At 34.3% G+C, this 116,374-nt stretch overlaps 6 protein-coding genes and 1 pseudogene across 9 annotated transcripts; 2 read left to right on the forward strand and 5 right to left on the reverse strand.

The window, feature by feature from the left end:
- The first annotated feature begins 5,735 nt into the window (after positions 1-5,735).
- Positions 5,736-8,739, forward strand: LOC125810491 (sesquiterpene synthase 15b-like). The gene is made up of 8 exons (XM_049489960.1): positions 5,736-5,805; positions 6,120-6,239; positions 6,341-6,620; positions 6,738-7,110; positions 7,204-7,422; positions 7,589-7,730; positions 7,855-8,103; positions 8,231-8,739. The coding sequence occupies exons 2-8, from the start codon at positions 6,141-6,143 to the stop codon at positions 8,522-8,524; spliced, it is 1,656 nt and encodes a 551-aa protein (XP_049345917.1). The 5' UTR covers positions 5,736-5,805; positions 6,120-6,140; the 3' UTR covers positions 8,525-8,739.
- Positions 8,740-8,790: 51 nt separating this feature from the next.
- LOC125810489 (26S rRNA (cytosine-C(5))-methyltransferase NOP2B-like) lies at positions 8,791-17,278 on the reverse strand. The gene is made up of 18 exons (XM_049489958.1): positions 17,120-17,278; positions 15,454-15,720; positions 15,173-15,357; positions 15,012-15,075; positions 14,788-14,921; positions 14,605-14,688; positions 14,444-14,518; positions 14,239-14,310; positions 14,080-14,153; positions 13,584-13,636; positions 12,615-12,724; positions 12,274-12,342; positions 12,126-12,200; positions 11,520-11,612; positions 11,005-11,084; positions 10,825-10,924; positions 9,277-9,620; positions 8,791-9,167 (listed from the first exon to the last, which is right to left on the reverse strand). Exons 2-18 carry the CDS (start codon positions 15,713-15,715, stop codon positions 9,095-9,097), a joined length of 1,947 nt encoding a protein of 648 aa, XP_049345915.1. The 5' UTR covers positions 15,716-15,720; positions 17,120-17,278; the 3' UTR covers positions 8,791-9,094.
- A 2,463-nt stretch (positions 17,279-19,741) lies between these two features.
- LOC125810487 (DNA repair protein RAD16-like) lies at positions 19,742-29,238 on the reverse strand. The gene is made up of 15 exons (XM_049489956.1): positions 29,205-29,238; positions 27,245-28,347; positions 26,503-26,625; positions 26,351-26,424; positions 26,127-26,190; positions 25,880-26,026; positions 25,711-25,796; positions 25,114-25,183; positions 24,020-24,136; positions 22,798-23,028; positions 21,952-22,056; positions 21,711-21,863; positions 21,434-21,522; positions 21,284-21,364; positions 19,742-19,899 (listed from the first exon to the last, which is right to left on the reverse strand). The coding sequence occupies exons 2-15, from the start codon at positions 28,319-28,321 to the stop codon at positions 19,827-19,829; spliced, it is 2,490 nt and encodes an 829-aa protein (XP_049345913.1). The 5' UTR covers positions 28,322-28,347; positions 29,205-29,238; the 3' UTR covers positions 19,742-19,826.
- A 1,732-nt stretch (positions 29,239-30,970) lies between these two features.
- LOC125810462 (cytochrome P450 CYP72A219-like) lies at positions 30,971-42,852 on the reverse strand. The gene is made up of 4 exons (XM_049489938.1): positions 42,730-42,852; positions 32,572-32,819; positions 31,846-32,230; positions 30,971-31,396 (listed from the first exon to the last, which is right to left on the reverse strand). The coding sequence occupies exons 2-4, from the start codon at positions 32,814-32,816 to the stop codon at positions 30,971-30,973; spliced, it is 1,056 nt and encodes a 351-aa protein (XP_049345895.1). The 5' UTR covers positions 32,817-32,819; positions 42,730-42,852.
- Positions 40,253-98,967, reverse strand: LOC125810494 (cytochrome P450 CYP72A219-like). Of its 4 annotated transcripts, XM_049489963.1 has the most exons (6): positions 98,832-98,967; positions 69,185-69,337; positions 68,312-68,529; positions 67,414-67,661; positions 66,669-67,053; positions 65,690-66,217 (listed from the first exon to the last, which is right to left on the reverse strand). In XM_049489963.1, the coding sequence occupies exons 1-6, from the start codon at positions 98,959-98,961 to the stop codon at positions 65,792-65,794; spliced, it is 1,560 nt and encodes a 519-aa protein (XP_049345920.1). In that variant the 5' UTR covers positions 98,962-98,967; the 3' UTR covers positions 65,690-65,791. The 4 variants fall into 4 exon arrangements, with proteins under 4 accessions (XP_049345922.1, XP_049345920.1, XP_049345923.1 ...); XM_049489965.1 differs by lacking the exons at positions 65,690-66,217; positions 66,669-67,053; positions 67,414-67,661; ... (1 more) ...; positions 69,185-69,337; positions 98,832-98,967 and adding exons at positions 40,253-40,745; positions 41,222-41,606; positions 41,961-42,208; positions 42,730-42,947; positions 43,576-43,864; XM_049489966.1 differs by lacking the exon at positions 98,832-98,967 and having other exon boundaries at positions 69,185-69,490.
- On the forward strand, positions 75,173-75,834 carry LOC125810512 (uncharacterized). Its single transcript, XM_049489985.1, has one exon. It carries the CDS (start codon positions 75,225-75,227, stop codon positions 75,831-75,833), a length of 609 nt encoding a protein of 202 aa, XP_049345942.1. The 5' UTR covers positions 75,173-75,224; the 3' UTR covers position 75,834.
- LOC125810621 (DNA repair protein RAD16-like) lies at positions 76,559-89,844 on the reverse strand (annotated as a pseudogene).
- Positions 98,968-116,374: the final 17,407 nt, after the last annotated feature.

Genomic DNA, 116,374 nt, shown 5'->3' on the forward strand with positions numbered 1-116,374 from the left:
GTCTAGAACATTACTATTTTGAATTTTTAAAAAGTATATCGCGATTGTTATATTTTAATTAATCGGAAAAAAAAAATAGTAGCTTCGTGTTTCACTTCTTTCGCGATTGCTTACGTAAGGCTTAGATCAGAACTAAATAATTTATATATTCATTAATGGCAGATTGGATCTTAACAAACAGACATGATTAGATTTATTTATTAAGAACATAGCCTTGAAAAATATATAGTATGGTATTTTAGCTGCTAGAAACAAAAGACTTGTCTAATGGTACTATTTCCAATTGCTAAAGATTTCCACATCATACAAGTGACATAAAGTGTAAATGAAGACTATGAATTAGGGGCGGCTTAAGTTTTTATGACTTAAAATTTAAATTTTAATAAGAGACCTTGAATTTTAAACAAATAATATTATTAGAGAATAAAGATTCGCGACAGATAAAATTTTTATAACTGAACAATACAAATTTTATGTTAATCTTATTTAGCTATAAATTATAAGAAAATTCAATCTGGTAAAAGCTTTTTAGCAATGAATTAGCTAGGAATTGCTAACAAATTTATAGCTAATTTCATATTTTAAGTTTTTTTTTTTAAGTTATAAAGTCATAATCAGATTTATATTTTCTAGTTGACATATTAAATTTTTAAACAAATAATTTAAAAACTATCAATATAGCCAAATAAGAAAAATAGCAAATACTATACTACTTAAAAGTTAAAACAATATTATCTAATTCTAGAAGTTTCAAGACTTGATTTCAAAATATTTTTTTGGCTACTTCAAAGTATTATTTATCAAAATTTGAAATACGAATTATGTACTTTTCAACTATATTTTCTTCTAGAATAGTAAGATTATAAGTTTGACCTATGAATAAATTAAATTTGTTCTAAAGTTACGATATATTTCTTCTTTTTCCTTTTCTCGTTGTTGCTTTTGGTCTTCCTTCCTTCTTCTTTCATGATAAAAAAAATTTCAAAATTTTGATTTAAAAATTTATCGTACCGCAAATGTGAATCATTTCAAGTGAATTATATATCAAAGGACTCGAAATGTCAAGAGGATTTCATATCTAAAATTCGGGACTTCCTAGAGGTGATTTTGAGTTGGTCGAAATTGAATAACCAGTGTATATTTCATGTATAATAAAGTTATATTTGAGTGTATAATAATGTATACTCAGTGTATAGGTGAACTATATTGTCTAATCAGTGTTTATTTTCTATGATTTTTTACTATAAATTTCGCAAATAGCCACTAAAGTAAACTTAATTAGGTTTCATAGCTATAATTTGCTAATTACGATTCGTAGCTACATGTTAGAGGCCGGAGGAGATAGGCGAGCGAGATTGGGAGAGGGAGAAGATGGGCGAGCGAGAGAAGGCATAGAGTGGAGAAAGATGAATTGTAAATGTATATTTGTCGAATTGTATATGTAAATCTATCAAATAATTGTATATATATAACTAAAATACATATGTATTTGTATATTTGGTGAGCGAGATTGGGAGAGGGAGAAGAGATGCGAGCGAGAGAGGACATAAAGTGGAGAGAGGCGAATTGTATATGTATATCTGTAATATAGTTGTATATGTATAATTTGTATTTTTATATGTATAAAAGAGGAGAGAGGCGAGAGAGAGACGCACATAATGATAGCTAAAATTAAGTTGCAAATGGTAATTAATGGAAACTATAGTTATGTTAGCTAATTAACTAGTATATATTTGCTTATCCGCATAATTTTTATTGTAAATTAGTTACTTTATTGTATTTAGGGATAAGGGTCTGAAAAATACCCCAACTTTGGTCGGATTTGTCATTGCGATACTAAACTTTCACAAGGACCTATTACCTCCCTAGACTATTTAATATCGTATTTTTTTACCCCCTGAACTATTTAATAGTGTATTTTAAAGGTATATATGTGCCAACATGGACACATTACTATTTATAATTTTGCATTATTTTTTATGTCCATGTGGGCAAATATATATGTTTAAAATACGGTATTAAATAGTCTAGAGAGGTAATAGGTCCTCATGAAAGTTTAGTATCGCAACAGCAAATCCGACCAAAGTTGGGTATTTTACCTATTGGTCCTAGTATCATAGGCGACCGAACGGCCGCCCCCTAATTACTATATATATTTGAAACTATCTTTTTTTATCAACATAAAAACATCATTGTGCGTTGGTGATGTTTATACGAAAGAATTAAGGTGTATTTATAAGGAGCAAAATATTTGTTGTTCTTAAAAAACAATATCGATAATTTAGTTTTTATTGGCAAGAGCTGAAGAACCCTGAATTAGCTTAATGTAATTCTTTTGACATGTTTGGTACTTAATTCCAAAGGAGCTACGAGTCTCTTTCGTGCATAACATGTTTTATTCACTATTAATTATTATGTTAGGTAGGACCAAAATAAATAAAAATCTTTGGAGGATCTTGGCATATTCAAGAGGGGGTCATCGAGTTCACGTGAACTCATGTTTTCCTTCCAAGATCATATATATATATATATATATATATATATATATATATATATTGTATTAAATTTAGAGCAAAACTTAAAAATCATTTAATCAAACATCACTTAAAATTTATCAATATTAATAATATTTTAATATTTATTTACAATAATGAGATAATTTACGATCACAGAAAAATATATAACTTATTTTCAATTAAAAAAAAGTTAAAATCACTCAACTAACACCACCTAAAAAATAATATTTATTTATACAACACGAATTTTTCTTCACTAGTATTAACAAAAAACAAAGTCATGGTCAAAGAATATGGTGCAGTGAATGAGATCTCTCTTTTCTTAACAGGAAGTTTCAAATTCAAACCCTTGATATGATTTTTTTTTAAATAAAAAGCGCTTCCCTAATAAGCGAAATTCAAGGAGCCCACAAAATATGAGGCCCAATGTTGCCTCACTATATCCTCCAAAAGTCAATTTGATTAATTTTTAAAGTTAAATTAGATTATATTAATTCGATATTTTAAACAAAAAATTTAGATATTACAAAATTATATGAAAAATATTATAAATTGCATTTTTTTACATATTAATTTAGTGAAAAAATATATATTGTAAAATGTTAGTCAAAATTTTATAGTTTGACTCTATAAAAAGAAATAATAACAAATAAAAGTGGACAAAAAGAGTTGTTGGTGACAAAAAAAATTATTATGTGCCTCATATAATTAACTACACAACTTGTACAAGACCCAAAGCTTATTTCACAAATTAGTGACCCAAAACTTATAAAGACCCAAATCACCACGCAACTTGCATTAATTGCATGAGACACAAACAAAAAAAAACAAAAAATTCATGATCAGTTTGAATATCCTAGTTCACCCTCAACTACTCATAAATAACTTCAATATCATCAATAATTGAGGTTAGGATTAAAGTTTTCGAAGCTATCATATTAAAGATAAAATTAAAACTATTATTTTTTGAGTTATATATGGTTATGGTTATTGCAAAAATAAAGAAAAGTGAGTTAGAAATAATTTATAAGCAAAAAAATAATTTTTACAAGCAAGTGGGTTTTAAGTAGCGGGTTTAGGAAACGAAGGGGTACACGACTTTTCTAGAAGATTAATTAGTGTGTCTGTTGAAAGGGATTGGATTTGACAAGGACGAAGACAAATAATAAACTTATTAAATATATATAAAATATTAAATTTAAAAATTAATTATTATTATTTAAAATTGTTATTATAAAATTTAAGATTCATAAAATTAAAATTCTAATTTCTTCTCTGAATTTGACGTTTAACCATGACAATAACTTCTTTATCTTCAATCATGTTCTTAAACAAGTGATTCTTCCATCATAGTCTTACAGACGCAACGAGTTTTATTAATTTGTAGTGAGATTTTATTTATTTTTATTTGACAATAAATTTTAAAAATAAGGTATCCTTTCACTTTTCTTAAAATTGTTACATAAGAAGGAATACGTTATATAAAATAAAATAGAGATATTAAATATTATTAACGTTCCTACTGTGTACCACGTTATACACCACATGAAGAACATAATTTCTTATCAAACTTAGACAACTGAAACGAAAAAAATGACTGTTTCAAGATTTTATATGTAAATTAAAGATATATTTTTTTTAATAAAAATGACATAGAATTAAAAATAACTTTGTAAGGGCTGCGAATTAAACTAATTTATGAGTGGTAAGTTCTCCTTCATTTTTAACCAAATGTTTCAGGTTCGAAAACAATTTGTTTGTGCTTATTAACGTGTAATTCCAATTTTTTTTATAAAAAATTTATGTACTTCCTCCGTTCTAATTTATGTGACGTAATTTGACTTGCTACAGAGTTTACGAAAAAAAGAAAGACTTATGAAATTTATGGTGTAAAATAACTCATAGATGTTTATGTGACTATAAATCATTTCATTAAGATAAAATGAGAATTTTTTAACTTAAATTATTATTAATATATAGAAATATGCTTAGCGGGGATCCTCGTACATGGTGAATAACCAAATTCCAATTGAAATGAAATCTTTAGGATAAATCAATGCAATTTAGGAGGAATCAATGAGAGGACATCAATTCAAATCCTGGATAAGTTATTAGGAATATGACGGAACGAAAGACCAGGAAAGAAAGAAGAATACACCAAAATGCAAGTGCTGCACCAAACACTGGTGGTTGTTTCTTGTTGTAAGTGAATGCAACGAAAAGACCCGTACATCATTTTTTTAGACTAATAAAAAAAAGAGTAAATCATACTACCTCCCTCCACTTTTAATTGTCATGTTGCGTTTTTTGAAAGTCAATTTGATTAATTTTTAAAGTTAAATTAGATTACACTAATTTGATATTTTAAACAAAAAATTCAGCTATTCAAAAACTATACGAAAAAAACTATGTATAAATTGTATTTTTTTTTGCATATCAATATGATGAAAAATTATATCGTAAAATAATAATCAAAATTTAACTCTATAAAAAAATAATGATAATTAAAAATAGACCGAACGAGTAAAAGCTAAAAGGGAGAGAAAGTAGCATTTAATCCACTTGTTAGAGCAAAAACAAGGGAGGATTCAAATGAGATCCCAAAATGGACTTGAATTGGTGTCATTCATTAATGCACACCTCTATTAAACAACGACTGCCTTTCATTGACTGTTAATTAGTATACGAACTTTATTATATGATGAGCACTTGTAATGTTTGGATATAACATACCACTCAGTTCTTTTAAGTTGTCATAGTATTTTTTTTTTAGAGTTAAACGATATGAATTTTAACTAAATATTTGTAGATATATTTTTTCATCATATTGATAGAAAAAGTTGTAATTTATAGTACTTTTCATATAGCTTTTGAATATTTAAAATTTTATTTTAAAATATTAAATGAATGTAATCTAATTTAGCTTTGATAATTAGACAATTTGACTCTCAAAAAGCGCAACATGACAAACAAAAAGGAACAGAAGGAGTACCTATTAACAAAATAATAACTGATATGACTATATTATCACACTATTCTTATTAATTAATATTTAGTAATAAGTCTTGAAAATGATTTGGAAAATATATGAAAAAATTGTCTTTTCTTGATACATATCAAAAGTGACAAGTAATAAAAATGAAAATCTCATTTTAAAATAATGGACAGGTAAAATTGAACGGAGAATGGATTATTAATTAACTTAATGGTATTCTAAAGCTTTATAAATAGCAGGGACACACTTTCTTAGTTTTAAAAGAGAGCCAAGTAACTAGCAAGAAATTAGAAGGTATATTCTGATTTTCTTTTAATAATTCAGTGTTGCATGGAAGTAGCTTGCTATATGCATATTTTGCTTATAAAAAGTGACTAGTAAGTGTGGTATATGTTTTCAATTACCATTTTAATTAACTTCAGAAAACAAATATTACTTTTTTTTTCTTTCAAATTTTACAATTTTTACGTCCAAACATCTACTAAAAAAAACTTCTTTTTTTTCTAGAAACCATTTTCCTTCCTACGGGTCGTTATAAGTTTGTCATTTGAGCTCAAACTAACACCTATTTGTTCAATTTTGTTTTTTTCTTTCTCTTCACTATCTAGTAACTTTAAAGAAGAAGAAAAATGGTTGGATTTTGTGGTGAAGTGGAGATTACACGTCGATGTGCCAATCATCATCCTTCTGTTTGGGGAGACCATTTTCTTACCTATGCTAATCTCTTGGTAATTAATTGCTTGATTTATATTGTGAATATTATTCATGATTTTTAACAAATCATATGTATAGATAGCATAGTAACAAATTTTGAAATTTACTTGTGTAGGGAACCAATGAATGGGAAGAGAAGGAACATGAAGACCAAAAAGAAGGAGTGAGAAAAATGCTAGGGATGTCTCCTTCCAAATCTTTGCAAAAACTTGACCTCATCAACACAATACAATTGCTTGGAGTGGCATACCATTTTGAACATTGTATTGAGGAATCATTGAGTGAAATCTTTAATGATTATGAAGAATGGATTGGTGAATTTGGTGAAAGTGACCTTCATGCTGTTGCTCTAAGCTTTCGATTACTTAGGCAACAAGGTTATTATGTCTCATCGGGTACGTACCCCCCCTCCCCCACATACACACACATATATCAACTAGACATTATGCGATGAGTTTAAGTTGGTGAAAAATATATTTGCATAATCAGGTCACTTATATGTTTTTGAGCAGATGCTTTTAGGAAATTCATTAACGAGCAAGGAAGTTACAAGGAAGCACTGGCCAGCGACGTACAAGGATTATTGAGCTTGTACGAGGCAGCGCAATTCAGAGTACATGATGAAGAAATTCTGGATGAAGCAATTATTTTCACCACTACTCATTTGAAGCTAATTTTGCCTAATTTGAGCGATCCCCTTGCGACTCAAGTCAGTAACGCACTGAAATTTCCAATCAACAATATTATAGTGAGGGTAGGAACGAGGAAATACATATCATTTTACCAAGAAGATGAATCACACAATGAAATGTTACTAAATTTTGCTAAATTGGACTTCAACATCTTACAAAGGTTGCACAAAAGGGAGCTATGTGATATCACAAGGTAATTGACACACTCCCTTATTGAGTAAGAAAATGATGAAATCCTAATACCTGCATAATTAATTCCTACGAGTATTTCCTCTTTACATTTTAGGTGGTGGAAAGAATCGGAAATCGTGCAGGCACTACCTTTTGCAAGAGACAGAGTGGTTGAATTATACTTTTGGAGTTTAGGTGTATACTTTGAGCCTCAATATAGTGTTGCTAGGAAAATATTAACCAAAGTGCTGTGCTTCTGTTCTATTATGGATGACACTTATGATACTTATGGCACACTTGATGAACTTACTCTACTCACAACGGCAATTGAAAGGTTTAAATTCGATCTTTTCTCACATCGATCAATAGCTTACTAACATTTTTGTGATGAATTTTCAAAATATTCTATTAGCGACAAGCAATTCAATGATGAATTCGCGATTAAGTTCGTAGCTAATTACATTTTTTTTGTGGAAATTGATGTAATATTTGAAATGTAGGTGGGACATTGATGCTTCAGAGAAATTACCGCTATATATGAAGGTCTCCTACCATGCTCTTCTAAAAGTTTACAATGAAGTGGAGACAGAATTGGAAAATCTTGAAATTAAGTCATTTTCAGTCAACTATTCCATAACTGAGGTAATTAATTAAAAGAAATTCAAAGCTTGTTACTGTTTAAATCCATAACATTTTGAAATTATAGGCTCACATTAATTTATATTTTTGTTAAAATTTAGTAAATTTATTTTGTTCCTTTATTCAGATGAAGAAGTTGTTGAGGGCTTACTTCCAAGAGGCCAAATGGTATCATGCGAAGGATGTGCCAACAATGGAACAGTATATAAAGAATGGAATTCCATCAAGTACTTACCTATTGCTTGCTACTACTTCTTGGTTAGGCATGGGAGATGTAGCAACTAAGGACGCCTTTGATTGGATATCGAATGAACCTACAATTCTTGTATCTTCGTGTATCATTGCAAGATTACTGAATGATCTCGTAACGCATGAGGTATTATATTGTAGGGGTAAATAATAACTCAAGGATTAATAGGAAGCTAAGTGTGACATACAAATTGAATATGAAGTAATATTTCTTTTTATTTTAACTTGTTTGTCTAATTATATTATGGATACAGATAGAGGTGGAAAGAGGAGATGTAGCTTCGGGTATCGAATGTTACATGAATGAGCATCGTGCAACAAAAGAAGAAGCTTACATGGAGATAAGGAAAATAATAGAGAATAATTGGAAGGATTTGAATAGAGGATGTCTAAAACCTACAACAGTACCAAGAGTTTTGCTTATGCCAGTGCTCAATCTTACGAGGGTTGCAGAGTTTTTTTATAAAGACGAAGATGCTTATACTTTTTCGAAAAATAACTTGAAAGACGTCATCTCTATAGTGCTAATTGATCCTATTAAAGCATGAGAGAACCTTACAATGAAGAATAATGAAAGAACTAGTACTGCATGAACAACATCTAACACATTTTGATGTTACTTCTTTCTTGTGCTGAGTTCTAGCTAGCTAGAGTTGTCTATGTTTTATTTATGTACTTTGTTATGGTTGTCAATTGATATATGGATTGCTTTGATACAGTTAATACAGACTACAATATATATAACATCACCTAGCATTATATATAGATTAGTCTTTCGAACATTCCAACCCTAGTAATTGGCACTGTAATAAGACAAACTACTTTGCTCTTTTTAGTTTTCATTGCTCACTCCCAAAAGGAAAAAGTATAACATCAAATACAGATACAAAATTTGGATTCGTAGTTTTCGTACAACCACAAATCCTAGTTTTCGGTTTTTTTTTTTTCCTAAAGCAAATCATACATGATCTCCAACCCTCTTTATCTCGGAGTCATCAACCAACGAGAAGATATATTACCTCTAGCTGGCAGCTGGTAATAATACCTGAGTTATATCTTTAGTTTTGTGTTCATTCATGTCGCCTTTGAGAAAATATCATCTGCATGTTACAGAGAACTCACTTGTTTCCAGATTTTTTCTTCATTGTGGCTTTTCGCTTTTCTTCCCTAAGAGCTTTCCTCTTTTCTTCCCTGTAAAAATAAGACAAGAATACGTTATATGACATGAAATTAGCTTGGTTCCATGAGCACATCAGTGTTTATATCATCAACTCATGATTGTGGAACTGAAGAACTATACCTAGCTTTTGCGATTTCTTCTCTAGGAGGGGGTTTCTTCTTTTCCCTCCTTTTTGGTGCCACCGGTTTGTTTTCTGCCCTCCCATTTTTAGTCCCACCACCGTTTTGTCCAACACCTTTTTTATCTGAATGCTTTTGGACATCTCTCTTCCTCTTTTTATCAGCTGCTGCTTTTTCATTCAATTTTCCGTTCTCTTTTGCAATGCCTTCTTGCTCTGAATGCTTGTCATCATCCCCTTCAGCATTCTGCTGGTCACTGCTCTCATCAATGGAATCAGCATCTTGTATTTCTTCGGACTGAGCTGACGCTTTTGCAGCAGACTTAGAATTGCTCATCTTTTTCAACTGGAAAAAAAAGGGGCACGTGGGGCAAAATATTCTCAGCTGAAACAAACTTGCAGCAACTTCAAAGAAGATGGTTTATAATCTTTCATAAATTTTTACATCCACGTCAGTCCCAATTAATTTTTGAATCCCAGAAACCGTAACCATTTCTTCAATCTTTTATGAAGAAAATCATAATCATTTCAATTTCCACAAGCTTCATAAAAAATGAAATGTTTGCTTGGCATGATTAAGCTAGATATATACGCGATTACAACAGTCTCAGAACTTAGGAGATGCACACAAAACCTATAATTTTCAAATATCATTTTTCACTTTGAAAACAAAAAAAAACTATTTTTTTCAAATTTTGCAAGTTCGTTAATACAGGTAATTTCTATAAAGGATCGGACTAATGACATTATACAATACTTGAATTCTCAATGTAGATGATACATAGTTGGTTCTCATCCTTCAGAGACTACGATAAGAGCATCCGTCAACAAAAGGATCAACCTAAGATGATCATCTCGTGGCTATTCTTATTAATAATTAAATTGAGAAGGATTTTTTCTTTTTTTTGAGAAGTCAAAGAATCCATACTGATCAGTTATATACCAAGTTGTATTTTCACAATGAAACATGGCCAAACGGTCACCTAGTGTGTTTAGTGTTCAAAACTTTCATGGTTGATGGAAACAAGCACACCAAAAAGGGAAAAATCATTTGAAAAGAGAGGACTTCACAGGAGAATTGAGTGATATGGCAAAGGCAGAGTAATTTATGTGGCCTGTTCTCCTTGTAAGTACTTCACTTGGGGTGCTGCGATCAATGTTAAGAATAGACATCATTGACCTATAAAGGTAGAACTCTGATTCCTGCATTAGAGCTCTCTCAACATGATACTTTTCATTCCGAAAGACTTCCCATCCAGAGTTAGATCCAGGACTTGAACCATAAGAGTTTTGGGTTCTAGTTCATGGCCTCAAGTGCTAGTAACTGGGTTCTAAATTTAAGTTCTACACATATTTAGTGATTTTTTAACACATTACAGGGTTTGAACCAAAGCTACTTTTCTGTCGAACCCACATGTTATATACTACCTCCGTCCCTGTTCTCATCCTTCTCGTTGGTCCATAGTTCTCTCTAAACTGAAGTTCCTAAATAATGCATTTGCTATGCAGCTATTGACAAACACAAATTATCACCAAATGAAACGGCATACCTTTGCCACAAAGAATCCATCCATGTTGTGCACATGAGGATAGAATCGCCGTGTCTTGTCCAAAGATGTGTGAAAACGGTGCTGCCTAAAGCGAACAAATCTGTAATTCAAAGCAGCTATAATTAGCTGTAGAATTAAACAATCTTTCAAGTAAATGCACATAAATGGCACAAGCTATACCCGGGCCTCCCAAAATCAAGTCCACATGGCACGAGTTTAACATCTCTCTTCTTGAGTGCATAGTCTATAACTGCTTCATTCTGCAGCCCAAGTTAAGCAAATAAGTAGAAATTGATATGCATACAAACACTTAGGAGCAGGGGCGGAGCTACCCTTGCCCGAGGGGTGTCAAGCGACACCCCTTCATCGGAAAATTACGTTGTATAGGTAAGTCAAATTATGATTTTATACCTATATATATTAGAATTGACACTCCTGAAACAAGTTGAAGTGTTGGTTCAGCGGTTCAGGGGCTACAAAGTTGCGCCTTGTCATTGACCTAGGCGTTGGGAGTTCGAACCTTGCTGAAGCCTTTTTTTTTAAAGGCTTTCAGCGTTTTTTTTAACATTTTAGACAACTTGTGTGCATACTACTTTATATTTTGACACCCCTCAATCTAAATCCTGGCTCCGCCACTGCTTAGGAGGGTACCCTTTTTTATAAGATTCATAAGAAATATAAGTTTTAAAAGATACCTCATCAACCATAATGGAGCAGGTAGAATACACTATGTATCCACCTGATTTTGAGTTGGCATCGACCATGTCAATTGCTGCAAGTATCAGTTCCTGCAAATGAAAATTGACCATGAAACAGGTTTCTCAGAGGCGAGTAAGCGACATCAATATGTGAAACATGGAATATAAGATAAGCATAAACATTATGGAGCAAAATTAACATTATTGCAGGAGGGAGGGAGATGAGCCTTCCAATATCATCAACACCCTCCTACTTTGGGAGGGTACAGATAACAACACACCCAAAAATAAGGGCAATAAGGCTACTAGAATTGCAAAATCTGTTCCCTCATACAACAAATAAGATCGATGAAATCAATAATTAAAAACAACAAAGATAACGTTCAATTTTCCTTGCAACTTAATCTCTCAAAACTTAAATATTTTTCAGAAACCAGTGTTTTCTAACATCCAGTGAAGTCAGATGCTGGCGATATGTTGTATACGAGTTCTCTAATGAAGCATGACAAGCATACAACCAGTTCATTGAAATTTCATGATTGCAAGTCTAGATATATGGATGACACAAAATCACCAAATTTACACGTTGAACTCAATTTATACCTTCTGCAGATGTGAGCAATTTTGTATATCTGCAGCAGTTTTGGAAGTTTTAACAGACTCATCCTTGGAAATCACCTGCAGAACCAACGAACTTCATCTGATTAAAAATTATTTCAGGCAAACATGTACATCAAACATTACTACGTACCCCAGTGCCACTGCAGGGAGCATCCAGCAAAATCCTATCGGCAGTGTTCTGACCCAAGACTTTAGGTAGCTGTAATGATTCCCAGGTAAGGTATTAGATCAGAGGACTTGTCCATATATTATAACTAGGTAAACCAAGAAACAGAGACCCAAGTCCAACAAAATCTGTCAGATCAGTCCCTGTAGCTCAATGACGTTACTACATAGCAACTCCAGCCAACAAGAACGAGAGCTTAAAATGAGCAAGAAAGTAGAACAACATTGTCCAGCATGAAATTTAAATGTACAAATAAAATGCAGCAAGTTCTAAAATGGGAGATCGCAAAATAGTCCGAGTCTAACCTCTCTTCCATCATAGTTACAGACAATGGTGTTTGTTACCCCCATGCGATGTAAGTTAGCAGTGAGTGATTTAAGTCTCGACTCCTTCATCTCATTTGCATAAATAATACCTAATTTCCCAAGGTGAAATGTGTCAGTGTCATTCAGACGATAGAAATGGAAAATGCTATTAACCAATTTGGAAGACAGTGTTGCTTACAAATAACTTCAAAAGCAGAACAAGGGAGGAGAAAAGTTAGAAAAACTATCATGGCAAACATTATCATGTCACAAAAGCTGATGACAAATAACAGGTAAGTATATAAGACACATCAGGATAAGATGTTCATTCAATACAACTGATTTTTGAGAACCAACAAAAAAACTGAAGAAATTTCACTACAGAAAGCAAACAGATTAGCAGCACAAGTTAACATAAATTACTTTGAGTAAGAATGATGAACAATTGTACATGAGCGCATAGTAAAATAGAACAGAAGCACCCAGTATATTTGGTTCACTGCATTAGAAATTAGCAGTGCAAGAAATGGAAAAACTAAGAATTCTTTTTAAGGAAATGGAGATATTGAATATTGACACCAGGGGAGAAAAATGTTTTTAAAATTCATTCACCCATAGGTATCCAGAAACTATGGATGCATTATGGAGAAAATGGATTACTTCACAAAAATAGAACACGGTGTTTCACACAAACTACTTTGGGTAAGAACAATGAACATGAGAGCATAGTAAAATAGAACGAAAGCACCCAGTATATTTTGGTTCACTGCATTAGAAATAAGCAGTGCAAGAAATGTAAAAACAAAGATATTTTTCAAGGAAATGAAGATAATGGATACTAACACCAGGGGAGAAAAATGTATTGAAAATTCATTCAACCATACATATTCCAGAAATTATGGATGAATTATGGAGAAAATGGATTTCTTCACAAAAATACAACATGATTGACTGTAAATGAATACATACCACTATTTTTCATCAGTGCAGCAACATAAGTTGTTTTGCCTCCAGGAGCAGCACTGCACCATTTACAAGTTTTCCCACTTTAGAAGAACAAAGTTACCAAAAAAATCCACTTTTCTGCTTACTGAGCTAATAACTAAAAAGTTCACATAAATTGTTTTGGCTTCCTCTCACAAGAAGATACTAAAAATAGATAAGTTAAACCTAAGACTGACAAAGCTATATCCAACACAAAGATGCTGATTTAAAGAAAGTAGAAATTGCAAGTGAGAGGAACAGAAGATGCTTTATTTCTCTCAATTAGTTTTTTCCTATACTATCTAAATATACACCGGACAACTCTTTCAGTGATCAAGCTTGTTAATTTCTTACCAATACATTTAAGATTATGAAAGAGCAATAAATCAAAAAAAATCTGAATTAAAAACATATTGGATGGTGAAAAATTCAGTGATAGATAATTGAAGCAAACATTTGTTAGACAAAATTATTTACTTACGCCATATCAACAATACGTTCATTCTCTTGAGGGGCAAGGGCCATTACAGGCAGAAACGAACTCGCACTTTGGAGCTGTAAGCAAGTTATTTATTAGAAATAAGCATTACAGTTGAGTACTAAGAGAAAAGACATCATTTAAAGTGTAATGTCAGGATACCATGTAGTGACCAGCCATATACTCAGGAGTGGCACCAACTGGAACTTGAGAGTCATATACAACTAGTCCAACCTACAAAATAAACAATGCATATGCTGAAATAAGTAATGATACATATAAAAATAAGAAATAACAAATCCAAATTGATACTTAAATAATGGGTCAACCCAAACAAAACACAGAGAACCACAGTTAATCCTTGTACCTTTGACCATTTGCTTAGTGGATCCAAATTGACACCTCTGTTAAGAAGAACACCTGCTAAATCCCGTCTGCGAGTCTGAAATCCGGTCGACGCAATAAACTATGAGTCAACCATTAGAGCAACAAAAGGTAAAGAGAGAAAAGAGGCAGAGAAACCATGACCTTTAAAGTGTTTGTCCGCAGAGAAATTGGCCGGGGCTTTTCAAATGCTTCAATAAGTTCAATCAACTCAACAGGGGGAAACAGCTGCAGTAAGGTCACATATCAAGAAATCCAGATTTAAATGAAAGTGCAACTTGAAAACGCAAAAGGTGCAGAGTCTAGACTACTTTGACTTAGAATTACCTCCACTAACGATTCAATGAGAAAATCATTGTATCCATAATATGAACCCAAGTCCCTTTTAAGTTGATCAACATAATCCTTACGTGTCACATCTTCTTGCCTCAATGACTTGAAATTTGAAAGCACCCGAACAACTGCATTTATTTTATTATATGTGAATGAGAAACTTACTTCCTCCGAAGAAAGATAATTCAGAAAGGGAAGATGAAGGAAAAGAAACTCACTCTCTTTTATCCTCCTTTGGAGATTAGAGAGATCCGGGGGTCTATTTGTTTCTTCTTCGAGCTCCTAAAGTTAAAATGACATATTTAGCATTCATAATTTTTCCCTGCATGAGTATCTGACAAGTAAAACCTCTAATCAAGAACTTGAACATTATGCAAACCTCAGTTGTTGGCAGTCTGAACTCATCAGCTTCTTCTTTAATATTGAGCTGCAATTCTAAATCACCATCCTCCTCCTCTCTTTTCCTTTCATCATCAATAGCTTTTGACTTCCTTACAAGATTAGTATCATCTGCATCTGAATCAGAATCTACATCCGAATCCGAATGAACATTGGAACCATCGTCTGCAACATAAATGACAAAGCGAAGAAAAATGTTTAGTGAGTCATCAATCATGATGGATGGCTAAAATTGGAATACCAATGCACTAAAGACAGTACCAGCATCACCGCTTGCTAATATATCAGCAGCAAAGGTGTCATCCAAGTCAGAAGACATGTCAGAATCTGAGTTCATTTCCTGTTGTTCTTCATCACGAGAACCTCCATCTTCTTCAAAATCTCCATCAGTTCCTTCACCGTCACTAAAAAGATCCTCCTTTTCCAGTGGCTTAGGTGGCAAAGGTTCCTTCTTCTGCTTCTTCTTGGTTGGGGGTTTCCCTAATTTAGAACCCACTTTCTTACCGAGTTTGGGACCAGCCATTTTAGCTGAGATGCAACAAAAAGTGTCAGCATCCTTCACAAATAACATAGCTAGCACCTACCAGACAGTATAGAAGCTTGCATCCAAAACTTGCACCACAAAGAAAAATCAACAAAACCCTTTCCTATAATCTATAGTACTTAAAACTATATTACGCACCAAAGGATTTTATAGTTAAGTCGGTTAAATTTTCAGGAAGTTAATTCTTTTTAAAGCGAAAACTAGAATACACTAGTGCTGACAAATGGCCGGGATGGGTTTGGGCAGGTTGAAGATGAGTTGAGTAAAAATAGGTTCAAACCAACCAGACCATATTTAATACGGGTTGAAATGGGTTGCATGGGTCAACCTATATTTTGTAAAGCTAATTTAGCTTCAGTATCTATTAGCAAATTTTGTGCTTGATCTTTTTATTTGTTTAATTTTCTGCATTCCAATTACTAATTCGAACATAAAATCAACTCATACTGGCAAACTTCAAAACATGTCTCTTTGCAGTTTGCCCCAATACAAGTCCATCTGTTTTTCAAGCTAATTTAGTAACATACTGGGAGACTTCACATCTTTGCAACAATTATTTCAGCAACGATCTAAATCCCAAAATAACAACTTAAACTTCAAGGCCAGATACATCAAGGTTGTTCAGCGCATTCATGCTTAAGCTCATTTTTCAGACATTTTTTCCCTTGTGCATACCTTCAAAATATATGACTTAGCTGTATTTCTCGATATGGTCTTTACAGTATGATTTTAAATACAAGTGGATGTCCCTATTCCTTTATGTTCTGCAAAACTAAAAGTATAATGCTTCAATTTTAAAGTGCCAACCTTACAACCTGCCATATCAATTTTACCACAAATCTTGCATTCTGCTCTTTGCTTTAACCTTCCCTCACTGTTACGAACGCTGTTTCACATAAGTATCCCAAATAACAACAGAAGTTTGCCTTTTCACGAACTTATATCACAAGAATCATTAATAGCCTCCATCAATATCTCTACCTAAACTAATAATCATATAACAATTTATTTTTTTTAATTTCAGAATAGCCCATTTTATTTATCACACACAAAAACAAATATGTTTAGCTAATGTTGAGAATTCTTCTGCCGAGCCCCAGCTTTCACCAAAAATTACACTATGTAGCTATGTCAAAATTTTAGTTATATATATATACTATATGTAGACTTCCTTTGTTTCCAACGCGTGTCTACTTTTTTTATATTTTGACACACAAAGTAAAAATTTTGGTTCCGCCACTGGCTTACAGGTAGGTGCTTCAACTCTTTCACGTCAAATTTAAATGAAATTCTTCTTACGCAATTAGAAACAGCCAAACAGGTAATTGGCCTATAAACCCCTTACCTCAGCAAAAAAAAAAAAGTAAGTAAAAAGAACAGTACCAGAGAGAGAGCAGTTGCGGTTGGAGAGCTGGTGAGAAGCTTATTAACTTCTTCTTCTTCTTCTTCTCTTGTCTGCGATAATCAGAAGGGCAGAGAGGGGGGCGCTGAGTGAAGAGAGAAGCGAAGCTGTAAAGAGAAAGATGTAAAGACTAAAGTCGCACTAATTTCGTAAATTGAATCCATAATATGGGTATGGGTTTTAGGTTTAGAATATGGGTCTAAGTTCAACCTATTTTCCACCTATTGAAATTGACATAAATAGCCTATCACACATAAATAACATAGCAAGGTAAAAATGCGTAATGTATTTTTATACATATTTATAATTTTCAAAAAATTATAATTCATATCTATATTATTTATTTAATAGTTGTTTTTAAATTTAAAAGTACATCTTTTATTAGTGTATTTCTTGACTTAATTTTAGGCATGGTATTTATTAGTTATCTCTTCTTCCTTTTTCTTTTGAAATTACGTATAACCCCAAATTAGTGACATAAATCTTCACGAATTTATGTAAGTCCATAAAAAATTCTAACATTCTCCCATTTGGACTACACATATATGAATGTCACCTTATGACCTCAACATATTTGCTATCATAATTTGAAGTACCTTAAGACAATTTAATCCATCAATTATGTCTACATGAGATGTTGAGCTAAGCATGCCTATTTCTAACTAGTCCTAGTGAAAAACAAGTCAAACTGAAAGGATAAACTTACTTTATTTCCCTTTTTTTTTAAAAAAAATCTAGTCAAAATCCTTAAATTGAGATCATTTCCTGAACTTTAAGCTGAAAACCATTTTTTTCAATGTAGAGAACATTCAAAAAAGTTCCTAATTCCCACTAAAAAAAACTAAATATTCTGAAATGACATGGTATCCATATGAACAGTGCCCATATAAGATATTGAATGATGATCTCTTGGGCTAATTCATCGGTGGCCCCCTAAACTTGGCACGATCTTTCACTTAGACACCTTAACTGGACTTTGTTCATTTTAGACACCTCATGTCACGCCCAACTGTGTCAATTTGACACTTTTTCGACAATCTGCCAAATTTGTAAGGTGTGTGTAAAACACTCACTGATGATGTGTCAAAGTGACGAATTAAATAAAGACACGTGGCATATATATATATAAAAAAATTTATTAAATGATGAATCTTGAGTAGGAAAAAAACTAACAATGACTCATTGACATGTGTCATTTCTTTAACTAAATAATTTTTTTAAAAAAACACTTTTAATAAAAAGAAAATTATACCCACACCACCCCCAAATTGTCTTCTCTACTACCCACCTCCACCTCAAACCCCAACCCCTCTCTCTCACTTAGATTTTCTTCTCCACCCACCACCACCCCCGACCCTCCCCCACCAAATGTAGGATTTGATAATTGAAAATATGATTTCTTGCCATTTTTGAGTGTTTTTTTCTTCTTGAAATTTATGTTGATTTTCTCAAATTATTTTGAGGAGGAAGAAGGACAACAAAATAAGTGAAAGTATTTAAGCTTAGATTTATGGGCACTAGAATTCACTTTTTGTTTGTGACATCGTCAAATTTATTTCACCATGGAAAGAGTTTAAGCTTGGAAAATGGTAGCCAAAAAATGAGGAAGAAGAAGAAGAAAAAAAAATAATTAAAATTTGGTAAAATGAGGCTCTCACGCGCGTCTAGTGAGTGTATCACACTTGCTATGCCATCTCAACAGAAAGTGTCAAATTGACACAGTTGGGCGTGACATGAGGTGTCTAAAATGAACAAAGTCTAGTTAAGGTGTCTAAGTGAAAGATCGTGCCAAGTTTAGGGGGCACCGATGGGTTAGGCCTAATCTCTTAGTAACTCAATCCACAACCATAGAGTTTTTGTACCAATAACTTCTACAAACATCTAATCATTCTGAACTCTTTCTTTGACAACCAAGAGTTATATGTTAATTCACTCTACTTCTTACACTGAGTTGATAGTGTAACACCATTGATGTACCTCTTACTATTTAATTAAAAGTACTCTTGCCAACATAAAACTGGAAAGAGATGTATCCTTCAGTACCGAATGTTACTCGATCGAATATGGTGCGTCGCAATTCGCAAAATAAGGCACACAAAAAGGAAGATTAGGAAAATAATAAAAGAGAATTATTTTAGGATATGCTGAGTAATTAGAATGCTCAAAGTCTACCGCTGTACCAAGGGTTATGCTCAAGCCACCTGCACAGGTGGCAGAGTTTATATATAAATATGAAGATGCTTATAACTTTTCCAAAAGTAACTTGAAAGAGCCATCTCGATGATGCTAACTGAAGCATGAGAACATCAACAAGAATAGGATCAGTTATATAAGGGTTATGCTAAAGTCGTTTGGTAACATTAATTATAGATATAATCAAAATATTAGATTACTAGAAATGAACAGTGCCAAGAAATCAGAAATTTGATTGTGCTGAAAAGAGAACCACATAGATACTCTGCCCAGATTTAGTTAATTGTTCACTCTTTGACTGGAATAAGATCATAAGCTAATGATGGTGATGCAAAGCGACATTTCCTGGACAATCCAACAGGGATATGGCTAAATTCAGAAGTATATCTACATATCATGGGCAGCAGACGACTAGTCTATGAACAAACTTTGTTCTAAAAGCAAAAAATACAAGTGAATCTGCTTCTTGAACTAAAGAGCAAAATATCAACCAATTTAAGTTGTAAACAAGAATTTCAAGTCTGCTTCAGTTAGCTTTGCAAAGGCCTCTGAAGAGCCACCAATTGTCCTGCAATAGCAATAGAAACTTAAGTATGTCGAGGTAAAAAAGGAGGAATGTTTTGGTGTGTTTGGGAATGGAGAGAGACAGCATATAGAAAGCAAATGTAAAACAAAAAGGTGCTCTGACATGTTTAGAAAATCATCATAGAGTTTATATCTGGAAATTATTTGAATCATTGAATGAGAAAATCATCAAATGGTTTTTCTCATCAATTATTTCTGAACTTTTTTTCTAATTATTGCATAGGGTGGAAGGGGTGAGGTAGAAAAAGAGCTAAATACAGTGGGAGTGGGTAATATAAAAAATTATTCTTGACACTGCCTAACAGCAGTATACGAATGAAGATGGCAGAACTATTTGGCTTGCAACAAGAGTAAGCAAAGAGCATACAACAGCCACACCAACTTCAACAGCTCCCAAATCTTGGCAAGATTTTATAACAACCACCAGACCCGACAGGAAGTCTGAGACACTTCAAACATACAAGCCAACTTGTCCAAGTAAAGCTCAACAACTTGACTGGCATTTTCCAGTTTTCCGAAGAGAACTCAAGATATGATATCATTTTCCAAAGATAAATCAATAATTTGTGGAGAACACAAGATGTAGAATATGGCATTACAAGATATTCTGGCATGTAAAGTGATGTTGTTTACAACTAGGGAAGCAAGTTAGGACTTATGTAATGTGTTATGTGTCCATACACTGAAGCAAGAAGCTAGTGAGCAACACAATAGGAAACAATTTGGAATTGAACCTATGAATTAGTGCAATTTTGTGAACCCCTTTGCCACTAGAGTAATTTTTTCCCTTAATACAAGGAAATTTCAGTAGTTTATATACAACCAAAAACCCTCGTTTTTCCTTATTCTGACTAGGACTTGAACCCCCTCGAAACCTAACTCCACCCTAGAGCAAGTAAGAAAATGGGGCAGCTTCCAGCCGCTTTGAGATGGCCTTCTCTAGTTAGAATTAAACTGATGAGTGCCATCTCTCATAATTACTCTACTGCAAGGAAAATCATAGATGAAGAAGGAAGTTGCACAGTGATTTTACAAACAACTGTTATAGCAAAGAATTGATTGTGAAATCAGCACAGGGAAACAATGTTGATAAGTAGGATGAGCTGTAAATTCACAAAGCGGAAGGGGAAGGGGAAGCTACTTGTGCATATATTTGAACCCTTGACCTACATGGTGGAAGATAATGATTCTCATCAAGAGTCGCACCTAATAGTTACAGAATTTTAAAGAAAATTACTTCACAAAGATAATTTCTAGAGACTTCTCCAACAAATAATGCATTTAAAAATCCCTTCAACTTACAACTAATCTCCTATTTCTTAGCAGAACACAAATACAACCATCTACTACAAGAAAAACTCACTTACCCTTCAAAAACAAGTTCCTTCTTCTCCTGTAACTTTAAGATCTTCTCTTCAACTGTATTTTCAATCACAAATCTTACAATCCTAGAAATGAGAAAAGAAAAAATAAGCTCCACTCAATGACATAAAAAGTACAAGAAATGCAAAACAGACCTGACGGGTTTATATTGCCCTATTCGATGAATTCGGTCTTGTGCTTGGCGCTCCACAGCAGGATTCCACCAAGGATCCATCATGAAAACCTAGCATAGGCAAGAGAAGCCACCTATCATGACATGAATTGGGCACTTATCCAACATATAGATACATGCGATAATGGTAATTAAGTTGGTTCTTCAAGTGAAGTCGGAATATGTTGAACGAATTATAACAGGAGATCTGGAAAATGTTACCACATCTGATCTAGACAGAAATGAACGAGACATCCTACCTGTGATGCAACCGTAAGATTGAGTGCAACACTTCCAGCTTTTAAGCTCATAAGAAATATCCTGCAATCTGGATCCTCAGTAAATTTGGTAACTGCTGCAGCTCTTGCGTCAATAGACATAGATCCGACTAATTGAACACAATTGATGCCCGACTGAAAAATACACAAGGTGAGCTTTTCTTGTTTTCAAAAATAAAGGAGGGAAAAGTAGGAAAGGAGCTAAGCTATCTTTTTCTCTTACCTTCTGAAGAGAATAGTGTATCAAATCCAAAAACGATGTGAACTGGCTGAAAACTATTCCTTTTGCAGAACCATCTCTTTCAATCATGAACCTAATTTCTTCCCTCTGGAATTAATAAAAACAAGCAATGAGAACCACTCGGGTACTTCACACACAACCTCTCACATTGAATCTCAAGATGGATCTTTGTATTGGATACTAAGTTTTGAGATGCCAATATAATTTCACTTTTATTAATCAATAGAAATGGAAGAAATATAAATTAAAGGTTGAAAAGTCTAAGTAAAAAATATCACATCAAACTTGAGTTTGAGTATTTGAGTGAAATAAATGTTTGAAAACTCATGGTTGAACATAATACTACTAGGGAATTGATGTCAAATTCTAGTGTAGTCCCAATTAGAAAAGACTGTCACATAAATTGAAACAAAGAGAGTACCAAAATAATGGTGTTGTAGCTATACTACGCAAAATAATAATAGAAGATTTAAAGATCAATCTGAATAGAAAATGATAAGAATGAGATTCCTCCATCTTTGTGCACTTCAAAGCGGGAAAATATTTACTCCATAAGCTTCAAATTATATGCCAGGTTGAAACACTACTAAATTGACAAGAATATGTTGGTTAGCATCAATGCAAAAGCATATACATAAATGTACAGCATCATAAGCTAATTCCAGTAATTAAGATGACTGTAAGCCCTACAATTATAACTAGTGGCTCACTGTCTTTACATCTTGTGGTATGACACCTGCATGCTGATTGTGAGAAGTTTAAAAACTACAATGCAAAAAAAAAAACAGCTCGAGGAAAATATCATAGAGGAGAAAGGTAATTTCATACCAAAGCATCTATTTTAGTGCTGGACTGGAAATTGTCTAGCTGAATTCTGTTCAGTATACTTGAGGATCTAAACCCTTTGAGAGTCTGTTTAGAATTCTGATCCACCTTATCAATATTTACAGTGAAGTCAACTGTAATTAGTTCAGAACACAGAGGGCATGGCACTTGTCTAACACTTGCAGCAAAGTCTATCAAACACGTCTTGCAAAAGACATGCATGCAAGAAGTAACCTGCAACAATCAAAAGAGATGACAATCAAGGACTTTTAGCATGCCACAGGGGCGGCTCTTGCTTAGAAAAATTTAGGCACATGCCTTAGGCCCCCAATTTTGGGAGGCCTCAAATTTTTACCAAGAACAAATTATGTGTTTTTATTTTTATAAAAACAATAATTATTTATAATAAATTATTTTATAATCCTTAACTCCACTCAAATAGAAGAAATCAAGAAAATGTTGTTTTGTCTTAATACATTTCTGACATTCACATTATTTATTTATTTTAAAACTCCTTTTTCACTCTTTTTCTTCAAATCCTTGATAAGTTAAAGTAATACTCTATCAGAAATCTGAATCATAAGTCGAACAGTGTTGAACAAAGTGAATCGCAATTTTTTTTTACTTATATTTTCAATCAAAGTTAGGTATATCAAGTTATCAACGTCTTGAATCAGATTTTATGGTTCTAACTCTTATTTTGCTTAAAGTTTGTCAACTTATTCCTTAGAGAATTATGTTAACAATTCATATAATGATTGCTTTAGTAAAAGGATATTTTTCAGCATTGAATTGATAAAATCTTCTAAAATTAATTAAATTTTTTTTAAAAAGTACTCAAATAAATCATCTATTAAAAAGTTGAAGTAATAATGTGCATCTAAACAATTAGAAAAATAATTTTTAAATAAATATGTATGAAATTTTTTAGGCCTCAAAGAAAATTTCGCTTTAGGCCCCCAGTTACGTTGAGCCGCCCCTGGCATGCCACCAGAAGAGTTCGATAAAATGCTTTTAGCTATTCAAAGGATAATAAAAAGCACACTCTGGAAAAAATGTTTTTGGTGCACTGGGAAAATGCTCCCCCAGATAATCATGAACTTCAATAGGTTTCTGGCAAAATGGAAATAACAGATGGAGTAGCTGAAGATTCTCTTCCTTTATCTTTTCTTTTTTCTTTTTTTTTTTTTTTTTTTTGGGGGGGGTGGGGGGTGTATAAACTCACAGCTGGATCTCCTACTGCATCATGACATAAGCCACAAGGTTGCTCAACATTTCCAGAGTTTGACATTTTAGCCAAAGCAGTACTCGAGTACACCACAAGATAAGGATGATCAACTGCCTGCCGATTAAAGAAAAGACATCAATCAAACATTTACCGCATAAAAATTTGGCTGAAGATGGACCAGTAATAAAACACACACATGCATATTTTAGATAGTTGCCTACTTTATTACAAGTTTCAACTGATATTTTAAAGCCTGTTATTCAAGAGGCATGATTGGAAGATGCAAAAAGAAAAGTGAATACCAACAGCATGTAACAAGTGACAAAAACCGAAATGATTACCTGGGGTGAAGCATGATAAAGAAGGGCAGGCACTTCAAAATTATGTTCACAAAAGAGACTAGGACAACAAAACTTCAGAGAAAATGAATATGCTAAAATAACCTTTAGGGCTCATCAGATAAGCTGATTTACACATCAGATAAGTTCTGCAATCCAATCTATGCTCCAGTCTACACTTTGATAGAGTGCAGATTAATTTCGTGGTCCCTAAATTCCCATGAAAAATTGTATTGACTATCCATTAAGCTATCATCCAAATACACATTCAACCATACCAAGTTAACCACTTCAAAAAATTTAAACAGCAAAAAACAAGCTATCATCCAAGTACGCATTCAACATTCCAAAGTTATCACTTCTAAAATTTAACAAAAAATAATGTAATACCAGAAGGGTTATAAAACTACACCAGAAAATGGGATAGGAAAAAAAGAGGTGAATATGAAAGAAGTTGCCGAGTATTAAAAAGAAAAAGTAAAGATTAAAGAACTTGCACAACGTCTGCCTATGTATTTATACAAAATAAGTTGAAGAAAAAACGAAGGATAAGTAGCTGAATGTGAAAACATTTGCAAGGAAGAAAATCACATCGAGATTGTAGATAAAAAGGTGCAGAGTGTGCATGGTAGATCAAATTGAGAGGCAGATAATAACTAGTCAATCAGAACGAACAAGTATATGAATGAAGGTGTACATTACAATTATCAAGAACATTTTGGCATCTCAAGCATTTATACATCATCTTGGTACCTGCCGTAGGCGTGTAAGCAGCTCAAAAATGTGTGCATAGTTATTCATCAATGTTCCACCTTTAACATAACTGCAACAAAACACAACAGGGAAAAATATAATTAAAGCTAAAATTGTCTTTTATCTCTTTTTAACCATTTGGCAAGGTAAAAATAATTAAGGAAAAAATTCACGGTGACAAAGAGAAGAGGAGAGAAGAAAGGTAAGGAGAAGAAATGAGAAAGGAAGAAAAAGAAACAAACTGACAGAGAGACAGACACAATGAGAGAGAAAGAGAAAGAGGGGAGGGGGAGGGGGGATAAATGCAATCAGATGATAGCAATATTTCATGATCTAACACATTGGAAGGGAAATGAAAGCATGCGATCTTAAATCATCAATATTACAAGAAATGGAAGCAATATGTTCCAGAACATACTCCAGGAGAGTAGTCAACACATAAGACAAGAAGACAAAATCAATCAGCCAGCCTCATGATACAACATCAATAGGGAAACACTACATAGGGGTGACACAAAACTGAGGAACCACAGACAAACAAGAACAGTCACCAAGAAAGAGAAGGTTGGAACAGCATATACAGGATAGATAGCATACGTATTAAATTGTGCCTGGCTTTTATTGTACAATGACGTGTAGTAGTCTTCTTCTATGACATCCAAAGAATCTTTTCTCAAAGTAACCTGAAACCATATACAACCAATAAATAAGCTGGAAAGAGAATATCAGATTAAAGCAGACTACATTACTGCCCGACAAAACTTACAATTTTAAGAGGAAGAGCAAGATCAGCAGCTCTTCCTTTTTTACTACGCCTTAGAAGGATGCTTTTTAGAATTTTATGCTTCAAAAGGAACATCGCATCTCTACCACTCCCATAACTTCCTTCACGTTTTATAGGTGTAGCAATGTACTAGAAAGAGAAGATGCATCAATCTCACCATGTCAGCACTATATTTATTTTTGGCAATAATAAAGCCTCAAAAGTTTGAATAATCAAATTTGTAGCTTACTCTGTTCCACCAGCAAAAGTGCCGTACTGATTTGTGGGGGCATTGTGGGCACTCGGATGTAGAGCTGCAAGACAAAAGTTATCAAAGGATATACAATATAAAAAGTTTCAGACGACAATTGCCGAAGAGCAAAAGGAAGAACAGATAAATTATAAATTAAATTTAGAGCAGCATACTTCTTTAACCCTAGGGGGTAGGTACAAAGATAGGTGAAGCATTACTACCTATAGTCAAGTGTTCTGCAATCACAGTCCTTGCAAAAGTAAAAAGAGTAGGGTACTATTTGTAGGAAACGGACCTGTGCAAAAGTAAAGCATTTAATTAATCTCATAACACAAACATTTGGAAGACAATAACCAGCAAAAGTTGAACTTACAAGTGAATACAATTCTCCAACAAGATTCTGAATCGGAGTACCACTTAAGGCCCACTTATAAGAAGATTTCAAACTAAGAGTAGCTTTTGTCGTGTTGCAGCGCCTATCTTTTACATAATGAGCCTGTATCAGATAAGTGAAATGAGTTGAAACATTGCAGACAAGATTTTGTATCACATGCAATTATGAAATTCTGAACGCAGTGAGATGATTGGGACAGGCACACACTACAAATCAAATACAAGTATACAACAGCATTCAGTAGGAACCGAGAGAACAGAATGTTCGGATTCATTACAAGAATAGAAGATAGAAATCAAACCAAAATTGCAGATAATATTTCACCTGAGCAATTGAGCATAACCATGAGCATCAGGATATTTTCGTTCATACTGCTAATTAAATGTCAATGAGCTGAAACATCCTAGAGGTAGGTAGGTACATTCATCTATATTACTCAACAGTTACAATAGTGTTTCCGCAGACTGCATAAACCATATAGTACTTCACATTCTAAGTCCTTAAGATAGCACTACAGATATCAATGTTCCTCACTCTTAAGCATTTGTAAATAACTTGATCATCTGTGAGGAAAATACTAGTATTTATATCAAATGAATCATTAGGAAACTAACCATTTTCACTCTCATATAATACTAACAAATAAAAACTATGACATAATGATAATTGAAGAAAGCAACAACATATACAAGTGCACATGATATGCAAAGGCGTGACTTACCTCATCCAAGATGATGCGATCCCACTTCACTGAATGCAAAATTGACTTCCTCTGTGGCAAATCTTGATTTACACTGGATGAATTATCCATAGAACCATCATTTTTTCCTTCTTCTGCCATGCTACTACGCTTCATGTACTTCCTACGACCCATTTTCTTCATATCAGTCTCCGGGGTAGAACCTTCTTCCTGCACATTCGTCTCTGACTCCATATAATCTGTTATCTGCAAATAAGTCTCTGACTCAGTAGAATCTGTTTTCTGCATCAACAATTCCTCGTCAAGTTTTAACTTCTTCCTCTGCTTCTTTGACTGCTTGGCAGTTTTAACACCATCTGGTCCACAAAACCTCTTCTGGTGAATGGGCAACTTTTCTTCATAATATGCTTTGCCACACCACTCGCACTTTTGTTTCGGCTGCATGACATATTTCCTATATTCAGCCTCAACAGTGGAGTATGTGGTGATGACAAAATCATATTCTTCAATATCGTGGCTAAGTTTCCTTCTGTTGGAACCATGATACACAAGAATTTTGTTGCTACCTTCAATGGTGCATCGATTGATCTCAGTAACCCACTGAAGGACAGCAACCATAGGACATAAGATAAGAGTGCCTTTTACTGCTGAGAGTTCTTGCTTAGTACTGGATGAAGATGACAATAAACTAGATTTGCTAATTGTTTTCCCTAATTCCCGTTTAGCAAGCACAAGTGCTATCGCTTGGATAGTCTTCCCCATTCCCATCTCATCAGCAAGAATACCCCCTTTGGATGAAGATTCTTCTTGCTTAAGTGCCCAAAACAACCACTCCTTCTGGTACCTGAACAATGGCACAATCATATCTGATGATGGCTCCGCCGTTTCACACAAAAACTCATTCTGATTATCCAAATCATCTGCGAAGTGTTTCACAAGCCATTTGTCATATGTTTCTTCCCAAGTCTCCCACATTAAAGTTGGTCTGTCCTCTTGTTTCTTCTTGCGGTCTTTTTTCCTTTCTTCTATCCTTGCCTTCAATGCACGATACTCCCACTCTTTTTCAGTAACTACATCCATTTGTTCTTGTTTCACCATATTGAAAACTTCTGCTGTGTGAACAACTACCAAAAATAGAAACATTACATTACTAAACAGCAAAGTTGACAATGCCATGGGCAGAAAAAACGCACCGCAAATATAGCAGTTGTTAACTCCCCTGACTTCTTTGTATGTTTACTTCTTTATATTTTTTAATGCCCCGAGTGAATATTCAGGCTTCGCCATTGGACAATGCAAATCATACCATGTTTCATATACAGGATAACACTAGCCTCTAGGCGTAATGCATCACTCAAATAAAGGTCATGAGAACAACTATATAAAAAAACTTGGGAAATTTCACTTAGGTTACACTGTATATTGAGGCTCTGCTGAGGCAAAATATCACTTAAGTTACACTGTATATTGAGGCTTAGCTGAGGCATTTGACCCCAAGCAAAAAAAATCCAGCCAGATAACAGTCTATCAAAGATATTATGGCAGAAAAAAATATACACTAGGAAACACAAATACCTTCCTCATTTAAGCTTGGATTGTGCATCGAATCTGCAGACATGTCTCTATGATTATACTTGTCAGAGCTCGGTAATTCTAATCACCTATTTTTTTTGCAATCGAAGAACAAAACCTTCGATACAAGTTCATAACACTTGCTTAGAAACAGCTCATATCATACACACACAAAAAAAACATGAACGATGAGAGAATCTCAATTTGGCTCTTTTGTTCCAAAACTTCCTCTCGGACAATCACCGGACGAAATCTTTACAGTCGGCGGTAAAAATCGGGAAACACAAAAATTTATAATCAACTAGAACGACTGATCATACATTCCTATCATAAAACTAACTTTTAAACAAAAAAAATTGTACATAAATTGGACGGAAAAAAACACGGAGGAGGAGTTCTCGTTGTTTACCGGAAAACGAAGAGCCTCCGATTCTCCGGCGAGAGAGAGGGGCCAAACGCTCAGCAGCAGTTGTTTCACTTTCTCTAGAAACAGAGAGAAGAGGGAACTGAGAAGTTGAGTAGCGGGAAAAGTCTTTTATAAGGGAGAGAAATAGTACTTGAGAATCGCAAACGTTTTTTTCCCCTATTGACACAAGGTACACCAGCTTATGCCTGATGTATAAGCTAAAACAGCAAACGATGGCAGCATGGTGGGACCCAATTAGAACTGTAGTATAATTGTGAGACTCATAATTTATGCATGCATGTAAATAATGGTGCGAGTTTGCGAAAATAACGCTTCCTGTGAGTTGTGGCAAACAAAACTTCCATTCACCAAATGCTTATTTTTGAATACTCATTTTTCTTCTTTCTTGGGAATTTTACTTGTGTTGAATAAAATTTTAAAAAATATTAATTAAAAAAATCAATATTTTTTAGTGTTTGACCAATGCTATATTCTCTATTTATTTTTATGTTTTTTGACCGATAAACTTTAATTTGGCGTGTTCTATTCAGATTTACTTAACTATAAATAGTCTTGTATCCCCAAATTAACTTGACTTATTTGATAGGGTAATTAATACGATTGATAGCTTAGGTGAAAATCCTAGTAAAACACGTCAAATTTACGGAGGTTTAAATAATCAGTCATTTATTTTTGGGTCAAAAGTTTTTGAATTTATATAACCAGTTCCGACATTATGTATAAACTAGATTATCTTGTAGCTCACCATTCTTTAAAAAGAAAACGTTCAAATATGTCATCTATAGGGGTGTTCAGGGGTCGGGTTGGATCGGTTATTGATCAAAATTAATCTAATTTAATTGATTTTTAAATTATCAAAACCAAATATAATTCGGTTCGATTTGGTTATTCGGTCATTAACCATACACAAAATTTAAAAAATGATTCATTCAAAAGAGAGAAAAGACAACAATTCATTCAAAACGAAAAATAATAGTTAGAATGATTAACATTACAAAACTTTCGATCATTGAATTAACTGTGAATAAATCTTCAAAATTCACCATTTTGGCCTAGAAGGAAGAGACAATGACATTCCTAGTCTCACCAAGAATTGCGATAGATACTCATAAACATGAAATAAAAAAGATAAATGTTCTCATCATGGGCGTTTTAGCTTTCATAAATAAATTATAAATAAAATTTGTTGAAAACATTTATAAGATATATAAAATTATTTATAAAAATAATATATTATGCATGTACAATAATAAAATATATGTATATAATTTATTAGTTTGGTTATTTCTTCGGGTTTTTTAAACAAAACCAAATACTATCGGTTTTTGAAAATCTAAAACCAAACCAAAATCCAAATAACATCAATTTATTTAATCGGTTTGGTACGTTTTTTATCCAAACCATGAACACTATAGTCATCGACCTTTGAAAAAAGACTCAGTTATGTCATTCGTTAAAATTTGACTCATAATGACATGGATAGGTACTTAATTTAACGAAAAATGGTATATAGTTGAACTAAACTTTTAACGGGTGACATTGACATAGATGAACCTTTTTTCAAAGTTTCCATGACATAGATGAACCTTTTTTCAAAGTTCGATGACATATTTGAGCCTTTTCCATTCATTAGATATATCCTATGATCGAATGAAAGCAGAGACCAAAGCTGCAATATATATTAACTTAATTATGCTTGTTTGACATAGATATTAATTCAATGCAACGCATTTCATATAAGTCTCAACTTACAATTTATGCAACATTAGAGGAGCACCATATTTGGGTTGCATAGTTATTACAGACTGTGGAGCATGAGTGTACGAAGGAGATAGTTCAAACGCGAAGCGTTGCAGAATCATAGCCATAGCCATCTTCGCTTCTATCATTGCGAAGTTCAGTCCAATGCATATCCTAGGTCCCGCGCCAAATGGGAAAAACGTCATTTGGCCCTTTGTTGCCTTTGAAATGCCTTCACTGAATCTCTCTGGCTTGAACTCTGTTGCATCTTCGCCCCATATTTCCTTGTCATGATGCACTAAAATTGTTGGTAAAGACAGCATCACTCCTGCTGGTAAAGTTAGTTCCCCTAGCTTTGTTTTAGTTGTAATGGTTCGACCAAGTGCACTAGCCGGTGAATATAGCCTTAACGACTCGTGCAAAATCATTGTCACCTATTGTTAAAATGAATTCAGCATTGAATTAGCATAGTAATAAGGAAATCAAGAACATAGAACCAAAGACTGAGGAGCCTATGCCGAACGGGTTCAAATGAATCTAATATTTTCCACAAACGATATAAACACACACATACTCACTATTTGATTGGGCATGGAGTTAAATAGAAAAAAAGACTTTTAAAACTCGTGATCATAAACATTCCATGATATTTCTATGGCCATAAGAGTAATTGGAAAGTTAATTATTAAATGTGTCATTCTTTTTTGAACAAACTAAAAGAAAAGACCTTCACACAAAATGGAACAAAGGGAGAGTGTATAACAATGAGTTCAATGCAAAGAACCTAAGTTTAAATCCTTAATCCGACGCTAAATAAAAGTAACACCATGTGTTGCGGAGAATTGGAAATTAAAAGGAAGGAAAACAAGCTAAAATAACTTACAACTTTCAAGCGAATTAATCCATCAAATTCTGGCATGCCATCTCCAAACACTTGCAAAACCTCTTCTCTAGCGCGAACTTGCCAGTCTGGATGCCTGCTTAACAAAATCATAGTCCATACAAGCCATACAGAGGTTGTCTCTTGTCCAGCAACATAGAACAACTTACACTCCTCAATAACCTCTTTTATAGTCATACCAAAATTCTTGTTACCGTGTTGCTCGATTTCTTTAAAGTTGGATTCCAACAATATGCCTAATAAGTCATCAGTATTGGCCTCCCCTGCTTTCATTCCCTTCACTCTTTTATCAATAATTCCCCTAATTGTTGCTTGAACTTCTCTCTCAATCTCCTTCATCCTTTTGTTTCTCTTAGTTGGAAAGAACCTACATTATTTTAACACAACAAAACATGTATATCATCATCAAATAATCACTATTTTAAACTTCTTTTCCTGTTATATTTGGATATAGATACGGGGAAAGTTATATACACGCGTAAATAGTTTTTACTCTATCAATGTATTTTAACTTGTCATTGAAGGAGCTATAGAAACATCAAACATAGGTATTAGCGGCGTACAGCTTCCACAAAAACTTGTCGATGATCCTATTTAAGGATGGATTAGCAACCATTACCAAAAAATATGTTAGCTAGGGATCATTTAGCAACAGATTAGTTATGAACTTTGTAATACATACACTATGGAAAAACGACGTCGTATTACCTCCATCCTGGAATATATAAGGTGCGAGAAACTTCAATGACATGCTCAGCTTGTTCTTTTTGAAGCTCAAATATCTTTCGACCTTCTTCATAGTTGCTTCCAAAGGCTGTGCGAGAAATAACATCACTAGTCAATCTTTGAAGGTAAGGCCATATATCGAGTTCGGTGGATGATTCTTTCATTGAGACAGCCTCCTCCCATTGACTCACCATTTCACTGCAGCTCAAATGAACTGCGTGAAGCATATCCTACACATTTTCAAACAACTCATTAATACAAATTAAACCAACTGCATCTTGTAGAAATATTGTCTCCTAAAAAAACTTTGGCCATATTTGCAAGCTAGAGGGAAAACAAAATGAAAGCAGAGTCGATATCATAAATTTGTGATAAATGGAGAGTTACTCAAACGGTAAGCACCCCTCACCTCTAACCTAGGATTGTGGGTTCGAGTCACCAAAGGAACGAAAAGGAGGGGAGCTTATAGAGGGGGGTAATGATATCGTGAATTTGTGATGATCAATACAAGTGAAGTAATTTTTGTTTATACTGTTATGGAGATGAGGTTTTTTGTCGCATATTGTGTGACTATCTTATTCAAAAGCTTAAACTGTTAATAATTGAACACACCAAGAAATCAAGGAAATTCAACATCTACTATACATACGTAAAAATAAACAAATTTAACATTTCAACAAAGGGGATCCAAATGAACCCCTTCTGCCCCCCTAGCTTCGGCCCTACGCGAAAATATATTATGCTTTTGGGAGGGAGAGGAATGAAAAAATACCTTTATCTTCTCCATATGGAAAGCAGGATTGAGAATTTTCCTATGCTTTGCCCATTTATCCTCTTCATAGCTTAGAATTCCTAGTGCCAGCAACCTAATCAGTGGAGTTGATTTTGGCTTTTGATAGAGAGCATGTTTGTTAAACACATCCCTTATTACCTCAGGGTTCCCTACAATTACCAAAGGCTTTGGCCCAATCCATATAAAACAGTTTTTACCTGTAAAATATTGCAAGTCCAATAATTCTTAGCTCAACTTTTCGTACTTTCCACAAGTATAGAAAGATGCAGAGTTAGAATTTGAAATTTATAGCTAGATTCTCGTAATACTTGTTGGATTTGAAACTAAATGTAGCTGAGTCATTGGATCATGTTGTGGGCGGGTAAGCACTCCTCTATCCTTACCTCGCGTTTGGTCATAGATTTTGGATCAAAACATCTTCAAATATCTGTTTGACCATATATTTGAAACAAACTTTGAAAATCTATCTCAAGTTCCAAAATCTGGTGGAAAATTTTCACTTTCACTCACAAAACTTTAAAAATTCCCAAGTAAAACAACTTTAAGTTCAAAAAATCATAACTTAAAAAACTGAATTCTCAAGCATCAACTTCAAAATCTATGGTCAAACAAGAGCTTAATCAAAGATCTCGAGTTTGGGCTTTGAAATGAAAGTACACTTTACTCCAGATGTGAATTCGAACTAATCAAACCCTAAAACAGATACATGAGAAAACCACATGAAAAGAAAACAAAAAATTACCGTATTTTTTGATTGTTTGAACGAAATAAGGGAGAATTCTGGGTGTTAAGTCATCATCTGAGACATTCAATGGTTTGGACTCAGCATCTTCAATGCTTTTAGACAGCTCTTTGATGTCTCCATAAATCAATTTGTAAGAGTTCCCTTTGAGACCTTGTTTTCTAAGGCATTTCTCCAATTTCCTTGGCCTAAACCATGCCCAGTCCAACAACCTCCATGCACATATTACAAAGGTAATTGCTAATAAAAATAAGGCTAAGAAATAGTAAGCAAGAATCTCCATTACTTTATGTTTCCTTCCCCCTATAAGGAATTCAATGTGTTATATATAATATTGTGTTTGAAGTTTTAATACTCCCTCTTGTGAAAAATTAAAATTGACTTTTTGAAGGTACAAAAAATATCTTTGATATTTAGTAGAACTCTCTAGAATTTTGTAGAGTTTGATATTTATACTTAAGAAAACTTTAGATATTCTAGATAATTAGATATTTATAGTAAAATATAGAAATATCTAGATTTTTGTTACATAGTTAAAAGATAAAGATATATACATATTTCTTGTAGATGTATCTAGAATAATTTCTAGAAGCATCCCTATACAATATAAATATTTCTTGTAGAGTAACTCAACCCAAATCAATTAATCTTCGTCCATAATAAAGTTCTCCTATCCAAAATAGTACTCTCTCCTTTTTAACTTCCTCTTCTTTAGTTGAATCTTCTGATCTTAGTTAACAATTTTGGGCTAGCAGAAGGTTTTCCGGTTATAGATTTCTTCTGCTATTCTCTACACCTCTGTCCACTTTATTTTTTATGTTGCGCTTTTCGAAAGTCAATTTGACTAATTTTCAAAGTTAAATTTAGATTACAAGGGTGTTTGAATTGACTTAAAAGTTGGTCAAACCTACTTTTAAGTCCATTTTTGACTTAGTGTTTGACAAATATAAAAATAACTTAAAATAAGTAAAAACAAAATGACTTAAAATAAGTTAGGAAGTGTTTGACAATGTTAAAAATAACTTAAAATAAGTTTAAAATGAATTGAAACTTCCATTCACCAAATGCTTATTTTTTAATACTCATTTTTCTTCTTTTTTTAAAGGAATTTTATCGTGTTAAATAAATTTTAAAAAAATATTAATTAAAAAAAAATTCAACTTTTAGTGTTTGGCCAATGTTATATTCTCTATTTACTTTTTTTTTTTGACCGATGAACTTAAATTTGGTGTGTTCTATTCAGATTTGCTTAACTATAAATAGTCTTAACTATCCCCGAATTGACTTGACTTATTTGACAGGGTAATTAATATGATTCATAGCTTAGGTGAAATCTTAATAAATCACGTCAAATTTAGGGAGGTTTAGATAATCCGTCATTTATTTTTGGGTCAAAAGTTCTTGAATTTATAAAATCTGTTCCAACTTTATGTATAAACTAGATTATCTTGTAGCTCACCATTCTTTAAAGAGAAAACGTTCAAATATGTCATCTATAAGGCTGTTTACGAGTCAGGTTGGATCGATTATTGATCAAAATCAAATTAATTTAATCAATTTTTCAATTGGAAAAATGACTTAAATACACAATTTATTTTACTATATTTTCTAAAATTCCCAATCATCTGAAAAAATTACAAAAATCTCTACTTTACGCGATGTATCAGTCGGATACATCACTTTATGCGATGTATCGATCGGATACATCACTTTGCAATGTATCAGAACATACGCGATGTATTGAGATGTTACTTTACGTGACATGTCAGTTGGATACATCACTTTACGCGATGTATTGATCGGATACATCACTTTGCGCGATGTATCGATCAGATACATCACTTTACGCTATGTATCGGGACGTACATGATATATCTGATGTATCTGAAAAAGGATGTATCCAAAATTAGAATGTGATGTATCGGAACATTTTGGGATGTATCTGAATTCCACCAAATTTAAGGAATTTTTGTAATTTGAAAAAGAGTAGGGATAATCAGGGGCGGAGGTAGAATATACTTAGGGATTCATTCGAACCCTCTTCGGCGGAAAATATTACTATTTATACATGGTTAAAATTATTTTTTAGGTATGTATAATAGATGTCGAACCCCCTTCCATTAGTTCGTGTGTTTACTTTTCATATTTTGAACCCTCTTATTAAAAATCCTCACTCCGCCACTGGGGATATATTTAATTTGCTCTTAACAATATGAGATTTGTGTAAAATTTACTCAATTGGAAAAATCAAATACAATATACATTTATCGGTTTGATTGTTATCGATTTCAGTTTGATTCATTTATTAAGTCATTAACCATACACAAATTTTTTAAAATGATTCATTTAAAAGAGGGAAAACAAACAACAATTTATTCAAAATGAAAAATAGTTAGAATGATGAACATTACAGAACTTTCGATCACTGAATTTAATGTGAATAAAGCTTCAAAATTTATCATTTTGACCTAGAAGGAAGAGACAGTGACATTCCTAGTCCCACCAAGAATTGCAATAAATACTCATATACATGAAATCAATAATATAAATGTTCTCATCTTGGACACTTTAGCTTTCATAAATAAATTATAAATAAAATTTGTTGAAAACATTTATAAGATATTTAAAATTATTTATAAAAATATTATATTATGCATATATAATAATAAAATATATGTATATAATTTATCAGTTCGGTTATTTATTTGAGTTTTTAAACATAATCAAAATCAAATCAAATACTATCGGTTTTTTAAAATCTAAAACTGTAACACCCCAGAGAATTTTCGAACTAAGACTCGAGCCATCCTTCATGTGGAGTGGGATTTTACCGAGGAATAAAAAATTTCTTGAGTGTTAAGTTAAGGTCCCTAGGTGTAGCACATTGAGTTCCAAGAAGAGTTGAATTGGAAATAGTCATTTTGGAAAGAATCTGGAAAATTTGGCTATGGAAAAAAGGTGAGTTTTTTGTCAACTTTGAGCAGTCGTATCTCCTAGATCAAAATGATTTAGGCGAATTTCCAGTTATGTCTGGAAAGCCCTTGGAATGATCTTTCCAACGCCGCCGAGTTTGCTTGATTCCGAGTTCGTATGAGTGACTTATGCCCTTTGGAAGTTGGGTTGTTGGCACAGTCGCACAGTCGCACAGTGCAGTTTGTTTAGTCCGAAAATTTTAAGGGTATTTTGGTCTTTTCCCTAATCTTTTCTTTGGGTTATATTGAGGTGTTAGACTGATGTTTGGATCATTTTTGTCCCATTTTAAAGAGTGAGAGTAAGAGTGAGAGTTAGGGCTTGGAAGATAAGAGAGAAAGAAGAGGAAAAGAAGAGGAGAAAGAGAAGAAGAAGCTAAGGATCGTCGTGGATTTTTGTCGGGGGTGATCCCTAATCAGGTATGTGAGTCTTTAGTGTGGGTTTATCCTTTCCCCCCACATACCAAGCTCGTTTTTATGATTTGAGAAGAGATTGGATTTGTTGTTGAAGTTGTTAGTTGTTGTTGATGTTGTTAGTTGTGTTGTTGAAGTTATTGTTGGTTGTGGGACAGGATTGGGCTGTGTATTTGAGTTGTGACCTATTGTATATTGAGGGATTTTATGATCCTTAGTGTTGGTTGGTTCATACCCCCACACACCAACTCGTTTTTAATTCCAAGAGAAGATTTATTGGTTGTTGAAGTTGTAGTGGTGTTGTGTTGAAGTTCTTGCTGATTTAGTACAGATTTCTGGCTGTGATTTTTGAGTTGAATCTATTGTATAATAAGGGTCTTTATGATTCTAAGTGTTGCTGCTGAAACCTTGAGGTTGAGAGGGTTTAGAATTGGAAAGAAACAAGGGGAAAAAGTCGGATTTTTGGGGAAAAAGGGGCTGGGCTGTTGCACCTCTCCTAGTGCCAAGGACACCAATCCTTCCCTTTCATTCACCATTTCTTTTTTTATACATGTTCCTAGGTATTATACCTATGTTTCCTAGTTGTTTCCAACACTCCAAGGTACTTCCAAAAGTCAAGTAAAACTACAAGTCAAGTGAAGTTAGTTTCAAAGTCAAGTGAAGTTAGTTTCCAAGTCAAGTGAAGTTAGTTTCAAAGTCAAGTGAAGTTAGTTTCCAAATCAAGTGAAGTTAGTTTCCAAGTCAAGTGAAGTTAGTTTCAAAGTCAAGTGAAGTTAGTTTCAAAGTCAAGTGAAGTTAGTTTCCAAGTCAAGTGAAGTCAAGCTTAGAAGTAAGTAAGTCAAAACAAGTCTTTAAGGTTTTCCAAGAGTCTTCATTGATCGTTTTAACTTCATTTTAAGGCTCAAGTTAAGTAAAGAATGAAGAGTTCCAAGTTGAGTCAAAGTATCGAGTTTCAATTAAAGTAAAGAGTAAAGAGTTGAGTTCATTTCTCAAAGTTATTAGGGAACTATGTATTCCCAAAGAAGTTTTAAAGAAATGTTTTTACATTTAAACAAGGTTGGAAACTGAGATTTCCAAAAGAGCCTTCGGGCTAGTTTTTGAGTAATTATCTCATATCAGCAGGAATAAATATGTTTTAAAAACATAAGAGCCAGTACATTTTTGGGAGTAGTATTGAGCACCGAATTGGGGGAGCGTTCAAAGAACCCACAGCCCCCATAGAACCATGTTAGCCACCATGGGTAGAAAAGGATCATACTTTTTAGATGAATCCTTTTCAGATTAGACTAGTGGATCCATTAGGCAGTTCAGGTCTTATACCTTTGGCCGGGTATAAGATGCTCTGGCAGCGTGAGGTCGATCGCTGTATCATCACTATAGCTCTTATGTGATGGTTGTCGGTTAGAGAAACTCCCACAGCAGTTATTGTATTTTCATACACAGAAATTATTGTATTTTATATACATCAGTTCAATTGTATTTCTATATACATCTCAGGCTTATTGTATCCTTGTATACACTCAGAGTTTATAGCATGTTTTAAACAGTCTTTCTTTATATCGCACTTGTTTTAAATTGCCTTATATTGAAAGAAGTCAGTCAGGTTGAGTTCAGTTATTCAAGAGTCGAGTATCCTTGAGTTAAGTATCTTTGAGTTAAGTATATATCTTGAGTTAAGTATATATCCTTGAGTTGAGTATCTATCTTGAGTTGAGTATCTATCTTTGAGTTGAGTATCTATCTTTGAGTTGAGTATCTGTCTCTGAGTCCAGTATCTATCTTCTGAGTTGAGTAAGTTTGAGTAGTTTTGGGTATTCCTTGAGTTGAGAAAGTTTGAAAAGAGGTAAGTTATTCAATTTATTCCAGTTTTTCTTCTAGCCTATGTTGTTTAGCTTTCTAGCTTACATACTCGTACATTCCACGTACTGAGCCATTTGGCCTGCATCTTTTTATGATGCAGACACAGGTATTCAGGATCATCAACAGGAGATTCGTTGATACATCCGGGAGTTCCAGTTAGCTATGACAAGCCTCTTTGCTTCCGGAGGATTTCATTTACCTTTCAGTTGTATCAGTTGTTAGGAGGTCGTGGGTCTTGTCCCGGCTTCCATCTTTATCAGTTAGAGGCTTCATAGATAGACAATAGAGTTTCAGAAGTCTCTTCATTTATTTTGTTAAATGTTTTGAAGACTAAAGTTGCCTTTTATGGCGAGTTGTATATATATTCTATTATACAGAGTTTTCTTTTGAGTTAAAGATTTATAAAGTTGAGTTTATAAACTCTTATTCAGTTTTAAGCTCTTGTATGCTTAAGTTAGTATTCCGCTTGGAGTCAGCCAGGATGAGGGTTCGCTTGGGGACCAGAAATGGTCTTCGAGTGCCGGCCACGTCCAGGGTGTAGGCTCGGGGCGTGACAAAAACAAAACCAAACCAAATTCAAATAAAACTAGTTTATTTAATCGATTTGGTTCAAATTCTTTTGGTTTGGATTGGTTTTTATCTAAACCATGAACATCCCATTCCCTGGTCATGAACCTTTGAGAAAAAAAAACTCATTTATGTCATTTGTTAAAAAAATGGCTCATAAAGGCATGAATATTGGATAGGTACTTAATTTAACAAAAATGACATAATTGAGTCAAACTTTTAACAGATGATATAGATAAACCTTTTATCAAAATTCAATGACATATTTGAGCCATTTCCATTCTTTAGATATAGCAGGGACCAAAGCTGCAATACAAATCAACTTAATAATGCTTGTTTGACATAGTTATTAATTCAATGTAAGACATTTCATGTAAGTCTCAACTTACAATCTATGCAACACTAGAGGAGCACCATATTTGGGCTGCATAGTTATTACAGACTGTGGAGCATGAGTGTACAAAGGAGATAGTTCAAATGCAAAGCGTTGCAGAATCATAGTCATAGCCATCTTCGCTTCTATCATTGCGAAGTTCAGTCCAATGCATATCCTAGGTCCCGCGCCAAATGGGAAAAACGTCATTTGGCCCTTTGTTGCCTTTGAAATGCCTTCACTGAATCTCTCTGGCTTGAACTCTGTTGCATCTTCGCCCCATATTTCCTTGTCATGATGCACTAAAATTGTTGGCAAAGACAGCATCACTCCTGCCGGTAAAGTTAGTTCCCCTAGCTTCATTTTAGTTGTAATGGTTCGACCAAGTGCACTAGCCGGTGGATATAGCCTTAATGACTCGTGCAAAATCATTGTCACCTATTGTTAAAATGAGTTCAGCACTGAATTAGCATAGTAATAATTAGGAAATCAAGAACATAGAACAAGATGTTGATAGAGCCTATGTTGAATGGGTTCAGATGAATCTAATATTTTCCACAAACGATATAAGCATACACATACTCATTGTTTGATTGAGCACAAAATTAAATAGAAAAGAAAACTAGCTTCTAATACTTGTGATCTTAAACATTTCATGACATTTCTTTGGCTATAAAAGTGTTAAGGGTAATGGAAAGTAAAAGATTAAATTATTTACAAATAGAAATGTGTCATTCTTTCCGAAACAAACTAAAAGAAAAGAGAGTCGCACGAAATGGAACAACGGGAGAGTGTGTGTAAATTCTTAACATGTAAATTTCAAAAGTAAAATGAGTTCAATGTTAAGAAAGTAAACTTTAAACTCATCAAGTTTAAATCCTTAATCTACCGGTAAAGAAGCCAAAATAACTTACAACTTTCAAGCGATTTAATCCATCAAATTCTGGCATGCCATTTCCAAAGACTTGCAAAACCTCTTCTCTAGCGCGAACTTGCCAGTCTGGATGCCTGCTTAACAAAATCATAGTCCATACAAGCAATACAGAGGTTGTCTCTTGTCCAGCAAAATAGAAAACCTTACACTCCTCAATAACCTCTTTTATAGTCATACCAAAATTTTTATTACCGTGTTGCTCGATTTCTTTAAAGTTGGATTCCAACAATATGCCTAATAAGTCATCAGTATTGGCCTTCCCTGCTTTCATTCCCTTCACTCTTTTATCAATAATTCCCCTAATTGTTGCTTGAACTTCTCTCTCAATCTCCTTCATCCTTCTATTTCTCTTGGTTGGCAAAAACCTACATTAGTTTAACACACAAAAAGATGTATATCATCATCATATTATCACTATTATAAACTTCTTTTCCTGTTATATTCGGATATAGATATGGGAAAGAAGGGTTTAAGTTATATACACGTGTAAAGAGTTTTACTTTATCAATGTATTTTTAACTTGTCAGTGCAGGCACTATAGAAACATAGGAATTAGCTGTGTACAACATCCACAAAAAACTTGTCGATGATCCTATTTAAAGACGGATTAGCAACCATTACTTAAAAATATGTTAGCTAGCTAGGGACCATTTAGCAACTGATTAGTGATGAACTTTGTAATACATAACTTAAACTATGGAAAAACGACGTCGTATTACCTCGATCCCGGAATGTATAAGGTGCGAAAAACTTCATTGACATGCTCAGCTTGTTCTTTTTGAAGCTCAAATATCTTTCGACCTTCTTCATAGTTGCTCCCAAAGGCTGTGCGAGAAATTACATCACTAGTCAATCTTTGAAGGTAAGGCCATATATCGAGTTCAGTGGACGATTCTTTCATTGAGACAGCCTCCTCCCATTGGCTCACCATTTCACTGCAGCTCAAATAAACTACTTGAAGCATATCCTACAAATTTGTAAACCATTCATTAATACAAGTTAAATCAACCAGATCTTGTAAAAATATCATCTCCTCAAAAAGCTTTAGTCCATATTTGCAAGATAAGAGAGAAAACAGAATGAAAGCAGAGTCAATATCATGAATTTGTGATAAATGGAGAGTAGCTCGGACAATATGATTGTGGGTCAAGTCACAAAAGGAGCAAAAAGGAGGGGAGCTTCTAGGGGGGAAAATGATATCGTGAATTTGTGATGATCAATACAAGCGAAGTAATTTTTGTTTATACTGTCATGGAGATGAGTTTTTTGTTGCATTGTGTGACTATCTTATTTAAAAGCTTAAAATGTTAATAATTGAGCAGACCGAGAAACCAAGGGAATTCAACATCTATTATACATACGTAAGTAAAAATAAACAAATTTAGCATTCAACAAAGGGGATTCAAATGAACCCCTTCTGCCCCCCTAGCTTCGCCCCTGCATGAGAATATAGTATGCTTTTGGGAGGGAGAGGGATGAAAAAAATACCTTTATCTTCTCCAAATGGAAAGCAGGATTGAGAATTTTCCTGTGCTTTGCCCATTTGGCCTCTTCATAGCTTACAATTCCTTGTGCCAGCAACTTGGTCAGGGGAGTTGATTTTTGCTTTTGATAGAGAGTATGCTTGTTAAATACATCCTTTATTATCTCAGGGTCCCCTACAAATACCAAAGGCTTTGGCCCAATCCATATAAAACAGTTTTTACCTGTAAAATATTGCAAATCCAAAATTCTTAGCTCAACATTTCTTACTTTCCATAAGTATAGAAAGATGCAGAGTTAGAATTTGAAATTTATAGCTAGATTCTCGTTATACCTGTTGGATTTGAAAATAAATATGTATGCATATTTAATAAATTTCCTATTATAAATATATGGTCCAAGCAAAAGTAACTAGTTTGTCCGAACTAGTACTTGATACTATAGCCGAGTCATTGGATCATGTTGTTATGGGCGGGTAAGCTCCCCTCTATCCTTACCTCGTGTTTGGTCATAGATTTTGGATCAAAACTTTTGAAAAATTATCTTCAAATATCTGTTTGACCATAGATTTGAAACAAACTTTGAAAATCTATCTCCAAGTTCCAAAAACTGGTGGAAAAATTTCACTTTCACTCACAAAACTTCAAAAATTTCCAAGTAAAACAACTTTAAGTTCAAAAAATCATTACTTCAAAAACTCAATTCTCAAGCTTCAACTTCAAACAATCTATGGTCAAACAAGAGCTTAATCAAAGATATCGAGTTCACGCTTTGAAATAAAGTACACTTCACTCCGTATGTGAATTCGAACTAATCAAAGCCTAAACAGATGAAAAGAAAACAAAAAATTACCGTATTTCTTGATTGTTTGAACGAAATAAGGGAGAATTCTGGGTGCTAAGTCATCATCAGAGACATTCAATGGTTTGGACTCAGCATCTTCAATGCTTTTAGACTGCTCTTTGATGTCTCCAAAAATCAATTTGTAAGAGTTCCCTTTGAGACCTTGTTTTCTAAGGCATTTCTCCAATTTCCTTGGCCTAAACCATGCCCAGTCCAACAACCTCCATGAATATATTACAAAAGTAATTGCTAATAAAAATAAGGCTAAGAAATAGTAAGCAAGAATCTCCATTACTTTATGTTTCCTTTTTCCTTCCCCTATAAGGAATTTAATGTGTTATATATATATATATATATATATATACTGTGTGAAGTTTTAACTCTCTCTGTCAACTTTTATTTGTCATGTTGTGCTTTCAAAAGTCAATTCTGACTAATTTTCAAAGTTGAATTAGATTACAAAGGTGTTTGAATTGACTCAAAAGTTGGTCAAACCTATATTCAAGTCAGTTTTTTACTTCTAGAATTGTTTGACAAATATAAAAATAACTTAAAATAAGTCCAAAAAAAAAGATTTAACATAAGTTAGTAAGTGTTTGACAAGGTTAAAAATAACTTAAAATAAGTTTAAAATGACTCAAAACATCCATTCACCAAATACTTATTTTTGAATACCTTTTTATTTTTTAGTGGCCTTTTGTTAAACATAAAAAATATCAATAGGGATAAGTGCAAGCAAGGGGACCTAATCCTTATCTTACTAATCCTAATACTAATGTCTATTACCTAACAAGCATGAAGAAAATAAGAGCTGGAGAGAACTAAGTATTTTCTAATCACCACAGTGTTTGTAATACACTCCATAATGATATTACAAATGAGAATGCTTAAATAATGTAAAACTATGTTAATCAAGAAGAAAGTTGAGTTATCTGCCTCAAACTTTCTATTATAAACACATGAATTAAAAAAGATTGATTGCCCATCAAAAGTAACTTGAAGTATTTTTCTCTTGTCTTCTTCTTCAAACCTATCCAACAACACTTGATAATTCATACTTTTTTTTTATGGATTTATTGGATCTTGTTGAACCTATTGCTACTGTAAAATGGTTCTGCTTTGCCTGTTGCATCGGTAGGTGCCTTGGAACAAACTCCTCAGTCATTTTACCGTCCCAACTATGTTGCCTTCCATGTGTCTTCTTTTTGCTTTTGTTGCTTCCACTTCTTTGCTGCCTAGGTGATATATCTCCTTCCCTAGCCACTCTATCAAAGCATATGTCCAGCATATCTTCCTCATCTTCATCAAGAGAATCCTCGCCCAAATCAAGCATATTGTCTTCCTTATCTTCATCAAGAGAATCCTCACCCAAATCAATTGTATTTGACACTAAGGACCTTGACTCATTCTTCTTTGCAATCACATATTTAGGCACAAATACAGGAGCTTCTGGACTTAATCTTCTATTCAAAGTAGGTGGTGAGACATGTTTTTCTTGGATCAAATCGTTGTCATTCTCTGTTAACTTTACTTGCTTTCCAATGGTCTTCGATAAAGCATCAAAGCTATTCGAACATAATAGGTCTCTTGAGGCATTACTAATATCTTGCCTCTTCTCACTGTCATGAAAACTTCCAGTCGCACCCTTTTCACTACATGGAGAATTATTTTGACTTGTCGGGGAAAGGCTCTGGTTACTAGTTGAATTTTTGTGTGCCAATTTTTAGTTGCATTCTTGGTTTCAACTTGCAAAACATGCTGCCCAGAATTTTCAGCATCTTCAACATCAGATGTATCCATTAGTTTGTGTCTTGAATCCATTATTTTTTGGCCTAAACCAACTTGCGGCGCATCCACCCCAACTCTTGGCGTTCCCCCTTTGTATTCGGTAGTTGTTTGAACACCAATATTACTTGTAACAACATCCATTGAGTGTGCACGATTTTGCTCAGAAGTGACAACAACCAACTGTCGATCTAAAGAAGTAGCTTTATTTTGATCGACATCTACAACCTTTCTTTTTTCATTTAGTATTTTTCTCGCATCACCTTGATACTTTTCACTATCGATAGTACCTTTTGAAGCAACTTCAATGATGTCATCAATTTGTTTGTTATTTTGATTTCTTTTCGAGATCAAATAACAACTATCTTCATCATGACCTTGGTGCTTACAATAATTGCAATACAAAGGTAGATTATCATATACAATCTCCTGAAAAACCTCGATCAACTTACTAGATTTTCCATCCACTAACTGCAATCTTATACGATTTGAAAGCTTTTCCATTAGATCAAGTATAACCTTGACCCTAGCTGTGCTAGGTCTTGACTTGATTTGAGTAGCTTTATCTATAACTATTGGTTTCCCAACTGCCGATGCTATAAACAGTAGAGACTTCTTTGCAAACAAATCTGGAGATAAGTTCGGTAAAGAAATTCAAACCACAACTAGCGTTGTTTCCTCCTTAGGATTACACTACTAAAAAAATAGTGAATACTGACTTACAAATATCGACCTCCGGAGGTCGATATTCCCTGAAATATCGACCTAAACCCGACATCCCAGCTTAGGTCGGAAAAAGCTTGGTCGTTATTCAATACCGACCTCTGGAGGTCGGTATTTACTAACCTCTCGAGGTCAGTTTTTATTTTAAGTTGGAAAATTCATTATTTTATTTTCCGACTTCCTGAGGTCACTTTTATATATTTGTTTATTTTTTATTTTTATTATTTCTGACTTCCTGAGGTCAAAATATTTATTTCACATATTTTGGAATACCGACATTCGAATGTCGGTATTTGTTAATTTTTTTTTAATTTTTAATATTTTCGACTTCTGGAAGTCGGTATATTTTAATTTTATTTTTTCTTAATTTCTAAATTCCGACCTCTGGAGGTTGGTATTTTTATTTTTCATTTTTGAGATTCTGACCTCCGGAGGTCGGTATTTTAATTTTTGTATTTTTGAAATTTTGACCTCCGGAGGTCGGTGTTTTTATTTTTTTATTTTTGGAATTCTGACCTCCGGAGGTCGGTATTTTTATTTATTATTTTTAAAATTCTGACCTCCGGAGGTTGGTATTTTTATTTTTTATTTTTGAGATTCTGGCCTCTGGAGGTCGATTTTCTGCTACAAAACTGGCAGCAAATTGCTGCAATTTTAGTTGCCCACCTGCATATTTATACCAAAACAACCCAAAGAATTCCAAATAAACTTCATTCAACCAAAACAACACAATATTTTCAACATATACATTAAACTATTTCAAAATAAACTAAAATACGATCAAACAATTCCAAAAATATAGAAGTCTAAAATGTCAAATAGATACAACTACTCCTCATCACCCTCACTCTCCTTATCAGACTTATCATTCTTATCACCCTCATGATCAGATCCATCACTGCTGGGCGGACATGGAGGAAGAATATTTTCTGATTCAAAAAGAAAAGTTAGTTGGGCCTGAAGCGTTGCATACCTCTTGTTCTCTACCTCCTTTGCTGCCGCAATCTCCGCCTCTCTCTTTATCTCTCTTTCTTATCTCTTTTTCTCTCTTTCTTCTCTTTTTTCTCTCTTTCGGCTACAACAACAAGCTCGACATCGAGATAAGTTATCTTACTCTCTATTACAGATATTGTCTCTCTATCCCCGCCATCGAAGCTTGAGGATGATGATATTGTCTCTCTATCCCCGCCATCAAAGTTATCTTACTCTCCATTGTAGATATTGTCTCTCTTTCCGGAATCATACCCGCTCGACCATGATTGTTTCTATTATACATCCAACTACGATCAGGATCCATCTATACAAACAATAATGATATTTTTAATTCCAATAGCTAAATAACATTTGAACTTATTTAAACAACTTAACAACTTTCTAAGTCTAACTAGTTTTGACATATTTAGTTTAACTTATTTAAACAACTTAACAACTTTTTAACTTTAACTACATTAGTTTTGACTTAATTCCAACAACTAAATTCACTAACTAAACCATACTATTTATTTTAACTTATTTAAAGCTAAGTGTCAACACTAGATGGACACAAATCGATCTTGTAAGAAAATCAATTTTGTCATCAATAGGATCAACTAGTGTTGGTACTTATGCTTAACAAATATATTATTTCTAAATTTAAAGCTACGTGTCAACACTAGATGGACACATATCGATCTTGCAAGAAAATCAATTTTGTCATCAATAGGATCAACTAGTGTTGGTACTTATGCTTAACAAACACATCATTCCTAAATTATAGCATAATATCAACACTAGATGGACACAAATCGATCTTGCAAGAAAATAAATTTTGCCATCAATTGGATCAACTAGTTTTGGTACTTATGCTTAACAAACACTCGATGGACACAAAAATATAAAATTAATGATAAGTATCAATACTAGATGGACACAAACACATTATAGAAAACAATTGTACTTGAACTTTAGAAATTTAGAAGCACTAAACCTTATCTCCTACTTTGATGAAAGAAGCAGTATAGTCCTGTATCAACTTTTTTAGATGTTCCTCAGTGTTTTGCTCGAAAATATAAAATAAAAGAAATATGACTAAGTTTTCAAAAAATCAATTAAACTTATGGTTTAAGAGAAATCAAATTTCCAAAAGAACAGAGTCGCCACTTAATTTTTAGTAAAAAATCAAGAAAAAATATAAGGTTTTTCAAAAGACTCAAACAGATTAAAATCAATTGAAAATGAAAGGGTTCGAAGTTCAATGTACATTCCAAGAAGGTGTTAGGCCCTCGGAATGCCCGCTAACTTGCGGTTGACCGGCGATTTGACTAAAATGACTTTGACTAATTTTTGAAGTTTTAACTAAGTAAAAATAACTCTTTTTTTTATCATTATCATTTATTTTTATTTATATGTTTATATTTTTTATTATAGTCATTATTATTATATGATTATCTTAAGGGAAATAGGACTAAGTGGGATTTTCCTAAAGGGAAATAAATCAAGTGTTGACAAGACTAATATTAAAATAAGAGCAAAGTAATAAAATATACTTTAATTTGAAAAATAAAATGACATAACCATCATTGGGAATTTAATTAAATTAAACCGTAAGATAATCAAAGTGTTAGTCAAATACAATAAAACAATTAAAAGAGGGAGAAGAAATAATCAAATTTGGGCCTATTACCGCCCTGAAGCATTGGGCCAAAGATGTTTTTTTTTTTTTTTTGGACTTTAAACCAATTCCCGTTTTGGTATACACAAGTTGTATATCAGTGCATACAGCTCGTATACCAGCCCCCCCGTTTCCTGTATCTTAGGTTGTATACAGCCCGTGTCAGCTTTGAGCACCTGTATTTTGAATTTATGCCTAGTATTTCCACATTCGACCTGTATATCATTGTATATTCTGCATATATTTTGCATATTCCTCTGTATATAACGTGTATACAGCCCGCTTTTTGGACTTCCAGGTAGCTATACATCAGTCTCCAGCCCTGCACTTTAGCTTTCATAACGAGGCAGACTCAAGAGGATTTTGGGCTTGGCCCAATTTAGGAGAAATGCAATTGGAGACGGAATCCCAATGGACTCAGATGGTGTCACATGTGGCAAAATGAAAGGAAGGGAATTAACAGAATAATTCAATTAAAAAACAGAAACAAATAAATAGAATCTGGGAATCATTCATAAGGAAACATAAATTTAACTAAATGAAACTTACTTAACCAACAGAGAGGTAGAAAATACTAATGAAATCAAATTACATAACTCCTTAAGAAAATGCTAATGACAAGCTATTTAAGAAAAAAAAAGATAATTACACCTAGGTAATTAATCAAATTTGTTCATCAAGGGACATACCACAGGGAATAACATGCTACTGCCCTTCATTCTCATACATGGGGGAATAAAATTATACTATTTTTACCGAGCATTACAAAATTATTTTCTAGACAAAATTTGAACGAAGCTAGGCAGCCAAAGCATGAGCCATTTAAGATTTAAATAGATCGAGATGGATAACTTCATGGTCTGGATTTAATAAATAAAAATAAAATAAAATTAAGCACTCATAGCAAATACATATGAGTGATAACTGGAAAACTTTAATTGATAGCAGGAGAAAAATGGAAACTAACTTGTTCAATTTTGAAATAAAACAAAGAGTCAGTAAGTCATTCAAGACACAACAAAATGGCCCAAGAGCTGAAAGAACAAGTCGGTATATCCATAATCAATAAAGTAATATCGTGTACAAAAGAGAACAGGGACAAAGCATGATGTACAACACATACGTGGTCAAGGCAGCTAACATGAATGACCTCTCAAATGTCAAGAACAACCAAAGTTATAACTATATGTTGAAAGGAAAAAGACTCCTAAAAACACAAAGAATAACAACACCAAGCCATTCCAACATCGACCGGTCCCATATCAGTTTTTTGGCACACATTCAAACCATGCTAAGATGTATAACAATCTTACAAGCAATTCACAAAACCCTAAAATGACTAAGCAGGCGAAATCAAAGCACAACAGATACCATTCGAGTGAAACAATAAATAAATAAATAAGAGATAAGAGACAAGGATGCTACCTTTTCTGGAGCAGGAACTGAGACGAGAATGAGTCAGCTACGAGCTCCCCACCACCAAAGTAGAACTCCGACAGACTCCGATGAATATCAAACGAGAAGAATCAAACGAGAGTAGAAATCTGATTGCCAATCTCTATCACTTCAAAATCTATTTCCTAAATATTTGTATATGACTATGTATAATTAGTAGTTCACTGTATTTTTATTTTTTTCTAATTCCAATTAATTCCTATACTTTCCCCCCTTTTTTCTTCTCAACTCTTTTTCTAATTTTTCTTCCCCTCCCTAACACTGAAAAAGAAAAGCCTTTATATAGAGGGAGACTAGGCTAATTTGAGGGGGGAAACGAAATGAAAATTGGGCCAATTCCAAATTCGAAATTCAAAATACTTAAAGGATAAGGAATAAAACAACTGGAATAGTACGAAATTCATCAATTTGTAGCAAATTGCAACGGCTAAGCAACAGGAGCCATCTGATTTAGACGCTAGGACGAGAGAGGCAATGAGGTCACTCCACCTGGCACTGCTCACGTACAGATTGCCGAGGGGGCGAGGAAGACGACGAGAAAATAGTACTGAGTACGCAATTTTCTCTCACGCCGTGTTCTCCGTGAATTTTGACGCTGTGTGATTGTGAGCTGCTGCCGTTGATGTTTGGAAGCTGTTGTTAACGTTGTAAAGAATTGTTGGTGGGGTCTTTTGGAATTGTTGTGTATTATGAATGTGGGTTGGGTTAAGTGAGAAAGAATTGAGCTTCTAAAATGTTGAATTGGGCTTCTAGTGGGTTGAGTTGCATGCTGGAAATTGCAAAATAAAAAGGTCTAAATTTTGGTCCTTTAGTGGGGTTTAGGAGATTTGGCCAATAACTAAATGAGATGAATTAATATAAATTAATTAACGAGCTTCTTAATTTCTATGAAGTAAAAATAATTGACTTACTTATAAACTAATTAACTCAAAAATGTAAACTATTGATTAACTAAACTAAAACCAAATATTCAAATAAAATTAAAACTTTTTTTTGAGGTGATTTTCGAATATTCATAAAATGTATAATATATATGTTATTTTAAAAAAATTATAAAAATGACAAAATTACTTAAAATGACTTGAAAAAAAATATTTTGAATTTCATAAATTCAATTATTCCAAATCGTTTGGAATTTAGGAAGCTCGATGATTAATTTATATTGTGGAGGTCCAAAATTGGGTGTCAACAATTGTCCCTCGTTTGACTTGGATTGATGAAAGAAATTCGAGGCAAATAAAATTGACGAATCTAATTTTGACCGACCACATCTTCATCTCTTAGAAAAGAGTTTTGGTACGGATTTTAGAAATTATGACCGAACCCTTGGTAATGGGTTTCCTACATATCTCAGGCTATATGAGAATTCAGGCCACTTGTAGTTCGATACGCTTGATTTGAAGCATGATTTTGAAAAAATTCAAAAGCTATCCCGATATCGAATTATGAAGAGTCCGGAATGCTCGAGAATCAATTTTAAAAGCGAATGCTGAAATACAGCCGAGTTTTCAACATTGATCCCGCCTACATATCCTTCAACCTAGGGAATCAGGCTACTTGTAGTTCGACTCTATCGGTTGAAAAAAAAATCTATTATGCAATATAACCTTTGGCTCTAGAGGAGTGACAAATAAGTTGAGTATGAAAAAGAGGCTTGCAACTTCTTAGCCATGAATACGGAGCTCTTCACATCCATGATTACGAACTTACACAGACATAATTTCTAAAGCTCTTGTGTATTGCCATTCGGATTGGAAATTTACTTCCGATGAAAAAAAAAAATCGGATGCGAAACTGAAACCGATAAACCCATAGAAAAATCCACATGCCTTCTGATAGGGGTGTGGTTTGATTGTGGTGGAAGTCGCTCCTCAGCTCGTGTCTTAAGAGTTTGATACTCCATTTCAGAGTAGGTCCCAGTTCGCTGTTAAGAAAAAGTTCCACGTTATGCGGCATCCTTTTTGTTGTCGTCCGCACCAGTGGTTTTACTTGAGAATTCATCATTTTGGATGCTCTCGACAAAAACTGAGGTAAAACTTATTAGCGTAAAAAATTTAATTCAAATGGGGAGATAATGTCTTTTACCGTGTTGACACTTAATTGCTCTCCTTGAACATTTGACGTCAGTTTCCTCCATTCTGATGTAAAGCAAATAAAGATCTTATTTCATATTTATAATATAATCTTCAATGTACTCTTCATTTGATATCGAAGTAATAAAACATAGACTGATGTAATATGTTGATGGATATCTTAATGACGTTCTTGCAAATGAAAATAATAATGATTATTCTTCATGGGTAAGATGACAATAATCCATTGGTAGGATGATGCCGATCAATTGGTAGGATAATTTTGCTACATGATAGGATGATGATGATTCTCCATCGATAGGATGATGATGATGCTCCATCGATAGGATGATGATGTTGATGCTCCCTTAGTAGGATAATGATTCTTCATTAATAAGATGATGATAATGATATGGTGATGATGTTGATCCATCGATAGGATAATGATGTTGATGCTACTCCATCGATAGTATTATTAACAATGATCTACTGATAGGATACTATTGATGAAGATCCATTGGTAGGATGATGATAACAAAGGTCCGTCTAGAGGATGGTGATGATGATGAAGATTCGTCGGTAGGACAATGTTGATCCATTGGTAGGATACTGATGATGATAATGATAGGACGATGATGCTACTCCATCGATAGGATGATGATGATGCTCCATTGGTAGGATAATGACAATGAAGATCCGTTGGTAGGATAATGTAGATGTTGATGATTCCATTGGTAGGATAACGTTTATCCATTGGTAGGATAATGCCGATGATCCATTGGTAGGATAAGGCTGATCCATTGGTAGGACAATATCGATGATCCATTGGTAGGATAATATCGACGATCTATCGGTAGGATAATAATGATCAATTGGTAGGATAATGGTAATGACATGATGATAAAGATGAAGATTCGTCGGTAGGACAATGTTGATCCATTGGTAGGATAATGATGATGATCCGTTGGTAGGATAATGCTCATCCATTGGTACGATAAATAATAATAAAGATTCGTCGGTAGGATGATGTTGATGAAGATGAAGATCCTTCGTAGTATAATTTTGATCCCTTGGTAGGATAACGTTGATGATCCATTGGTAGGATAAGGCCGATCTATTAGTAGGATAATGATAATGAAGATTCGTCGGTAGGATGATAATATTCCATTAATAAAATAACGATGATGTCCCTTTGGGTGATGGTACTATCTCATTTAATAATACTCTAGAAATGTCCATCCGAGTGGTAAAGGCGATGTCCCTCTGGGTAGTTCACATTACCGCGTCTGATATCGACGAAAATCATGCATATTCTTCAAACGTTCTTAATGCTGAAAAATGTAATCTTGTGTCATCGAAGATGCTTGTATATGTCGAGAGTGATGCTTTCACTTGTTCCCATTTTGAACACTTCATTTTCGATGTGACTCATGCTTTGCTGAGAATTTAAACGAGGTGTTGTTGCTTGTATTCTGAACTCTTTCTTTTTCCTCGAAAAAACTTCAATGACTTTCCTGCATCCACATAAAAGTTGTCAATTTTGGGGATTTCCTCACCCTTTTAACTTCTCCATATTCGTTGAATGGAGAAATATGATGAACTTGAGGCAATCTTATAGACCTGCATCTACAGAAAAATTGTTAGTTTTTAAAACAAACTGCTCTGTGTTGCCTTCTTCAATCGCTTGCTCCTTGTCTTGCTATCTTCAGTTGATCGCTCTGATCTCTTGCTTCTCGATAGACAAGGCAAAACATTTTATGCAAAAATATTTGAAACATATAGATAAAATCGCTAAGAAAAAAAGTTTTCAAAAAGTTGTAATTGAAAAAGATCACTGTCAAGCGTCATATCACATCAAGCTTAAATGAACGTCCTTGGTTCGAAACTTTGGTGTGCCCCATATCTTGTTCTAGAGAATTCAAGAATCTTTAAAGCTTGGAAAATTTCTGGCCTGGTTCTCCTGAAGTCTACTATAATCGGGAAGTTTTGTAGTTGACTCAGAAATTCAAAGGTGTCAGAGATTGCTGCAGTTAACCTTTAAACTTCTAATATGCTCGAAATATTCGAAATTTACTACAAACTTCTAGTGACGCTTGAAGAAATTTTTGAGGGCATCCTAAAAATTTCTGTCCCAGTTAGATGTCTAAGAGTATCTCGAACTGTTGATATATGACTTGTAGAATTTTTTAGATCCTCTCAAAAATTATGTCCCAGTTGCAACTCTCAATGTATCTTCAGTCTCGACTTATTGGAAAGATCCTTTTTCGAGAATTTTCGAGTCCCTCTCAAAAATTCTGTCCCAGTTTCTATTGTAAAGGAAAATAGAACTTTTATGGGAGATATGACCGAGCCATTGTGGCGCCTACGTATCCCGTTGAAGCAGAAATCAGGTCAAACGTAGTTCCCCTCTCGAGGGTTAATAAGAAATTTTAATAAGTAAACGACTGAGGCCGACACAGGCCGCCTACGTATCTCATTTTAGAGAATTCAGATCGAACGTAGTTTAAGTACAAAAGGGAAATATTGAAAATATATGAAGGGGTGACCGAAGCCGAAATAGGCAGCCTACGTATCTCATTCTTGAGAATTCAGGTCAGACGTAGTTCATTACAAAGGGATAAATTCTAAGCATAAAGGATTACAAGCAAATAAAGGCGGTTACAAGGAAAAGATAGAAATCGAGTCTTCAAACATGGTATCTTTTAACAACATTTAAGTAGATTGATGACTTGTGAGATCCAATGTTCACGCTCAATCATGTAATGTCATCAAACAAATGTATCGATATGTTCTTTAAGCAAACTGACGAGTTCTCTCTCCTGTGCTTTTGTCAGATAGGCACCAATTTTGATTTCTTTGATGCATTTTTCATTTTCCTGATTCACTATTCTGATCTCTTTTGAATTCGGGTCATCGTGACTCTCGAACTATCTGAATTCCTCAACCAGGTGTTTAGGTACCATGATCATTTCATTGTAGTCCTCAAATTTGTCTGCACCTGCCCTATTTTGTTCATTCAGCTTGTGACATGACATGCTATTGGCAGATTTGAAAATATTTTCACTGAAATCATAAACATATACTATTAGATAGCAAATATAAGGCAAGTAAAGTAAACTTCCACATTAAATGAGGTTTTCATTTGAGATAAGAAAATTAGAACTTTGGCCATGACGATAAATCATTTTGTCTTTTTCAAAATATGAGGAGGGAAATTAAAACATAGTGAGGCCAAAATATAGTAAAGGATGGCTCTCGAGCCTCATTCGAAACACCACCAATTTTAGAAATAACATGAATTTTTTTTATGTCTACCAAGACGAGTGGGAAATCAAGAGCGAAGTGGATGTCCAATTAGGCATTTTCTCCTTTGATTTGCTGTCTGGTATGACTGTTGTCTCGATCATCTCTTCAAGCACAATATCACCTTATTTGAACCAATTTTTGATTGCTTCCCCTAAACCATTTTGCATTAGAAAAGACTGATATAAGTGAGACAATGATTTTAGAAAAGCTTGATCGAACTTCTGCTTGTTCTGACCCTCCTTCGGCACTAAAGCAAAAGCTTGATGAGGTGATATGATCACAAATTTGGATTTCTCTGTTTTGGTTGGAGAGACTACAACCATTGAACGCATGACGTACCAATAAATCGCCGATCCTTCCGGAAAGGGTTGAGTATAAAAAGTCCGGTTGCGATTATGCAGAAATCGTCCTTAATATACTATACATACAACAGGAAATGCCATGAATGCAATTTAAACACGTTTAGTGCAAATAAACAGTTCATCAATTAATAACAATCAGTCAAATAACTCAAATCTTATGATTATAACTTAATTAAATCCCAGCAGAGTCGCCATTTCTGTTTTGCTCGAAAATATAAAATAAGAGAAAAATGACTAAGTTTTCAAAAAATCAACTAAACTTATGGTTTAAGAGAAATCAAATTTTCAAAAGAACAGAGTCGCCACTTAATTTTTAGTAAAAAATCAAGAAAAAATATAAGGTTTTTCAAAAGACTCAAACAGATTAAAATCAATTGAAATTGAAAGGGTTCGAAGTTCAATGTACATTTCAAGAAGGTGTTAGGCCCTCGGAATGCCCGCTAACTTGCGGTTGACCGGCGATTTGACTAAAATGACTTTGACTAATTTTTGAAGTTTTAACTAAGTAAAAATAACTCTTTTTTTTTATCATTATCATTTATTTTTATTTATATGTTTATATTTTTTATTATAGTCATTATTATTATATGATTATCTTAAGGGAAATAGGACTAAGTGGGATTTTCCTAAAGGGAAATAAATCAAGTGTTGACAAGACTAATATTAAAATAAGAGCAAAGTAATAAAATATACTTCAATTTGAAAAATAAAATGACATAACCATCATTGGGAATTTAATTAAATTAAACCGTAAGATAATCAAAGTGTTAGTCAAATACAATAAAACAATTAAAAGAGGGAGAAGAAATAATCAAATTTGGGCCTATTACCGCCCTGAAGCATTGGGCCAAAGATGCTGTTTTTTTTTTTTGGACTTTAAACCAATTCCCGTTTTGGTATACACAAGTTGTATATTAGTGCATACAACTCGTATACCAACCCCGTTTCCTGTATCTTAGGCTGTATACCGAATGTATACATCCCGCGTCAGCTTTGTGTACCTGTATTTTGAATTTATGCCTAGTATTTCTGCATTCGCGCTTTATTTTGCATAAAAACCGACTATTCCAGTTGAGGTCGGTATTCATTGTTTTTTTAGTAGTGTTATATCCAATGGACCATGGAAAAACCCTACATTGGTTCTCCTCTCCATTGTAGAGAAGATAATTAACTGAGCGAGATAAAGCTAGTACATAATCTTCATATTGATCAAATCTCAGTAAAATTTGTCTTGGAGCAAGTAAGCTAATTAAACAATTACCCTTGGTACCAAGATGTTCCGGTAAAATTGACCTTAATACCTACAAATCTGGCGCACCGTGGGATAATTTAAACACCACTGCTTGATGCAATCCCTCTTCAATCATAAAGTCTTGCCTTTTTTCCATTGAAACCGTGATAGTAGGTTCTCCATGAATTATTTCGATTGATTTTGCGATTGTTTTTGAGTTAATTAGGGCAGATTGTTTAGGATTTGTAGTATTGGAATTGGAAAGGGTGGCATATGTGGTGGTTAGGGGTGGTGGGGCGGGCTGGACAGCCTTGAAAGGAGGTCATCCAGTGGCCGTAGCAGCCATGAGAGTTGCGCAGCTGCTGGCTAGGAAACCACCTTATCCGGTAAGTTACCTAACAGAACTTGAAACTTTGTCTCATTTTCTTTATTCTTTAACCTGGGTCTGACTGCTTGACTCACCAACCTTCCTAGGTCACTTTTTTTAAAAGGAATTTTACAGCGTTTAATAAATTTTAAAAAATATTAATTAAAGTGACCAATGTTATATTCTCTATTTACTTTTTTTTTTGACATGAACTTAAATGTCACGATCCAAGGTAGACCCTAGGTGTAACATGACGTATATAACCCCGAGAGGCCCTACACAAGCCACTTAGCATACATAAATAAGATAATAGAAATTCAAAAGAATTTAAAAGATAGTTTACATCATAAAAGCGTTGTGAAAAACGAAGCGGAAGTCAACATAGTCTCAATAGCCATCTATTACATAAAGAGTGACCATGACGTAACCCTAGTGTCATGTACAATATCTGAAAAGTAATGACTGAAAGCGATAAAGGGTTGGTCCTCGAAGCGTGAGGACTCACCACTACTAAGTATGATCAAGGTGACTCCTAGTCACGGGGATGAGAACTTGGAGCATCGGACCCTACATTTGTATAAGAATGTAGGCAAGAGTATGTGTTAGTAAAAAGATGTACCACGTATGATAGCAATGCATAGAGATATAAATCATGCTAAAAAGGACTTTTTCATGCTCATGAAAAGACCGAGTTAAAACCATAAGAAAAAGGTTATTTCTTAACGTTTTTAAACATAATCAAAATTAAATCAAATAATATTGGTCTTTCAAAATCTAAAACAAAACCAAACCAAATCCAAATAAAACCAGTTTATTTAAACGATTTGGTTCAATTTGTTGGTTTGGATTGGTTTTTATCTAAACAATGAACACCCTGGTCATACACCTTATAAAAAAAGACTCATTTATGTCCTTCGTTAAAAAATTGGCTCATAATAGCATGGATATTGGATAGGTACTTAATGTTGCGACCCGATTTCGAAAACTAAGGTTTCGAAACCATTTTCGCAACTTTGGCAATTTTGTTAATTTTTTGGAAAAATGAGTAATTTAGAAGTCGCCACTTAATTTTTTAGGAAAAAGGGGTTTTGAAAGAAACAATTTACATAAAACCAGAGTCGGATAAGGGTTCAAAAAATTCTCTAAGGAAGAGTTTGGGCATCTTAGAGAATCCGCTAACACGCGGTTGATCGACGGATTTATGGCTAATTTTAAAAGAAAACTTAAATTGCTTGAAAAATTTTATTTTATTATTTTTTTGATAAATGAGAAATCTTTTGATACTTGTACATTCGTATTATCCCAAATAATGAAATAATTCAAATGTTGAAGTGCCAAAATAAAATTTTAATTTAACAATTTATCCGAGTCAAGTTTTTGAGTCTAATAATCAGCACAATCTCTTAGGCGTGGATTTGAAAGCTAAATACTAACTATGAACGAATATAGATAATTCTCAAGTTAGTCTTGAAGCTTAGATTGTATGAATTAAAAAGGTTTGAAAATTTGAATACTTGAAGCAAAATAAGTAACAAAATAGAAAACTTCCCAAGGATTCATCTAAATTAGATATAAGAAGAAAGTGTAAGCATTTCTAAAACAAATTAAGAACATAAGTCAAGATAACAAATAACAAAATTTTGGGCGCTTGGCCTAAATGCTCTTTGTTGCTGCCGATCTAACTGGACTTTTCAAGTCCGAAAAGAATCCAATTTTCAGCCCTTTGGGGACTGCCGCCATCCTACTGGTTTCTCTAGGTTTAAACCCAATTTTGTTTCTCCTTTTTCGGCCTTTTTGTGGTCTCGGCTGCTGCTGGTCATTTTACCAAGCTTTTAAGTCCAAAATATTCAAATTTCAGCCCTTTAGGATTGCTGCCACCCTGTCACTGTGCTGCTGGATTTTTTGGGTCTCAACCCAATATATCAGCTTCCCTTTCGTAACTTGGTAGAGGTTGATTCGAAAAGAAGAATATGCAATAGGTGGGGAATCCAAATGGACTCAAACGAGTGTCACATGAAAAGAAAAATGAGGGAAAGGAGGATTAGCAAATAATCAAGAAAGGAATGGTGATGGTTTAAACTCAAACAACATTTAACAAAGGAAATCGAATCTATCAAACGAAGAGGAAAATCAACAGAAACAAAGAAAACAAATTTCAATGGCAACACATTTTATTTTTTTCATGTTCAAATTAAGAGAAGAAATAACCACAAGCTTTAGTCATGGATTTAAGCAAGAGAAGATCAGCAGGTAGACAAGGAACGAGACAATTTAAACGATTCGCTATAAACTTTAAATTTTACATCGGCAAACAGAGAAACAAAAGATCAAGTCAAAAAATTTAGTTAACACCAGAGACATTTGGCCAAGTAAATACGCTCCTAGAAATAACAATGATTATAAAACTGTTGGAAGGTGAAAGTAACATGAATTCCCAGATCATAAGAACAAATAGGAATCATTTTTAATTCTTGAGAGAACTGGTGATAGCTATTATGACAGGTTGTGAATGATAACATAAGAAAAATCCATAATTTATCTTCCAAATTCATAAATAGGCGACTAGATGCAGGAAAAAGGAATCAAGAATTCAAAGGCAATCATCAAATTTCACTCATAACAGAACATACTTCAGAAAATTACACACTTAAATCAGATGAATATATGACCCAACTATATCTATTTTATTTGGAAGTAACAAATAGGTCCATACTCGAGCGAAAGAAAGGAAAAGAGCTTCAACTTGAGCTAGGATAACTTTTAATCACAAGAACGACAATCAACTGCACCAAAACTGAGATTTGAACAAGCATGCTACGATAATAAAGAAGAGCTAGACGGAGTAACAATAATTTGGTTGTTTCGAACTATACAAGAAATTAGCCGAAACACATTTTATTGGCAGCGAAGCTTAACATAACATTTTAGTCTAAACAAACTTGAAGTGACATAATATACAACTTATATCTTTAAGAAGGCAATGAAGAGAAATCGGCAACTATATTAACATGGATTTCAAAGTCGAATAAGAATAACAATAACTAAAGCACATATATAGATTTATGAGCTCGAGCAAGTAAAAGAATCACATTGTGACCTCTAAATTATAAGAGAACAGTCATCAACAGATCAACAAACTTAATACACTTATTCAAAACTGACTTAACTAAGTGAACAAGATAATGAAAAACTTTTATTGTCCTTCACATAAACATCACATTAAACACATTGAATCTAAAAGATGATTAACAACACTAAAACAAACAACAATTTCACAATGCAACAAAAAGAAAAGACTAAAGAAAGAGCAAAGAGATTACCTAGTTTTGGGCAGCGAACTAAAACGACTAGTTGAGAATACGACTCCACCACCTCTTTCAACCCGAACTGCCAGCAGTGCCGGCTCAATGCTTATAAAAATTAGGCATATGCCTTAGGCCCCCAATTTTAGGGGGCCTCTAATTTTTACCACAATAAATTATGTGTTAATTTATTTTATAGAAAAAAATAATTATCTAAGATAAATATATTAATTTATTTTATAGAAAAAAATAATTATCTAAGATAAATATATTTTTCTTAAAAAATATATATATTATTTTATTCACCTTAACCTCAATAAATAGAAGAAATCAAGAAAAAATTGTCTTCTTACATTCTCTTCACTAACTCTCGCACTGTAATTTTCTAGACTCCTTTTATACTATAGGTAAGTTAGAGCTCTATAAAAAATATGAATAAATAGTAAAAATCATGTTTTGGATAAAGTGAATTACAATCCTGTTTAGATTGACTTATTTTATGTGTTTTTAAATAAAAAAAAGAGAAGAAGTTTATAAGCTGCTTTGTCAACTTGTTACTTATAGAATAATGTTAATAAGTTATATAATAATTGCTAGCTAAAAAATTTTAGGCCTTTAATTGAAATTTCGCTTTAGGCCTCCAAGTACGTTGAGCCGCCCCTGACTGCCAGAAAAGCCACAAAGATTAAACTATTGAACCAAGATTTCCCAAACCTTTTAGGGTACTCTCCCGTTTCCCAAAAAACTCCCCCTTTGAACAGTGAAGAGAGAAGGGATTATATAGGACAATTTCTGGGTCGAAATTGAGGGGGTAAACGATGTGGGACTGCTGCAAATTTTGAAATTCTTAGAGGATAAGGTGTGAGCAATAACGTACCATTCTCAACGGAAAAATTGACGAGGGACGCTTGATTTTGAGCAAGGACGAGTGAGGCGTCAAGATGGAGACAACTGGAAAAATCGAGTACATTACTCGTACAAGAGGATAAAGAGAGAGAGATGGGAAAGGTCGGACACGCGCGAGGTCACTAGAATCGTTGTTTGCAGCGTTGCTGGACTGGGTCGCGATTTTGGACTGGTTCGATTTGGGTCGCGATTTCGCTGGGTTCTCGCGAGGAAGAAGACACTAGTGGGGTCGGTTGGTATGCGTTGCTGTTGAAGTTGTAATTTGGATGGGTTTCTGTTCAATTTGGAATGGGCTGGACTGTTATTAGTGCAAAGAAGGAAGGAACTTTTGGGCTTAATTGGAAATGGTTGTTAGAAATAGAATGAATTAATTACTTGAGTGGATTCTTTTTAAAAAATAATTACTTATTTTAGATATACTCTTTAATTATTACCATTTATAGCAATATAAAATAATAATATATATTTTATTAGATTTTTTTCTCTCTCTCGCCTCTTTCTCTTTTTTTCTCTATCAGTTTTTAAATTTTTCTCTCTTGCTCGCTCCTTTCTTTTTGTTGTTTTTTTCTTTTTGCTGCTCTTTCTCTCTCTTTCTGTTGCTTTTTTTTTTCCTTTTGTTTCTCTCTCTACTTTCTTCATAGAGTAGTGAATGATTCGTAGAATGAATAAAATTTGTATCAATAATTAATTAATTAAATAAATAATTTAATTGTAACAAATGAAGTGACATAACAAATTGCAAAATGAATTGAACTTGAATTAAAAATGTATTACACACATATTAAAGTTGAATTAAAAATATATTACACACAATGATCTATAAAGTAAATTAAACTTGTATTAATAATGAATTAAACAAGTAATCCAATAGTAACAAATAAATCAAAAAATTGCAAAATAAATTAAATTGCTTTAAAATTGTATTACACAATATTAAAGTTGAATTAAAAGAGAGAATTAAGAATGAATGAAAAACATAACTAACAAAAGACAAGACAACGATCTATAAACTGGATTAAACTCATATTATTCATGAATAAAACTTATATCATATGTATCTTATAAATTGTCTTTGCTTTTATCACTAAGAAAATGAGTGATGGTTGTAATATGTATTAAAAATGTATTGTGCATATCTTATAAATGTATTATTAGTGTGTTACCTAAATTATTCTTGTTGGTATCCGTAAAAAATGAGTAAATTGTGCAATACGTATTATAAATGTATTATTCATAAATAAAACATGTATTATATGTGTCTTATAAATTACTTTTGGTTTGTATCACTAAGAATGTGAGTGATGTTTGCAATATGTATTAAAAATGTATTGTGCATGTATTATAAATATATTATAAGTGTGTTACCTAAATTATTTTAGCTGATATCATTAAAAAGGGAGTGAAGTTTGCAATATGTATTATAAATGTAGGATGTATTGTTCATGATTTTAATACAATTTTAATACAATTACGAAACATATCTAATACAACTTTAATACAAATGCGATATAGTTCCGTAAATTTCATCATTTTCGAGCTTCAATCCAATATTTTTCCTAAAGTCAATTCTAAACTTAACCAGGCCCTCTTAAAATTGAGATATAAACTCCAAACGATATTTTCAACTATTTGTAGGAACAACTTATCAAAACTAATCGCAAACGAAAGAGAAGTCAATGATTCGTAGACTGAATAAAACTTGTATCAATAATTAATTAGACAAGTAATCTAATTGTAACAAATGAAGAAACATAATAAACTGTCAAATGAATTAAACTTGAATAAAAAATGTATTAAACACATATTAAAGTTGAATTAGAAGCGAATTAAACATGAATGCAAAATGTAGCAAACGAAAGAGCATTATGTGATTTGTAAACTGAATAAAACTTGCTTCAATAATGAATTAAAGAAGTAATTCAATCATAACAAATCAACCAATAAACTGCAAAATGAATTAACGTGTATTAAAAGTGCATACACAAATATTAAAGTTGAATTAAGCATGGATAAAAAATGTAACTAATGAAACACCAGACACTGATCTATAAAGTGAATTAAATTTATATTAATAATGAATTAAATAAGTAATCTAACAGTAACAAATAATAAACTACAAATGAATTAAATTTGCATTAAAAATGAATTATACAATATTAAAGTTGAATTGGAAGAGAAAATTAACAATAAATGAAAAACGTAACTAACGAAAGACAAGACAATAATCTATAGACTGAATTAAACTTATATTATTCATGAATAAAACATGTATTATATGTGTGTTATAAATTATTTTAGTTTGTATCACTAAGAACATGAGTGATGTTTGCAATATGTATTACAAATGTATTGTGCATATGTTATAAATGTATTACAAGTGTGTTATTTAAATTATTTTGGTTGATATCACTAAAAAGGAGTGAAGTTTGTAATATGCTTTATAAATGTATTGTTCGTGATTTTAATACAATTTTAATACAATTATGAAATATATCTAATACAACTTTAATACAATCGCAATACCATTCCATAAACTTCACCTTTTTCGAGTTTTAATCTAATATTTCTCCTAAAATCAATTATAAACTTAACCAAACCCTCTTAAAATTGGGATATAAACTCCAAACGACATTTTCAACTATTTGTAGGAACAACCTATCCAAGCTAAGGTCTCAAGTTCAAAACCCTTTGCTAGCGAAAGCAAGGGGTTTGCCTTCTGGGTCGAGTTCATCAAACTAGGTTTGCCTAGTGTGAGTTACCTCTCCTATGTGGTTTGCGAGCTATTGCATAGGAGCGGGAGTTTTACCCAAAGGGTAGCGGCTGGGGATTTCCCTTGTCATCAAAAAAAAAAAAACTAAACACAAATTCGTAAAATTCAAATAATGAATTCAAAATGAATCTTTATAATGACCATCAATGGTGAACTCTTGTTTTTATAATTTTAAAGATTTGAAATTTCTATTTGAGAACATGATATTGTACAATTTTTTTATTTTTCTATTCCTCTTCTCGTCGTGTTTTTAGATAAAAATAGTGAAATATGGGCAAAAACTGATTTAAAAACAATTATTTGAATGGAATTTAAAAAAAAAAAGAATTAAAAAAAAGAGGAGGAAGAGAAAGAATGACACAGAAAGAGACGACAAAGAAGAAGAAGAAAAATAAAAAAAGAAGAGGAGGAAGAGAAAAAGGGCAGAGAAAGAGGCGAAGGAAGATAAACAGTACATTTTTTTAATTCTAAAAAAATGTTATATTTAGTTAGAAAAATTATATTGCTATAGATGGTAAATATTTTTGTAATATTGCATATTTATGTGATTTACCCAAATAGAATTGGGTCTGGGAATATAGGAAGAAATAGGCTGAAATTGGTCTTAAAAAGGAAGCCTAGAATGTGGTCAATTTGACTTAAGAAAATAACCACATGAATTGCAATTTCGATCAAATTGAGGTGATTGGTTGATTTCGACCAAAATTGAAATAAGACGAATTAGTATCGATTAATTACTGAGCTTCTTAATCCTAACGAAATAAAATAATTAACTTAATTATAAAATAAATAATTTAAAATATAAAGTATTATATAACTAAACTAATTAACCAAATATCTAATTAAAACAAAAAAAATTTTGAGACGATTTTCGAATATTCATAAACTATATTAATTATATACAAAGCTATATAAAACATATATATTACTTTAAAAATTATAAAAAAAAAAGATAAAAATTAAATAAAAGTAACTTGAAAAATATTTTGAACTTTATAAAAACTAATTATATCAAATCGTTTGGAATTTAAGAAGCTCGGTGATTAATCCTATTGTGGAGGTCCAAAATTGGGTGTCAACACATAATTTAACAAAAATGGCATAATTGAATCAAACTTTTAACGGATGACATAGATAAAATCAAAGTTCAATGACATATTTGAGTCTTTTCCATTATTTAGATATAGCCTATGATCGAATGAAAGCAGGGACCAAAGCTGCAATACAAATCAACTTAATTATGCTTGTTTGACATAGTCATTAATTCAATGTAAGACAATTCATGTAAGTCTCAACTTACAATCTATGCAACACTAGAGGAGCACCATATTTGGGTTGCATAGTTATTACAGACTGTGGAGCATGAGTGTACGAAGGAGATAGTTCAAACGCGAAGCGTTGCAGAATCATAGCCATAGCCATCTTCGCTTCTATCATTGCGAAGTTCAGTCCAATGCATATCCTAGGTCCCGCGCCAAATGGGAAAAACGTCATTTGGCCCTTTGTTGCCTTTGAAATGCCTTCACTGAATCTCTCTGGCTTGAACTCTGTTGCATCTTCGCCCCATATTTCCTTGTCATGATGCACTAAAATTGTTGGTAAAGACAGCATCACTCCTGCTGGTAAATTTAGTTCCCCTAGCTTCGTTTTAGTTGTAATCCTTCGACCAAGTGCACCAACTGGTGGATATAGCCGTAACGACTCGTGCAAAATCATTGTCACCTATTGTTAAAATGAGTTCAGCATTGAATTAGCATAGTAATAAGGAAATCAAGAACATAGAACCAAAGACTGATGGAGCCTATGTCAAACGGGGTCAAATGAATCTAATATTTTCCACAAACAATATAAACACACGCATACTCACAATTTGATTGGGCATAGAGTTAAATAGAAAAGAAAACTTTTAAAACTTGTGATCATAAACATTCCATGTTATTTCTATGGCTATAAAGGTGTTTCATCAAGGGTAATTGAAAAGTTATCTGAACAAACTAAAAAGACAAGTCTGTCACACAAAATGGAACAAATGGAGAGTGTCCGAGTGTATAACAATGAGTTCAATGCTAAGAACCTAAGTTTAAATCCTTCATCCGAAGCTAAATAAAACTAAAACCATGTGTTGCGGAGATATAGAAATTAAAAGGAAGGTAAACAAGCTAAAATAACTTACAACTTTCAAGCGATTTAATCCATCAAATCCTGGCATGCCATCTCCAAAGACTTGCAAAACCTCTTCTCTTGCGCGAACTTGCCAATCTGGATGCCTGCTTAACAAAATCATAGTCCATACAAGCCATACAGAGGTTGTCTCTTGTCCAGCAAAATAGAACAACTTACACTCCTCAATAACCTCTTTTATAGTCATACCAAAATCCTTATTACCGTGTTGCTCGATTTCTTTAAAGTTGGATTCCAACAATATGCCTAATAAGTCATCAGTATTGGCCTCCCCTGCTTTCATCACCTTCACTCTTTTATCAATAATTCCCCTAATTGTTGCTTGAACTTCTCTCTCAATCTCCTTCATCCTTCTGTTTCTCTTAGTTGGCAAGAACCTACATTAGTTTAACACACAAAAACATGTATATCACCATCAAATAATCACTATTTTAAACTTCTTTTCCTGTTATATTCGGATATATATATAGATATGGGAAAAAATGGTTTAAGTTATATACACACAAAGAGTTTTTACTTTATCAATGTGTTTCAACTTGTCATTGCAGGCGTTATAGAAACATCAAACATAGGTATTAGCGGCATACAACTTCAACAAAAACTGGTCGATGATCCTATTTAAGGATGGATTAGCAACCATTACCAAAAAATATGTTAGCTTGGGACCATTTAGCAACAGATTAGTGATGAACTTTGTAATACATAACTTCAACTATGGAAAAAGGGCGTCGTGTTACCTCCATCCCGGAATATATAAGGTGCGAGAAACGTCAATGACATGCTCAGCTTGTTCTTTTTGAAGCTCAAATATCTTTCGACCTTCTTCATAGTTGCTGCCAAAGGCTGTGCGAGAAATTACATCACTAGTCAATCTTTGAAGGTAAGGCCATATATCGAGTTCGGTGGACGATTCTTTCATTGAGACAACCTCCTCCCATTGGCTCACCATTTCACTGCAGCTCAAATGAACTGCTTGAAGCATATCCTACGCATTTGTAAACCACTCATTAATACAAATTAAACCAACTGCATCTTGTAGAAATATTATCTCCTCAAAAAACTTAGGCCATATTTGCAAGCTAGACAGAAAACAGAATGAAAGCAGAGTTGATATCATGGATTTGCGACAAGAGGAAGTTGCTCGTAAACCCCTCACCTTCAGCCCTAAGATTGTGGGCTTAGAGTCACTAAAGGAGCAAAAAGGATGAGAGCTTCTAAGGGAAAAAAAAAGTTATCATGGATTTGTGATAATCAATACAACTATACAAGTGAAGTAATTTTTGGTGAGTTGTGTGACTATCTTATTTAAAATCTTAAATTGCTAATACTTATATTATATCTTCAAAATGTTACGCATGTAAGAGTGAGTTTTTTCTCATACGCCAACCACGTGGACCTTGGTGGATTGGAGCCATCATTTTCACTAAGAAAATTCAAAATCTAAAAAGATTAAGCACACCAAGAAGCCAAGGGGATTCAACATCTACTATACATACATAAAAAAAAAATTAACCTTATAAATAGTGTGTGATATTTCAACAAAAGGGTATTCGAATGAACCCTTTCTGCCCCCTAGCTTCGCCCCTACGTGAAAATATATTTTGCTTTCGGGAGGGAGAGGAATGAAAAAAATACCTTTATCTTCTCCATATGAAAAGCAGGATTGAGAATTTTCCTGTGCTTTGCCCATTTATCCTCTTCATAGCTTACAATTCCTTGTGCCAGCAACTTGGTCAGGGGAGTTGATTTTGGCTTTTGATAGAGAGCATGTTTGTTAAACACATCCCTTATTACCTCAGGGTCCCCTACAATTACCAAAGGCTTTGGCCCAATCCATATGAAACAGTTTTTACCTGTAAAATATTGCAAGTCCAATAATTCTTAGCTCAACTTTTCTTACTTTCCACAAGTACAGAAAGAGGCGGAGTTAAAATTTGAAATTTAATTTATAGCTAGATTCTCGTTATACTTGTTGGATTTGAACCTAAATATATATGCATATTTAATAAATTTCTTATTATAAATATATAGTCCAAGCAAAAGTAACTAGTTTATCTGAACTCGTACTTAGCTTGATACTATAGCTGAGCCATTGGATCATGTTGTTGTGGGGGGGGGGGGGGGGTAAGCACCCATCTATCCTTACCTAGCGTTTGATCATAGATTTTGGATCAAAACTTTAGAAAAATTATCTACAAATATCTGTTTGACCATAGATTTGAATCAAACTTTGAAAATCTATCTCCAAGTTCCAAAAACTCGGTGGAAAAATTTCGCTTTTACTCACATAACTTCAAAAATTCCCAAGTAAAACAACTTTAAGTTCAAAAAGTAACGACTTCAAAAACTCAATTCTTAAGCTTCAACTTCAAAATCTATAGTCAAACGAGAACTTAACCAAAGATTTCGAATTCGAGCTCTGAAATGAAGTCTTCATTGATAGCTTTACTCCATATGTGACTTTGCAACGTGAATTCAAACCACAAAAAGATACATGAGAAAGCGTACCGTATTTTTTGATTGTTTGAACGAAATAAGGGAGAATTCTTGGTGTTAAGTCATCATCAGAGACATTCAATGGTTTGGACTCAGCATCTTCAATGCTTTTCGACAGTTCTTTGATGTCTCCAAAAATCAATTTGTAAGAGTTCCCTTTAAGACCTTGTTGTCTAAGGCATTTCTCCAGTTTCCTTGGCATAAACCATGCCCAGTCCAACAACCTCCATGCATATATTACAAAAGTAATTGCTAATAAAAATAAGACTAAGAAGTAAGCAATAATCTCCATTACTTTATGTTTCCTTTCCCTAAGGAATTTAATGTGTTATATATACTGTCATAGTTTTATACATTAGTTTTATAGTGCCCGATTTATACAAATTAGATGCTCTATAGCAAACATAATTTGACAATAGAGCGCAAATAGCAAAACTGTAGCGCTAATATGATTAGTATATTTATTATTCCTAAAATTTACTCTTTTTAATATCTCCAATTTCAACCCAACCCGCCTATTTAAGCCATTTTATTTTATACCTCTGCTGCACAAGAATTTATCTGAAAGGCAGGCGTGGTGAAATGTGACCCTTTATTTAATGAAATGAATACAACAAGAATACTCTTGATTTCCACCACACTAACTTCTCCTTTTCCTCACTGACAAGAAAAAAAAGACAAAGACACCCTTCTAGAAAGGGTGCCATCTGGTATGCACATAAATGTGTTAGAACCAATCATTTATGTATATATAATTTAAAATTAGTCGAGTGTAAAAACAGAGGAATTAATATATCTTCGTCACTTACAAAATGAATATAAGAAAACATCTTATATATGGACAAATAAAAATATGTCGTAAAGAAGACATAAAAGTTGTGACTGGCCTTAAAAAAATCAATTCTGCCATAAAATACATATCATATCGAATTGTATTGACTTACCATGGGTAAGTGATTCCATAAAGTTAAAATTAATTTATTTAAATCTATTTGACTGAGCATGAAAATCATTAATAAGCATTTCTATTTTTTGGAATTGTGATTTTAAACATGTGATACCCGTAGCATGGAGTTTACTATAGCACTTATATATATATATATATATATATATATATAACTAGTGAATCTATCCGCGCTTCGCGTGGGGTAAAATATATATATTTAAATTTAGTATACCCTATTTTTTATGAAAATAAAATAACCTTTAAACAATATATATTTGAGTGAATTAGTAAATGTGATTTATTTAGAAGATATAGTGTATGAGGATTTTTATTACGTTTATACCTCTAGTTCCTTTCTTAATTATGCTATAGAATCTATATCCATATGAACCATAAATATGTGAATGAACTTACATCTTTTCACCTGCATAAGCATTTTTCTTACAATTTTAAAAAATATAAATATAAATGGGCTCTACAATACTTGAATTCAGATTATTCGAACTTCAATATAAGTATCAAACATAAAAACTCATAAATTACAAAATGAAAAACAAAAAAATGATAATAACGAAGACAAAATTACCAATAAAATAAACTAAAAATATCACTTTTATTTTGCCTATAAAAGGTACTACATCACTCTTCCATAAACAAATTTTATACAAATTATGAACATCAATGAATTTACTAAATAACATTCGTATGGTAACAAAATGAATGTATTCATCAATATATCCAAGAATTACAAATATAAATATTTAATTTATAATTTCTTGTTATATAAATACTACACATAGTATTAATTAATTTGTGAAGTATCATGTCTTCAAATTCTAGTCTTTAAATCTTTATTAATATTTTTTTACATGTATTCAATCATACCTTTTATTTATTTTGTTATATAATGCTATATATAAAGTATGTTTTCTTTTGTATGGATTTTATATAATCTGAAATAAATTAAAAAAGGAAATAGAATAAAAAGAAATTAATACAATCAATTTTTCAAATTTTCGGTAGTCCTTTTTTTTCTTTCCTTTATGCCTTTCTTTTTCATTTTTGTTTCTTTTTTCTTTTTCTTAACACATTAATTTGTGCTTTCCTTAATTACAAATTGAATCTCCAAATTTTACTCTAAAAACTGAAGCCATTTTTTTTTCTTTTTCTCCTTATAATGAATTAAAATTAAATTACCATCTCTCTTTTTGTTTGTCTTTTTAAATAATATCTCCTACTATTTAAATAATTTATTATTGTTCTCTATAAATTTAGGGAGAATATATATATAGAATATATTAAGACTGATATATGGAACAACATATTAATTTCGGAAAACCATATATGGAACATATATAGAGTTATATATGGAACAAATAAATAAATTATTCTTTGTACATTAAACTTTAATTTTGGCAATATTATATATATGGAGCCTTTTTTCTTCTTATTTTATTTGATATCTCTATTTTTCTTATCACTCTATGTTTCTTTTCATTTTTCTTTCTCTCCTTCAGCACTCTATATTATTTTCTTTTTGTATCTTTCTAATTTTATGTAAAAGTCCTCAATATCAATACTTTCTTAAAATAGTATCACTTTTTTGTTATTCAAATTCAAAGTATTTCAGTGAAAAAAGGAAGAGAACAAAAGAAGAAAAATCAGCCTTCATACAAGAGTTGGGTTGAAAATTTTACCTATCAAATTAACCGTTCGTAGATTTAGGCTAAAACTTCTTCAAAAGTATCAATTCCTGTTTCTTTTCTTCTTCTTGCTTCACTCTCGGATGTTCGTCAAATTTTGAACGCTTAGCAGCAACCTGATGATTGTTTTTGTTAAATCACATGAATGGTATCTTGAAAGGGAATCAACGAAGAGTTGTTCATCTAATATGATGTGTTGTTGATTCCAACATTTCTACAAAAAACACAAGACATTAGTAATGTTCATGGTTTGAGATTACAAAATAATCTTGAATTGTGATGGCCTTCTTCCTTAGACTCATTCTTTCTTGTCTATCTATTCTGCAAATTTATATTACATAAATTTCATGTTGATTCATGAAAAAATTGAGATTGTGAATGTATATTGTATTATGTTTATATAGTTGTTTTCAAATTTTAATGGTGTAGAAATCTTTCAAATTCTACAATTAAATAATATAGAATTATGTTGTAACGGAAAGAAATTATTGAAATAAAAATAAAGAGTCTTTTATTATAAATGATAAGGATTAATCTTAACATTGATTTTTTTTTAAGGTTTTAAATCAATTAAAACGATTTTTCCATTTGCTCACACTATTGTTTTTTCATTATTGTCTTTTTAATGATGAATTAAGAGTGGTCATAATCTTGAAATGTGCTGGCCTTCTTCTTTAGACTCATTCTTTCTTGTCTATCTATTTCTGCAAATTTATATTACATAAATTTCATATTGATTCATGAAAAAATTGAGATTGTGAATGTATATTGTATTCTGTTTATATAGTTATTTTCAAATTTTAATAGTGTACAAATCTTTCAAATTCTACAATTAAGTAATACAGAATTATGTTGTAACTGAAAGAAATTATTAAAATGAAAATAAAGAGTCTTTTATTATAAATGATAAGGATTAATCTTAACATTGATTTTTTTTAAAGGTTTTAAATCAATTAAAACGGTTTTGCCATTTGCTCACACTAATGTTCTTTCATTATTGTCTTTTTAATGATGAATTAAGAGTGGTCATAAAAATCAATTGTGGTTACTATGAAGGCTTGATTATATATTTATTGCATTAGTCTTAAATAAATTATGTATAAAAATGAAATTAAAATGTTAAAAAAAGAGGAGAAAATAGATAAATAGAAATGATGGCCATTGAGAGGTGCCACATCAGCCTGGTCTAGATTCAGCTTTATATATATATATATATATAAATTGACATAATATATAAGCGTGTTCTTTAACTTGGTTTATTTGTCATTTATGTCTTTCAACTTTGAAGGTGCACAAATAAAAACTCAAACTTGTATAAAGTTTTAGAAAAACACGTCCTACGTGACAATTCTCGTAAAATACCCTCAAACTGATTTGTAGGGCACATATGTCTATTTGTTCAATTTTATACAAATTTAAATATCTACTTGTGCACATCCAAAATTAGAGAACATAAATGTCAGTTAAATCCAAGTTAATGACTAAACTTATCTATTTGTATGTGTTTTTAATTTAAGCCTCCACGGAGGTTTGACATTGTAAATTAAAAGTTGAGACTCTTTTCGGAATATCAAAGCTCATATAATCTTTACAGAGTTTATAGAAAAAACCTAGAAGGGAGATGAATCCAAAACATAATATTGTCCTCATCTAAGCTATGAGAAGCCCAACTTCTTCTATAGTTATTGGCAATCCATTTGTATGACCAAGTACAAAAATATTGCAAAGTAGCTATGAAGAATATTTGTCATAATTGTTATAATTGAGAATCTGCCCTTTGTAATTTAAAATTAACACTTGATATCCAGTACCCTTATATTATAAAAATCCCAAACAAATACTACTCCATGACCATTAGTTAACAGTTAGAAGAGAAATTCCTTGTACAGACCTAGGCATTATTGGAAGCCTTGACAAGTCGACTCTTGTGCACGCAGAGAGTTCAAGTCACTGCTATTTGCAAGGCTATTGAACTCCACACATTTGGATGGCATTGTTGGGTAGCGTCGTTGGCAGAATGTCACCAGTCTTTTAACTGAATACAGAAGCTTCCTTGTTGTCTCATCATTCATGACGTGAGCAACACTATTTGTATGAATCTTCTCACGCGCTGATCGTTCATGAATACCAACCATAGTAACACCAATAGGCCAAGGTGCATTACCAATTGCTATCTTATTAAGATATTGATCCATTGCAGCACTATATTCTCTATTCATACAACATTCAACCATCACAACTAATGCTTTCCTAATGTCAATATTAAGTAACTTTTTCCTGCATAAATCAAATAACGGATTCAAATCCCTAGCACACTGCATAAAAGTAGCCACCACTGTCTGCTTTTTAGACTCAGAACTCATCTCATCAAGCTCTTGATTCCACTCATTCAACAGCTTTTTGTAAAACACCAAAATCTTATCCTCATCACACAAATTCTCAAAATTAGTTTTCATCCTCTTCAAATCTTCATCTTTATCCTGGTCTGTGGCTTTCCGCTTCAACATCCGTGACTTCTTCAATTCCAACATATCTCGCAAAAAGTCATTCGTTTGCCCTTCCGTCATATCACTTTTATCAACTTCAAACAATCCAGCTTTCAACACAAGACTCAACCTAGCAAACCTTGCCTCTTCATCTTCTCCGAATAAAGTCACAGGGTGTTTCAAAACCCTAAGGCGGCGAACAACTTCTTGTCGCGGAAGGGAGACTGATGAAGAAGATTCCGATTTGATATTGTCAGTTGACAAGTAAGATTTATGATTATTATGTTGCTGGGTTTCCGCTTTTTCTTCTTCACGTTTCTTACTCTGTTCTATGTGTAATTTATTGAAAAATTTCCGTCCACCCACATATTGGGCTCGATTGTTCCGTAGCTTCTCTGTTATTTGTTTCACTTCCTCCATGGTTTTGATTTTGATTTTGATTTTGATTTGTGAATTTGCTTTGCTAACTTTTAATTTATTTAAAGAAGAAACAAAGTCAAATCCGACTAGGAATAGAATTGGAAAGAAATAATAGGACTTGAGTAAAAAACCATGTAATAGATTCCTAAAATAATGAAAAATATATGGGAAAACTATTAGAAAAAGATTCCTAAAATAATGAAAAAGACTATTAGAAAAAAGATTCCTAAAATTACTATAATCTTAAGCTAACTATAAAGAGAAAAGACATTGCCAAAACTCTTTAGGAAATAAACTAAGAACAGGAATCCTAAATAGTTAGGATTTGTTTGTCCTAATAATTCCTATAGTAATAGATTTTCTAGTTTAATTTTGTTTATTAGTATTGTAAATAGGGGTGACTTATTACATATTTTCATACACTGAGATACAAGAGTGATTGTGTTGAGCGCAGCGTTCATTCTTCTATTGCTTAATACGGAAATTGATCTGAGAACATGAGTGACGAAAAAAGAGTTCACCCAGATTGTGGGAATGGTTCGAACCCTTATCATGAATGCAGCGAATATTGCTTCAATATAATAGCGGAAGTAAAGAAGCAAATGAGCAAAGCTGAAACAGGTGTATTGCAAGCTAATACTGTTGATGTTCATCGCTCCGATGTACCTGATGAAAGAGATGGTGTTGAAAGTCACAGCGATGATGGAGAGGATAACATGGGAGAAAAATCGGCGAATCTGATCACAAGGAGGAAGAGGAAGTTATTTGAATTGAGGTTAAAAATGAATGGGGCAAGAAAAGCTAATCAATCTGCAATGGTAGTAGAGAAGAAGAAAACAGAAGTTCTAGCTACAGAGTCTAGAGGAATGTCCAAGTATGGAAAGGCGCCAAAATCATCAGACGACAAGATAGAGAGGATGGTGAAGGAGCTCAAGGACAAGAAGCGCCAATCATTTAGTCGGAGGAGAAGGTTTCATGAAGAGAAAGATATTGACTCTATTAATGATCGTAACGAGCACTTCAATAAAAAGATTGAGCGTGCCTTTGGAAAATACACCTTGGAGATCAAGAATAGCCTTGAGAGAGGAACTGCTTTGCCTGATTGAGGTATTATGTCATGTCAACCTAGAGCAGTCTTGTGATAACCTTTCGAGTAAATTTGTATTTTCTGGTTCTCTGGTTTGAACACACATTACTAACAAGTTCAAGAAAATCCCCTATGAATAACTTAATATGGTAATTTTATTTTCTTTCATAGTAGCCACTATTTTGCTAATTCTTTGAACTCGCATATGACTTTCTATATGCAATTCATTCATTGACAAGTAAAGCAAAAAGAAACAAAACAAGTTCAAGAAAATCCCCTATGTTGTAATGTTAACATCCCCATGTACACTTATTGATGGGTGATTTAGGCAACCATATGCCAAAGTTTTTGCCAGGTTCCTCCTTTTTTTTTACTTACAACAATGTCATAATTTTGGGTATAACATGTTTCTAATCCTAGTCTTTATATAATAAAGGAACCTTTAAAAAAAAAAATTGAAGGTGCACATTTCCATGACCTTGCCTTGAGGGTATGGATTCTGATGCACTTTTTATCATGCAAGTGAAGTTAAAATAGAAGTAAACAATAAGAAGAATTGATGAAACTAATGACTGTTAAAGGTGATTCTTATAAACTAAGATGTAGAAGCAACAGAAACACTCTTTGGACAGATCAAACTCCATACAGCCTAAAAGCAAATGTAGAACATTTTGTAAAGAATTTGGCAAGAAGCTGAACAAAGAAAATGTCAATTAGTTTGCCAAACCGAAGAAATAGAACATATCAAAAGTGATGATAAAACAGGGATTTCAAGTCCTCGGTTGTTAGTTTTCCTAAGGCCTCTGAAGAACCACCAACTGTCCTGCAATCATAGGAAAAACAAACAGTTAGGGGAAAATGGGTTTTTAGAGAAAGAGCGGAGGAAGGGATGTAATAAAAAGATTGACACTAAGGGTGTGTTTGGTATGAAGGAAAATGTTTTCTTGGAAAACAAGTTGATTTTTGACTTATTTTCTCATGTTTGGTTGGTGAGTAGAAAATATTTTCCGAAAAAGATTTTTAGTGTTTGATTTATGAATGAATAATGTTTTTGAAAAATTTCTTTTATTTTTACTAGAGTAGAAAATAATTGTTGAAATTGAAAATATTTTTTAAAAACAAACTTAATTTTTTTTTGGGGGTGGGGGGGTCGAGGGTAGGGGTGAAAAATAGAAATTTTGAAGTTAAAAATATTTTTAAAAAACAAACTTAAAATTTGTTTTGGGGGGTGGGCGGCTGGTAGGGGGTGGGTGGGGGGTGGTAGGGCGTGGGTGGGGGGGTCGAGGGTAGGGGTGAAAAATTGAAATTTTAAAGTTAAAAATACTTTTTAAAAACAAACTTAAATTTTTTTTTTGGGGGGTGGGGGGGCTGGTAGGGGTTGGGTGGGTGGGTGGGGGGTCGAGGGTAGAGGTGAAAAAATGAAATTTTGAAGTCGAAAACATTTTTTAAAAACAAACTTAAAAATTTTTTTGGGGGTGGGGGGGGGGGGCTGGTAGGGGTGGGTGGGTGGGTGGGTGGTGGGGGGGTCGAGGGTAGTGGTGGAAAAAATGAAATTTTGAAGTCGAAATTTTTTTAAAAAAACAAACTTGAAATTTTTTTTTGGGGGGTGGGGGGGCTGGTAGGGCGGGGGGGTCGAGGGTAGGGGTGAAAAAATGAAATTTTGAAGTCGAAAATATTTTTTAAAAACAAACTTAAAATTTTTTTTGGGGAGTGGGGGAGCTGGTAGGGGGTGGGTGGGGGCTGGGTAGGGGGGTCGAGGGTAAGGGTGAAAAAATGAAATAATATTTTTTAAAAACAAACTTAAATTTTTTTCTTTTTGAAGGGGGTGGGATAGGGGGCTGGGTGTAACACCCCAGAGAATTTTCGAACTAAGACTCGAGCCATCCTTCATGTGGAGTGGGATTTTACCGAGGAATAAAAAATTTCTTGAGTGTTAAGTTAAGGTCCCTAGGTGTAGCACATTGAGTTCCAAGAAGAGTTGAATTGGAAATAGTCATTTTGGAAAGAATCTGGAAAATTTGGCTATGGAAAAAAAGTGAGTTTTTGGTCAACTTTGAGCAGTCGTATCTCCTAGCTCAAAATGATTTAGGCGAATTTCCAGTTATGTCTGGAAAGCCCTTGGAATGATCTTTCCAACGCCGCCGAGTTTGCTTGATTCCGAGTTCGTATGAGTGACTTATGCCCTTTGGAAGTTGGGTTGTTGGCACAGTCGCACAGTCGCACAGTGCAGTTTGTTTAGTCCGAAAATTTTAAGGGTATTTTGGTCTTTTCCCTAATCTTTTCTTTGGGTTATATTGAGGTGTTAGACTGATGTTTGGATCATTTTTGTCCCATTTTAAAGAGTGAGAGTAAGAGTGAGAGTTAGGGCTTGGAAGATAAGAGAGAAAGAAGAGGAAAAGAAGAGGAGAAAGAGAAGAAGAAGCTAAGGATCGTCGTGGATTTTTGTCGGGGGTGATCCCTAATCAGGTATGTGAGTCTTTAGTGTGGGTTTATCCTTTCCCCCCACATACCAAGCTCGTTTTTATGATTTGAGAAGAGATTGGATTTGTTGTTGAAGTTGTTGAAGTTGTTAGTTGTTGTTGATGTTGTTAGTTGTGTTGTTGAAGTTATTGTTGGTTGTGGGACAGGATTGGGCTGTGTATTTGAGTTGTGACCTATTGTATATTGAGGGATTTTATGATCCTTAGTGTTGGTTGGTTCATACCCCCACACACCAACTCGTTTTTAATTCCAAGAGAAGATTTATTGGTTGTTGAAGTTGTAGTGGTGTTGTGTTGAAGTTCTTGCTGATTTAGTACAGATTTCTGGCTGTGATTTTTGAGTTGAATCTATTGTATAATAAGGGTCTTTATGATTCTAAGTGTTGCTGGTGAAACCTTGAGGTTGAGAGGGTTTAGAATTGGAAAGAAATAAGGGGAAAAAGTCGGATTTTTGGGGAAAAAGGGGCTGGGCTGTTGCACCTCTCCTAGTGCCAAGGACACCAATCCTTCCCTTTCATTCACCATTTCTTTTTTTATACATGTTCCTAGGTATTATACCTATGTTTCCTAGTTGTTTCCAACACTCCAAGGTACTTCCAAAAGTCAAGTAAAACTACAAGTCAAGTGAAGTCAAGCTTAGAAGTAAGTAAGTCAAAACAAGTCTTTAAGGTTTTCCAAGAGTCTTCATTGATCGTTTTAACTTCATTTTAAGGCTCAAGTTAAGTAAAGAATGAAGAGTTCCAAGTTAAGAGTTTCAAGTTGAGTAAAGAGTTTCAAGTTGAGTCAAGTGAAGTTAGTTTCAAAGTCAAGTGAAGTTAGTTTCAAAGTCAAGTGAAGTTAGTTTCCAAGTCAAGTGAAGTTAGTTTCAAAGTCAAGTGAAGTTAGTTTCCAAATCAAGTGAAGTTAGTTTCCAAGTCAAGTGAAGTTAGTTTCAAAGTCAAATGAAGTTAGTTTCCAAGTCAAGTGAAGTTAGTTTCAAAGTCAAGTGAAGTTAGTTTCCAAGTCAAGTGAAGTCAAGCTTAGAAGTAAGTAAGTCAAAACAAGTCTTTAAGGTTTTCCAAGAGTCTTCATTGATCGTTTTAACTTCATTTTAAGGCTCAAGTTAAGTAAAGAATGAAGAGTTCCAAGTTGAGTAAAGAGTTTCAAGTTGAGTCAAAGTATCGAGTTTCAAGTAAAGTAAAGAGTAAAGAGTTGAGTTCATTTCTCAAAGTTATTAGGGAACTATGTATTCCCAAAGAAGTTTTAAAGAAATGTTTTTACATTTAAACAAGGTTGGAAACTGAGATTTCCAAAAGAGCCTTCGGGCTAGTTTTTGAGTAATTATCTCATATCAGCAGGAATAAATATGTTTTAAAAACATAAGAGCCAGTACATTTTTGGGAGTAGTATCGAGCACCGAATTGGGGGAGCGTTCAAAGAACCCACAGCCCCCATAGAACCATGTTAGCCACCATGGGTAGAAAAGGATCATACTTTTTAGATGAATCCTTTTCAGATTAGACTAGTGGATCCATTAGGCAGTTCAGGTCTTATACCTTTGGCCGGGTATAAGATGCTCTGGCAGCGTGAGGTCGATCGCTGTATCATCACTATAGCTCTTATGTGATGGTTGTCGGTTAGAGAAACTCCCACAACAGTTATTGTATTTTTATACACAGAAATTATTGTATTTTATATACATCAGTTCATTTGTATTTCTATATACATCTCAGGCTTATTGTATCCTTGTATACACACAGAGTTTATAGCATGTTTTAAACAGTCTTTCTTTATATCGCACTTGTTTTAAATTACCTTATATTGAAAGAAGTCAGTCAGGTTGAGTTCAGTTATTCAAGAGTCGAGTATCCTTGAGTTAAGTATCTTTGAGTTAAGTATATATCTTGAGTTGAGTATATATCTTTGAGTTGAGTATCTGTGTCTTTGAGTCCAGTATCTATCTTTTGAGTTGAGTAAGTTTGAGTAGTTTTGAGTATTCCTTGAGTTGAGAAAGTTTGAAAAAGAGGTAAGTTATTCAGTTTATTCCAGTGTTTCTTCTAGCCTATGTTGTTTAGATTTCCAGCTTACATACTCGTACATTCCACGTACTGAGCCATTTGGCCTGCATCTTTTTATGATGCAGACACAGGTATTCAAGATCATCAACAGGAGATTCGTTGATACATCCGGGAGTTCCAGTTAGCTATGACAAGCCTCTTTGCTTCCGGAGGATTTCATTTACCTTTCAGTTGTATCAGTTGTTAGGAGGTCGTGGGTCTTGTCCCGGCTTCCATCTTTATCAGTTAGAGGCTTCATAGATAGACAATAGAGTTTCAAAAGTCTCTTCATTTATTTTGTTAAATGTTTTGAAGACTAAAGTTTCCTTTTATGGCGAGTTGTATATATATTCTATTATCAGAGTTTTCTTTTGAGTTAAAGATTTGTAAAGTTGAGTTTATAAACTTTTTTTTCAGTTTTAAGCTCTTGTATGCTTAAGTTAGTATTCCGCTTGGAGTCAGCCAGGATGAGGGTTCGCTTAGGGACCAGAAATGGTCTTCGAGTGCCGGCCACGTCCAGGGTGTAGGCTCGGGGCGTGACACTGGGGGGAGGGGGGGCGAGGGTAGGAGGTGGGGAGTGTAAAAAAATAAAAAATTGAAATTAGAAATATCTTTTAAAAACAACTTTTAATATTTTTTTGGGAGGGGTGGTGGTAGGGGGTGGGGGTAGGGGTGAGGGTGAGGTAAAAATATTGAATTTAAAAACAAACTTTAATTTTTTTTTTTTGGGGGGGGTGGTTGGGGGGGGGCCTGGTTTGAGGGTAGGGACCAAATAAATTGATTGTTTTAACAAAAAAAAAATTAATTGGAAGTTGAAAGAGAGTTTTGGAAAATGTTTTCCTAAAGTTTTGAAGGGAAGTCATTTTCCTTAAATTTGAGAAAAATGAGTTGATTTGGAAAACATTTAACCCAACCAAACATGAGAAAATTGGAATTCATACCAAACACACCCTAAGCTGAAATGCAACAATGGTCTGGGACACTAATTCCTGCTGGAACTGTCAAACATATTCTAAATACACTCAGAAGGAAGAACTGGCAACAGTTTCACAAGGAACTTATTGCTGCATTGTGCAGAGCAATGATATACCAGGTTTGGAGAGAAAGGAACTGGAAATTGTTTAAAGGCATCACTGTAAATCCGTGACACAAATTATGAAGGAATTTGTATATAGACTTGTGGTAGTTAAACGGTTTAGAAAGGCGAATAAGTATTGTTGGTTATTGCAGAGATTTGTGTAACTAGAGTTCTATAAGAGGCTTAACTCTCTTAATACCCTTCTTAGAGGGTGGTTAGGAGATTGAGTGCTCTTTAGGTGTATTTGTTTTTCGTTTGTTAATGGTAATTTACGTTGGTCACCAAAAAAAACTTGCAAGGGAAAATCATCAAAATACTTTATTTTTGTCAGAAGACAAATGCAACTATGTAGACGACTATAAGAAAAACACACTTGCCCTTCAAAAAGTAATTTCTTCTTCTCTTGTAACTCTAAGATTCTCTCTTCAATTGTATTCTCAATCACAAATCTCACAATCCTGCAAATTTGAATGGTCAACAAAAAAATAATTTAATTAGTAAATGCAAAACGAGGAGAGCTATCAAATTAAACTTCAACTAATTAACATGTTTTTGGATGTGTTTCTTTCCATTTCTTCTCTCCGTTTTTCCTTTTTCTTGTTTTGGGGGGAGGTTATCTGGGAGAAAGTGAGAGTGGTCTCTATGGCGGACAAGATGAGAGAAGCGAGACTAAGATGGTTTGGTCATGTGCAAAGGAGGTGTGACGAAGCCCTAGTGAGAAGATGTGAGAGGCTGATTGTAGCTGGGTTGTGCAGAGGGGTAGAGGTAGGCCGAGAAAAGTATTCGGAAGAGATGATTAGATAGGACATGACGCAACATCATTTTACCGAGGACGTGACTTTAGATAGGAAGGAGTGGAGGTTACGTATTAGAATAGAAGGTTAGTAGGGTTAGAGGGTGTCTTGCTTATGCTTGTTAGTGCTTGTTGTAGTACCAGTCATACACTAGTTTCTTTGCTTGTTGTAGTACTAGCCATACACTGATTTCTTTGCTTGTTGTAGTACTAGCCATACACTGATTTCTTTCTTGTAGATTTTACACTGTTGTTTTATTAACTGTTATACTTTCTTCATGGTTTTCTTCCTTTATTACTTGGGTTTGATGCACTTGAGCCGAGGGTCTTTCAAAAACAGCCTCTTTGGGTATGTTGTTGTTTTTGTTGTTGTTGGTTTTGGGGGAGGGGGTACAGGTTCACAAACTCACTACTGAATCATGACATAAGTCACATGATTGTTCAACATCTCAAGCCTCTTTGCTGTAATAGCCGATTCTATGGTAGAAAACTTCACAAGGTAAGGATGATCAACTTCCTGTCGATTAAAGAAAGAAATTGGTCAAACATTTGCGACAATCAAATTTGGCTGATGACCATAGTAAGACAAATACTTCAACATTAAGTTCACAAAAAAGACAAGCACAAAATATTTCATTTGACATGAGAAAATAATTTAAGCAAACAACTACGTTTAATAACTCCTCTAGCAGTCGTCTGATAAGCTGGATTGCACGTCAAATAACTCTTTCATTAGTTCAATCCTTACACAGATTTTACATATTTTATCCACGGGACAAGGCATAAGTACCCCCCTAGTCTATGACCGAAATCTCAGAGTCACACCAAAACTTAACTAGGGTCCTATTACCCCCTAAACAAATTTAAAATGGAATAAATACACCACAAACGTTGACATGGCATAGAGAGTGTGCACACTCTCTTGAAGGCAAGTGATGATTGCACAAATGGGACACATGTCATTTTTTTATTGGTGACTTTATAATTAGTTAGTACACATATTTATTGATAATAAAACTTATATATATTTAATTATTTTTATTTCTTTAATTGTAAAATATTTATTTTTATTTCTTTTCACTTTAAACTTTTTTTTATTAAATTTATTATCTTTTCACTTTCCATAATTTTAAAAAAATTATGTGTATTTTTTTTTAAAATAAATTTAAAAGTGTCCTTTAATTTTAACGTTTTAATTTATTTTATGTTTTATTTGATTTTCTTCACTTATTTTGATATCTGTTCAAAATTAACTTATTTTAAATACAAAACATTTGAAATCAAATCAAAATGAAAGACAAAGAAAAAAAAATCAATAGAAAAATAAAAAAGAAAAACAATGAATTTAGGTTAAAAAAAAGTTTCGATACAATATAAAAAAAATGTGTATTAACTTAATTTAAAGACAAGATAAGAAAAATAAGAATATTTTTTTAAAAAAAGTTAAATTTAAAAAAAATATTTTTTAATTAAAAAATAATATTTACACACCTGGCGGGAGAGTGTGTACAAACACAACCAACTTGGATGGTTAAAGGTGCCACATCAGCATAAAAGATGCACAAAAATACGAAAAAAATGAGTCAGGCATAATAGGATCTTAGTTAAGTTTCGTTGTGTCGCTGAAATTTCGGTCATATTCTAGGGGTACTTATACTTATGACTTATCCCTTTTACACATTCATATCTATCCATACATAAGAAATGTATTGTCAACCAAAGCACTATGGCGAAGAAGCAGAAAATGAATGTTTGAAAGAAAAGAAGATTGGAAATTGGTAGAAAGAAAGGAAGATGAAAAGAAGTTGAAAGAAAAAGAATGAGGAGAAGAAAGCCATTGTTCTTATCAATTTATATCCAAGGAGCAGAATGTCATTTTCACTCTAATTGAACCAGCGAAGAGAGTCAATTAGAAAACAAAAACAAGAAGATGAGTGCAAGCATCAACTACAATTATGAAGAATGTTCAAGGTTCCACACATGTCAAGCATTTATAAAGCATTGTCTTGGTACCTTCCGCAGCGTGTGATCATAGCAAAAATGTGACCATAGTTATTCCTCAGAGTTCCAGCCTGGACATATCTGCACAAAAATACAAAATGGGTATAATACAGTTAGAAATAAAAATATCCTTGCTCCCTTCTTACTTTTTTGGCAAGTTAATGACACAAATGATTGGGAATTTTATGGGAAGAAAAAGACGTATAAGATTTAAGTTAAAAACCAAGAAACTAACCCAAAGGGTTCAAGAACTACTTGAGAACAAGAAATTGTAGGAAACATGATATGCAGCCAAAAAAAGAGAAACAATGGGCCAGAAAACTGGCGCAGCCGTAGACAAGCAAAGTGAACTTGAAGGAAGAATTTTTTTTTCCTTCAAATTTACCACTAGACAGCGTGTCTAGTGATTTTTTATTAATAAAAAATAAAATTCCTCCATTGGAATTTGTACAAGCAAGGGGGGCTAGAGCTTACCTTACCAATCCTAATGAGGCTAAGAACCTCTACTTTTAGCAACCATGAAGAAAATAAGAGCTACAGTTTATTACAAACTCTCTGATGGTATTACATATGATGATGCTTAAATAATGCAAAATTATAAAAGCCACGAAGGAAGTTGAGTTATCAATCTAAAACTTCCCTTTACAAATCTGTCCAATAGCTCTTGATATGTTGACACTGTCATGTGATTCTGTTTTGCCAATCGCATCGGTAGGTGCCTAGAAACAAATTCCTTAGTCATCTTATCATCCAAACTAGTATTTCATTTATGCTTCTTTTTGTTATTGAGTTGTTACCTAGAAGAAATATCTGCATTCCTAGCTACATTTGCAAAATAATGATCCAACACATCCTCTTCTTCACCTTCCTCAAAGATGTCCATAATACATGTAGAAGCAACAATATTCAAAATTAGAATGCTGCTCAAAATTTACCAACTAGTATGATTTCATTACCAGCTCGCTTTGCATCTAATATGTCCCTGGCATCTAAAGAAGTTCCAATTTTCGATGCTTCTTCTTGATTTTTTGTTGAATTCTTTATCAATAGCAATTGGCATTCACTTTTATTATGGCCTTGGTGCTTACAAAAGTTGAAAGTTGAAGTTTCATTCGTTGTGGCAGCTTAGCCAATAAATCCAGGTCGACTTCAACCCTAGTTGTGTTTGGTCTTGACTTCTCTTGGGTTTCTTTATCAATATCAATTGGCTTGCCCGGTGCCAACGCAATGGATAGTAATGAGACTGTTTGTAAATAACTATGGCGGTAAATTAGAAAAAGATATCCAAACAAAAGCTTTTGAGGTTTCTTCTCTAGACATTATGAACTGGTGTTGTTTACCCTTGTGTAACAGGTAGTTGACAGATTTAGCATACCTATTCAAATCTAAGCAAGTAGCCCTAGTGACAGAGAAGGTAACAGCGGAACCCTGACTGGAGCTTGAAAACGAAATATCAGAGAGAGATAGCATACATACCGAACTGCCCGGCTTCTATGGTACAATGTGTTGTAGTAGTCGTATTCTCTATCATCTTCCAGTATCTCCTTTTCTTTCATATCCCTTTACGTTCATATTTCCTCATTTCTATCCTTCTCAATACGTAATGGGATTTCAGATAAGGAATTTGACAGCAATACGAGAAAATTAAAGGAATAGGGTATTCAAATTTACACATCATTCATATTTGGGCATTTCAAAATCATCCAATTTCATACAAGAAATTCAAGAGCTTTGGAAGAAGGAGGGAAATATCCTCTTCGTACTTTCTGGAGGCGAAGTAATGACTCAAAAAACTCAAGAGTTTTATGGGAAGAAAAGTCTTTTAAGTTTCCGGTTAACTTAACTTTAGTAGTCCTAATTAGTTGATGTTATTTTACTTAGCAGGCGTTTGGCCATGCAATATGGTATCGTGAGATGGAATCAACATTTGGACATGTGATTTTAAGCTGATTTCATCTCATGATTTCATATCATGAGATGTGATTTCATATTCTCCAAAACCCATGATATGGAATTATATGGGAATTCCATATCATGATTTGAGATATTTTAATATAAAAATTGATCATATTTTGTTAAAACAACCCCACATTTATATCTACTAACCATTTATTTCATATGTAAATAAAATTTATAATCACATCATTACTTGTTATTATTCTCACCGACATAAAATTTATTATTCTCACCAACACAGTCACTTTAACTCACACCAACCGATTATTAAAGTGATGAAATATTTATGGTCTATGAGCATGAAAATATAGTTGCGGATGATATTGACCAACAAATGACTCAAAGTAACAATGTTGGTTCGTCTTCTCAGTCACATGATCGAGAAATGCAAGTTTAACGTGAGGAAATTGTCCATACTATGGGGAGGATTATATTAAAGACTAGTACACTACAATTTATGTTCAATTTTTTTTTATTAAATTAAAGTTAGATGAAACAATTACTTAAAATGGAGAACAAATAACTTTGTAATAATTTATTATGCGATTTTATAATTTTTTGTTTATTTGATAAGATTGAATAAACAATTGGGGCTATTTTAATAGTTTTACAACTTATGGGAATTTTATGTTTATGAGAAAATATACAACACAAAAATTACATATCGCATGTCCAAACAAAATTTCAATTTCATCTAATGATTCCATATCATGATACCATATCGCATGGTCAAACGGGCTAAACTAGTGCTTTTCAAGTACTATTTGAAATCGTTGTTTTCTGCGAGCAATAAAAAAGATCAAGTTTCTCTCGGTTTTTTAATATATGATTCGAGTAGTTGATATCTCTTTTGACAAAAATGTTTCTTAAAAAAAATGTTTTCCTCACTTTACATCTTCTATCCAATCTATCTCAACTTTTTTTCATTTTAGTCAACGACAAAAAAAAATGTTAACTTTTTATAATTAGAAACAATTTATTTTAAAATTTTTCTTTTACCTTAATAATTAATCGGAAAAGGGCCTAAAATGTCTCTCAATTTGGGCCCCCAAATAACCCTGACACCAATCTTTTGGCTCAAAAATACTCTTATATCTAACAATCATACTCATAAGGTGGATGGAGCACAATATTGTACAAAATCTCATAGTTTAAGGGCATTTTAAGCCTTTTTCCATTAAAATAATTTGAAATTACTTAATATATGATTGATTTGATTTTGAATTTCACAGTAAATTAAAAATATATATAAAAAAAAAAGTTAGGCATCTACTCTCTACACTCCTCCCCACCCCTTCACTTCATATCTCTTCCATTTTTTTCTATTTGGATCCCCATTTATGAGTTGAGTTATAATAAATTTGTGGTTGATTTAAAATATGCCAATTGGAAAATATCATGAAATTAATTATTTTTTTCAATCTTATTTTCAAGTGTATTGGGTCAAAATATGAATTATATGTGGTTTTATTAAAAAATATAGTTTTTTAAATATGATTTTTATTATTTATTTGAGAAGGGTTTAAATTTGGACCATTTACATTAGGCAACATAATAAATAAATATTTAATACTTTTACTTTAAGGGGGCTATTAAAAATAAGGGCAAATATGAGCCAATTGATTAACATTGAGGGTATTTTTGAGCCAAAAGGTAGACGCCGGGAGTATTTTAGGGCCGAAAGGTGGAGGGAAGGTAGTTTTGTACCAATTCAAATATTTGTGTGGCATAGGCTCTTCTCTATAACCACATAAATATGTAACATTTGTTTTACATCACAAATTTCAAGAAGTTGGCACATAAATTAGGATGAAGGGACTATTTTCTCTGATCTTGTTCATGAACTATCCTTCATGAGCCAGCTCCGGCATCCCCAAATTCCTATATCTAGCATGATGGCATGTGAACTATATTTTGTAAGGGTGAGAGTCTCACCGTGAGACAGTCTTTCACTTGTGAACACAAACACAAAGTTCTCTGCTGGTTAGATGTTCTTTGAATTGCCTGAATGTGAATCCGAGCTCCTAAGTTGATCATGAGTATTTTGTAAATAAGTTAAAAGTAACTAATAATGGGGTGGACGGTCTGGACCAATTGCTCCAAAGGTAAGAAATTCATCTGACCAGCAAAGAGGTCCAGTCCTGAGTAGTATGTGGGAGATAAGAGTATCCCAGCTTCTCAGGCTTTTTTGGATATCAACTCGTAGAGGGTCCTGAGGATGAGAAGATAGGAATATATGCTGGTGCTCTGTGTTTTGTACTTCACTTGATGTGCATTGGGGACAGTGCACTGTCTAAGTGTGGTGTGGAAATCTTTCTAATTCATGTTTTGGATGATTGTAATGTAACTACGAGAGTACTAGTTTTCACACTTTTTGTTAGTCACTTTCTTTCTTTTGTTTATGATCTCTGTATAGACTTGTATAGCTAGTTACTTTTGTCTCTGGTTAGTAACTTTCAGTTTATTGGTAGTTTCTATTTGTAGTAACTAGTAAGTAGTCGTATATAAGCTTTAGCAGTTTAATCCTCTTTTAAAACGAAACCAAAGAAAGCACATGTCAAGTCCATACAGCCAAAAACAACAGAAACACTCTTTGGACACATCAAACTCCATAAAGCCTAAAAGCAAATGTCAGAACGCTTTGTACAGAATTTTGCTAGAAGCTGAACAATGCAAATGTCAATTAGTGATAATAAAACAGGGATGTCAAGTCCTCGTTTGTTAGCTTTCCTAAGGCCTCTGAAGAACCAACAATTGTCCTGCAATCAGAGGAAAAACGAACAGTTAGGGGAAAATGGTTTTCTAGAGAAAGAACGGAGGAGGGGAGCAAAGAAGGAATGTAATAAAAAGATTGACAATAACAACTTGCAAGGGAAAATCATCAAAATACTTCATTTTGTCAGAACACATATGCAACTATGTACACGACTATAAGAAAAACAAACATGCCCTTCAAAAAGTAATTTCTTCTTCTCTTGTAACTCCAAGGTTTTCTCTTCAATTGTATTCTCTATCACAAATTTCACAATCCTGCAAATTCGAAAACAACAATAAGCTCCCATTCAATGGCATCCAAAGCAGAAGAAACACAACACACACTTGACTGGTTTATATTGCCCTATTCGATGGATTCTATCTTGGGCTTGCTGATCCACCGCAGGATTCCACCAAGGATCCATTAAGAAAACCTAGAAAGGATTAAGAGATGAGCCACCAAGCATGTGCTATTCAACAGATAAACAAAAGTCATAATTGTATATCAAATGAACTAAATAACAGGAAATATAATAGGAATGCAACATTAGATATGCACAAGAATTAAGAATTTAGGGAGGTACCCAGAGAAAGAAAATAGATCCTTACATGTGAAGCAACTGTAAGATTGAGGGCAACACCTCCAGATTTCAAGCTCATAAGCAATATCCTGCAATCTGAATCCTCATTGAATCTGTTAACTGCAGCATCTCTTGCGGCAATAGACATGGATACTAATTGAACACAATTGATGCCTGACAGCTGAATACACACAATACACGCTTCTTTTTTGTTAGTCTGAAAGGAAGAAGGGAAAGTAGGAAGGAGAAAGTACCATTATGTCTTACTTTAAGAGAATACTGTATCAAATCCAAACACGATGTGAACTAGCTAAAAACTAATCCTTCTGCAGAACCATCCCTTTCAACCATGTCGCTAATTTATTCCCTCTACATTCAATAAAAGTAAAAATGAGCATCAAGCATGTATTAGCCGACCCCTCACTTTGAAACTCAAGGTGGAGTTCTGTACTATAAAACTCAAGCTAAAGGTGGTTTTAAATTGAGTCTCAATCAAGGAGATGAAGGTCTTTATAACCTGCAAGGCATTGCTTTTGCAGCTTAATGGGTGTGTCTAAGTGGACCTGCTAAAGTCATCCACTATGATAAGGAATTATTTGTAATTGTTATATGTTGGAGTATGATAAGGTCCCCAGAGATCAATGTGAAGCAATTCAAAGATTTTGGTAGTTTCGGTGGTTTTTGTGGGAAATGGGAGTCTGTTTTGTCTGGCCATGGGACATATGGTACACATAAGAGGCTGTTTGGAAGAAAACTGAGAAGGGATAGAAGATATGCTTTGCATTTTAACAAAAGGAACATGTCCCAGCCTATTATGCCACAACAAGTCTACATCATTTTTACTAGATGAACAAGGAAGAGCAGCTTGGAGAGGAACACTTGCATTACATGGAAATAAAGATTTAAGTATCAACAACTGAATGCAAAGAAGATGAATCAGAAAGACTAGAGTTAGAATTGAAACTGGAATTGGAAATGCAATTACAAGAGGAAATGAAATCTGCCTTAGGAATGACTTTTCTGCTCTTCAAACATTTTGAACACAGGTAATACAATCCATCTCTGCTACTACCAATCTCCTGAGGACAATAGAGTTGAGTTGAACAGTTAAAGGAGTGAACAAAAATCAAATTGTATTTGAAAGATGGGACAAACAACACCTTATGTATGGTAATCTCAGGGATAAGTGTTACATCACCAAATTCTTGTACCTTAGCCTTATAACCATTGGGAAGACTAATAAGTATTGGATATGGTAATGTTTTGATGTTGGTCATTGAGTTTTTGTTAAAGGTCATGTGGTTGGAAGCTCCTGAGTCTAGGATCCACAAGACAGCCTTTGATTCAAAAAATTTACAAGATGGTTTACTAAAATCAGTTGAAGAATTGCAGATCACAATACCTGCAAAGTTTGCAGCTCCATGAGTGTTGTCTGAGCCATCACTGCTTTGGAATTATCTCAGCAATTGCATCATCTGTCCATATGGTTCTTTGGTTAGGCCAACGTTTTGATCCTCACTCTGGATGGCTAGACCTTCCCTTATCTGTTACATCATCAACAGGCTATCCATGCACATTTGCTACTTTCCCCTTTCCTTTGTTGAACCGGTAAGATTGGTGTTGATTATGCCCCTGACCACTATTGTAGTTCTGGTAATTCTGATTATTATAGCTTTGAGTGTTGGTGTTATATTGTGGACCAGTAGGATAGCCATGCAATTTGTAGCACTTATCCTTTGTGTGCCCTTGCCTCTTGCAATATTCACACATAGGTCTCCTCCCAGAGTGGCTGCTAGAGGAGCTTCCAGGTGAATAATTGGGTCTAGGAGGATAGATGTTGGGGGAGTAATTGGTCTTGAAGGTTCTGTAAGAAGAAGCCCCAGATGAACCTGCAATAACAGAGGTGGACTCCATAATGAACTGATTTGTTGGCTTGAACTCTCGTTGGTTTTCCTCCTGGAACAATATAGAAAAAGCATGCACCATACTTGGTAGTGGATTCACCATGAGGATTGTAACATCCGGCAATATGAAATAATTGAAGAGGCTTAGAATTGGAAATTTTCATTTTTTGGAAAGAATTTAAAGTTTTGGAAATTTTGGCTAAGTATGGAAAATGTGAAATTTTGGCCAACTTTGAACAGACATAAATTCTAGCTCAGGATGATTTAGGTGGAATTCCAGTTATGGTTGCAAAGTTCGTGGAACGACCTTTCCAACGCCACCGAGTTTGCTCGATTCCGAGTTCGTATGAGGGAGTTATGACCTTTGAAAGTTGGGCAGTTGACAAGGAAATCCGTCCGGGAATCTTTAAGGGCATTTTAGTCTTTTCCCTAGCCAATTCTTTTGAGCTCATATTGTTGTATTAGAATGATCTTTGGATCATTTTTGTCCCTTTTTGAAAGAGAAAGAGTTAGGGTTCTTGAGATTTAAGAAGAGGAGAAGGAGAAGGAGAAGAAGAGAAGGAAGAGGAGCTTAGTCAAGATCGTTGTGGATTTTCGTCGGGGGTGATCCCTATTAAAGGTATGTGAGTTTTCGTGTGGGTTATCCTTTCCCTCACACACACCAAGTTTATTCTATGGTTTGAGAAAGGATTGGAAATTGTTGTTGAATTATTGAAGTTGTTAGTTGTTATTGATGTTGTTGGTAGAGTGGTTGAGGTTATTGTTCGTTGTGAGACATGATTGAGTCGTGTAATTAAGTTGAAACCTATTGTATGTTGAGGAAATTTTGATTCTAAGAGGTATGCCCCTTTTAAAGTTGATCCACCATCAATTTGCAGAAATTTCTGGGCTGTCGATACCCATCTACGGGCCTGACCTACGGATCGTAGATCGATTGACGGTCCGTACTGGTCAACCGTCAATCGGATCAGGAGTTGGGTTTTTGGGGCTTCGATCTACGGCCGCGACCTACGGTCCGTGACCTGACCTACGAACCGTAAGTCAGGACCGTAGGTCAACACTTAGTCATTTTCTTAAATGAATTCTGGGGAAAAATCTCTAACGCAATCTACGGACCTGCAGTACGGACCGTAAGTCCATCTACGGTCCGTCGATGGCGTCCGTAAGTCACACCTGTGTCACCAGAAATCTAAATTCTCAGCCAAGTTTCCCCATTCCTTTTCTCACTTTCCCAAGCAAGTTCCAAAGTATTATCCCTATGATTTACGGTTGTTTCCGACACTCCATAGTACGTCTAAGAGTTCAAGAATCCCTCCATCATATGTGATCGAACACCTTGAATTCAAATTCCGATTCAAGGAAAGATAGTTCCGAGTCAAGTGAAGTTAGCAGGCAAGTTAAGTCAAGAGTAAAGTTGAGTTCATTCCTCAAAGTTATTAGGGAACTATGTATTCCCAAAGAAGTTTTAAAGAAAGGTCTTTGCATCTAAACAAGGTTGGAAACTGAGATTTCCAAAGAGCCTTCGGGCTAGTTTTTGAGTAATTATCTCATATCAGCAGGAATAAATATGTTTTAAAAACATAAGAGCCAGTACATTTTTGGGAGTAGTATCGAGCACCGAATTGGGGGAGTGTTCAAAGAGCCCACAGCCCCCATAGAACCATGTTAGCCACCATGGGTAGAAAAGGATCATGCTTTTTTAGATGAACCCTTTTCAGATTAGACTAGTGGATCCATTAGGCAGTTCAGGTCTTATACCTTTGGCCGGGTATAAGATGCTCTGGCAGCGTGAGGTCGATCGCTGTATCATCACTATAGCTCTTATGTGATGGTTGTCGGTTAGAGAAACTCCCACAACAGTTATTGTATTTTCATACTCAGAGATTATTGTATTTTTTTATATACATCAGTTCATTGTATTTCTATTTACATTTCAGGCTTATTGCATCTTGTATACACAGAGTTTATAGCATGTTTTAAACAGTCTTTCTTTATATCGCACTTGTTTTAAATTGCCTTATATTGAAGGAAGTCAGTCAGGTTGAGTCGAGTTGAGCCAGGTAAGCTATTCAGTTTCTTCCAGATTCTCCTTCTAGCCGTTGTTGCTTAGTTTTCCAGCTTGCATACTCGTACATTCCATGTACTGATGCCAGTTGGCCTGCATCGTTTCATGATGCAGATTCAGGAATCCCAGACCAGCAGCCTGCACGTCGTTGATCCAGCTGAGCACTCCAGAGTCAGTGGTGAGCCTCCTTGCATTCCGGAGGGCTCAATTATTGAGTGTTCTTAGTTTTTGATTTTATTATGTTTTTGCGGGGTCTGTCCCAACATCCATCTCAGTACATTTAGAGGCTTCACAGACAGACAGACAGTCAGTCAGCTAGTTTTGAGTCTCTCATCCATGTACATGTATATATGTGTAAATATTCTATTTTGAGACTCGAGTTGCCCTTTGGGCCATTTTTTTATTAGATAAGTTGTTTATGTCTTTGCATGACATTGAGTTATTCTGTTGAGTTAGGTTTCCGCTGAGTTAAGAAAGTCAGGCCAAGGGTTCGCCTGGGGCCAGCAATGGTCTCCAGGTGCCGGTCCCGCCCAGGGTGTAGGCTCGGGGCGTGACAAGGATGCTCCCCCTCACCACAGTGTACACTTCATTAAGTCCCATGAGGAAATGAATCAATCTTCTCTCTTGTTCTGCTTTGTGCAAGTTATCCTTTGCACCACAAGTGCAAACACAGGTGCAATGAGTTTTAGCATTCAAAGTACATAATTCTTCCCATAGCTTTGTCAGCCTAGTGTAGTAAGTAGTGATGCCGAGATTGCCTTGAGCCATGTCATTGATTTCTTTTTGTATTTGATATAATTTCGCACCATTGGTTTGATCATATCGTTCCTCCAATTCTTTCCAGAGTTCTACTGAATTACTAGCATACTCAACACTATCTGCAATTTCCCTAGAAAGAGAGTTGAGGATCAAGGAAGTTACCATATCGTCACATCTCTTCCATTGTCGTAGCTCAGGAGATGGCATATTTGGCTTCACACAGTCACCGGTGAAGAAACCTACTTTATTCTTCACAGAAAGAGAACGCAGGACACCTCTTCTCCAGGATCTGTACCCAATTCCATCAAATGGTGCTGGTACCAACATTGCCCCAGGATTGTCTGAAGGATGTACATAGAGTGGACTGGTTGCATCAATGGTCGATTTCCCAGTCCTATCCGGAGGGACGACACCGTCAGTTTGATCGCCCATAGCAGAAAAAATATCGAGATAAAAGGGGAAGAAACAGGGATAATCGATCAGAGGAGCAATCGATTGCGAATTGGCAGTGGAACATTGCGAAAGTAGCTCAGAAGAAGTAGAAGAAGAACGAAAAGATAGATGGAGTGACGGAATCACGGAATTAGCCGTGTAACTCTGATACCATGTCAAACTTCAATCTAGCTCAATGTTGAGCATCAATGGAGTAGCCGACTCCATTATTGAGAGAGAGAGAGAGAACTAATTTGTGAAATGAGAAAAATGTATATTGCATTCATTCATTTCTTATGAGAGGTATATAGATATCTGTGGAAAAAAAAACTGCCAGATAACAGTCTGTCAAAGATATTATGGCAGAAAAAAATACTCTATAGGAAACACAAATTCCTCCAAATTTGAACGATGAGAGAATCTCAATTTGGCTCTTTTGTTCCCAAACTTCCTCTCGGACAATCATCGGATGAAATCATTACAGTCGTCGGTAAAAATTGGGAAACACAAAAATTTATAATCAACTAGAAAGACTGATCATACATTCCAATCATAAAAATAACTTTAAAACAATAAAAATTGCACATAAAACTGGAAGGAAAAAAACCACCGAGGATGAGTTCTCGTTGTTTACGGGTAAAAGCAGAGACCAAAGCTGCAATATATATCAACTTAACTATGCTTGTTTGACATAGTTATTAATTCAATGCAAGGCATTTCATGTAAATCTCAACTTACAATTTATGCAACATTAGAGGAGCACCATATTTGGGTTGCATAGTTATTACAGACTGTGGAGCATGAGTGTACGAAGGAGATAGTTCAAACGCAAAGCGTTGCAGAATCATAGCCATAGCCATCTTCGCTTCTATCATTGCGAAGTTCAGTCCAATGCATATCCTAGGTCCCGCGCCAAATGGGAAAAAGGTCATTTGGCCCTTAGTCGCCTTTGAAATTCCTTCACTGAATCTCTCTGGCTTGAACTTTGTTGCATCTTCACCCCATATTTCCTTGTCATGATGCACTAAAATTGTTGGCAAAGACAGCATCACTCCTTCTGGTAAAGTTAGTTCCCCTAGCTTCGTTTTAGCTGTAATCCTTCGACCTAGTGCAGCAGTTGGTGGATATAGCCTTAATGACTCGTGCAAAATCATTGTCACCTATTGTTAAAATGAGTTCAGCATTGAATTATTAAAGAAATAAGGAAATCAAGAACATAGAACCAAAGATTGATGGAGCCTATGTCGAACGTGTTCAAATGAATCTAATATTTTTCACAAACGATTCAAACAAACGCATACTCACTATTTGATTGGGCATGGAGTTAAATAGTAAAAAAAACTTTTAAAACTTGAGATCATAAACATTCCATGATATTTCTATGGCTATAAAAGTGTTCCATCAAGGGTAGTTGGAAACTTAAAGATTAAATATGTCATTCTTTTCTGAACAAACTAAAAAGAAAAGACCGTCACACAAAATGGAACAAAGGGAGAGTGTATAACAATGAGTTCAATGCAAAGAACCTAAGTTTAAATCCTTAATCCGACGTTAAATAAAAGTAACACCATGTGTTGCGGAGATATGTAAATTAAAAGGAAGGTAAACAAGCTAAAATAACTTACAACTTTCAAGCGATTTAATCCATCAAATTCTGGCATGCCATCTCCAAAAAGTTGCAAAACCTCTTCTCTAGCGCGAACTTGCCAGTCTGGATGCCTGCTTAACAAAATCATAGTCCATACAAGCCATACAGAGGTTGTCTCTTGTCCAGCAAAAAAGAACAACTTACACTCCTCAATAACATCTTTTATAGTCATACCAAAATTCTTGTTACCGCGTTGCTCGATTTCTTTAAAGTTGGATTCCAACAATATGCCTAATAGGTCATCAGTATTGGCCTCCCCTGCTTTCGTTCCCTTCACTCTTTTATCAATAATTCCCCTAATTGTTGCTTGAACTTCTCTCTCAATCTCCTTCATCCTTCTGTTTCTCTTAGTTGGCAAGAACCTACATTAGTTTAACACAAAAAAACATGTATATCATCATCACATAATCACTATTTTAAACTTCTTTTCCTGTTATATTTGGATATAGATACTGGGAAGAAGGGTTTAAGTTATATACACACATAAATAGTTTTTACTCTATCAATGTATGTTAACTTGTCATTGAAGGCGCTATAGAAACATCAAACATAGGTATTAGCGGCGTACAACTTCCACAAAAACTTGTCGATGATCCTATTTAAGGATGGATTAGAAACCATTACCAAAAAATATGTTAGCTAGGGACCATTTAGCAACAGGTTAGTGATGAACTTTGTAATACATAACTTAAACTATGGAAAAACGACGTCGTATTACCTCCATCCCGGAATATATAAGGTGCGAGAAACTTCAATGACATGCTTAGCTTGTTCTTTTTGAAGCTCAAATATCTTTCGACCTTCTTCATAGTTGCTCCCAAAGGCTGTGCGAGAAATAACATCACTAGTCAATCTTTGAAGGTAAGGCAATATATCGAGTTCGGTGGACGATTCTTTCATTGAGACAGCCTCCTCCCATTGACTCACCATTTCACTGCAGCTCAAATGAACGGCGTGAAGCATATGCTACACATTGTAAACCACTCATTAATACAAATTAAACCACCTGCATCTTGTAGAAATATTATCTCCTAAAAAAACTTAGGCCATAATTGCAAGCTAGAGAGAAAACAGAATGAAAGCAGAGTCAATATCATGAATTTGTGATACATGGAGAGTTGCTCAAACGGTAAGCACCCTTCACCTCTAACCTAGGATTGTGGATTCAAGTCACTTAAGGATCTAAAAGGAGGGGAGCTTCTAGGGGGGGGGGGGGGGGGAATGATATCGTGAATTTGTGATTATCAATACAAGTGAAGTAATTTTTGTTTATACTGTTATGGAGATGAGGTTTTTTGTTGCATTGCGTGACTATCTTATTTAAAAACTTAAACTGTTAATACTTGAACACACCAAGAAACCAAGGGAATTCAACATCTACTATACATACGTAAAAATAAACAAATTTAACATTTCAACAAAGCGGATTCAAATGAACCCCTTTTGTCCCCTTAGCTTCCCCCCTATGTGAAAATATATTATGCTTTTGGGAGGGAGAGGAATGATAAAATACCTTTATCTTCTCCATATGGAAAGCAGGATTGAGAATTTTCCTATGCTTTGCCCATTTATCATCTTCATAGCTTAGAATTCCTTTTGCCAGCAACTTGGTCTGTGGAGGGTATTTTGGCTTTTGATAGAGGGCATGTTTGTTAAACACATCCCTTATTACCTCAGGGTCCCCTACAATTACCAAAGGCTTTGGCCCAACCCATATAAAACAGTTTTTACCTGTACAATATTGCAAGGCCAAAAATTCTTAGCTCAACTTTTCTTACTTTTCACAAGTATAGAAAGATGCGGAGTTAGAACTTGAAATTTATAGCTAGATTCTCATTATACTTGTTGGATTTGAAACTAAATATGTATGCATATTTAAAAAATTTCCTATTATAAATATATGGTCCAAGCAAAAGTAACTAGTTTATCCGAACTCCTACTTGATATCTATAGTTGAGTCATTGGATCATGTTGTTGTGGGCGGGTAAGCACCCCTCTATCCTTACCTCGCGTTTGGTCATAGATTTTGGATCAAAACTTCTGAAAAATCATCTTGAAATATCTGTTTGACCATAGATTTAAAACAAACTTTGAAATCTCCAAGTTCCATAAAACTGGTGGAAAAATTTCACTTTTCACTCACAAAACATCAAAAATTCTCAAGTAAAACAACTTTAAGTTAAAAAAATCATAACTTCAAAAACTCAATTCTCAAGCTTCAACTTCAAAATCCATGGTCAAACAAGAGCTTAATCAAAGATCTCGAGTTTGAGCTTTGAAATGAAGTACACTTTACTCCATGTGTGAATTCAAACTAATCAATTAAACCCTAAAACAAATACATGAGAAAACCAATGAAAAGAAAACAAAAAATTACCGTATTTCTTGATTGTTTGAACGAAATAAGGGAGAATTCTTGGTGTTAAGTCATCATCAGAGACATTCAATGGTTTGGACTTTGCATCTTCAATGCTTTTAGACAGCTCTTTGATGTCTCCATAAATCAATTTGTAAGAGTTCCCTTTGAGACCTTGTTTTCTAAGGCATTTCTCCAATTTCCTTGGCCTAAACCATGCCCAGTCCAACAACCTCCATGCATATATTACAAAGGTAATTGCTAATAAAAATAAGGCTAAGAAATAGTAAGTAACAATCTCCATTACTTTATGTTTCCTTCCCCCTATAAGGAATGTAATGTGTTATATATATACTGTGTTTGAAGTTTAAATACTCTCACTTGTGAAAAATTAAAGTTATTTTTGTGGAGGTACAAAAAATATCTTAGATATTTAGTAGAATTTTCTAAAATTTTGGAGGTACAAAAAATATCTCAGATATTTAGTAGATCTTTCTAGAATTTTGTAGAGTAAATATCTTTGATATTTATACTTAAGAAAAATCTAGATGCTCTAGGAAATTAATGTGTTATAGATATACTGTGTTTGAAGTTTTAATACTCTCTTTGTCCATATTTATTTGTCATATTGTGCTTTTCAAAAGTCAATTTGACTAATTTTCAAAGTTAAATTAGATTACAAGGGTGTTTGAATTGACTTAAAAATTGGTCAAACCTACATTTAAGTCAGTTTTTTATTTCTATAAGTGTTTGACAAGTATAAAAATAACTTAAAATAAGTCCCAAAAAAAATGACTTAAAATAAGTTAGGAAGTGTTTGACAAGGTTAAAAATATCTTAAAATAAGTTTAAAATGACTCAAAACTTTCATTCACCAAATGCTTATTTTTGAATACTCGTTTTCCTTCTTTTTTTAGAAAAAGGAATTTTACCGCGTTAAATAATTTTTTTTAAAAATCATTTTTTAGTGTTTGACCAATGTTATAATCTCTATTTACTTTTTTTTGACCGATGAACTTAAATTTGGCCTGTTCTATCCAGATTTGCTTAACTATAAATAGTCTTAAGTATCCCCGAATTAACTTAACTTATTTGATAGGGTAATTAATATGATTGATAGATAGCTTAGGTGAAAATCTAAATAAAACACGTCAAATTTAGGGAGGTTTAGATAATCAGTCATTTATTTTTGGGTTAAAAGTTCTTGAATTTATATAATCAATTCTGACGTTATGTATAAACTAGATTATATTGTAGCTCACCATTCTTTAAAGAGAAAACGTTCAAATATGTCATCTATAGGGGTGTCCACGAGTCGGGTTGGGTCGATTATTGATCGAAATTAAATTAATTTAATCGATTTGTAAATTGGAAAAATGACCTAAATATACAATTTATTTTACTATATTTTCTAAAATTCTCTACCATTTGAAAAAATTACAAAAATCTCTATTTTACACGATGTATCAACCGGACACATCACTTTACGATGTATTGATCGGATACATCACTTTGCGATATATCGGGACATATGCGATGTATCGAGATATTACTTTACGTGACGTGTCAATTGGATACATCAGTTTACGCAATGTATCGGGACATACGTGATGTATCCAAAATCGAGATGTGATGTATCAGGAAGTTGAGGGATGTATCCAAAATCGGAATGCGATGTATCGAGACGTTTTGGGATGTATCCGGATTCCACCAAATTTAATGATTTTTTGTAATAATTTGGAAAAGAGTAGGGATAAGACGTAATTAGCTCTTAACACTATGAGATTTGTGTAAAATCTATAAAATTGGAAAAACCAAATACAATGTACATTTATCGATTTCGGTTCAATTCGGTTATAGGTCATTAACCATACACAAAATTTAAAAAATGATTCATTCAACAAAGAGAAAAAAGACTACAAATTATTCAAAACGAAAAATAGTTAGAATAATTAACATTACAGAGCTTTCGATTACTAAATTCAGTGTGAATAAAGCTTCAAAATTCACCATTTTGGCCTAGAAGAAAGATACTGTGACATTCCTAATCCTAGTCTTTTTATAATAAAGGAACCTTTTAAAAAAAATGGAAGATGCACATTTCCATGACCTTGCCTTGAGGGTATGCATTCTGATGCACTTTTTATTATGCAAGTGAAGTTAAAATAGAAGTAAACAATAAGAACAATTGATGAAGCTAATGACTGTTGAAGGTGATTCCTATCAACTAAGATGTAGAAGCAACAGAAACACTCTTTGGATAGATCAGACTCCATACAGCCTAAAAGCAAATGTAGAAGACTTTGTACAGAATTTGACTAGAAGCTGAACAAAGAAATATCAATTAGTTTGCCAAACTGAAGAAATAGAACATATCAAAAGTGAAGATAAAACAGGGATGTCAAGTCTTCGGTTGTTAGTTTTCCTACGGCCTCTGAAGTAAAACCGCCTGTCCTGCAATCAAAGGAAAAATGAACAGTTAGGGGAAAATGTTTTTTTAGAGAAAGAGCGGAGGAAGGGAGCGAAGAAGGAATGTAATAAAAAGATTGATACTAAGCTGAAATGCAACTATGGTCTGAGACACCGATTCCTTCTGGAACTGTCAAATATATTCTAAATAGACTCAAAAGGAAGAATTGGCAACAGTTTCACAAGGAACTTATTGATGCATTGTGTGGAGCAATGATATACCAGGTTTCGAGGGCAAGGAACTGAAAATTGTTTAAAGGCGTCAATGTAAATACAGATACAGCCATGACACAAATTAAGAAGGAATTTGTAGATAGACTTGAGGTAGTTAAACGGTCTAGAAAGGCGAATAAGTATTTATCGTTTGTTAATGGTAATTTACATTGGTTAGCAAAAAAAACTTGCAAGGGAAAATCATCAAAATACTTTATTTTTGTCAGAACACAAATGCAACTATGTAGACGACTATAAGAAAAACTCACTTGCCCTTCAAAAAGTAATTTCTTCTTCTCTTGCAACTCTAAGATACTCTCTTCAATTGTATTCTCCATCACAAATCTCACAATCCTGCAAATTTGAAAACAACAATAAGCTCCATTCAAAGGCATCCAAAGTAGAATAAATACGACAGACACTTGACTGGTTTATATTGCCCTATTCTATGGATTCTATCTTGGGCTTGCTGCTCAACCGCAGGATTCCACCAAGGATCCATTAAGAAAACCTAGCAAAGATCAACGGATGAGCCACATAACATGTTCTTATTCAACAGATAAATACAAGTCATAATTGTATATTCAATGAACTTGACAGGAACCTGAAGATAAAAATAAAAGAAGTTGCAAAACATTCATATCTATCCACAAATAGAAATGTATTGGGAAGAAGCAGAAAATGACTATTTGCAAGAAAAGAAAGTTGGAAGTTGGTAGAAAGAAAGGAAGAAGAGAAGAAGTTGAAAGAAAAAGAATGAGGAGAAAGCCTTTGCTGTTATCAATTTTTATCCAAGGAGCAAATGTCGTTTTCACTCTAATTGAAGCAGCAAAGAGAGTCAATTAGAAAAAAAAAACAAGAAGATGAATGCAAGCATCGACTACAATTATGAAGAATGTTCAAGGTTCCACACATGTCAAGCATTTATAAAGCATTGACTTGGTACCTTCGCTTCCGTAGGCATGCGAATTGCGATCATAACAAAAATGTGAAAATAGTTATTCATCAGAGTTCCAGCCTGTACATATCTGCACAAAAATACAAAATGGGTATACAGTTAGAAATAAGAATATCCTTGCTCCCTTCTTACTTTTTTGGCAAGGTAATGACACAAATGATTGAGAATTTTATGGGAAGAAAAAGACGTATAAACTTAAGTTATAAACCAAGAAACTAACCCAAAAGGTTCCAGGACTACTTGAGGACAAGAAATTGTAGGAAACATGATACGCAGCCAAAAAAAAAGAGAAACAATGGGCCAGAAAATTGGAACAGCCGTACACAAGCAAAGTGAACTTGAAGGAAGAATTATTTTTTCCTTCGAATTTATTGCTAGACAGTATGTCCAATGGTCTTTTATTGATAATAAAATAAAAATCCTCCGTTGGAATAAGTACAAGGGAGTTGGACCTTACCTTATCAATCCTAATGTAACACCCCAGAGAATTTTTCGAACTAAGACTCGAGCCGTCCTTCATGTGGAGTGAGATTTTACCGAGGAATAAAAATTTCTTGAGTGTTAAGTTAAGGTCCCTAGATGTAGCACATTGAGTTCCAAGAAGATATGAACTGGAAATAATCATTTTGGAAAGAATCTGGAAAATTTGGCTGAGTATGGAAAAAAAGGTGAGTTTTTGGTTAACTTTGAGCAGTCGTAACTCCTAGCTCAGAATGATTTAGGCGAATTTCCAGTTATGTCTGGAAAGCCCTCGGAATGATCTTTCCAACGCCGCCGAGTTTGCTTGATTCCGAGTTAGTGAGTTATGTCCTTTGGAAGTTGGGCTGTTGGCACAGTCGCACAGGGCAGTTTGTTTAGTCGAAAAAATTTAAGGATATTTTGGTCTTTTCCCTAATCATTTCTTTGGGTTATATTGAGGTGTTAGACTGATGTTTGGATCATTTTTGTCCCATTTTAAAGAGTGAGAGTTAGAGCTTGGAAGAAAAGAGAGAAAGAAGAGGGGAAGAAGAGGAGAAAGGGAAGATCAAGCAAGGAGATCATCGTGGATTTCGTCGGGGGTGATCCCTATCAAGGTATGTGAGTTCTTAGTGATGGGTTGATCCTTTCCCCCACACACCAAACTCGTTTTATTGTTGAGAAAAGATTGGTCATGTTGTTGAAGTTGTTGGGTTGTGTTGTTGAGGTTGTTGGTTGTGTTGTTGGAAGTTCTTGTTGGTTTAGTACATGAATTGATTGTGTTTTTGAGTTGAATCTCTTGTTTGTTGAGGGATTTTTATGATCCTTAGTGTTGGAGTTGAAACCCTTGAAGTTAGGGTGGTTTAGAGATGGAGAAACAAGAGAGGAAAGTTGAATTTCGGGGAAAAAGGGGCTGGGGCGTCGCGCCAGCTAGCGCGCCCCAGCAGGGGCTCTGAAGTTTCCCCTATGGGGCGCCGCGCCTAGCAGTGCGCCCCAGCAGATCCTCTGAGCTCCAAGGTCTGGCGCCCCGCGCCTTGCAGAGCGCCAAGGACGCCAAGTTTTTCCCATTCCTTCCCACTTTCTCATGCATGTTCCTAGGTATTATACCTATGTTTCCTAGTTGTTTTCGACACTCCAAAGTATGTCTAAACATCAAGAATCCCTTCATAACATGTGATCAAACACCTTGAATTCATAATTCCAATTCAAGGAAAGTTAGATTCCAATTCAAGGAAAGTTAGTTTCAAAGTCAAGCGAAATTAGTTTCCAAGTCAAGTGAAGTTAGTTTCAAAGTCAAGTGAAGTTAGTTTCAAAGTCAAGCGAAATTAGTTTCCAAGTCAAGTGAAGTTAGTTTCCAAGTCAAGTGAAGTCAAGCTTAGAAGTAAGTAAGTCAAAACAAGTCTTTAAGGTTTTCCAAGAGTATTCATTGAACGTTGTAACTTCTTTTTAAGGCTCAAGCTCCAAGTTAAGTATAGAGCTCCAAGTTAAGTAAAGAGTATCGAGTTTCAAGTCAAGTCAAGAGTTTTCAGTTAAGTCAAGAGTTTCGAGTTAAGTCAAGAGTTTTCAGTTAAGTCAAGAGTTTCGAGTTAAGTCAAGAGTTTTCAGTTAAGTCAAGTGTTTCGAGTTAAGTCAAGAGTCAAGAGTCAAGTGCATTTCTCAAAAGTTATTAGGGAACTAAGTATTTCCCAAAGAAGTTTATAAATGTTTTCACATTTAAGATGAGAGGAAACTGAGATTTCCAAAAGAGTTTTGAGAAGTTTGAGTACTATCTCTTTTTGAGAAAAGATGAGTTTTGCGAAAGAGTTTCTAAAACATGATTAGTATGACAAATTGAGTATGTCATCAATGTTTAAACAATATGGTCTCTAGATATACCATCAATGTTTAAGCAGTATGAATATCCCGAGTCATCAATGATCATATTAAAAATATGGTTTTGAGATGTTCTTTTTAAAGAGAGTTTTTCAAGAGCCTTTGGGCTAAGTTTTGAGTAATTATCTCAACTAAAGAAAGATGTGTTTCAAACACTTATGAGCTAAAGTATTTTTGGGAGTAGTCTTGAGCACCGAATTGGGGGAGCGTTCAAAGAACTCACAGCCCCCATAGAACCATGTAGCCAAACATGGGATTTCTCGGGTCATACTTTTTAGATGATCACGAAAGTTAAGCTAGTGGATCCATTAAGCAAAAGTTAAAGTTAGCTTCCTATATCACGACAAGGTATAGGATGGTCCTTGGGCAACGTGAGGTAAAACGTTGTATCACTACTTAAGCATGCAGTGGTGGTTATCGGCTAGAGAACTCCTACAGTAGAAAGAGCTTGGTTCCTCGAGAAGTTCTGCTTAGTGTGGATGGGGGTATGGGACTTCATTCATGCATTGCACAAGTAGACTTCGAAAGGAAGCATGGTATTTTCATGATTTTATAAATATGATTTTTGTGTCATGTTTTAAATAGTTTTGCAAGCTTTATATATATTGCATGTGTCTCATTGCTTTATATTGAGTTCAGTTATTCGTAAGTTGTACAGAGCCAATGTAAGTTCTCTTTTGTATTCTTTTCAAGCTTAAGTTGTTGTTTAGCGGTCTAGCTCGCATACTCGTACATTCCATGTACTGATGCCAGTTGGCCTGCATCTTGTTATGATGCAGACGTAGGTACCCAGGATCAGCATCCAGTACGCCATTGATCCAGTTGAGCACTCCAGAGTCAGTGGTGAGCCTCCTTGCATTCCAGAGGACTCAATTATTTATGTTCTTAAGTTTTGTTTTATTAGGATGTTGCGGGGTCTGTCCCAACATCCATCTCGGTATTTTAGAGGCTTCACAGACAATCAGTCAGTCAGTTAGTTTGAGTCTCTCTTTTGTGTATATATATGTAAATATTCTATTTTGAGACTCGAGTTTCCGTTTTGGCCAGATTTTATCCGAAAGTTGGTTGTTTTATAACCTTTCATTACATTGAGTTATGCTTTTGAGATAAGTTTTCGCTGAGTTAAGAAAGCCAGGCCAAGGGTTCACTTGGGGCCAACAATGGTCTCCGAGTGCCGGTCCCGCCCAGGGTGTAGGCTCGGGGTGTGACACCTAATGAGGTTCTGCAAAATAACCATGAAGAAAATAAGAGTTAGCGAGAATAAGGTGTTCTATGACCATCATAGACATGGAGGATGCTTAAGTAATGCAAAAGAGAAAATACATAAAAAAAAATCCCTAAACTTTGCAGCAAAACTTACTTTAGTACTTTACCTATACAGGTATTTAAATACCCCCTTTACAAGATTAAATATCACCCTAAGAGCTGACATGGCAAAGTGAGTGTATTCACTCTCCTCAAAGCGCGTGAAATAATCATATATCATATATTATTATAATTAGGAAGAGTTTAACCCAAAAGTTGATTTACCGTTTTAACCCTACAGTTTTAATAAATATTAATTTATAATAAATTAGCTGATAATATCTATTTTAATTCTCCAGAAACCAAACGTTGCGTCAGCCCCATCGTTCAACGTAACAGAGACGTAGAGTTTCTGCTCAAACTCCTCGATCAGTGCGACAGACCTTTTTCGACGCTCAGGTTCAGCTGATCGAAAACCTTTACAGATACTTCAGGCGTCTGTATAAATGTCTCCAACAAGTTGTTACTGCCCATTTATATGAAACTCTTTTTTGTGCCTCAATCAAATACAATATTGTCAGGTAAAAAAAATAATTCTCCTCATATTGTTGTTTAATCAATAAGTACGGTCAGTAAAGTAAAATTTCTATCTTTTACTTCTTGATTCTGCTTGAAAGCATGCATTTTAAGTCGTTTGCAATTTCTTTTCTTTGTGATCCGCATGTCTGGGATCTCTATCAAATACGAAAGTTGTTAGCAATGTTGTGCCTAGTGGTTCTCGTTCATATGCAGCTTCTAACAGCAGTTTATTGAAAAATTTTGCACAAATCTGATCCTGCAGCGGTTCAGGTAGTCCTTGTGAGGTCCATCCCCATTTGCCAAATCTCACAATGTCAAAAGGTTGGCAGATTTGGAAGATATTGGATATACATGTGCAGATTTTTTCAAAGGTTAGTAAGCTGCAAAGAAGAAAAAAAAAATTTCTTCTTTAGCATAGTTGGAAAAATACTGCACTTGTTATCTATAAAAGGGAGAGTCTTCTTCATTCTCAAAATGCACCAAAAACAAAGGAGAGAAAAGAAGAGTGAGGCATCACAGAGGAAATTAGTCTGTGAGGAAAAAATAGAGAGTGTGAGCGATATTGTAGTAATGTGGAAAAATCAAAAGAGGGTTATTTCTTTTGAAGTGTGTAGTGGTCTTTGGAGTTTTTATTCAGACCTACAAGTGTAAAAATCATTACTATAGTGATATCAGTTGCTCCTCTTGGGCCGTGGTTTTTCCCTTATTCAGGAGGGTTTCCACGTAAAATCTTGGTGTCATTATTGCTCTTTTTATTCTTGTTGATTAACCGCATTGTTGTGTTCTGCTTTTATTGCTTTTATTACCGCAAATATTATTTTTGTTGCGGGTTTATTCCCAACAATTGGTATCAGAGCACAAGTTCTGCTCATTTACAGAAATATTTTTTGCAACTTATCGTACTATACTCAGTGAAAAAAAATATGTCTGGAGTAAAGTACGAGGTAGCAAAATTCAACGGTGATAGCGGTTTCTCAACGTGGCAGAGAAGGATGAGAGACTTGCTCATCCAACAAGGTTTGCACAAGGCACTAGGCGGCAAATCCACAACGCCCGAATCCATGAAACTTGGGGATTGGGAAGAAATGGATGAAAAGGCTGTTAGTGCAATCAGGTTGCACTTAACAGATGATGTGGTTAATAACATCATCGATGAAGAGAGTGCATGTGGCATTTGGACAAAGTTGGAAAATCTATACATGTCCAAAACGTTGACAAATAAATTATACCTAAAGAAGCAGCTATACGCCCTACATATGGGTGAAGGTACAATTTTTTTGTCCCATTTAAATGTGCTTAATGGACTAATCACGCAGCTAGCAAACCTTAGAGTAAAGATCGAGGAGGAAGATAAAGTCATAGTGCTCCTAAACTCATTGCCATCTTCCTACGATAATTTGGCAACAACCATTTTACATGGTAAGGACTCTATTGAGTTGAAAGATGTCACATCAGCTCTTCTGCTTAATGAGAAGATGAGAAAAAAGCTTGAGAATCACGGGCAGGCTCTCATCACTTAAAGTAGAGGCAGAAGTTACCAAAGGAACTCAAGTAACTATGGTAGATCCGGAGCTCGTGGAAAGTTCAAGGTCCGATCAAAATCAAAGGCCAGAAATTGCTACAATTGCGATCGACCAGGTCACTTCAAAAGAAATTGTCCAAATCTAAAAAGGGGCTAAGGAGAAAGCAACGGCCAGAAGAATGATGACAACACAACTGCAATGGTGCAAAATAATGAAAATGTTGTTCTCCTCATAAACGAGGAAGAGGAATGCATGCACTTGGCAAGTGTAGAGTCGGAATGGGTGGTCGACACAGCAACATCTTACCATGCCACACCGGTAAGAGTTCTTTTTTGTAGATATGTAGCAGGTGATTTTGGCAATGTGAAAATAGGTAACGCAAGTTACTCAAAGATTGCAAGGATCAGAGACATTTGCATAAAGACAATTAGTTTTGAAAGATGTGCGCCACGTACCTGATTTGCGAATTAACTTGATCTCGGGAGTTGCTTTGGACCGAGATGGATATGAGAACTACTTTGCAAATAAAAAATGGAGACTCACCAAAGAGGCATTGGTGATTGCAAAAGGAGTTGCTCGTGGCACGTTGTGTAGGACAAATTCAGAAATATGCCAAAGTGAATTGAATGCGGCTCATGAAGAGATTTCTGCAGATTTGTGGCATAGAAGAATGGGTCATATGAGCGAGAAAGGATTGCAAATTCTTTCCAAAAAATCACTCATCTCTTTTGACAAAGGTACAACGATAAAACCTTGTAACTACTGTTTATTTGGTAAGCAACATAGAGTCTCATTTCATACATCATCTGAAAGAAAGTTGAATATACTTGATTTGGTATATTCTGATGTTTGTGGTCCAATGGAGATAGAATCGATGGGAGGTAATAAATACTTTGTTACCTTTATTGATGACGCTTCACAAAAATTGTGGGTTTATATCTTGAAAACCAAAGATCAGGTGTTTCAAGTATTTCAAAAGTTTCATGCTTTGGTAGAAATAGAGACGGGTCAGAAGCTAAAACGTCTCAGAACTGACAATGGATGTGAGTACACTTTAATAGAATTTGAAGAGTACTGTTCAAACCATGGAATTAGACATGAAAAGACAGTTCCTAGAACCCCACAACACAATGGTGTAGCTGAGAGAATGAATCGCACCATTGTTGAGAAGGTGAGAAACATGCTCAGAATGGCTAAATTACCTAAGTCATTCTGGGGTGAAGCAGTTCGAACAGCATGTTATCTTATCAATCGTAGTCCATCAGTTCCGTTGGAGTTTGACATTCCAGAGAGAGTTTGGACCAACAAGGAGATGTCTTACTCGCACCTAAAGGTGTTCGGTTGCAAAGCTTTTGCACATGTACCGAAGGAGCAGAGAACCAAGCTAGATGATAAATCAGTTCCCTGCATATTCATCGGATATGGAGATGAAGAATTTTGGTACAGATTGTGGGATTCTGTAAAGAAGAAGGTCATTAGAAGCAGAGATGTAATCTTCCGAGAAAGTGAAGTTGGAACTGCCGATGCTCTATCCGAGATGGCCAAGGAAAAGAAAGGTATAGTCCCTAATCTTGTTACCATTCATTCTACTTCTAACCATCCCATAAGTGCAGAAAGTATGATTGATGAAGTTGCTGAACAGGAACAACAACCTAATGAGATTGTTGAGCAGGGGGAGTAACTTGGTGATAATATCGAGCAAGTGGAGTATCCGGAAGAAGAAGAACAATCTCAACCTCTGAGGAGATCAGAAAGACAAAGGGTAGTACAGAAAAGAGCCAATGGATGAAAGCCATGCAAGAAGAGATGGAATCTCTACAGAAAAATGGCACATACCAGCTAGTTGAACTTCCAAAAGGCAAAAGACCGCTAAAGTGCAAGTGGGTCTTTAAACTCAAGAAAGATGGAAATGGCAAGTTGGTCAGGTACAAAGCTCGATTGGTTGTAAAAGGCTTCAAACAAAAGAAAGGCATTGATTTTAATGAAATTTTTTCACCTGTTGTCAAAATGACTTCTATTCGAACTATTTTGAGCCTAGCAGCTAGCCTAGATCTTAAAGTGGAGCAATTGGACGTGAAAACTGCAATTCTTCAAGGAGATTTGGAAGAAGAGATTTATATGGAGCAACCAGAGGGATTTGAAGTATCTGGAAAGAAACATATGGTGTGCAAATTGAATAAGAGTCTTTATGGGTTGAAACAAGCACCAAGGCAATGGTACAAAAAGTTTGACTCTTTCATGAAAAGTCAAACGTACACAAAGACCTATTATGATCCATGTGTATACTTCAAAAGATTTTATTACAATAATTTTATTATTTTATTATTGTATATGGATGACATGTTAATTATAGGACAATACAAAGATTTGATTGCAAGGTTGAAGAGGGATTTGTCCAAGTAATTTGACATGAAAGACTTGGGTTCGGCACAACAAATCTAGGGATGAAAATTGTTCGAGAACGAACAAATAGAAAGTTGTGGCTATCTCAAGAGAAGTACATTGAACGTGTACTAGAACGCTTTAACATGAAGAGTTCTAAACCTGTTAGCATGCCTCTTGCGAGTCATCTGAAGTTGAGCAAACAGATGTGTCCTACAACAAAAGAGGAGAAAGAGGGAATGACCAAAGTTCCTTATTCTTCAGCAGTGGGGAGTTTGATGTATGCAATGGTGTGTACAAGACCTGATATTGCTCATGCAGTTGGTGTTGTTAGCAGATTCCTTGGAAATCCTAGAAAAGAACACTGGGAGGTAGTTAAGTGGATACTTAGGTACCTAAGAGGTACCACAAGAGACTTCTTGTGTTTTGAAGGATCTGATCCAATCTTGAAGGGCTATACAAATGCTGATATGACAGGTGACCTCGATAACAGAAAATCCACTACTGGATAATTGTTTACATTGTCAGGGGGAGCTATATCATGGCAGTCAAAGTTGCAGAAGTGTGTTGCACTCTCTACAACGGAGGTAGAGTGTATTGTAGCTATTGAAGCTGGCAAAGAGATGGTATGGATGAAACGATTTCTTCAGGAACTTGGATTGCATCAAAAGGAGTATGTCGTCTATTGTGACAGTCAAAGTGCAATAGACTTGAGCAAGAACACAATGTATCATGCAAGGACGAAGCATATCGACGTGAGATATCACTGGATTCGTGAAAAGATAGAGGATGGAATCTATGCATGTCATGAAGATCCCTACTTGTAACATCCGACAATTTGAAATAGCTTTGAAGATGCTTAGGATTGGAAATTTTCAAATTTTTTGAAAGAATTTTAAAGTTTTGGAAATTTGGCTAAGTATGGAAAAGGTAAGTTTTTGGCCAACTTTGATCAGTCGTAACTTCTATCTCATGATGAGTTAGAAGTATTTCCAGTTATGGTTGCATAGCCCTCGGAACGATCTTTCCAACGCCACCGAGTTTGCTCAATTCCGAGTCCGTATGAGCGAGTTATGGCCATTGAAAGTTGGGCAGTTGACAAGGAAATCCGTCCGGGAATCATTAAGGGCATTTTGGTCTTTTCCCTAGCCTTTTATTTTGGTTATATAAATGTGTTAGGCTGATCATGTTGATCAGTTTTACCATTTTAAAAGGAGTGAGAGTGAGGGTTTTGAGAGAAGAAGAAGAGAAGAAGAGGAGATCAAGCAAGGAGATCATCGTGGATTTTTCGTCGGGGGTGATCCCTATCAAGGTATGTGAGCTTTTAGTGTTGGGTGATCCTTTCCCCCACATGCCAAACTCGTTTTATTTTTGAGAAAAGATTGATTGTGTTTGTTGAAGTTGTGAGTTGTTGTGGTTGAAGTTGTTAGAGTTGTTAAAGTTGTTAGTTGTTGAAATTATTGTTGGTATTGTTGTTGGTTGTGATGTTGAGATTCTTGATGATTTGGGACTTGTTTCCGGTTGGGGTTTTGAGTTGAAATCTATTGAATATTGAGGGATTTCATGTTTCTAAGTGATTGGGGCTGGAACCCTTGAAGTTAGAGAGTTTAGAGTTGGAAAAATGAAGGAGAAAAGTCGGGCTTCTTACATGAATTAAGTCCGTGTCGCGGACTTGTTCCCTCTGTGAACAAAATCTTCTCCGCGTCGCGGACAGGACGCGGACTCCACTGTTTTCAGAATTTATTCTCAAAAATTTTCTTAAGTTTGGTTGTTCCAAATCATTCCTAAATCATTCCTAAACATCATGAGGTCCTTCCAAACACCAATCAAGTCCTTGAACCCATAATCCAATTCAAGGTGAGTTAGGATCAAAGTCAAGTGAAGTTAGTTTCCGATTCAAGTGAAGTCAAGCTTAGAAATTAAGTAAGTCCAAGCAAGTCTTTAAAGCTTTTCAAGAGTCTTCATTGAACGTTTTAACTTCATTCTAAGGCTCAAGTTCCTAGTTAACTATAGAGTTTCAAGTCAAGCAAAGAGTATATAGAGTTTCAAGCTAAGTAAAGAGTTTCAAGTTTTGTAAAGAGTAAAGAGCATATAGTTTCAAGTCGAGTAAAGAGTATCGAGTTTCGAGTTAAGTCAAGAGTCAAGAGTTGAGTTCATTTCTCAAAAAGTAATTAGGGAACTAAGTATTTCCCAAAGAAGTTTATAAGTGTTTTCACATTTAAGTTGAGAGGAAACAGAGATTTTCAAAAGAGTTTTGAGAAGTTTGAGCACTATCTCTTTTAAAAAGAAAAGATGAGTTTTTCAAAAGAGTTTCTAAAATATGATTAGATATGACAAATCGAGTATGTCATCAATGTTTAAACAGTATGGTCTCTAGATATACCATCAATGTTTAAGCAGTATGAATATCCCGAGTCATCAATGATCATATAAAAAAATATGGTTTTGATTTGTTCTTTTTAGAAAGAGTTTTCAAGTGCCTTCGGGCTAAGTTTTGAGTAATTATCTCAACTAAAGAAAGATGTGTTTAAAACACTTATGAGCTAAAGTATTTTTGGGAGTAGTCTTGAGCACCGAGTTGGGGACACGAGTTCATATTAACTCAACTCTCCATAAGAACCATGTAGCCAAACATGGGATTTCTCGGATCATACTTTTTAGATGATCACGAAAGTTAAGCTAGTGGATCCATTAAGCAAAAGTTAAAGTAAGGTCCTATATCGATGGCAAGGTATAGGATGGTCCTTGGGCAACGTGAGGTAAAACGTTGTATCACCACTTAGTTTCATAGTGGTGGTTATCGGTTAGAGAAACTCCCACCGCAGTAAAAAGAGCTTGGTTCCTCGATAAGTTCTGCTTAGTATGGATGGGGGTATGGGACTTCATTCATGCATTGCACAAGTAGACTTTGAGAGGAAGCATGGTATTTTCATGATATTATAAATATGATTTTTACGTCATGTTTTAATAGTTTCAAAGGCTTTATATATTGCATGTGTCTCATTGCTTATATTAAGTTCAGTTATTCTTGAGTTGTACAGAGCCAAGGTAAGTTCTCTTTTGTATCCCTTTTCAAGCTTAAGTTGTTTTTAGCGGTCCAGCTCGCATACTCGTACATTCCATGTACTGATGCCAGTTGGCCTGCATCGTTTTATGATGCAGACGCAGGTACCCAGGATCAGCATTCTGCACGCCGTTGATCCAGTGAGCACTCTAGAGTCAGGGGTGAGCGTCATTGCTTCCAGAGGGCTCAGTTATTTTGTTCTCTTAGTTTTATTTATTAGGGTGCTGCGGGGTCTGTCCCAACATCCATCTAAGTATTTTAGAGGCTTCATAGACAGTCAGTCAGTTAGTTTTGAGTCTCTTATCTATGTATATATGTAAGTATTCTATTTTGAGACTCGAGTTGCCTTTTTGGCCAGATATGTATCATTTAAGCTGTTTATGTCTCTGCATAGCATTGAGTTATTCTGTTGAGTAGGTTTCCGCTGAGTTAAGAAAGCCAGGCCAAGGGTTCGCTTGGGGCCAGCAATGGTCTCTGAGTGCCGGTCCCGCCCAGGGTGTAGGCTCGGGGCGTGACACTACTAGTGAAAACCCTTCGAATATGCTGACCAAGGTGGTATCAAGAGACAAGTTCGAGCTATGCAAAGAACTTGTCGGTATGCACTCAAGCTAGAAACTTAGAGCTACCTCTTTCAGGTGAATGGGTCAGGAGGGGGAGATTGTGGGGTCCATCCCCATTTGCCAAATCTTACAATGTCAAAAGGTTGGCAGATTTGGAAGATATTGGATATACATGTGCAGATTTTTTCAAAGGTTGGTAAGCTGCAAAGAAGAAAAAAATGTTTTTCTTCTGTAGCATAGTTGGAAAAATACTGCACTTGTTATCTATAAAAGGGAGAGTCTTCTTCATTCTCAAAATGAACCAAAAACAAAGGAGAGAAAAGAAGAGTGAGGCATCACAGAGGAAATTAGTCTGTGAGGAAAAAATAGAGAGTGTGAGCAATATTGTAGTGAGGTGAAAAAATCAAAAGAGGGTTATTTCTTTTGAAGTGTGTAGTGGTCTTTGGAGTTTTACTCAGACTTACAAGTGTAAAAATCCTTACTATAGTGATATCAGTTGCTCCTCTTGGGCCGTGGTTTTTCCCTTATTCAGGAGGGTTTCCACGTAAAATCTTGGTGTCATTATTGCTCTTTTTATTCTTGTTGATTAACCGCATTGTTGTGTTCTGCTTTTATTGCTTTTATTACTGCAAATATTATTTTTGTTGCGGGTTTATTCCCAACAGTCCTAAAAACTCCATTATGATTTTAATGCATGAACTCTTTTTTATTGTTCCAGAAGGACCTTGTCATTTGTTTATCTTCCTCCCATTTTTACTGATTGAATATAAGTTTTATGTGTTGAAATAGTTGACATTGTGAGTGTTCTAATAAAAGAAATTTGATTGCAATTTTGCTCTATGATTAGTTGAATATCTACCCTAAATCTCACTTGTGGAACTACACTACGTATGTTGTTGTTGATTGGTTAGATATGTAGATGATCCATCATTTAATCCCACTTGTGGAATATTTTCCTTTTATGATGAGTTGGAGTAATTGCCAAAGTTTAACGATCATTTTATCTGAGTTGTTGTTTAGCCATCTGGATCCTCTTCTCCCATTTTAATTGTCCTTGAGAGTATTTTCCAGAATTGCCAGTGTGCCCTTTTCTGTAGTTAGCTAATCATTGCCTTCAAGAATCGCCATGAAAAAATAGAACTTTTCTCTGCTTTTAATACTGAACGAGTAGTTGCAGTGCTTCACGAGCTCCTTAGTTTGACTATGGAAAAGAGGTTGACATCTGCTCAAATAGATGCATTTCATTCCGAGTTACAGTTACCAGCTAGACTTTTGCTTTGCTTAATCAAACACCATAGTATATTCTACATCACTAATAAAGGTGTCAGGAGTACCGTGGTACTTAAAGAACAGTTACCAGCTAGACTTTTGCTTTGCTTAATCAAACAACATGGTATATTCTACATCACTAATAAAGGTGTCAGGAGTACCGTGATACTTAAAGAGGCTTACGATGGGTCTAATTTGATCTGTAAATGCCCTATGTTATTATTTAAAGATAAGTTTATAGCACTTACAGTAGGAAATGATATTGATTCATGTATCAGTGCTCCGACTTAGTTTATTTAATGAAAACAGTGGTTGACATTGTAGTTTATTCTTTTTACCTTGTTTCTCAAGGGTGTTGATCAGTATTGTTGCACTGTTGTTCTTGTCAAGAAGGATATTTTGTGGCTTAATGTCGCTATGAATGATCTGGTTCTCGCACTCTTCATGAAAGTATAACATGCCTCTGGCAATGTCAAGTTCTGTGTCACTTCTTAGCTTCTAGCTTGGTCTTTGTCCATCGCAAAAGATCAAATTTGACACAGCCCCATTTTTCAATAATTCATTTACAACAAGCCTGTTGCTTTTTTCATTGCAGAAGCCTAACAAATGAACCAGATTTTTCTAATGTGTTAGGCCTATCACCCTTACTTCTGCCAAAAATTCTTTATCATCACCTTGTTCAATTCCAATTCCTAATTTCTTCACAGCAACTTCAACTTCTTCATCCTCTAACTTGAGAATTCTGCTATAAACACCACCAGAAGCTCCTTGCCTAATTTATTCTTGATACCGTTGGTGGCTTCGTGCAGCTGCTGGGTCGAAAATGCCCTTAAATACATCGCAATTGCCTTTCTTTTTGGAGGGGTTTTGGCATCTCTATATTTCTTCATAAAAGTGTGCTAATATATAGCAATTGCTGCAAAAAATTGAGTTCTGAGTCAAAGTCGGAACGAGTGTGCTGAAAATCTTTATCATTTTTAATAAAGTAAGTTGACAAAGGCACTTGGTGATTTCTTCCTAATTGGCCAAAGCTTTGGTCGATAGAGTTACCTGGCGTATGTGCTCGTGAGATAAGGCTTTTTAACAGAATGCACACTTCTACTACATCAATACTATTGCACGCACTC

The sequence above is a fragment of the Solanum verrucosum genome, unplaced genomic scaffold, assembly GCF_900185275.1.
Source record: "Solanum verrucosum unplaced genomic scaffold, falcon-dt-bn FXZP01000118.1, whole genome shotgun sequence".
In the NCBI taxonomy this organism is placed as follows: Eukaryota; Viridiplantae; Streptophyta; class Magnoliopsida; order Solanales; family Solanaceae; genus Solanum; species Solanum verrucosum.

Excerpts from the sequence above, each read along its gene's own strand:
- LOC125810491 (XM_049489960.1), top strand. The coding sequence starts at position 6,141 with ATGGTTGGATTTTGTGGTGAAGTGGAGATTACACGTCGATGTGCCAAT. Across the intron at positions 7,423-7,588 it reads CTCACAACGGCAATTGAAAG|GTGGGACATTGATGCTTCAG; the intron begins GTTTAAATTCGA and ends TTTGAAATGTAG. Across the intron at positions 7,731-7,854 it reads TCAACTATTCCATAACTGAG|ATGAAGAAGTTGTTGAGGGC; the intron begins GTAATTAATTAA and ends TCCTTTATTCAG.
- LOC125810489 (XM_049489958.1), bottom strand. The coding sequence starts at position 15,715 with ATGGCTGGTCCCAAACTCGGTAAGAAAGTGGGTTCTAAATTAGGGAAA. Across the intron at positions 15,076-15,172 it reads TCAGACTGCCAACAACTGAG|GAGCTCGAAGAAGAAACAAA; the intron begins GTTTGCATAATG and ends TTTTAACTTTAG. Across the intron at positions 12,201-12,273 it reads CTCCCTGCAGTGGCACTGGG|GTGATTTCCAAGGATGAGTC; the intron begins GTACGTAGTAAT and ends TTGGTTCTGCAG.
- LOC125810487 (XM_049489956.1), bottom strand. The coding sequence starts at position 28,321 with ATGGTGAAACAAGAACAAATGGATGTAGTTACTGAAAAAGAGTGGGAG. Across the intron at positions 25,797-25,879 it reads TTGCTCTTCCTCTTAAAATT|GTTACTTTGAGAAAAGATTC; the intron begins GTAAGTTTTGTC and ends ATATGGTTTCAG. Across the intron at positions 24,137-25,113 it reads TGCTTACACGCCTACGGCAG|GCAGTTGATCATCCTTATCT; the intron begins GTACCAAGATGA and ends TTTAATCGGCAG.
- LOC125810462 (XM_049489938.1), bottom strand. The coding sequence starts at position 32,816 with ATGCTTCACGCAGTTCATTTGAGCTGCAGTGAAATGGTGAGTCAATGG. Across the intron at positions 32,231-32,571 it reads TTATATATTCCAGGATGGAG|GTTCTTTCCAACTAAGAGAA; the intron begins GTAATACGACGT and ends AAAATAATGTAG. Across the intron at positions 31,397-31,845 it reads GATTAATTCGCTTGAAAGTT|GTGACAATGATTTTGCACGA; the intron begins GTAAGTTATTTT and ends TTTTAACAATAG.
- LOC125810494 (XM_049489965.1), bottom strand. The coding sequence starts at position 43,858 with ATGGAGATTCTTGCTTACTATTTCTTAGCCTTATTTTTATTAGCAATT. Across the intron at positions 42,209-42,729 it reads TCCATTTGGAGAAGATAAAG|GATATGCTTCAAGTAGTTTA; the intron begins GTATTTTTTTCA and ends ACAAATTTGTAG. Across the intron at positions 40,746-41,221 it reads GATTAAATCGCTTGAAAGTT|GTGACAATGATTTTGCACGA; the intron begins GTAAGTTATTTT and ends TTTTAACAATAG.
- LOC125810512 (XM_049489985.1), top strand. The coding sequence starts at position 75,225 with ATGAGTGACGAAAAAAGAGTTCACCCAGATTGTGGGAATGGTTCGAAC.